The sequence below is a fragment of the Spinacia oleracea genome, chromosome 1, assembly GCF_020520425.1.
Source record: "Spinacia oleracea cultivar Varoflay chromosome 1, BTI_SOV_V1, whole genome shotgun sequence".
In the NCBI taxonomy this organism is placed as follows: Eukaryota; Viridiplantae; Streptophyta; class Magnoliopsida; order Caryophyllales; family Amaranthaceae; genus Spinacia; species Spinacia oleracea.
This window is the reverse complement of record NC_079487.1, coordinates 47,109,179-47,253,357: the sequence shown is the minus strand read 5'-3', so window position 1 is coordinate 47,253,357 and position 144,179 is coordinate 47,109,179. Positions and strand designations below refer to the sequence as shown.

General features: G+C 37.9%; 4 protein-coding genes and 3 long non-coding RNA genes across 18 annotated transcripts in view; 4 read left to right on the top strand and 3 right to left on the bottom strand.

Moving 5' to 3' along the window:
• The window catches only part of LOC130465859 (uncharacterized), a 7,619-nt gene extending 531 nt beyond the window's left edge, over positions 1 to 7,088 (bottom strand). Inside the window, exons 1-4 of the mRNA XM_056834683.1 lie at positions 7,029 to 7,088; positions 6,412 to 6,522; positions 6,241 to 6,310; positions 6,056 to 6,154 (exon numbers count right to left, since the gene is read on the bottom strand). Coding sequence (XP_056690661.1) covers positions 6,056 to 6,154; positions 6,241 to 6,310; positions 6,412 to 6,522; positions 7,029 to 7,084 — 336 coding nt within the window. The 5' untranslated portion in view covers positions 7,085 to 7,088. The remainder of the gene's footprint in view (positions 1 to 6,055; positions 6,155 to 6,240; positions 6,311 to 6,411; positions 6,523 to 7,028) is intronic.
• A 5,665-nt stretch (positions 7,089 to 12,753) lies between these two features.
• LOC110792454 (uncharacterized) lies at positions 12,754 to 16,061 on the bottom strand. The gene is made up of 3 exons (XR_008925874.1): positions 14,413 to 16,061; positions 13,131 to 13,282; positions 12,754 to 12,949 (listed from the first exon to the last, which is right to left on the bottom strand). It is a non-coding gene; the product is annotated as an uncharacterized lncRNA (long non-coding RNA).
• An 18,324-nt stretch (positions 16,062 to 34,385) lies between these two features.
• Positions 34,386 to 35,038, top strand: LOC130464151 (1-aminocyclopropane-1-carboxylate oxidase homolog 3-like). The gene is made up of 3 exons (XM_056833587.1): positions 34,386 to 34,661; positions 34,745 to 34,914; positions 35,014 to 35,038. Exons 1-3 carry the CDS (start codon positions 34,386 to 34,388, stop codon positions 35,036 to 35,038), a joined length of 471 nt encoding a protein of 156 aa, XP_056689565.1.
• A 5,200-nt stretch (positions 35,039 to 40,238) lies between these two features.
• On the bottom strand, positions 40,239 to 41,147 carry LOC110792463 (uncharacterized). Its single transcript, XM_021997263.2, has one exon. It carries the CDS (start codon positions 41,145 to 41,147, stop codon positions 40,239 to 40,241), a length of 909 nt encoding a protein of 302 aa, XP_021852955.2.
• Positions 41,148 to 45,845: 4,698 nt separating this feature from the next.
• On the top strand, positions 45,846 to 47,632 carry LOC130465858 (uncharacterized). Its single transcript, XR_008925873.1, has 3 exons — positions 45,846 to 46,766; positions 46,862 to 46,964; positions 47,360 to 47,632. It is a non-coding gene; the product is annotated as an uncharacterized lncRNA (long non-coding RNA).
• An 8,145-nt stretch (positions 47,633 to 55,777) lies between these two features.
• On the top strand, positions 55,778 to 89,182 carry LOC110792459 (uncharacterized). 12 transcript variants are annotated; one of them, XR_008926517.1, is made up of 9 exons: positions 55,778 to 56,583; positions 57,154 to 58,659; positions 59,292 to 59,477; positions 59,763 to 59,992; positions 60,088 to 60,156; positions 60,260 to 60,316; positions 68,792 to 68,859; positions 87,002 to 87,083; positions 88,085 to 89,182. It is a non-coding gene; the product is annotated as an uncharacterized lncRNA (long non-coding RNA). The 12 variants fall into 12 exon arrangements; XR_008926534.1 differs by lacking the exon at positions 68,792 to 68,859 and having other exon boundaries at positions 55,781 to 56,583; XR_008926557.1 differs by lacking the exons at positions 87,002 to 87,083; positions 88,085 to 89,182 and adding an exon at positions 69,028 to 69,382 and having other exon boundaries at positions 55,782 to 56,583.
• A 30,920-nt stretch (positions 89,183 to 120,102) lies between these two features.
• On the top strand, positions 120,103 to 132,500 carry LOC110792455 (uncharacterized). Its single transcript, XM_021997257.2, has 6 exons — positions 120,103 to 120,390; positions 122,316 to 122,430; positions 122,536 to 128,638; positions 129,238 to 129,330; positions 131,718 to 131,761; positions 132,169 to 132,500. Exon 3 carries the CDS (start codon positions 122,575 to 122,577, stop codon positions 128,599 to 128,601), a length of 6,027 nt encoding a protein of 2,008 aa, XP_021852949.1. The 5' UTR covers positions 120,103 to 120,390; positions 122,316 to 122,430; positions 122,536 to 122,574; the 3' UTR covers positions 128,602 to 128,638; positions 129,238 to 129,330; positions 131,718 to 131,761; positions 132,169 to 132,500.
• The last annotated feature ends 11,679 nt before the right edge of the window (positions 132,501 to 144,179 follow it).

Genomic DNA, 144,179 nt, shown 5'->3' with positions numbered 1-144,179 from the left:
TAGTTAGGTGTTCTGTGTGCCTTACGGTTATAAACCCTTTAAATGTTTAATATACTTAGTATTAGGTTACTTAGACTCATTCCCATCTACTTTGGTCAAGTTATGCACGTTTAAGGCTTTAATGATCATTAAAGGTCATATTTTGACCGTTATAGTCGTTTTTGCTCCCAACTCTAACCAGTGAACTTAGATTGGTATTCTAAACCCTTTAAATTTTTAATATACTTAGTATTAGGTTACTTAGACTCATTCCCATCTACTTTGGTCAAGTTATGCGCGTTTAAGGCTTTATTGATCAATAAAAGGTCATATTTTGACCGTTATAGTCGTTTTTGCTCCCAACTCTAACCCATGAACTTAGATTGGTATTCTAAACCCTTTAAATGTTTAATATGCTTAGTATTAGGTTACTTAGACTCATTCCCATCTACTTTGGTATAGTTATGCGCGTTTAAGGCTTTATTGAACAATAAAGGTCATTTTTTGACCGTTATAGTCGTTTTTGCTCCCAACTCTAACCCGTGAAATTAGATTGGTATTCAAAACCCTTTAAATGTTTAATATACTTAGTATTAGGTTACTTAGACTCATTCCCATCTACTTTGGTCAAGTTATGCGCGTTTAAGGCTTTATTGATCAATAAAGGTCATATTTTGACCGTTATAGTCGTTTTTGCTCCCAACTCTAACCAGTGAACTTAGATTGGTATTCTAAACCCTTTAAATGTTTAATATACTTAGTATTAGGTTACTTAGACTCATTCCCATCTACTTTGGTCAAGTTATGCGCGTTTAAGGCTTTATTGATCAATAAAGGTCATATTTTGACCGTTATAGTCGTTTTTGCTCCCAACTCTAACCCGTGAACTTAGATTGGTATTCTAAACCCTTTAAATGTTTAATATACTTAGTATTAGGTTACTTAGACTCATTCCCATCTACTTTGGTCAAGTTATGCACGTTTAAGGCTTTAATGATCATTATAGGTCATATTTTGACCGTTATAGTCGTTTTTGCTCCCAACTCTAACCCGTGAACTTAGATTGGTATTCTAAACCCTTTAAATGTTTAATATACTTAGTATTAGGTTACTTAGACTCATTCCCATCTACTTTGGTCAAGTTATGCACGTTTAAGGCTTTAATGATCATTATAGGTCATATTTTGACCGTTATAGTCGTTTTTGCTCCCAACTCTAACCCGTGAACTTAGATTGGTATTCTAAACCCTTTAAATGTTTAATATACTTAGTATTAGGTTACTTAGACTCATTCCCATCTACTTTGGTCAAGTTATGCACGTTTCAGGCTTTAATGATCATTATAGGTCATATTTTGACCGTTATAGTCGTTTTTGCTCCCAACTCTAACCCGTGAACTTAGATTGGTATTCTAAACCCTTTAAATGTTTAATATACTTAGTATTAGGTTACTTAGACTCATTCCCATCTACTTTGGTCAAGTTATGCACGTTTAAGGCTTTAATGATCATTATAGGTCATATTTTGACCGTTATAGTCGTTTTTGCTCCCAACTCTAACCCGTGAACTTAGATTGGTATTCAAAACCCTTTAAATGTTTAATATACTTAGTATTAGGTTACTTAGACTCATTCCCATCTACTTTGGTCAAGTTATGCGCGTTTAAGGCTTTATTGATCAATAAAGGTCATATTTTGACCGTTATAGTCGTTTTTGCTCCCAACTCTAAACCGTGAACTTAGATTGGTATTCTAAACCCTTTAAATGTTTAATATACTTAGTATTAGGTTACTTAGACTCATTCCCATCTACTTTGGTCAAGTTATGCACGTTTCAGGCTTTAATGATCATTATAGGTCATATTTTGACCGTTATAGTCGTTTTTGCTCCCAACTCTAACCCGTGAACTTAGATTGGTATTCTAAACCCTTTAAATGTTTAATATACTTAGTATTAGGTTACTTAAACTCATTCCCATCTACTTTGGTCAAGTTATGCACGTTTAAGGCTTTAATGATCATTATAGGTCATATTTTGACCGTTATAGTCGTTTTTGCTCCCAACTCTAACCCGTGAACTTAGATTGGTATTCTAAACCCTTTAAATGTTTAATATACTTAGTATTAGGTTACTTAGACTCATTCCCATCTACTTTGGTCAAGTTATGCGCGTTTAAGGCTTTATTGATCAATAAAGGTCATATTTTGACCGTTATAGTCGTTTTTGCTCCCAACTCTAACCCGTGAACTTAGATTGGTATTCTAAACCCTTTAAATGTTTAATATACTTAGTATTAGGTTACTTAGACTCATTCCCATCTACTTTGGTCAAGTTATGCACGTTTAAGGCTTTAATGATCATTATAGGTCATATTTTGACCGTTATAGTCGTTTTTGCTCCCAACTCTAACCCATGAACTTAGATTGGTATTCTAAACCCTTTAAATGTTTAATATGCTTAGTATTAGGTTACTTAGACTCATTCCCATCTACTTTGGTATAGTTATGCGCGTTTAAGGCTTTATTGAACAATAAAGGTCATTTTTTGACCGTTATAGTCGTTTTTGCTCCCAACTCTAACCCGTGAACTTAGATTGGTATTCAAAACCCTTTAAATGTTTAATATACTTAGTATTAGGTTACTTAGACTCATTCCCATCTACTTTGGTCAAGTTATGCGCGTTTAAGGCTTTATTGATCAATAAAGGTCATATTTTGACCGTTATAGTCGTTTTTGCTCCCAACTCTAACCAGTGAACTTAGATTGGTATTCTAAACCCTTTAAATGTTTAATATACTTAGTATTAGGTTACTTAGACTCATTCCCATCTACTTTGGTCAAGTTATGCGCGTTTAAGGCTTTATTGATCAATAAAGGTCATATTTTGACCGTTATAGTCGTTTTTGCTCCCAACTCTAACCCATGAACTTAGATTGGTATTCTAAACCCTTTAAATGTTTAATATGCTTAGTATTAGGTTACTTAGACTCATTCCCATCTACTTTGGTATAGTTATGCGCGTTTAAGGCTTTATTGAACAATAAAGGTCATTTTTTGACCGTTATAGTCGTTTTTGCTCCCAACTCTAACCCGTGAAATTAGATTGGTATTCAAAACCCTTTAAATGTTTAATATACTTAGTATTAGGTTACTTAGACTCATTCCCATCTACTTTGGTCAAGTTATGCGCGTTTAAGGCTTTATTGATCAATAAAGGTCATATTTTGACCGTTATAGTCGTTTTTGCTCCCAACTCTAACCCGTGAACTTAGATTGGTATTCTAAACCCTTTAAATGTTTAATATACTTAGTATTAGGTTACTTAGACTCATTCCCATCTACTTTGGTCAAGTTATGCGCGTTTAAGGCTTTATTGATCAATAAAGGTCATATTTTGACCGTTATAGTCGTTTTTGCTCCCAACTCTAACCCGTGAACTTAGATTGGTATTCTAAACCCTTTAAATGTTTAATATACTTAGTATTAGGTTACTTAGACTCATTCCCATCTACTTTGGTCAAGTTATGCACGTTTAAGGCTTTAATGATCATTATAGGTCATATTTTGACCGTTATAGTCGTTTTTGCTCCCAACTCTAACCCGTGAACTTAGATTGGTATTCTAAACCCTTTAAATGTTTAATATAATTAGTATTAGGTTACTTAGACTCATTCCCATCTACTTTGGTCAAGTTATGCACGTTTAAGGCTTTAATGATCATTATAGGTCATATTTTGACCGTTATAGTCGTTTTTGCTCCCAACTCTAACCCGTGAACTTAGATTGGTATTCTAAACCCTTTAAATGTTTAATATACTTAGTATTAGGTTACTTAGACTCATTCCCATCTACTTTGGTCAAGTTATGCACGTTTAAGGCTTTAATGATCATTATAGGTCATATTTTGACCGTTATAGTCGTTTTTGCTCCCAACTCTAACCCGTGAACTTAGATTGGTATTATAAACCCTTTAAATGTTTAATATACTTAGTATTAGGTTACTTAGACTCATTCCCATCTACTTTGGTATAGTTATGCGCGTTTAAGGCTTTATTGAACAATAAAGGTCATGTTTTGACCGTTATAGTCGTTTTTGCTCCCAACTCTAACCCGTGAACTTAGATTGGTATTCTAAACCCTTTAAATGTTTAATATACTTAGTATTAGGTTACTTAGACTCATTCCCATCTACTTTGGTCAAGTTATGCGCGTTTAAGGCTTTATTGATCAATAAAGGTCATATTTTGACCGTTATAGTCGTTTTTGCTCCCAACTCTAACCCGTGAACTTAGATTGGTATTCTAAACCCTTTAAATGTTTAATATACTTAGTATTAGGTTACTTAGACTCATTCCCATCTACTTTGGTCAAGTTATGCACGTTTAAGGCTTTAATGATCATTATAGGTCATATTTTGACCGTTATAGTCGTTTTTGCTCCCAACTCTAACCAGTGAACTTAGATTGGTATTCTAAACCCTTTAAATGCTTAATATACTTAGTATTAGGTTACTTAGACTCATTCCCATCTACTTTGGTCAAGTTATGCGCGTTTAAGGCTTTATTGATCAATAAAGGTCATATTTTGACCGTTATAGTCATTTTTGCTCCCAACTCTAACCCATGAACTTAGATTGGTATTCTAAACCCTTTAAATGTTTAATATGCTTAGTATTAGGTTACTTAGACTCATTCCCATCTACTTTGGTATAGTTATGCGCGTTTAAGGCTTTATTGAACAATAAAGGTCATTTTTTGACCGTTATAGTCGTTTTTTCTCCCAACTCTAACCCGTGAACTTAGATTGGTATTCTAAACCCTTTAAATGTTTAATATACTTAGTATTAGGTTACTTAGACTCATTCCCATCTACTTTGGTCAAGTTATGCGCGTTTAAGGCTTTATTGATCAATAAAGGTCATATTTTGACCGTTATAGTCGTTTTTGCTCCCAACTCTAACCCGTGAACTTAGATTGGTATTCTAAACCCTTTAAATGTTTAATATACTTAGTATTAGGTTACTTAGACTCATTCCCATCTACTTTGGTCAAGTTATGCACGTTTAAGGCTTTAATGATCATTATAGGTCATATTTTGACCGTTATAGTCGTTTTTGCTCCCAACTCTAACCCGTGAACTTAGATTGGTATTCTAAACCCTTTAAATGTTTAATATACTTAGTATTAGGTTACTTAGACTCATTCCCATCTACTTTGGTCAAGTTATGCACGTTTAAGGCTTTAATGATCATTATAGGTCATATTTTGACCGTTATAGTCGTTTTTGCTCCCAACTCTAACCCGTGAACTTAGATTGGTATTCTAAACCCTTTAAATGTTTAATATACTTAGTATTAGGTTACTTAGACTCATTCCCATCTACTTTGGTCAAGTTATGCACGTTTAAGGCTTTAATGATCATTATAGGTAATATTTTGACCGTTATAGTCGTTTTTGCTCCCAACTCTAACCCGTGAACTTAGATTGGTATTCTAAACCCTTTAAATGTTTAATATACTTAGTATTAGGTTACTTAGACTCATTCCCATCTACTTTGGTCAAGTTATGCACGTTTAAGGCTTTAATGATCATTATAGGTCATATTTTGACCGTTATAGTCGTTTTTGCTCCCAACTCTGACCCGTGAACTTAGATTGGTATTCTAAACCCTTTAAATGTATAATATACTTAGTATTAGGTTACTTAGACTCATTCCCATCTTCTTTGGTCAATTTATGCACGTTTAAGGCTTTAATGATCATTATAGGTCATATTTTGACCGTTATAGTCGTTTTTGCTCCCAACTCTAACCCGTGAACTTAGATTGGTATTCTAAACCCTTAAAATGTTTAATATACTTATTATTAGGTTACTTAGAATCATTACCATCTACTTTGGTCAAGTTATGCGCGTTTAAGGCTTTAATGATCATTATAGGTCATATTTTGACCGTTATAGTCGTTTTTGCTCCCAACTCTAACCCGTGAACTTAGATTGATATTTTAAACCAAATTAAAACATAACCAAATTAAAATCCAAAAATAAATTAAACTATATAACAAGGATAACACCCTTACCTTCTCTAAGTCTGAAACATCATTGCAGCAAGAGACTAAATCAAACATGTACCGCATTACGTAAAATCCACACTCAAGGCCTCCCTTTTGTTGAGCGCACTAGAAACAAGGGTAGAATTTAGATTAAGTAAAAATGGAATATATACAAACTATAAATATCAAATAATTTTTACGTGTGCAGTTACCTCCACATATTTCCATAAAGGCTCTTTCCTGTTGACACGGTTGCCACACATCTTGTACCTTGTAAAAAAACTAGAAATTCCCAATTGATCTTAAGTTATTGCTTGGTTATATCCTTAGATGGATACTTGATAAAAACATAATTACATAACGAAAAAACTAAAAGGACTTACTGTCTCACTATTGTCTTCATCTTTATCTTTCGACCTAAACTCAAGCAAATGGAATCGAAGTGATATATGGTGCAATTTTTTACAGATATTGCAAGGAGCATCCAATGGTCGCTGGATCCAATAACAATTCCATTACCATTTTAATAATATAAGTAAGAATATGAGCAACACAGCAGGCTCAACAACTTAGAACAACAACATATGCACTGACTTAGAACAGTAACTATCAGACAGCATCAACTTAGCATAACTGATCATGCATAGCAGCAGCAACTTAGCATAACAATAGCAGCATATAACAAGAACTTCAGAAGCAATAATACATCAGACATATCAGATAGCAACATCACAATACATCAGAACTGAAGCAACAACAACAGTGTGGCAGCAACACAATACAACAGAATTGAATGCCATTTCAAAAGAGTAGCAGCAGCAGCATAATAAAAAGAACATCAGATGTATTATTGCTGCTGAAAGTCTGGCTACTTGCAAGAGAGTTCATTGGTAAACGGTGACTGAGTAATGTAGTTTAGAGTTCATTGCCAATTTTTATTTTGTGAACACCATTTCATACAATAGAATTGAAGCAACAAACGAACTCATTTCATACTTACTTTTCAAAAATAGGTGCCAGAACAAACTCATTTCTGGATTTTACTGATTCGTTCATTGCTTTGAAACTGTATGCGTTGACTTCCTCTGTGCTTGATTTTATTTTGGTGTCAGAAGTAGTGTCTGGACATAGCCACCCAACTTTGGAAGCCTTGTCATTTGAGTTCAATTCATGTTGGAGTGCTCTGAGCGGTCGATTATTGAATAGGTTACATGATTTACGTGAAAGAAAGTTAAATCTATTACCTACTTGAGATTAAAAAAAATTACCTCATGAAAACTTGAATAATGGATATATTTAGCTTTGCTCCTCTTAAGAACTGTGAAATATCATTCTTGTCTACTTGAATTTTTCCATTTTCATTGTAATGGAACGAGGTACCATCTAGAATCACTTCAAAAGAATCACCATCTGGCATGGAGGCAACAAATGTCCGCAACCACTCACATTCTTGACTAAGGGAATCTACAATGGTATCGGGAATATCCGGGCTTTTTCGAGAAGCCGACAAGCCAGAGGCTAGTTCATTGCTAAAAATCATCTCTGGCGACATCCGCTTCAACTTCTTAACTTTCGGTGTCGCCTAAAAATTTAAATCAAAGAATATAAACTATAATCGATAACATGATTGGTGAATATGAAATACATATAATTGAATAAATACAATTAGAATCTTATTACCTCAACTGAAAACCTAATTAATGTAGTAGGCCATTGCACATATGTACCAATAGCATTCTCCATTGCCTCAATTTCGAACGCCGGAACAGGAACAGGAAGTGGCAAGCCCAAGAATTCATCTGGCACTTTCTGAATTTTCACCTTCAAATGACCGGGAAGTAACGGTACAGTGTGACAAACTTCATTCTCACGAGGTGGATATGCGGTAGCACTCGCCACATCATACATTGCTCCAGATTCCGGGTCTTTAAGTAGAAGTTGGCATGTAGTTTCTACCTGGGTAAGGATTTTTATCACATTAGACATATATATTAGAGATAAGTAAACTTCAAATAAGTTTACACAAAATAAGGCAAAACATTTGCACTTCAACACTGGTCAACTTTGACTAGATTCTTGAAAAAGTCAACTCTGGTCAACTTTGACCTGAACCTCAAAAAAGTCAACCCTGTTGACCAGAACTAACAACAGAATGGCATCAGATTTGCAATGTGAATTTGATTCCTAGACACATATATTAGATTTTTTTTCTAATTAAGTCGGAATTTTGGGATATGTTTCTGTATTGGGATTCTATAACTTTAACTTGTATGATACGGCGTCTAATGCTCAATTTTTAACAGAACTTTGTAAATTGGATTAAAGTGCCACTCTCAGTGCATTGGCTGCTGAACAACTTGGTCAGTTTTCCGGACATGTGCATCACTACACTGCTGTCCTGTAGCAGCACTACACTGCTGTCCTACTGTGCACTGCACTGCTGTCCTACTGTGCACTGCACTGCTGTCCTACTGCAAGTAGTGCAATGCACAGCAGGACAGCAGTGCAATGATGCTGTGATGCAGTGGTGCAGTGCTGCTGTGCAGTAGACAAGTGGATCAGTGCTGCAGTGTAGTGGTTCTCGTATAGCTCAAAAAACCGGGCATTACTCTAGCTATGAAAATCTTGAGTCTAGAAAAAGCTAGAATCTGTATGCATAAGCTCATAATAGACATTCAGTGAGTGATAAGTTACCTCGAAGGGCGGCAGGACCTCCTCCAACTCAGATGGCAGAGCCTTCTCATGGGGTAGCTCAATTTGCCTGGGTGGTGAACGTTGAGAGTGGTTCGAAGGAGTTGTTGAAGGCAATGTGGTACTTAAACCCATAGATTCTAAAATGGAAGGGAGATTGGCCTTCATGCTAGCCTTTAACTCTTCTCTCATTTCCTCCCGAAGTTCCTCCCGAAGTTGTGCTTTTATTGTCTCATGATCAGACTTAGGCTTTGATGTTGCCTTTCCAAACGCCCTTTTGACCCCGACATTCACCCCTCCAAATCCACGTGCCCGGCCCAAATGATCTGACTTCCCAAGAGCCTCGGATAAGGCATCTTGGTTCCGATGTGGAGTAAATTCCCCTTTTGCTTGCTTTTCTTTAATCTCCAACTGTTCATAGTTGTTATATAAAAGAATAGGCATCAAAACTTATACACAAGCAAACCAACAAAGGAAGCACTATAAGCACCATTGATTTAAAAAAAGTATTATTCTTCAAAAGCTCGAGCTTGCTCACGAGCTTTCGAGCTGAGCGTAGGATAGCTCGGGCTTGGCTTGTTAAGATCTCGAGTCGAACCCAAGCTCAAGTCGAGCTTACCCAAGCCGAGCTTTGACCGAGCTTTACCGAGCCGAGCATCGAATAGTTCACGAGCAGGCTCGGCTCATTAACACCCCTAACTGCATGATTGTTCATGTTATTTTTTTGGTTGACATTCAAATCCTGATTTAATCTTTCTTTTCCTAATATTCTAGAGGTTTACCTCTATTTAACTCCCACTATCCAGAAACTGTGAAAATGTTGTTGAGTTCCATATTAGTTCCTTTTTATGATAAGGATTGTCTTTGTAACTAACTTAATAACTTTTTCCCCCCTTCTTGTCTCTGTAATTAGTTACCATATACTACACCCCCCCCCACCCCCTCTAAATAGAAATATCAATATAGAAGAGAATCATGATAACTTCCTAATCACCATGGAAGAAGTATGGTATTATGTTGATCATCATGTGACCTGACAACTTCCTAATCCTGATAACTTATTATTCACTCATTTTTACCGCATCCCTTTTCTCTAAGATCCTTCACTTCTTCTAACTCATTTAGATTATTTAAATTTTATTGTACGTCTCAACTTATTTTATGATGTATATATTCTTTTGTTAGGTTTGCACGTCACTAAATGGAGAGCGTTTCACCAATGAGCAAATTGATGAAATACGAGACAAATGGGAATCATACTTCACCGAACATTGTGTGTGAATAACCTTTCATCGATCTCTTCTTGTGGATGTTTTCTGCTATTGAAGTCATATATAATTGCCTCATTATATTTTTGGTGCAAAATCGTAACGTACGAAGTGTAAAAGACATAGTTACGTTCGACTTCAAACTATTTAGTTGGTTTATTTTTGTAAACATATGATGGTGGTATTATATGTAAAAATCAAAGTTTATTAGAAGTTATTGGTGGTTGATAATACATTTGGACATTGTATAAATGTTGCTTGAGTACAGGTTCTATATTTTTGGGCTTGTTGAATATAGAAAATAAATTATTTTATAAAAGAAAAAATTGTTCGCGGCATTTTAACTCCCGCAATTTTACAAAGTTTGAGGCGTTTAGGTACAAAACGCCGCCTAACAATACTATTAATTTGAGGCGCTTTTCTACGTATACGCCGCAAATGAATCTTTAATTTTTGGCATTTTTTAACGCCGCAAATCAATCCTATTCATTTGCTACCACTCTATTTGCGGCTACGCCAAAAATGTCGAAAATGAATATAAAAGTGACGCCTCAAATGAATGTTTTTCTACTAGTGACACCATATCCTTTCAAAGATAGGATGACAATCAATTCTTTCAATCTATGAGTACTCACTTTGATTCATAGTATGCCCAATAACTGCTTTTATAACTTCCTTTTACTGTGCGACATTTTGGGAGAATTAGAGCGAACTAATCTTCAAACGAGCAATCATAATTACTCATGTTCTGAGGAATGGTTCTAATCACCATTAATGAGAACTGCTTATGACATGAATTTAATCTCTTAAAGTGTTCTCATGGTCAATCCGATACAAGATCCTATAAGTATCTATGCAAAAGATTTTGACATCCAGTCAATCTAGTTCAAGAAACCGAACTACAAATCTACTTGCAACCTAATCTTCATTAGTCATTCGTCGTCCACCTTTCAATGACCTGGATTAGGGATCCTTTGTGCCTTCAATATTCAAGTTCATTTATGGGTGTTTCTTTATCGAAGAATCCATCTTGACATCCCATTTGAATGTTTTGAATCACTTGGACTTTTCATTTAATACTAAACTAAATTAAATGAATATGAAATAAAGAATTTCATAAATATGAAATGGTTAAACCAATTGTTTTAAACACATATATAACAGATGTTCTAAATCAAAACTTAGAAAATCAAAGTCATTCTCCAACATGCTTGATTCCCATGGTTGTTACATGTGTGTTGTGCTTCACTGGTGGCAACAGTTTAGTCAATGGATCTGCGAAGTTGTCGTCAGTTCCAACCTTGCAAATCTCGATTTCTTTCCTTTCAACGATTTCTCAAAGTATGTGAAATCGCCGCAGTACGTGCTTGGACTTCTGGTGGCTCCTATGCTCCTTTGCCTGGGCAATGGCTCCGCTATTGTCGCAATACATAACCAATGGTCCTTTAATGGAGGGGACAACCCCAAGTTCTTCGATGAACTTCCGAATCCAAAAAGCTTCCTTTGCTTCTTCTAAGGCAACAACGTATTAGGCTTTAGTTGTAGAATCCACAATAGTGCTTTGCTTAGCACTTTTCCAGCTTACTACTCCGCCATTGAGACAGAACACAAAACCAGACTGTGATCTGAAACCATCTCGGTCGGTTTGAAAGCTTGCGTCCATATAGCCTCTAACAATCAACTCATATGTACCACCATAGACCAGAAACTGATCCTTAGTCCTTTTCAGGTACTTTAGGATATTCTTGGCAGCAGTCCAATATGCCTCACCTGGGTCTGACTGGTACCTGCTTGTTGCACTGAGTGCAAACAAAATATCCGGCCTTGTACAGATCATAGCATACATGATGGATCCAATAGACGAAGCGTATGGAGTCTCACTCAATTTTCTATGCTCATCAGATGTCTTGGGACACTGAGTCTTGCTTAGATATGTGCAATGTGACATGGATAGATGGCCTCTCTTGGCTCCCATCATATTGAACCTAGCTAGCACTTTATCAATGTAAGTGCTCTAGCTTAGTCTAATCATCCTCTTAGATCTATCCCTAATTGATACCCAATATGTATTGTGCCTCTCCTAAGTCCTTCATTGAGAAACACTTTCCAAGCCAAGTCTTTACAGACTCCAGCATAGGAATGTCGTTTCCAATATGCAGTATGTCGTCTACATACAAGACTAGGAATGCAATTTTACTCCCACTGACTTTCTTGTATACACAAGATTCATCTTGATTCTTGATGAAGCCAAACTTATTGACTGCTTCATCAAATCGTTTATTCCAGCTCCTTGATGCCTGCTTTAGTCCATAAATGGATTTCTTAAGCTTGCATACACTACTACATAAATGAACAAATGCAACCCCCAAAAACCGTTGCTGTAGGACCAAAACCCGTTGCAATATACCTATTGCAACGGTTTGTCAACCGTTGCTGTTGCGGCCGTTGCGTTAGGCCTAATGCAACGGTTCTCTTGCCCTATTGCAACAGTTCTTGCCATTTCCTATGGACCGTTGCATTAGATCATAATGCAACGCCTTCATACATCTAATGCAACGATGCTGGATATCTCCCATGGACCGTTGCAGTAGCTCTAAGGCAATGTTGATATAAATCTAATGCAACGCACTATTTTTCCTTTTTGAGCCATTGCATTATTATAATTTGAGGTTAATAAATAATGTTATTGTTCATACCAAGTAAAATAAGTAATAACAAAAGATGACAGAAAAAACACTAATGAAATTGAATTTATAATAAAATTCTTCTTGCATTAAAAATAATATATAGTTAATTTACATTGTTGTTTGATCTTGAGGACAAAGCTTGATCAAAAGATTTCCAACCTATAACACATTCTTACATATTCCTAACCGAGCAACTTTCCAAGTTGTGAGTCTGATCCTCTACAAAGAATGTCATTTCAATAATCATATCATTTTCCCACCTCAGCACCATGTACCTATACAAACAAACAGTTAAATAAACATAAGAAAATAAATTCTCCATGTACCTCATAGTTATTAAAACAAATACAACAATTTTAAGGTTACCATAGAAATAATATAACCATACGTAACTTCAACATAAAACGGATTAAAACCATCAACCAAACTAGGCAATCAATGGTGTGGAGTACTAACAACTAATTGGTGGAACGACAATAAATATGACGCAACGAGAAGTTAAGTGTGCATTTAGGCAACGAGCGCCCGGTTTTAGGCTATTCCAAGCTCTGACCATTCCTTATCACTTATCACAACCACTAGCCTCAACCATGTACCAAAAGCAAGACCTAAAATAAGTAAGATGACATTGTAAGAATCCTTGCAAGATAAACCATAGTACGAAGTACAACAAATCATAGCCAACTTCAGTAATAAATTAACATAAACATATCTATTGATCTAATTTGTAGAAGAGTTTCATACCAATTACAAGACAAGAAGGAAAACGAGTCTACACAGCATTATAATGTAAAAAAAACATACCAATTATTTTTTCTAGTTTGTAAAGATACATACTTTTGCATAGAATGAAAAATAAATCAAGTAGCAAGAAAACTGGGATTATTATAGCCTCTTATATATGAATTGAAGAGATAAGATTTTCTTTAGACGAAATACATGTAGGACTTGATCTAACTCTAGTGATAGACCCACATCTCAAAAGACTCTCTAACAATAACACCTTCACAAACCCATGCATCTGAAAACACAACACTCAGGGTCTCACTACACCACCTCATGTACACACGCATATCCTCGTTAGTACATTAAGCACTAACACAAGACTAAACCAATCCCAAACATGAAATCACAACAATACATACTATAATTTGTTTCCCACCAAATCACAAGATGAACATTACTGCAAGTATTGTTGTCCTAAAATAACTAATTAAATAGGAGCTAACCGACATGTGTAGAAATATTCCCAAATCATGACACTAAAGGATCAATTAACTCAAACCGAGATAAATTATTCGTACAATGTTATTCTGCAAAAGTCATTCATCAAGAAGATAAGGAATCTGAAACCTTAAACAATGAACAAGCATTAATAAACTAATCCCTATAAAACCATCAATCAACAATAAATCTAGATGCTTAACATTCATAGGATAACCAGGTAAAAATTATCAAAATCAACATAATAATTCATACCTCTACAAAGTTAATTCGTCAATCTACACCATTCTAAATAACCATATAACACTCAATGAGAATTTCGGAAAATTGACGGTTTAAAAATTGAGAACAGGAAATAGTTTATCGGGTTCCTCGGAAATTCGAGCACAAGGAAGCGAAATTTGGAAGAAAACTGAATATAAATTAGAAAATGTCAGGGGTTTCCGCCTCTTTAATTCGTTAAGGGTGATAAGATCGAAGAGGAAATTCAATGAAAAAGGAATTTCCCACCAACCTGGGTACACAAAATATTGCAAGAGATAAAATCCTTGAATTACTCCTCGGAAGTGCACCTTGCGATTCAAGCTCACTAATAATCCCTTGCACAACCTGTAAAACAATTCACAACAACCAAAGTAAAAGATGGACGAGGAACTACCTCAAAAAATTCAAACAATCAGCAAAGTAAAAACAATAATCACCTTTTGGAAATCAAGAGACTGAGCATAATCGAAAATCGGTCAAACCATATCAGAATCCTACTCAAACTTAAATCATAAAAATCATAAGAACAAAAAAAATCAGCAAAATCAAGAACTAACTAACTGAAAAAACATCAAACTTAAGAAGACTAATTAATGAGAAAGAAACGCTTAGCAGATTGAGAAGGACCTCTGAGAGAAGAGAGGATGAAGTAGAGAAGTTGTTCGCCGAGTTTAGCATTGGAATAGCAGAACAGTTTGTAGATCGAGTGAGGCGATTTTTCTAGGGTTTCTGCTAGGAGTTAGGAAGCAGTGTAATTTTTTAAGGGTAAATCGCGTACATCAATATACAAGAAAACACACGTGCAAGGCAGGTGCAATCTTGACGCTGAAAGAAGTCGAAGAAAAACTCGACGCCAAAAGGCGACAAGAAAAGGCGGAAACTCCATTTCCCACCCAACGCTAATGCCTAAGCGCCGAGCTCCCTGCATCGAAAAATCACGCCTTTTGTAGTAGTGCAAGAGAAAACAAAAGGGCACTTGGTTCTAGGCTCAATTCTTGGAATTCCCCTGATTATCAAAATTTACTAAACCTAACTGTTTATTTTTATAGGTCATTCTAATCTATTAATGAAAAACGAAAGCTCCCTACTTTGGATTTTGTATAGGTAGAAAGAAAAAGAATTAAGAACTAAATTTGATGCTATGACCAGAATTGCGGATTGATTGACTTGGTTTTGAGGACAAACTACCATACCATTCAAACCAATACTCGGTATTAGACCTTAATCTTATCCTTGGAGGAGCGTAAATTAATTAAAAACACAAAAACAAAACAGTTTCCAAATCAAAAGTTCGAAACTTAATTGAAGTGCTAATTGGATTTACTTTCAGAAAATTATTACATATACCCTAAAACCCAAACGTTTAATTGAGAAAACTCTGAAATTCCCCAAAAAATCTACACTGTTAACTCAAAATGGAGCACATACGGATGGAGAAATAACTAATTAACCACAACAAGTAGAAAAATAAATAACGGAACAACAAATTGAATTTCTTAAACAAAAACAAAGAAGTTGATGAACATAATAACAAGTTATTACCTCGTAACTTTTGAAATTTGAGTTTCAATTAAAGTTTCTAGGTTAGCTGTAATCAGCAATCGTCTTTAACCTTAAAAAATTGATGGATAGTTTAGACCGATAAGAGAAAAGAAGAGCAGGAAAATTAAACATCAAAACTGAAAAATTAAAAACAAAGAGAGAAGAGAAAAGAAAAGAAACGACGACCTTGTAATGAAAATGAATGAACAAAGACGAGCATCAAGAACTGGAGTGGTAGACTGGAATAATTCTGGGAAATTGTTGAGGCTTGAACTAGAGCGGCGACCAGGAATTATGTTGGGTTTGAAAGATATTTCGAAAAATAGGGTTTTGAGAAGAACGAGAGAAAACGCAACAGGAGTAAGGTCACATTAAATTTTACGAATTACGCCTAACCTAACTATTAAAATATTTGTTACAACAGTTGTCGTTGCAATATTGAAAATAGTTGTTGCATTTGAACGCCTAATGCAACGGCCAATAATAAGCCGTTGCTGAAAACAGTTACAATAGCTTTAACCGTTGCATTAGACCATAAAATTCATTGCATTAGCCCAAAGCGTTGCAAAAACCAGTTGCATTAGTTTAAACCGTTGCAATAGGCCGTTGCATTATGCTGAACCGTTGCATTAAACCATTGCATTTGCTCGTTTATGTAGTAGTGTATATACCTTTCCTTGATTCTTTTGATCGACAAAACCCTTTGGCTGTGTCATAAACACAGTCTATTCAAGAACACCATTCAAGAAGGCAGTTTTGACATCCTTTTTCCATATTTCATAGTCATGAAACGCGGCAATCGCAAGGATTATCCGAATAGACTTAAGCATAGCGACTGGAGAAAAGGTTTCATCGTAATCAACGTCGTGAACTTGCATGTAACCTTTTGATACCAATCTAGCTTTGTATATTTATACAATTCCATCCTTGTCTTTCTTCAATTTGAAGACCCATTTGCATCCGATAGGTGTAAACACATCCGGCAAATCTACCAAATCCCAGACTTGGTTATCAGACATGGAGTCTATCTCAGATTTCATGGCCTCTAACCATTTAGTGGTGCTTGGGCTCATCATAGCTTTCTTGTAGGTCATAGGTTCATCACTATCTAATATGAGAACATCTAAGTTTTCAGTCAAGAGGACGCATGTCCATCTGTCCGACTGAACCTTAGTTCTATGTGACCTACGAGGGGCAACAACATCTTGAGGAACTACTCCCACTGGCTCTTCTAAAGGCCTTGGAGGTTCTTCACCTCGAACTGCTTCTAAAGAGTTCTTGGTTCGTTGTTCGTCTCGAATCTCTTCGAGGTCTATTATTCTCCCACTTGTCATTTTGGAAATGTGATTTCTTTCCAAAAAGACACCGTCACGAGCAACGAATACCTTGTTCTCTGACTTGTTGTAGAAGTAATACCCCTTTGTTTATTTTGGATACCCAAAGAAGAAACATTTGTCAGATTTTGGTTCGAACTTGTCCGAAATTAATCGCTTGACATATGCTTCGCAACCCCAAATCTTTAGAAAAGACAACTTTGGAAGTTTCCCAGTCCATAATTCGTATGGAGTCTTTTCAACAGCTTTTGACGGAGCACGATTTAGTGTGAGTATTGCTGTTTACAGCGCATGTCCCCAAAATTGTAAAGGAAGTTCGCCTTGACCCATCATTGACCTGACCTTATAGAGTAAGGTCCTGTTTCTCCGTTCCGACACTCCATTCCATTGAGGTGTCCCCGGAGCAATCATTCTGAAAGAATACCGCATTCTTTTAGATGGTTATCAAACTCGTGGCTAAGATATTCACCTCCTCGATCTGATCTTAGAGCTTTGATTTTTTTGCCATGTTGATTCTCTACTTCATTTTGAAATTCTCGGAATTTGTCAAACGATTCAGACTTGTGTTTCATTAAGTAAATATAGTTATATCTACTGAAATCGTCCGTAAACGTTATGAAATAGCTGGATCACCTCTAGATTTCCTACTCATAGGCCCACATACGTCCGTATGTATTAGCGCTAGTAGTTCGCTTGCTCTTTCTCCCACCTTTAAGAAAGGTTGCTTTGTCATTTTGCCAAGTAAACAAGATTCGCATTGATCAATCTTCTCTAAGTCGAATGATTCTAGAATGCCCTTCCTTTGAAGTCTTTCCATGTGCTTTGTGTTTATATGGCCTAATCGACAATGCCACATATATGTGAGATCGGAATCACCAGTTTTAGCCTTTTTGGTATTTATGTTAAAATTTGTTTGCTCGTATCTAGCACATATAGACCATTTTCTTGTTGTGTTGAACCATCACTACTACAAAATAGGCTTATAGCAACGGCAATAAACAGTTACAATAGATCAATTAACCGTTACAATAGGCCTATAACAACGGTTTAAAAACCGTTACCAATAGGGGGCGTTGCTATACGTTTATGGCAACAGTTTCCCGAATTTAGGCAACAATCACTAGTAGAAAAATATTTATTTGCTGCTATGCGTTAGTGGCGTTAATTTAAAAACGCCTCTAACTAAATGATAAAATGGAGGAATCAGGTGAAGGAGCATTCATTGGCGGCGTTAGTTTTAATTATAACGCCTCGAATCGGTGTTAATTTTTAGTTAGCGGCGTCTTCATGTATAACGCTGCAGTGTTCTAGCTCCCAATGCAGGAACAAAATTTCACCCCGCGCATAATTCTTTGTTTAGGTTCTCGTCATTTCATAAAACCTCCTCCCTAAACTGGGTCTGACTCTGAACTCTTTCTTCACCAGCGAGTCTCGCCGGAAAAATGAAGCTTGAGATTCATCTCCACCGTCATTGTCTGGCCTTCGAACTCATATCCACCGTCGCCGTTCTTACTAAAGGTAAATTATGCTTCCACTCGTCTCTCCTCCTCCTTGCCATTTTTTCCGTTCAATTACTATATTCCCCTCGTTTCAGTCTCTCAATTTTACATGAATATGTTTGAATTATCGAATTATTTCTCTCTTGCTCTCCCCTCTCCTCTCTCCCGCTGAAACTGTAAAACCCTAATTATCAATTTCAAATTTTCGCTTAAAAACCTTAAAAATCCTTCGAATTTGAGGTCAGGTAATTTTGTGTGTCTAATTTATTATGAAATTTTGATTTTTAGGTCAGGTGCTTGGAAGAAAGAGGACCTCAAATTTGAGAGAAACACGAGTTTTATTCCAGTAAGACATACTTTTACTTGCTAAAACATGAGTTTTACTTAAATTGTCTATTTATATTTTCTGGGTTTGGTTTGAAATGAGTGCAGAAATCAGGGAGGTTGTTGCAACATCAAGTGCTATAATATAATTCAGAAGGTGAATTTTAAAATTGAAGTTATTAATTTTTGTTGTTCTGATAATTAACTTGAGTGAGTTGTTATGGTATCGTTATTTTGTTTCAACTTTCATTATCTCTTGCTGTTGGATCTTTTCAATACACTAAATTATGGTGATTTAGCAAGTACTTAGTTCTACTTTAGGTGATTAAAATTAAACAATCAAATGATTGAGAAAATTTGGACTTATACAACTTTTTCTTGTACGACTACTGATTATGGTGATATAAAGTCTAAAGAATGTCTGTACATACTGTAGTATATTAAGTTTTGATATTGTAGTGGTAGTGTTGGACACTGTTGTTTGATTGTTATTGTTGAGGAACATATGAGTTATATTACACGGTTATATTGTTCATTGTTGCTCTTTGGAACTAGACGTCGGCAATACAAGAGTATAGAGTAATACACTTAGCTTAAATCTGAGGTTTCAATCCCCTTGTTTTATAAATGTATCTTGGCGGTGCTTAAATTTTTCGTATCTTTACCAGGAAGGGGAAAAAGTGTCTTGTGGTAGGTGATAAGTCTTGCTACTTCGTTGAATCTTAGCCCAGAAACACACCTGACTAATCAATTTTCAGAAGGCGACAAAGGGTGTGTCCCTCATCTCTCTGTGTAAAGTAGGTCGTAGTTCAGATAGTTGAGTCTGCTCTTTAGCTAGAAGTCTTATTGTGGAAGAAGTTTATTAGAACCTATCTTTATTTATTGTTGGAGGTTGATAAATTTTGATTGCATATGTAGGAGTATCATACTAGCTCACTGTAGGACAAAAGAACTCAATTACCAGCTTTTCTGGTTTAGTTTTGAGCAGCATATTGTAGAGATTTGAAGAAATTAAACAACTCCTGAAATAGATTGGCATTTGTTACTTCTGATGTATTGTGATGTTGATGTCTGATGTATTGTTGCTTCTACTATACTGTGTTGTTGCTATCTGTTGTTGTTGTTGTTATACTATGCTGTTATTATGAGATGTTGTTGCTGCTATGCACAATCTGTTGTTGATGTTGTTGTTGTTCTAAGTTGTAGCATCTGCTGTTATGCACAAGTTATTGCTGGTATAGATTTAGATAACTTTTACACTTCTTTTCGTATTATTTATCTACTATGTTTCAGCTAGGAACGTCTTTCTTGGGTGGTCTTTGGCAAGATACAATTACCAATTGGTTGCATGGTGCTGTGTTGTACTTCTGTCTCTAACTTATTACTTTCCATGTCCTACTTAGATGACTCCCAAACTATGGATTTCCCCTTTAATAGCATCCAAAAGCTTCACCTACCTCCTCTCATTAGTTCTAAGGTAGGCTAAGCTTTACTGCGGACAAGTCCCAGAATAATTTAGAGCTTCATTATTTGTGATTTGTGACAGCATGCCCCCTTTGCCTTTATGCTCCTAGGTTATTCATGGGTGTTGTATATAACTCCAATACACTTTGACTACTGTTTACAGGGTTTTATTAGCTTTAAACTGGTTTATATCAGCTGGATAATGGCCTGATATATGAGACTAGCTCTGAGGAGAGCTAATATTACCCTAGGTTTTATTGGCTTTAAACTGATTCAGGTGTTGTCTATTAACTGGTCTTTGCCAGGAGAAGGTTGCTCTGTTTTTTTTTTGGCAGAAAATACAAACACACAAAGGAAGAATCACCCATATTTTCTAGCTTTTTGAGCCAGATCATGGGCAAACTTAACTCTATTTCTACTACATTTGACAATGGAGCAGTGTTCAAAACTATCAGCTATCATTCTAATCTCACTGCAAATTGAAACCAGTTCTAATCTACATTCAGGAAACTCCCTTAATGCTTTAATACTGTTGTACCAATCAGTGAGAATTGTTAAACATCAAATTTGAAGAGATACAGCTTTCTGCATACCAGCCAAAATTGCCTTCATTTTAGATTGTCCAGCATTTACTGCTTGTACTCTCTGACCATCTGCACACACAATTCTTCCATTTACTTCTATACCCCATCCTACTGCAGCAATCATACTCCCTTTCTTCTTTAAGTTTTTCCATGCCCCATCAACAATAAGTACATCTGCATTATCATCAGATAAACCTTTTAGAATCAGCCTGTTTTCATTAGTGCTAGACCAATCTGTTTCTGAATGTGTATTCTTCCTTTTGAAAGTCATGTTGCGCATTCTATCTGCTTCAATTGCTTCTTTAAAAAACACTAGACTTGTTTCAATTATCTGCAATGGATCAAAAGAAGTGCCTCAGAAAATAATACAGTTTCTATGAATCTAGATGATGATGCTTCAAAGTTAGTTGATTTTCAGAAGATCATGAACTTTTCTTCTGAATTTGAGACTGTTTTAAAGGAGGTTATGTTCATTTCTGAATCTGATAAGAATGATGAAAGATTAAACAACTTTGCTGATAACGTGGAGGTGCACTTTGCTGTGAGGAAAAAGAGAGAAATGCTGGCAAATGCTAGACAGTTGATTCTACGATGTGACTTTACTGTTCCAGAAGTAAGTCTCATTCAACCTGTCTTATATCTTTGTGCTCATCCGCTGGAATTACGTACTAACAATTAGCTCTCAGGAGTTTAGCAGCAAAGGACCTAAGTTCATAAATAACACATACAATGATTGTGCTGTCAATTTGCTTTTTTCGTCAGAGAGAGGTGTATAGTGTCCCTTGCTGCTTGTCAGTTGATGAAGTTGGTGCATCAAACACTTCAAGTAAGATAGTTATTTCTGGCTATTATTCTGACTTGTTCACTTGTTTATATTATCATTATGTATAATCACACTAAGCTTTCATTTTGGCAAATTATGATGGAATGTGATACATGGATCATTCTGATTAGCGGATAAACCCCATGAAATGTTAAACTTGACATGTTTAAGAGTTACTTCACATGAACATTTTTCTTCACCATTTTATCACAGTTATACCTATTAGTTTTGCTTCGTGAACATTTTGCTTCATTTAGACCCATTAGTTTCTGAAATGGAAACTATTTTGTGTTATGATCATCTATTATGATACAACTAGGTTTATTTTTTTTGACTGTTGGTTAATTAAATAGAAATTGTGTTAGTTGAGATTTTAAGGGTGTTAATTGCAAAATTGCAATGCTGCTTTTTTCTTGAAGTATGCTCACTTTTAGGAAGCTTCATTTGCAAATACTGTTATTAGGATTAGGTTATGGTTCTTGGCTTCCTATTGGAGTTACCTGATGCAGTTTTTATACAGCGTGGAACAGGCTGGTCAACTCCCCTGAACACATCTTCTACGCGGCAAATGAAATCTGCAGAAGATCTGGCTGAATATTTGAAAAATTTCCGTGCAGACAACATTGTGAACAATGCTGAATTCATTAGAGAGAGCATTGTTCCAGAAGCTGGGCCTTGGACTATCTTGGGTCAGGTGTAAATTGACTTAGGTACTTGTCTCTTGATTGTTTTGCATGATTTCATGCATAGTTTGCGAGTACAGACGCTGTATATTTTGCAATGTTCCATGTATTGTTTATCTTAACTAAGTTTTAACTAGTATTTGTTCCCCATAACCTTTCCATGCTTGATCCAACTTTTCACAGTCTAGTGGAAAGAAGTGTATTTATAGAGTAAACAAAAGAATGTTCGTGTGTGTTTTCTATTCTTTTGATCCTAGGTATTTAGGATTCATGTCATCTTTTTATTCTATTTTGAGATCTCTGCCTGTGTAGTTTGCATACTAATTGTTGAGCTCCTTGTCACTATTTAGTCATAAAAATTAATGACCCTAATTATATACCGTAATTCTTTAGTCTTCCCAATTTCTTCTTTTCTTTGTTCGTTCCCTTAATTCCTCTGTTTTTCACAGGCTTAAGAGAGCCTGGGATCCTGTTATAACTCCAGGTGCACAAAAACAACTCAGTTATTACTTTCTGAATGCAGTAAGTAAAACCAATACCTGTAAGGTTGTAATTCAAGTACACTGACTCTATTATTTACTTGGTATGACAATTATTTGCTTGAAACTTTCATGGATGGCAGTTTGATAATTGGGGGGGTTTCAACACGAACCCACTATATGCGATACTTCATGAAGTGATTTACTGCCAAGTAAGTTTAGTCTCTATCAGTATAGATTTTTTTTTAAATAATAAAAACAAGCCGCCCGCATGCATACATTGGAGCATAAATGCTTGCTTCTGCATGTCTAGCAAAGATTTCATGATAATCATGATTAATGTTTTCGATTCTGCAGGGTGTTCCATCTCAGTGGGCTGCTCAAAGAATAAGGGAGGCCAACGGAAGCAAGTTTGACGCAATCAAAGCAGCAAAAGAAGGGCGTCCTGTATATTTTACGGGAGAGGTAACTTTCTCGAGATTGTATTTCATAATTATGTAGTGTAGTAAACTAGTAATCATTGGGATATAACGTATGCTCAGTTCTGGTAATGGGCTGAAGCTAATGCTACAACTACAATTATAGTATGTTAGTATTACTTCTGGACTTCAAGGAGATATTTCATATTCTTATCCAAGAATTAACCATAGACTGCTAATAATACCCGAGTGCCTTATTATATTGCTTAACCATGCGAACTGATCGAGCTCTTTGAATTTGATATTTTGATTTAACAAGCACCACACAGAAGTACATGGTTTACAGTTTGTATCTGTTTACTAATTTCTTAACACCACACAGAAATACATGGTTATGGTTAGTATTGTCATATACTGGAGTTCACATTATATGCATCAATAATTCTTTGATTTCCAATGATCCTAAGAGAACAGGTCTTGCATAAAATTAAAAATAGTTGTCTGTTTAAGCATGAAACAGAAAATTTAAATCTCAAATGTTAAAGATAAGAAGGAATGACAGTTTCCTGGGAGAATATTCATATCGGCGCAGTTGAAAGAAACAAAACACAAGCTTTGTTCTGATCAGACTTTCAATTCTGACCAGTTTTAGACTTTCAGTTCTGATCAGTTCAAGCTTTGTTCTGATCAGACTTTCAGTTCTGATCAGTTTCAGACTTTCAGTTCTGATCAGTTCAAGCTTTGTTCTGATTAGACTTTCAGTTCTGATTAGTTTTAGACTTTTAGTTGTGATCAGATGCAAGCTTCTGTTTTTGTTTTCAGCTATCTGTATGTTTATCTGACACAGCACATCAGAACACACACACATCACACACACACACCTGAAATACACACAACACACACAAACACACAGCACATGTAACACAGACAGTAGAACACACACACAACATAACACACGCAGCAATTCTATTGCATGTTAGTTCTGGTCAAAGTTGACCAGGATTGACTTTTTTGAGATTTTGGTCAAAGTTGACCAGCGTTGCAGTGTGGAGTTAACCTAATACTAAGTATATTAAAAATTGAAAGGGTTTAGAATACCAATCTAAGTTCACGGGTTAGAGTTGGGAGCAAAAACGACTATAACACTCAAAATATGACCTATAATGATCAATAAAGCCTTAAACGCGCATACCTTGACCAAAGTAGATGAGAATGAGTCTAAGTAACCTAATACTAAGTATATTAAACATTTAAAGGGTTTAGAATACCAATCTAACTTCACGTGTTAGAGTTGGGAGCAAAAACGACTATAACAGTCAAAATATGACATATAATGATCAATAAAGCCTTAAACGCGCATAACTTGACCAAAGTAGATGAGAATGAGTCTAAGTAAACTAATACTAAGTATATTAAACATTTAAAGGGTTTAGAATACCAATCTAAGTTCGCGGGTTAGAGTTGGGAGCAAAAACGACTATAACAGTCAAAATATGACCTATAATGATCATTAAAGCCTTAAACACGCATAACTTGACCAAAGTAGATGAGAATGAGTCTAAGTAACCTAATACTAAGTATATTAAACATTTAAAGGGTTTAGAATACCAATCTAAGTTCACGGGTTAGAGTTGGGAGCAAAAACGACTATAACAGTCAAATATGACCTATAATGATCAATAAAGCCTTAAACGCGCATAACTTGACCAAAGTAGATGAGAATGAGTCTAAGTAACCTAATACTAAGTATATTAAACATTTAAAGGGTTTATAATACCAATCTAACTTCACGGGTTTGAGTTGGGAGCAAAAACGACTATAACAGTCAAAATATGACCTATAATGATTAATAAAGCCTTAAACGCGCATAACTTGACCAAAGTAGACGAGAATGAGTCTAAGTAACCTAATACTAAGTATATTTAACATTTAAAGGGTTTAGAATACCAATCTAAGTTCACGGGTTAGAGTTGGGAGCAAAAACGACTATAATAGTCAAAATATGACCTATAATGATCAATAAAGCCTTAAACGCACATAACTTAACCAAAGTAGATGAGAATGAGTCTAAGTAACCTAATACTAAGTATATTAAACATTTAAAGGGTTTAGAGTACCAATCTAAGTTCGCGGGTATGACATTTATTGTCATGAATATGACTATAACAGTCAAAATATGACCTTTATTGTTTAAGTGGACTAAGTTTTATTGATGGAAAGACACACGATTTTTGGTTGCTTTATTGTCATGAATAATGTTGTTGTCATGTTGTAAAGGTTCTTGATTCTAAGGGTTTCGCCCTTCCATGCTTAGCCATGGTTCGAGGACCTAGGAGACAAGAACTTTTTAGATCATCTAACCGAAGATAACTAATTTTATGATATATATATATATTATTTTGTTAGGTTTGCACATAACTGAGTGGAGATCCTTTCACCGATGAGAAATTTGATGAAATACGAGACAAATGGGCATCATACTTCACCGAACATTGTGTGTAGTTAACGCTTCATCGATTTCTTTTTGTGGATGTTTCATGCTATTAAAATCATATATAATTGCCTTATTATATTTTTGGTGCAATTTTGTAACGTATGAAGTGTAAAAGATATAGTTATTATAGACTTGAAACTATTAGGTGGTTTATTTTTGGGATTTTTTGGTATTTACTACCTTAAAAATACACCACTTTTGTATTTACTACCTTATGAAATTTTTATTATAAATTACTACCTTAAAGTATGATTTTTTTTGCAATCACTACCACTTTACGATTTTCTCATTTTAAAATTTAGATATCTCATTCGTTTCTTAATCATTTTAAGTGATTCAAAGCCCATTCTTCTCGTTTATGTGTAACGATTCCATAGGGATCTTGCTTTTAACATTTTGTAAAAGGTTAAACATATTAAATATTATCTTTAAAACTCTAAAATATTTATGAATCACCAAACGAATTATTTTGAAATGTCGTTCTCAATTAAATCCTTATAGAAAAAGGAAAATAATGAACTTTGAATCACTTTAAACGGTTAAGAAACGAAAGAAATATCCCAGTTTTAAAATGAAAAAACTGTAAAGTGGTAGTAAATGAAAAAAAATTGGAACTTTAAGGTAGTAATTTAAAATAAAAATTTCATAAGGTAGTAAATACAAAAGTGGTGTATTTTTAAGGTAGTAAATACCAAATTTTCCTTATTTTTGTAAACATATGATGTTTAACTTATATGTAAAAATCAAAGTTTCTTGGAAGTTATTGGTGGTTGATGACACTTTTGGACGTTGTATAAATGTGGCGTGAGTACAGGTTCTATATTTTTGGGATTGTAGAATATAAAAATAATATATTATTTATCAAAAAAAGTTACACATTATTTGCGGCGTTTAAACTCCCGCAATTTTACCAAAGTTTGAGGCGTTTAGGTAGAAACGCCGCAATACAATACTATTCATTTGAGGCGTTTTTTCTGCATTACGCCGCAAATGAATGATTAATTTGAGGCGTTTTTTAACGCCGCAAATCAATACCATTCATTTGTTGCCACTCTATTTGCTGCTACGCCTAAAACGCCGCTAATGAATATAAAAGTGACGCCTCAAATGAATGTTTTTCTACTAGTGAATTATAATAAACTGTTGCCATAATTAACTATGGCAACGCTTTTTATAGGCAACACTTTTGACCTAAGGAAACAGTTATTCAACAACTTAAACCAACATTTACACGTTTAAGGCAACAGTTTTTGCCAACTTAAGGCAACACTTATTAGTTGGTTGTTGGTTGAAGTTTAAAACTAATGCAACACTTTCTTACACTTATGGTAACACATCTAATTGTATCTATAGCAACATTTTCTATTGAGTTTATGGCAACACTTTTAGTTTTAGTTATAGAAACACTTTCAATCGAGCTTATGGTAACGCTTTCAATTGAGCTTACGGCAATGGTTTCAATTGAGCTTACGGCAACGGTTTCAATTGAGCTTATGGCAACGCTTTAAATTGAGTTTATATGCGGTAACACTTTAAATTGAGCTTATGACAATGCTTTCAATTGATCTATAGCTACATTCTCAAATGGATTTAGTTATCCATACACCTGTAATACAAAGCTTTCAATTAATCTGTAGCTCCATTCTCAAATGGATTTAGTATCCATATACCTGTAATACAAAGCTTTCAATTGATTTATAGCTATATTCTCCAATGGATTTAGTTATCCATATACCTGTAATAAATATGAACTACATATAATAAGATTTTCATAACAAATAAGTTAAAAAAATTTAAATTCATAAGAATAATATATATATTAAAATTGTGTGAATATTTCAAAAAAATATTTGTTCTAAAACTACCTCCATTAAAATTAAAAAATCCTGCAATAATCACTATACGATAACTTTATTTCATAAAACCTGTCTAATATTTATGTGCCCTATAAATATCCACATATTTAAACTTCTTGACTATATGCACCATCCTGCGCGCACAACAAACAAATCAAGTATAACATTTTAATAAGAATTCAATATCAATGAATAAAATCTAAATATTTAAGAAAAAAGAAACTCAACATGAATGACAAAATATAAACCTTAAAAAAAAGAATGAACTTTTTTTTTTTGGCAATTAATAATTGTATTACAGCCCAAGGGAAGACATTACCGCCCTGATTCAGCAGAGAAATAATTGTATTAATAATTTTTTTTTTTGCCAGATAATTTTGAGGTTCCCCCAAGAGCTATCACTGACTTTGAAATTGATAAGGCTGCAGCAGAATAGGAGCTTGAATGATTGATAAACTGATCTGTGGGGAGATCTATACTTTTGTAATGAATGTTAATATTTCAGCTAGTACGCATGGATATGGTGGTACAGACTTTAGAATTTGGAACAGGGTATTATTTTGGGTGGGCTTTGTTCCCTGCTACTTCGTTGGTTATAGCTAAGCGAAGTGGTGGCTCTTTTGCTATATGTATGACTGTTGTAAGAAACTTAAGCTAGTTTAATAATATTTTCTCAGGTTTTATGTTAAAAAAAGATATACAACAAACTAAGATTTGGTTCCAAGTTTAGGGATAACTGATTTTCTTCCGGCCCTTACATATAGTAGATAACTAATAATATGTTCAAATCTCAGTCTTAACCTATGCAATACCCCAACACCACCCACAGCTGCTTCAGACGTACACCAGGAGGAAGAGAGGGAAAATGCAGTACAGGACAAAAGGGAAACAAGAGCAGCCACCAACTCAGAGGGAGGAACCACTCCACCTTGTGGGAGATTAGAGATTAGAGATTATCTGAGGGTGTTGCAACCTATTAAACTTAGTTCTAAGCACAACCAACAAGTATATTCAATCTACCCCCACAATGCACAATTAACATACTACACGGTAACAAGACGGAGGTAGCTACTAAACAGCAAATCCTGACTACTGGGTGTGTCAATAATTTGAACAGGGGTACTGTAGGCTTGTTAAGTAGCAAATTGAATGAAGTAGCACTCAGATGAATGTTACTCTTGTTACAACATAATATAAGTTTATTTCTTATCTAATAAAGATAACGGTGATCTCAAAAAAATAATTAAAGATAGCAGTAGCCTAAATAGTTTTACAAGGATAACATAGTTTATGCAAGTGGTATGAAGTAGAAAGGAGGTATGTAAAGAAAAATAAGGAGAAGGAATATTATGAATTAGAAAACATACCAGTAGGTAAGAAACCTATATGCTATGGACCATCTGCAATGGCTGACACTATAGCTTTTGCAATCATTTGAGGGGTCAAGGTGGGATCTTTTTGGCGTAGTTGTGCAAGTGACAGAGCTATCACATCAAGACTAATATTCTCTTGTTGTCTTTTAAATTCCCTACGCATTTGCTGTAGTTTTAAGGCCTCTAATTCAAGTTCCTTTGACTTTCTTTGCATTTCAGCAGCCTCTGTAGCAACTTGTGCAGCATGGACTTCCTTTTCTTTGGCTAACTCTTCTTTTTCAGCACTTATATCCTTCTGCACATCAGCAATTACAGCAGTTTTAATGTTCTCCATGACTTCCTCCGGTAAAATCAAAGATGTACTAGTTTTCTTCTCCTTCAGCTTCATACGAGCGACACCACGTCCAACTAACAGTTCTAATCCCCAACGTGTATTCCCCATTAGTTCAAATGAATCCTTATGAGAATCACTGCTTTGTCCATGTTGCAAAGCTTCCAACTTCCTCACTGCTTGCTATATTAAAGAAAATAAGTTGGTTAATTCAAACGTGTATGATACAAAAGCTAGTTCGTATGCATATAAAAAGACAAGAATTGTATAATAATTACTATCTTCTGTTCAGTAGCATCATAAGGCCGATCATATGTTTTTCCTTCCTTTCGTCGTCGAGTCTCTTCAAACATCTTTCTTTTTGATGGTGCAACACCATCTTTTCGTAACTAAGAAATGAATTATCGGAAAAACAAAATATATTAGTTTTTCATTACAAAACCATTATAATTAAGCTCAATATGAATTGCATATCGCACCATCTCTTCATGCTTCATGGAGAAAGAAACAGGACCAACTGTGTGCATGTTGTCTAGTTCTCGACGATTTTCAGAATTCTGCAAACTTGTTTTCTAACAAAAGAAGAAACAAATAATGAGCATATCTTGAAACAGGTAATTTTAGAGAACTGTAACCACCGTATTGAAATACAAGTGATATAGCAGAATCAAGCGAGATGTGTAAGATGGGGGTGGGGGCAATTTCTTAGATTTTGTAATTTATAAGACAATATTTTAGATAAAATATGCCATATCAAGGGAAATAATCTTGCATGCTCAGCTTTTCTTTGGCAGAAAAACCGATGCATTAGCATTGAGTTAATCTTCAACAACTAAAATTAAGTATTTACATCAAATTACTGATCTTTGAGACTTTGACTAGTAAACAGTTAAACACATTACACAGACAAAAGATACATATGGTGCATGCATCCATTCGACAGAAGTTTCAGGATACATATGGTGCAAGCATCCATTCGGGAAAAACTAAACAACGCACATAAGCCAACCAGGTAGGACTACCATGTTCCGATGTGATGTAAGTTAGTATATTACAAATAAAATTGCTCAAAGATTACCTGCAAATTTTTGATCACAAAAGAAATGTTCATCTTGTTCTAGAACAACTGACCGAAGTTAGTTTCTCTGGTTAATTAACACTCAAGGCTGCAGGGGAAGAACATGTGTCAAGAAGAGACCTTTAATGATGCAATGGAAGCTAGTAGTCATTACCATACATTTCACATAAAAGTCAAAACATTGGTCATTTAGATCATAAAAGGTAGATCTGAATGCTGTAAGTAGCATAATACACTTGGCTTGTGAACAATCAAAATGTATCTTTTGACAGGCATTAGAAATGATTTTTTAAGGTGTTCTAATGAAACAGAGAACCACTCTGCATTCTAACATGACACATAATCTTTACTCACTACATCAGTTCAGAACTGAGAACATAATTCTAACAGTTTCCTTTACTGTCTGTGTCGAAATAAATAAATTACCATCTCAATTCTATCTGTTTAACCATTTCCAGTTCTTATTCTGACTGCAGCTATTTGTTTACTATGATACTTTTTAGAGAAAACATCAAACAATATGGAATTGTTTGAGTTCTACTCCATGACTGCATCTCTGAAGGAGCCACCTCTACCATCATCGTATTTGCAAACGCGGTTTGCGATTTCAAGAAAATATGAGAGTGCTAAATTCAGTTTTACCTACAAGTCACAGAAATAGTTAGAACTCACACTAACCTCAAGACAGGATGAGACGATGAGAGTGTTGAAGTCAGTTTTCAAAATTTGGAACAGAAGGAATCACACTCACCCCTGGAAAAGTAGGGGATTCCAGAGAAGGAGGACAATTAAACAGCTCCATCGACACTTTATTCTAATCAAACATCTCTAGGACTTTTTATACCTAATCTACGAAATGGTAAAGAAATATCAATGATATTCACAGTGTTCTAGGGTCTATAAAAAGTTAGGTATTCAAGGTGTGGACGGTTTAAAACTACCTTCACCATCAAGGATGACATGTACAGTTTGACGGAACTCTTTCAAATTTGGCAAACACATAGACTAGAGAAGCTCTAGATGAATATTCAAATCAAGCCTCAACACCTTGAGTTTGTTTGACGTACAAAAATCGCCAAAGGCAGCTTCCCATGTTTCCTCACATGAACACAAATGTTTAGTTCCTTTATCTCACGTGTTAAGGGAAAACACATCCAGGTATTACGCCGCATAGTTCTAATTCACAGAAACAACTTTCAACTTCCAAGGGCCTGGATGACCCTTGTCAATGTAAAGTCCAAAAGTGGCAAAATTGTTAAGAGTCACATAGTTTGCAATAGCTTGTCAACATTCAACAAACATCTTGAAATTAGGGAAAGATTCGATGATAATTAGAAATATTCGGTAGACTACTGATCCTATTTCCTAACAGAATACCATAATCCAATTTTTCGAGGTTTCGTCAACCTAATATCATTATTCTATCTCGGTCTCACTGTTTGCTCTCTAATTTTCTGTTGTCTTGTCTAATTCAACCAACTAACATCATAACCCCACAAAGAATTACAAACACACTGATCTGATATCCAGCAGGGTACCAGCCATACCAAACATGAAAGAAAATCAGTAAAAAATATCTAGGCAGCATCCTAATAAGACTCCAAACTTAACAAAAGAAAAAACAAATAATGAGCATGAAAGTAGAGCAAAATCATAATCATCTAGTACCTTTGCTGCGGTCGTCTCGCAATAAGCTAGAAGCGTCTTGTAGTGTTCTTCAGGCACTCTTTCTGGAAGATCATTCAATCTATCTTCAAGATTATGATACTTATAATAATGTTTTTTTTCAGCGCACATTTGAATCCTCTCCAAGATTGATCAAGGGTCTCTATTACCCAATCTTGAGATTCAGGTAGAAGGATGTACTTGCTCTAAAATAATGATTTTTTTGTTATAAATCAAAATATAACAAATAACATAAAAAGGAAAGAATTAAAGTGTAAGGATCGAGCTAGTAAAGTAAGACAATGAAGCTTACATTCACGAATTCCCATATTTTATCCTTATTTGGAACTGATTGCCAATTTGTATAAGTCAAGGGAGCCCAATTGTAATCATGATCAATGGTTCCTAAGAATCTGGTTAGCTCTTTCCTCGCCTTTTCAGGCCCAACTGGTTGTCCTTTCTCATTATAATAAACAACAATACGGTCTTCTCATTTGCGAGCATGGACATCAAACAAATTTGTCGGGCCTCGGCCTTTCTTTTTAGGACCTGCCATTAGTACACATACACGGACATGGAATCATTCATTGTGACTTGACGCCAAATAACATATTCTTTCATGCTCGCAATAACATCAAAATTGGTGATTTCGGCCTTGGTATGTATCCACTTTTTTAACTAAGATAAATGTTTGTATGAAAAAGTCATGGGGATAGTGGATTATACAACTTTTGCATGCTTTGCCTTCTGACTCTAATCATGTCAAAGAAAAAAAATCTGGTTTGAAATTGAAGAATAATAAGACCCATCTACCAGTTTAAGACCTTCAGGTAATTTAAAAAAATAATAAGACACAGAATTATGCTCCCCTTTATCATTCTGTCTCTGCCAATCAGTCACAGAATTCTGCTCCACACCTCAGCTGAACACTAAAAAAAAAAATGTTCCATAGTTTCCAGCTTGTTGTTGCATGACACACAGTTACAGAACACTGAAACACCCATTATCTTAACTTGTCATCAGTATAAAGCCTTTTTTATTCATTTTTATCATAAGACTTGGAAGAACAAAATATATGATATGAACTAAAAAGTTGGAGTTTGAAAACAATAACCTTGTTGTGAGAGATCACTTTCTCCTTGGTTTTCCATTGGAACAATGGCAGAAAGTGGGCGCCTAGCTGTTTGTCGGTCTTGTTCCAATCGTTGCACTTCTTGCTGTAACTGTAGTGCTTGAGCGGGATCCATTTGTTGTTCAGTCAAAAGGAAATCATCCATTGCCATCGATGGGCACAATGGTTGCTTCTTATTCTTCCTAGGTGGTTGTTCTCTCGTCCTTGCCTTCTAACACCAAGAAAATAAATTGTCAGTAATAAAAATAACACCAAAATAATTATTAGTTCAAAAGACTATTGAAAATTAAATTGTTGCCTTAAATACTAATAATTTATGTGGGAACAAACTTATGTGGCAGACAGACAGTGTGGGGGTTTTGTGTCTGACTATGCAGTTGGAGAGGAAGTTGTGATATTGCAGAGCAGCCTTGCCGGGTCGAAATGGGCAGCTTCCATTGAGAAGAGCCAAAAAGATAATCCAAATAGAAGTTACACCGCTGCTAGGTTTTCTCCATTTGAAATTTTTAATAGGGTGAAGGAGATATGGTTTAATTTTGACATGGACAATGTTGCAGCTATGTGAATGTGGTGATCCTTGTAGCTGAATAAAACCAGGCTCTGTAACAGGCAAATTAATACTCTATCTAAGAAATTTAGAAACAACAACTTCTGATTGGAACTCTAGCCTAGGTATCATTATTGTTATATTTCCTTACGTGCTAGTTTTGGACACTGTATCACTGAATATGTGGTTATGGGTTACTCCTTATCCTAATAGGAGTTATAGCCTTTCTGAGGTGTATTAGTTGAATGAAAAAATATTCGATGCATCTGGAGTACCAATTATGTTATTTTTGTCGGTCTGGCACACACGCAACATGGGTGGAGCATGACAAACATAAGGACATTATACTGAGTGGTGCAACCTTATTTCCTAGTTTCCTATCAAGGCTAGAAGTCTAGAATACTGGTTTTTACTTGTTTTCAATAGTAAATACTATACGACACATGAAACAGACATTATACTGATTTTTAATCTGTTTTTATTAGCGTGCAGAACTAGGGTTCTTCACGTAATCTAATATCTATAATACCTGTGTGCGTGTTTTAATCCACAGATAAGTGGCACTAAGTGGCTTCAGTCATCTACTAGGCTAAAAGATGGGAAGAATGAGCTCTGAGAAAAACATTACCAATGTCTTCCAACCGGTCTATGATCGCGTAAAAGAGCTGAAGGCTTTTGATGATACAAAGATTGGGGTAAAAGGGTTAGTAGACTCGGGTGCAAAAGACCTTCCGAAGATATTCATTCGACCCCCTGATGAGCTATCAGAAGACCTCAAGTTTCCTTCTGTACAACGCCAAATCCCTGTGATAAGTTTTGAAGGCATTGGTACGAAAGAGCACTATGATGCTATTGTCAAAGAAGTCTTGTATGTAGTAGAAAACTTGGGAATCATGGAATCCCAATGGAAGTGTTGGATAAGATGCTGCAAGGAATGCGGATGTTTCATGAGCAGGATACTGAGGCAAAGAAAGAGTTCAATACCCGCGATATGTCGAGACAAGTTCTGTATATAAGCAATTATGACCTCTATAAATCACATGCTGCCAATTGGAGGGACAGTTTGGCTGTTAATATTTCAAATTCTAGCCATCTTGCTCCCGAAGAATTACCTAAAATATGCAGGTAAGTTGTCATTGTCTGTAACTTGTTTAGTTATTAAAGTGTATGATCAGGTTAATTTTTAGCAGACACTATGTCTGTTTTATTATAAAATTGACATAGGTTTTCATCTGTAATTGTTGTCTGATTTTGGCGGTCTAACTGCAGTGTCTAATGTCTTGACTGAATAATTCTGTTTCTAATTGGCTTCCCTGAATCTCAAGATTGTGGTTTACCTTCAGTTAAGTCCCTTGTCTCTCGTCTTCCTAAAGCAGTTAGAAGCGACATGAGCATGAAATTAGGAGAGCAAAAGATGGAAATTTGCATCTGTTGCCAAAAAAAAATCCCTAAAGAAGTAAATTAGCACTCCCACTCCCACTTGTGCACTTTTCCTTGTTAGAACACAAATGCCCAACCTTATTTGATGTCATAGAAATATCTTAAATCAATCGGGAAGCTAAATGTGTTGCAGAAGAAAAGTGCAGAAAAGTAAGTAGTTGATTACCCGTAATCCCCCCTAGGCTTGAGTTTCAATCAGAAGTTGTTGTTTCATGGATATTTGATCTATTAAGTTCTGGAGATCGCAACTAGGCGATCTCCAATAAGTGATTCAGTAAAATAACCAAGCACAAAACAGAACCAAGCAAAAACAGAAGCAAGTAGAACAAAATACGTGATATTAACCAATTAGACATTAGAAATTCAGAACACTAGACACACAAAAAATTAAAGAAGAATGATAATTGGAAAGTAAAACCTTTTTTGGTATAGATTTTGCTGCGGAATTGGTTGTGGCTTCAGTTGCCACCTTTTTCACTCGAGAAATCTCCACCTCATCATCATTAGAGTCATGATCATTTTCAGGTCCAGGTGCATAGTCTTAATCATCTTGGTTACAATTGATATTCTCCTTTCCTTTTACAAAACGTTTATTTTTATCCCGCATTTGTCGAGCAATATCAAATAACCCGAGGTCTCTAAATTTTTGGGCATTCTTTTCTATGGTCATGGACCTTATTTTCTCATACGGTGCTAATGCAGTTGTGGTTGAGCTTCTGTCAGCTTTTTGGTTTCCATTCTTTGCCATTTTCTACTGCAATAATGCAAACAAAAACAAACAAATATTCAAAAGATTAGTTCGAGGGATGAAAAGAAAATAAACGAATTGTAGGCATCCATATTGGAAAAATAAGTAAACCGTTTAGAACAATCGTTTTACATCACACAAGAAGAATATAATAAAATATCTGAATATTTCACAAAAGAGAGACAAATCAGAAATCTCAAAATTCAAGACAGCTACAGAGATTGTAATGTTACCTCAGAAATACAACGCACCAATTACAGTGCATAAAGAAAGAAGAAAAGAAACTAGATATGCTATAACAGCATAGCAGAAGACCCAACAAGAGATTTTAATGATTGTAAACCTGGTTAAATAGAAACATCCACACTTAAAGACTCAATCACCCAACAGCTGAATTTTAGCGACAGGCCGCAGTGTAAAAAAAGAGCACTAAAGTGATAAGAACCCTAAAGCCTAAAAATTCTTGCATAAAATAAAAATTAAAACAGAAAAAAAAAGAATTTCGATGAAGTGTTGAAAAGAGCACTTTAAAATGCGCTTCTTCCAAAACGCTTTGCCTAGGACAAATTAAGCACTTTGCGCATAAAGCGCACTTTTTCATACACTGCTGACAAGGTTCCTAACCCTTCCATAACCGCAGCACATGAAGTATTAGAATTTAATTTTCAGTGCTATACTAGTGTACTCCAGGAGAAGATGCAAAAACGAACTAAAAAAGTCCATGATAGATTTTCAGCGGGACAAGTGAGTAGTTGGTGTCTGCAGCATATCTATTCTACAATTTTCCAAAGTTTCCTTAGCCTAACTTCTAAAATCCCCCCCCCCCCAATACACACACAAATCTTCCTATCCTGGCTATCTACCTCTTGATTAAAGCTAATGAATCAACTACGAGCGACATAGAGTGACCTGGTCAAGCTAGGGGTGTATATATCAGTTACTAGGTCTAAGTCTGTCATGCTGTTGGAATGCCTTGATTGTCAGCCTTCTAAGTTCCAACTAATATTTGAGGTAGATTGCCTACTAATTTTCAGGAAATCCACAAAATACTATGACCTTTTTAACAAAAAATTCCAAAAAAATTGATAATTTTTTTGTTTTCATGATATAATGGAAAGGGGGGAAGCAGCAGGGTTGAATTAGAACAGGGGCATTTGAGAAGAAAATGTAAATGATCATTAGAATTGCTGCTGCGTTAAGTTTATGGATGTGCTGCTATTGTACTCGATTGATAAATTTGGAAGCAATAACAAAAACAAGTTGCAAGCTAGCCTAAAACCTATACAAACAATAACAAAACCAAGTTGCAAGCTAGCCTAAAATCTATACAAACAATATCAAAACACAGCAGTACATTAGTAGTACATTATAACTAACCAGCACAAAAACACGGAACTAAGTATGCAGGTGGACCTGACTACCAAAACCAAAGAACTCGGAATAAAAAACAAATCAGAAAACAGCAGCCAGCATGGTCGACTTTGGAACAAAACACACAAAGTCAACATTTCAGGTTATAAGTAGGCAGAACATTACTCAACAAAGAAGCTCAAAAAATAAAACTAAGGAGTAAAAATAACCTAAGCACAAAAAATAGAACTAAGCAGACCAGGAACATCAAAAGGTTCAAACGCATCTTTGGGGTATCTTTAACAACAAAAATTAAAAGGTTCAAACGCATTCCCTTATCCAAATATTACCAAAAAAATATATAATAAGTATATTAAAGAAACTAAAACTGATTGGATTGGTTATCCTTAGGTAACCCCTATGACTCAGGAATCGGGATATCCTCAATAGCAAGCATCCAATCCCAATCCGTATCATCATGGTCAGAGTCAACTTCAGGCTCGGCCGGAACATCTAACAAATCACTTATGTTTATAGATCGTACTTCACCACCGACTCTTGCATGAATATCATTTGCATCAACATGAGGCATGCCATTACAATTGAAATCAATAGGATCCTCCCAATATGTTTCCTTGTTTAGCTCTTCCTCAAAATCAAAAAGATCTCTTGGAACATCCTGCATAACATACTGAATATCATTTTCATCTGGATCTTGGGAGAAGTAAACTTGTTGAACTTGAGAAGCCAATACAAAAGGATCATCTTTGGAACATTTCTTCTTGAAATTGACATATGTAAGCCCACACTCATCGACATCACCAAGAAACCAATCACACTTAAATAACACAACACTGAATTGAGACCAAAAGTCTAATTCAATAATTTCTTCTATAACACCATAGTAGGTAACATCTCCATCTACAGGATTTCGGTCCCTTGAGCTAGCAAAACTTGAAGTCGAGGCTGTTAAAGTGACTCCGCTGTTTTGCGTCTTTATTCTTGAGTCGCGCTCTCTTGTGTAAAACTTATAACCATTAATACAATATCCAGTGTACCTCCTGGCCTTAGGACTAGGACCCTTAGACAACCAAAAAATGTCACCATTAACCTGTTCCATTTGAACCTTTTCCTGAAACCAAACAATAAAATCTCTACTATGACTTTGTGCGGTATCCCATCTACGCTTTCGACCCTGGCTATTCACCCAAGTTTGGTGTTCTCTAAATTTTATCACAAAAAAATTTATAAGTCATTATTAAAATAAAAATGAAGTAAATAAAAAATATTTATAACATCTTACTTGATACAAGTTTCCACTGTAACATCGCCGCAATTAAAGATGATATATCTATGAGCTTACTTCAAACTTTGAAAATCCAAAGTAAATCCCTTCCTTTTTCTTTTCCCTTTTCCTCCAGGAGGATATCCTATCTTAGGAAAAATAGATGATTCCTCATCCCTATCAGCCACCCCGAAATTCCTAGCACATCTTCTATCTAGTCTAGTGTTTACACCTTCACGTAAATATCGAGAAATAAAAGTCAAGCATTCTTCCATCATATATACTTCTGCTATGCTTCCTTCGGGGTTACTCCTGTTTCGGACATATGACTTCAACCTACCAAGATACCTCTCAATGAAGTACATCCATCGATATTGCACAGGTCCACCAAATTTGATTTCCTCTACTAAATGAACGGGTAAATGCATCATAACATCAAAGAAAGCAGGAGGAAATATCATTTCGAATTGACAAATTACTTTCACCACTTCAGATGCTAATATGTCTAATTCTTTAAGATCGACAATTTTACTACATATACCCCGAAAAAATTACCCAATCTATTCAAAGGTACTGCTACAGTTTTTGGCAATGTTTTTCTAACAGCAACCTGAAGCAAGTGATGAAGCACAACGTGTGCATCATGAGTTTTGTAACCAGCAAACTTTCTTTCTTTAACTTGTACACATCTCCCTATATTCGATGCATACCCAGAAGGTAACTTTGTTTCTTTTATAACTTTAAGGAACAAATCCTTCTCTTCATTACCCATTGTATAAGGTGCCGGTGGAAATAACATGTGGTTGCCATCATCAGAAAGATAAGGGTGGAGATGTGGTTTTAGGCCAAGGGCCACTAAATCAAGACGCGCATTGTTATGGTCCTTAGTCTTTCCTGGAATGTCTAACAACGTGCCAACAATATTGTCAAAAACATTTTTCTCAATATGCATGACATCAAGATTATGACGACATTTGATATTAGGCCAACATGACAATTGAAGAAAAGCTGGTTTCTTTTTCCATGGACCTTTACTTCCTCCACCTTTCTTTGGTTTCCCGAAATCATTTACAAAGTTCTCTAATTCATTTACTAGGTCAGTGCCTGATAACGGAGAAGGTCCACACCTATCCTCAGTTTCTCCATTAAATAATTTCTTATCCTTTCGCCATGGATGACTTGCATCAAGAAGCCTACGGGTGTCCATATAACAATTTTTTTGCTGTGAGGCAAATATTTCGGTGTCACATCATGGTTACAATTAGGACATGCATAATTTCCTTTAGTAGACCATCCAGATAACATAGCATAAGCCGGGAAGTCATTTATCGTCCCCATTAAAGCAGCATGCAATTGAAATGATTTCTTTTTAAATGCATCATATGTCTCAACCCCATACTCCCATAATTCCTTCAGTTCATCAATCAACGGTTGCAAATAAACATCTATGTCATTTCCAGGAGACTTAGGGCACGAAATTAACAAAGACAACATAAAATATTCAGGTTTCATAGAAAACCAGGGTGGAAGGTTATAATTAATCAACACAACAGGCCATGTGCTATGAGCAACACTCATAGTTCGAAATTGATTAAATCCATCGCTAGCAAGAGCTAGTCGAACATTTCATGGTTCCTTTTTAAAGTCAGGATACGTCTCATCAAAGTCCTTCCAAGATTGTGCATCTGCTGGATGTCTAATTTTGTCATCTTTTGTTCGCTCTTTATCATGCCAAACCATTGACTCGGCTGTTTTAGAACACATGAAAAGTCTTTGGAGTCTAGGCTTCAAAGGAAAATGTCTCAAAACCTTTGCAGGGACGTTCTTAGACTTCCACCTTGATATTTCACACTTGGGATAAACATCAGCTCCTTCATACTTCTTCCTGTAAAGAATGCAATCGTTGGGACAAGCATGTATCTTTTTATAATCAAGACCCAAATCCTTGATTATATTCTTAGATTCGTTATAGGACTTTGGAAGTCGAGCCATAGGAAACGCCTCTCTTAATAACTCTAAGAGATCCCCAAAGGCCGCATTGCTTAAGCCATTAAGGACCTGGAAGAGAAATAAACGGATTATGAAGGATAACATTGAGAAAGTTTTACAGCCCGGATAAAGCTCTTGCTTCCCTTCTTCTACTAGCTTATAAAACTTTCTAGCCTCCTCATTTGGCTCACTTGGAACACCTTGATCTCCATCTAAACCTTCTTCCACCTCAATAAAAGTATCATGTAATAAACCATCGATATCATCATATGTATTTTGATCATTAATTCCAGACATATCGTTACTTGTAGATGAAGATGCTTCCCTTTGAACGACCCACTCCCTGAATCCCTTTACGAATCCGTCAACAATCAAATGATCATAAATGACGTCTCTAGAATGGCAAAAACGCATAGAACACTTTTTACAAGGGCAAAAAGTTTTTCCTCCAATAGCATCCTTTGCAAAATAACCATCAAGAAAAATATTCAAAGCAGCTTTAAAACCTTCTGACCCTCTAGGGAAGTTCATCCAATTTTGATCCATTGTTAAATATATTTCACAACGACAATGCCTAAACTACACCCAAAAAAAAGTCTATAGATCACAAATATTTTGCAACGAATAATAGATTTGTTGGATATAGACATAATTAACAAATAAGAGACTTAAGCAGACTGTTCAGTAAATAATCAATCAAAATATAGACATCAACGTAAAATTTGCAGCCCCTAATTGGTAATGTATAATGTAAAAGCAATTAGAAAAAGTTAAATATATAAATTGTCGATCTAGAGAATAAAATAAAAGGAACAGAAGCATAAAGAAGTAGAATAGGGAACCAATTCAACTAACCTACATCAACTTCAACATAGCTAAGACACTAATTATGGGCTAAATAACTAGTCATTTCAGTTACAACTAATTAAGTTCCGGAAAATGAAATGCGGAAATTTAAACCTTCGGGCAATCTGACGGTACTTGTAATCTTAATATTGAGTTTAGGCAACTTTTCTTGCAGTGTGTTCAAAGAAATTTATATTCATGCTTTTCAGAGATGAGAAGAAACTGTTATTGTTTAGTGAAAAAAAAAAGAGAAAAATAAAATAAAATTGTCCGTTGTTATTTCCAACGCAACTTTATGTTTAGAATCCGCTTCATATTTCAAGCACCGCTAACCTAAAAGTCCAAAACCCTCTAATTGAACTCGCCTAAGTTACAAATTTTTGTAAGTACGTAATTTGCAATATATGCCTTGTACTGTTGAACGGCTGCTAATGTTTGATGGTTTAAACTTTTAGCTATAGAATCTTGAAAAGTAATTTGGTTTATGAACCTGCAGTTAACCCCTAAGGTGGAGCAACAATTGATTCGTTGGATACAAATTGATAAATATAACAATACAAGTTGAAATTCTACTCTTATTGGACCAATCACATTTCTGACTCTACTACATGTGTATATAATAAACGATATAATAGTGGAAATCGGGAAAAGTTAAATAAATAAACTGACAGAAGATCTGGAGCATACAAAAACAGGAAAAAGGGCATGAGAAGTAGAATAGGGAATCAATTCAAAACATCAACTTCAGCATAGATACCAAAATAAGTATGGGCAAAAATAACGAGTAACTTAAGTTACAACCAATTTAAATAACAAGTAATTTCAGTCAACAAACCAAAATATAATCAAAACGATAAAGTTACTCAAAAACCCAATAAAAAAAGCACAAATCAATGAGTGGAAGTACCTTTGATTCCAAGAGAATTTTTGCCCAAAACCAACAGCAGTCAAAATGTGCTCAGTCTGCACCAGCTTAACGGAATGGTTGTTTCATAGCAGAATTTCAAAATCAAAAAATCAATTCCAAAATAACAAGTACCAAAAACTAAGTTCATATCATTATTGTTGAATTAGAGAGTATGATATTGAGCATACAAAAACAAGAACAGAGTCATAAATAAGTAAAATAGGGAATCGACACTATGGTTTGACTTGGAAGTTATTAATTAGTATCCTTAACAACATACACGATACACAAAAACATTGCAATAAAAGCAATGCCCCAAGTGAGCTTTTCTCTCTTTGCCTACATCACAACTCAGTTACTCTTTGCAATTAATAGATAATAGTAGCCAAGACAGTCATGTTCTCCCAACCGTGTCCTAAATATATCCCCCGCATTCAAGCTGCTGGCAATCAGATTAGAAAAAACTAAGCAATAATAGTTTCTATTGATGTCAAAATATTGCACACCAACATCTGAAAATACACAGTAGTTGTTTCACTTAGATATGGATAGTTCAATAACAACCAACTAGGACAGCAACCCAACTTACAACAAGAGCACATCAAGTCGAACAAACACTACTAGAATAGGCTCATTTAACGACCATATATTAACGACGAAGTCAAGATTTAATCGTTAGTGCTTTAGCGCGCTGAAGTACTACGACAAAAGAATTAAGTTCCTCGTAATTGGTGAGCAGGAAAAATTAAAAAATAAAAAATAAAATAATTTGTTCGTCGTTATTTCCCATTTCTGCAGCTCGCAAATTAGAAAAGCCGCCTAGAATTTCAACCTAAAACCCAAATTTGCGATTCTCTCTTTCCTACGGAGTACTTTCTAGCTCGCTCTCTCTCTCTTTCGTACTTTCATTGATGTTTTCCTTCAAAATAGTATACGAGGGTCGATTTAGTTTTTTGGTTCAATTGATTGAGGAAGTTGAGTTCAGAATGTGGCTGTCAAGTTCTCAATTTGAAATAAAACTCTGGTAAATTCCCTATTTTTCTTGATTTATTTAGTTAATTCAAAACCTTTTTTATTGGGAAATGAACTAATAGTTGAATTCATGTTGATTACCAGAAAAAGAACTTCCATGTCGTCTTCATCCGAAAATGAGGAACGAATCAGCAAATTACTATAATCAATCATTGTAGAAATACTGAATCGACTTCCGATAACAGATGATGTTTGAAGCAGCCTCCTATGAAAGAAATGGATGTATGTATGGAATTTAATTCCAAATCTATTTTCAATATTATACCTCATTTTTAATATTCCAGACCTCTTTCGTGAAATTTGTAAATCAAATTATGTTCTTCCGCAATATGCACAAAAATCGATTGCATGTACATTGGTTTATGGCTTGAACTAATTTGATTCCTTATAGTTCTTTCGACTATTGGCCTGATGTAGTTTTGTCCTTCTAATCGCAGTTTAATCTCCAAATTGATGTCTCAAAACCCTCAAATTTCTTATTTCCTCATTATATTTCATTTGAGTTTATGGTATTTCATTCATGTGAATAGTCTTAATTGAGTGGCCAGGTATCTAAATTTCACCAAAACCTCAATAAAATGGTAATTTTCTAAGATGGGTATTAAAGGAATTCAATTTAGGTTCTTTCTTTTACGGAAATTGTTTAAATTGACTTGATTTTTTATGTTCTTTCTTTAGAGAATAACTCTTTGATGTTCAACAACTCTTATTTTGTGAAGTAATGTGAATATGTGATCCTTTTACCTACTAGTAGCGAGAGAGGTATTCCTCTATTTTCAGTTCCTCCCCCCTCCTATATTATTGAAAGTAAAGGAATTGATGCACTTGTAGGTATATCTTATTTGCTGCATTTTTTTGTTGTAAATAGTGAAAAATTGTTCTATTTTTGTTGTTGCTAATGTTTTAAGCGATTATAAATTCTCCAGAACCTAGGTTTCATCAATTTAAAACCCCTAAAATATTTTGGTTTTTACTTTTTCTCAAATGCAAGTTATGGCAATGGTTACCGTAAAATTCGAAAACTCCTTATACTCTCAATTAGCACGTGGTTTTAGAGTAGTCATGAAATTAACAAGATAAGCTTAATCTTAATCGATAATTCGTATGTTCTCTTGCAGGAAATTGGAGACTCTGCAATGAATGGCAAACGACTTAGCGATAGCGACACCGACACGGCGGCGGGACGAACCATTAGCACTGTCTATCAGAGAACCAAGGTTTGAATTATCATATATATCGTATTGTTGAATCACGCTTCTTTGGCATTGCAATTTTGAGATTTCTCACCTATATTTCATCTAATTTCTTTTTGTATGTAAATGTGATGTATAATTGCCTAATTGGTATTACAATTCATTTACTCTTAACATGAATTGATAATTTCCTTTTCAATAATTTATGATTATCCTTTATACATCCTTTCATATTCATGTTAATTGTCTATGGTTATCGTTAACCGTGTCTTACATTTTTGTAACTAATTGATTTTTCTTTTTGCAAATAACTCATTGATTTATTACCATTTAATTAACAGAACGTTTAAATTAGGAGGTTGCTTATGATCATAACTTTGAACACTTTCCTTTTGTTCTTCAATTTTATAATTAGTGTCCATGTGTTATCTAGATAAAGATATACTTCATGTTAGTTCAGTTGATGGAACATACTAGTTTGAAGCTTTTTGTGTAGTTGGATACTTGGATGCTCAATGTGAAAATTATTATGCTTAATACCTTTGACTCTTTGAGTTTAGTCATGAGGTTAAGTATTACAAAAAACATAGATCATAAAAAGTTCATGATTTGCAGGGCCAAATTATTTTAACCTTTAAAATTATTCCATATGTTTGGTGGAAAATTCTTGTTCTAACCATATTATTGTTGTTGCTATATTGATTCACTGTTTAAAGATAGCACAAGTCTGGAACTGTTGTAATAAGCCCAAAAGTACTTGCACAAGAAATTAATGTTGGCATAAGAAATTAATGTTGTCTGTTGCATGAGATTTACAAGTCAATTACCTGTCTCGATTTCTTTCCTAACCCGACCTCATTCACAACCTCATAAATCCTTTCGATCACATCACTCCTCCCACCACTCTTCCCACTCATCTCTGTCTCATCATTCTGACTAATTTTCTCTGTTTTTATCATTAACATTATCTTCTTCCTTAAACTTTTTGTTCTTTTTTGTCAGTTTCCTATCTTTTTTGCTTATTGAGCTACTGTTTTCTATTCTCGCAGATGATTTTGGAATAATGACAATCTGGGTAGCTCTATATTTGTCAATTGATATAAAATTCAATCTCTTTCTGATGTTTTTGTTGTCGCAGCAAGTAAGTGAACTGATGTTGCCGTTGTTGCTGCTGTTTTTGTAAATTTTTTCTAAAAATTTGATAGAAGTTTGAAGAATTTGGTTGACTGAATTCTTTTTATGATTATGTTCAAGAATCCATAAGAAATTTGGTTGAAGAAAGAAGTCGTGAGGATAATAATATGAACTTGTTTTGTAATTTTTACAAAGTTTTTTCTAGAATCTAAATTAAGAATGGATAAAAGATTTTTTATGATAAAAATTGAACTTTTATAGCAAGTTTTGGCAGGAGTGGAGGATCTATGACAATTTTGGATGAAGAGTCTAATAATCTTCTTAGTTTCTACTTCTCAAGCTAAAAAATATCACTACTATAATTTACGCATTTAACCACCAATCAAGAACGAGAAAAAAAAATTTGTCGTTGATGGGCGAAATAAACCAGTGTATCACGATAAACTTAAGTGGGGGTCGTAATTAGTTTAGGAAAAGATCTAAACGATTCAATTTTGTCAAGTTCATGTTCATATTAAGTTAAATGGATTGAGAATATCTTGAACTAACCCAACCCATTCAATTTAACAGGCCGAAACACCTGAAACTTATTCAACCTGTTTGATCAATCATTTTCGTCACATGACCTATATATCTCAGCATTAAAATATTCTTTATTGCGCTTGTCTTAGTTGTTCCATTGTGTTTTTCAGTTTTGGCCAACCCCTAATTTTTGAGTATTTTGATATTTAAGATAATGTTTCAAATTGTAAAAAAATCTATAGGTTTCAAATAGGTACTCTTCGTTTCTTTTTATTTTATTTGAAAACTTAACTCTTGCCCAACCTATTTATTTAAAAGAGTTAATTGTGTTAGCTCTTTTGAAGTAACAAGTTAAAAATATCAGCATTAACCCGCTTAGTTTGTCTGTGATTCATGTTAATCTATGATGTGAGATTAACTCTTAACTTCTCTAATATCACCATGAGTCCATGAGTGTACACGACCACATTCATGCTGTCTGAATGTTCCCTCATTGTTGAAGAGTTGAAGCAAACATCATTGTGTTTTCAAGTAAGTCTCAAAACCATGGGGATCTCTAGGTTCTGTTCTGCAGATTTAGCCCGAGTCTATTTTGACAGTTTCTTTATGTCGTGTGCTCATGGAAGGCCAACAACTGTGGATGTGGTGAATCTGAAGGCATTACAAAAGGGGGTCATGCAGCTTGGATCAAAGATAACTCTTGATCATGCCAAACGTAGACTTCATATGGTAAGAGGCTGTGAATGAAAAACTGAGCTTGATATGGTGGTAAATATATATAAGGTTCATTTTCTTTACACAATTTTGTTTTCTCTTGTAGTTCTTCAGCATTTCCATTTTTCTTTTCTTTTGTATATCGTAAAAAATAAATTGGATCTTCATTCTCTGGTTATCTTGTACTATCTAAGTGTACAAGCAATAGTAGCTGAGTATATCCTTCATCCGTTCTTTCGAACCTGATAGATTTATAATATTGCTACGAGGTTATGAATGACAGATTTATATTACTCCTACACAAACTGACATATGTCATCCACAACCTGATCCTACACAAACTAATGTTGCACTTTACTCTCTATTTTTTTCTTTTCTCCTACTAAATGCCATGGTTATACGTGTTATAGGAGGAAATTCAGACAATAATGGCAGAAGAACCAATTGCGTGATACGGTACAAGAAGAAAACAATGCACTTAAGAGCCACATGAGTTCAGTTGAAGATGAGCTTATATTATTTAAAGAAGTGTTACTGCAACGGCTTAAGGCTCCAAGAGAGGAGACTTCAACTATTTAGATTTTATTTTGTTCTATTAGATTGAACATGAGTTATTTATTTATTAGTTTTTTAGAATTTAAAGACAAAGAGATGTAATTGTTGGGTTCATATAACTTGAAGTTCTATTGTTAAAAAAATTTTGATTAATGAAATTTTCAATTGTTTTAATTGATTGATTTATAATTTTTTATATTGTTTCAGAGAGAAAATGTAGGTGTTTTTAAGAATGTAAATAATGTTATTACGATTGCAATATTAACTACAGAATAGTTCATCGTTATTGCCAAAATTTTAATTTTTTTTACCGTTGGAATGACATTTTACGATGGGTTTTTTGGTCGTTATTTCTTAATTGTTCATCGTGAATAAGTATTTAACAATGAAATATCATGTTGTCGTTATTTTTTAACGACGAAATAATAATTCGTCGTTAACTTTTAACGATGGAACAATAGTTCGTCGTTAACTTTTAACGATAAAATCCTAAATTCGTCGTTAACAATTAACGATGAAACCATAATTCGTCGTTAATTGTTAACGACGAAATGGTAATCCGTCGTTAATGGTTAACGACGACATGATTTTTCATCGTTAATGTTCGTTAAATATTAACGACGAACATTATCGTTAAAGGCAATAACGACGGAACCTGTTACAACGAACATCATGACCGTCGTTAAAGTTTTTAACGACGAAAATTGAAGCTTTTAACGACAAAATTGTTCGTCGTTAAATGTCCTTTTTCTAGTAGTAAAACAAGGGTTAAGTAGCAGACCCAACAGCTACATCAGAACCAGACCCAACAACAGTGCAACATCAGACCCAGACCCAGACCCACAGCTACACCCAACCAGCTGCAAAACACACACAACCTAGCGAAAGTATAAGCAACCTAGCGAAAAACTTCGTGCGCAAGTCCCAATTGCTAGAATACATTCCAAAATCCAAGAGCCAAAGTCCAAACCCCGAGGTCGTTCCCATCACGGAACTCGGTACAAAATACGATTTCCGAAAACCAATTTCAAAATCCAAGTACAATCTCACCCAATGGACCACTCCATTGGTTTTACAAGGCCTTTTCCAGTCGAAATGACACTAAGAAATCCAAATTCGAGCGCCGACCCACAAAACCGAGCAAGCCGGGCCTCGTCCCGTAAAACCGAATTCATAAACCGGAAACGGCTAGTTTTTAGTCGCAAGCTTCCTTAATCCCCAAGCAAGACTACGTGCCAAACAACGTACAATTCGTACAAAGGTACGCCCACTACAAGCCAAACACAAGGACGGCATCTTCGTCCTTGTTTAGCAGCTTTTGTGCCACGTTAGCTGCGCCTGGCGCAGCTGCTGCGCTGGACGCTGGCGTCAGCTGGCGTTTAACCCTTCATTTTCCTATTTAAACCCTTAATTTTCAGCATTTGAGGGAGGCAATATACAATTAGAACGTCGTAATACAAAAATTGCTCCTCAAAATTCAAAATACAAAACTCTTCAAAAACTTCATACAAATCTCAAAATTCTAAGCAATTGGGAGCTCCAAGAGGAATTATATCCTAAACCTAACTAGGTATTTCTGAATCCCAATCCTAATCTACAATGTTTCTATGATTTCTATTTCAAAATGATTAGCAAAGTTGGCACTTTTATTCTTAAATGTGTCACTTGCAACAATCACATACTCTTATAAAATCAACACTTTCTATGATACAAATACAAAGTTTCAAGATTCAATGATGTTTAAGGTTGTTTGTAATCACTTCCTTAAACTAGAATCATTTTAAAACCATGGAGTAATCAAAGGTGAGGCCTTTTCAATGTTAAAAGGTCTAATCTTTGAGATTCAAGACTCCATTTTTCAATATACAAGTTCAAGTTTCCAAATTCCAAGATTCAATGATGCTTGAGGTTGTTTGTAATCACTTCCTTAGACTAGAATCATTTCAATACTTGGAGCATATCAAAGATGAAATCTTTTCAACATTAAAATATCTAATCTTTGAGATTCAAGACTCCTTATTTCAATATACAAGTTCAATGTTCAATATTAAATATTTCAAGTTCAATTTCTATGTTCAAAATCTAAGACACTTTGGGTTGAGCAACTTGACCTAAAGTTGAGATTTTTAGACTTGAATCTGTGTCGGACACACTTATTCTTAAGAAGTCGTTTGGCGTTCGGATCTCAAATTCAATAGTGTAATTTCAATACCGCACCTTTCGATTATGTACTTCAATATTGCAATTTCAATAATGCCTTTAAATATTGCACCTTTCAATTCTGCACTTTCTATTCATGCAACTTTACTTGCCTAGTCCCTCTAGGCAATGTGGTTTCCCACCTAGTCCCTTTCTAGGTGGTGATGTATTTTACTAATTACGCATCTATTTTCTATTGTGATGTTGCTTTACTTGTTTATTGCTTTCATCACCTCACATGCTAAATACAAAATACAAGTTACACCACGCTTAACAAAGATAATTTTTGGACAAACCGGCCTTAGGTTCCCTTGAATTAACTTTAAAGCAAAGTGGTCACAATACAAAAGTAGAAATTCTATTTGTGCAAGTTCTAAATTCAAACCCACATAGTGTCATGACTAGGGTATTTTCGAAAATGTTTTATGCCATGCATTTGAATATTTCTAAGGTTCGCGGAATAAGAATCTCGTTCCCTTGCCCGGATCTCACCCATCCGTTTCTAAGATTCAATGCCTTATCCTAATAGAGTCATTTTTTGTCTTTCCAAACGGGACCCTTAAAAATGTTTGGTGGCGACTCCTTCGAAATCCAAAATTACAACAAAAATCCTTCCGTAGGGGATAACCAAATTGCAAAAGGCGGAAGAAAAACCCCCCTACAATTTTGGCAACTCCACTGGGGAGTTCCTGATTTCAACTTCGAAAATACGAGCATGCTTTGAGCAGCAAGCCACTGATCTGCTTAAGTTCTGGATTCCAGCTCTGGCGCCAGGCGCAGGCCCCTGCGCCAAACGCCACTACCTGCATCCAGCATAATGGCTCACAGTGGCTCGTTGCCCATGTTGCTCAAGTTTTCAAGTGGGAGTCAGTCTGTTTTTGAATTTCGAAGGACACTCCCAAACCTTGAGAACGAATGTCGAAAAACAAGCCTTGCAAATACATTATTCAAATGCGATTTTCAATTTTCAATTTCTTGGCATTTCATGCATATTTCGAAAACCATATTTGTGCAAAACGAATTTCTACCTTGCCCAATACGAATGTGTTCTACATTCGGGCTAGCCCCGGGGGCAACGAAATGGTGATTCTCCATACGGTTCCTGACCAAAGTGTGTGACCATTTTCGCGCCTACCGAAACTTGGCATTTCCTTGACATTCCCGATGTCAAGTATGGAGGTCGTCTGCCGACACACATGTCCCTTAGGTGGATGTGCAAGTTGTTGTCGGATCCGCCTCTTAGTCAAGTACCCTTTTTACACCTAAAGCCGACCACTTGCATCATACAAAACTTAGACCGACCTCAGGTTGAGAACTATGCATGTCGCATTTCATATCCATGTTAGTGTGACAACGTGCTATTTGTGCATTGTGTGGGCGTCTTTTCACGTGTGAATGGCTAACCTCGAGTTCTAGCTTTGCCAAAACCATTAGCCTCCAACTAGGAAACCAAACCCCTAGGAGCATCATTCGAACCTCATGCATCTAAAATCGCCGATTTAAAGGTCTTTTAGGAGTGCCACTCCATTTTATTCAAAGCCCTTAAACACGCCTCACGCACAAATGCCAAATCTCTAATTCAAAATTCAATCCAACGGCGTCATAATGCCAGATTTTCTAGTCCAAATTTCAAATTCAAAATTCAAATCCAACGGCGTCATAATGCCGAATTTTCTAGTCCAAAATTCAAATGCCAAATTCAAAATCCAAATCCAACGGCGTCATAATGCCGGATTTTCTGGTCCAAAATTCAAATCCCAAATTCAAAATTCAAATCCAACGGCGCCATAATGCCGGATTTTCTAGTTCAAGCATTCAAACCTCCAATTACATGTTCAAAACCTCAAGTTCAAATGTCTAAACTCATGATGGTGTAATGCCAACTTTCCCAATTAAATTTTTTCAAACCTCAAGTTCAAATTACCAATTTCAATCTCAAAACCTCAAGTTCAAATGTCCAAACTCATGCCGTCGTAATGCCGACTTTTCCATTCCATATTTCAAACATCAAGTTCAAAATTCTAAATTCAATCTTTCAAATTTCAAGTCCTATATTCGAAAACTTTAAATTCCAAATCCACGGCCGCGTAATGCCGGTTTTTCAAGTTCACATTTCAAAATTCCAAAATGCATCTTTTCCATCTCCGAGTTCAAATTCCGAGTCAAACTCAAATTTCAAATTCATTTTCAAACTGCGAGAATTATTGCTTTCCATCGCTCCCAAATACAAATTCAAAAATATTTCCAATGGGTTGAAATCCCCTTAAAATATTCCAAATCCGACTCCAATGGGTTGAAAATCCCCCAAAATAGTACAAAGTCCAATTTCCTTTCTCGGGTTGAAATTCCCTTGAAACATTCCAAATCCAACGGGTTGAGATCCCCCTAAAATATTTCAATTCCTATCATTGGGTTGAAAATCCCTTGAAATAGTACAAATTCAAACTCCACATTCTATAACGGGTTGAAATCCCCCTAAAATATTCCAATTCCTATCATCGGGTTGAAATCCCCCTAAAATACTTCGAAATTCAACGGGTTGAAATCCCCCTAAAATACTTCGTAATTCAACGGGTTGAAACTCCCCTAAAATACTCCAAACTCTACTTCGGGTTGAAATTCCCTTGAAACATTCCAAAATCCAATGGGTTGAAATTCCCCTAAAATATTGACGGGTTGAAATCCCCTTGAAATAATACAAAATCCAATTCCCTTTTGATCGGGTTGAAACTCCCTTGAAATACTACAAAATCCAATCTCTTAAAATATTTCCAATGGGTTGAAAATCCCTTGAAATGAATACAAGTTCAATTTTCAAATGGGTTGAAATTCCCCGAAAAAGTCCAAGTTCCAATAGGTCGAAATCTTCTTTTTCGATATTTCAAGTTCTAGTACAAGGAGAAAACCTCCACAAAAGAATGAAGCTCCTCTCAAATATTTCCAACGGGTCGTAAATCCCGAATACAAATACAAAATCCAAAATCCCGAGTCTTCGGAGTGGCACTTAGAATCAAGTCTAGGTCTCATTCATTGCATGCATATCATATCATGTGTCGGGAAGTCCAATTTCTAAATTCAAATCATGTGGTAACTAGGTGTTCGGACTCATTCTCTCAGAATCCTATTCAAGATGACTTCACTAGCAACGGCTGTAGCAGAGCTCTATGAACGTGTTGAAGAAGCTAAGGCTCGCATAAGAGCTCTCGAAGACAATCAGGAAACTTTTTTCCATGTTGTGGGCCCTTTCGAGGTAGAGGAGATTCTCCATAATCAAAGGCATGCGCCCTACCTTGTGCAACCAAGTGAAGGTTCGGAGTCTGGGTTTGTTACCGGATTGCCCCAAGAAGACGTTTGTGGGATATGGGCCAGCAACGATGAAGACATATACCAGGACCCCCCCATTGAGGACATCTCTGACGATGAATGCCAAGAAATTGTGAACGTCGATTGGTACTTGGACACTAAGGTAGAAAAAAGTGTTCAGGTCATGACTAGATCTGGGCGAATTCAAGAGCCAGTCAACAGGACAACACCGGCAACTAATATCCCTCTACCCAGCGAGGAGAATCCTTTGATCAAGCAATTGAAGCGCACAAAGGCAGAGGTTAACATTTGACAACTTATGGCTTCCTCCGTGGAACATCGCACTGCTCTAATCAATGCTCTTGTCAAGTTGAATGTCACCCCAGAAGTCACTCCCGACGAGCTAATCGGGTTACTAACAAATCTGGAAGAAGGAATTACCTTTATAAATGAAGACCTCCCACCTGAGGGGGCAAGCCATCACAAGGCTCTCTATCTGACCCCCATGACTCTAGTGGATAATGGCTCAGCCATCAATGTGTGTCCTCTTCGCACTGCTGAGAATTTGGGTTTCACTCCTAGTGACTTTTCTAGTTCCTCCCAAGGTGTTCGTGCCTATAACAACACTCGTCGGAAAGCAATGGGAACTCTCACCCTACTACTCCGAACAGGCCCAATCGAGCGCAAAGTGAGCTTTCAAGTGCTCAACATCAAAGCAATTTTCAATCTCCTTCTACGAAGACCTTGGATCCATGACCTCAAAGCTGTGGCATCCTCACTCCACCATAAAGTCCGAATGGAGGTCCAAGGAAATGTCATTACTCTGTATGCATCCCATCCAAAAACCAAAATCGCTGACAAGGCTCTGATATTAATAGAACATGATGACAATGATGAAGACCTTTGGGGGTTCAGTGCTGAAGTAGGAGCCATCGAGTCAAGAATGAATCCCATGGCAAGGCACATAATGATTAAGCGTGGGCGCTTCTTAGGCACTACCCTGGCACCGCCTATCGAGTCTCCTTTCAAGACCCATGGTCAGACTAATTGTTGTGGTCTAGGATACAAACCGACTAAGCATGATAACAAGCAGCAAGAGGCTAAGATAAGAGCCCGTCGAGCTGGTAATGATGAATTCAAAATACCTCCCAATCAGCATTCACTCAATGGACAATTCATAAAAGAAGGAGAGGATGACCTGTACTTTGACTTCCCAGAGCCTTTCTATGATACTACATGGGTTCTCTATCCGGGGTTCGAGATCTTTCAAGAATGTAACTTCCTCGAGGATGTCCCTCCGATACAAGACAAGGCTACCCCTGAATGCCTTGATTCATCAGCTTTTGGTCTCTTGTTCGGCCAAGAAGTAACACCGATCATTCCTGAAGATACTATGGTTCAAATGATCACTCAAATCGAAGATTTTGACCCATCTAAGCTGATTACTCCAAGTGAGAAGATGGTCAATGGCTGGAGGAAATCCCTCAAGATCTCTACTGCAAATGGCAAAATGTTCAAGATTACTGTGGGCGAAGGATCTATGATGAGCGAGTCCGAGTCAGAGGATGAGTCTGGATCTGAGTCTAGTGATGAGTCTAAGAGTCTAGGGCTAGAGTCTTGCATCAATCAAGAGCCTCTAAAGGCCGACCTTCAAGTTAAAGTTGTCGATGTAATGATTGTCAATTTCAATAATACTTCAATTTCCTCCTACACTTCAAGTCCAATTTCAAAACACACCTCTAATCCAAACAACTTTGTTTCACAAGAAACTGACCTTGAAATACTAAAAGCTATTGAAAATCACGAAAACAGGACGCCCATAATTGAGGAAACGGAAAAAGTTAACCTTTCTAACAACATTGATCCAAAACTAGTTCAGATTGGTCTAACTCTATCTCGAGCAGAGCGGGATGATCTTATCAAGCTACTTTCAGAGTACATAGACGTCTTCGCATGGTCCTTTCATGATATGCCAGGGGTTGATCCAAGCATCGATCAGCATACAATTCCCCTCATACCAGGTTCAAAGCCCATCAAGCAGAAACTCCGTCGCATGAAACCAGATGTTTCCCTCAAAATTCAAGAAGAAGTCTCTAAGCAGCTAGAGGCGGGGTTTATTCGAGAAGCCAAATATCCGGAATGGATTGCAAATGTCGTCCCAGTTCCAAAGAAAGACGGCAAAGTACGAATGTGTGTTGATTACAGAGATCTTAACAGGGCCAGCCCTAAAGACGGCTTTTCATTGCCTCACCTCGACATCTTGGTCGACAACACCGCAAATCATGTCTTACTCTCTTTTATGGACGGGTATGCAGGCTACAATCAGATTCCCATGGCAGAGGAGGATATGGAGAAGACAACTTTCATCACTCAGTGGGGTACATATTGTGTAACACCCAATATTTTTAAACATATTTTATTAATATTTTAACTACGATTATTATCATAATTATATGCTAAATATTTTTCTGAAATATTTTATATAGCTATTTTAAGGTAACATAAATATATTTTACAATGGTTTAACAAAAATGATTTTAAATGAGGAATGTTTATTAAGTTTACAAGTCCAAAACCTTTTCTTCCGTTGAGTTAGGTACTAACGTTTTTTATTTAGTTTAAATATTTTGGTTAAATTTACGATTTTGCCATTGCAATTCCAAAACAAGAAATGACCAATTTTCTTCCTCTTCTCTTACGTGTAACCTTGTGAAACAAATACATCCATGGATTTCTGCCAGTTGCTCCAATCTCCTTCCTTCTTTTGACTCACAAACCAACATCTATGAGATCAAAGCTCCTGGTTTGTTATTTACCACTATCTTGCCGTATGTTTTTTTTTCTCAATTTTCCATTGTATTGCAAAACCATGGTTTATTCATATGAGATCACTGCTTACGTTTTATACTCCTTTTCACCTCTATAAATTGCTGCTCAATTTCTTGTTAACACCCAAGTTCAATTGTTCTTTCAATTTTACAATTTACCCAGAAAATTACAAGTTGTAAACATTTTCTCTCTCCTCTGTTTTTACCACCGTGGCACCGTCCTCCTAACCACCGTGCCACCACCTTGTGTCGGTGGACTTTTCTGCCGCCAACCAACCATACTTCTCGGCTTTTCGTTGTTGCGTCGTCCGCCGGAGCTGCTGCCACTACTCTTGTTGTCGTGCTCCAACCGCAGTAGCAACAGATGTTATTGTTGTTGTTTTCTGTTCATTGCTCTTGCTTCCTTGTTTCATTAAAAAGCCCAATCACAGTGGTCAAGGTATAATATTATATCCTTTTAAGCCCATTTCCTTTACTTTTGCCAATTTAGTTAGTTAAGACCATTTTACTATCTAACAAAATGAATGAAAGTCAAAATAGTTTTATGAAAGAAAATGAATTTTCGGTTCAAAAGAATTTTTAAAGTCAAAGTGGTCTTAATGGATATAGTAGATTAAACTCTAATGATGTCTTTTTAATTTTTCTTGGAACAATGAGCTTGAGAAATAAAGTGCATGGAGTTCTTGGAGGATATATTTATATGATGTACGATCAATATCGAAGTTTATATGAAATGATTTTCGAACAAGGTAATCTTTATGTCCAGCGCTTATATTTATGCCCGTATGTGTATTATGTGAGATTATATGATTTTTATGTGATTTATGTGCTAAATGATATGATTGATGATTTAGGACTATGATGATATGTGAAAGTATGTTAATTATTTTATGATGCTAAAGATATTGTTCGGGAATAATTATGATATTTATAAAGTTATTTTTAAAAGAAAGACGATGTTGCTTTTGTCGGCATGGAAAAGTGAACTGAACTAGTAAATGGGCAAGTTACAGGTGGAGGTCATGTTAAGTCAAAATTTAATGGGAACCAGTTCCCCCCTGAATGATGTAAGAAAAGTTCCGCCAAAACCTGTGCTTGCCAATGAGCTGTAAAGGAAATGATTCCTTGCCCACACAGTTTTCAAGATAACGAGATTAAGTTAGTTATTTCTGAACAATAAATGCTAATGATTGATATGTGCCAAATGATTTTCAAAATAAACCCGTTTTGACGGGCTGGAGTAATATTACTGAGTTTTCCACTCATTTTTGGATTTTTTCTGTGTTTTTCCTGTTTTCTATTTTTATGACGGTGAACAGGTTCGTTTAAGGAGCTAGAGTTGCTCAAGAGGAGAGTTATCACGGGAGTTGGTAATTTGTTATAGAGATATCAAGATGAGAAATATTTATTATAGAAATCCTACTATTGAGTTTTAGATTATGAGAATATAAAATTATATTTATTTTTGGGAATATTGTATTATTTATGGAATGTTATTAAGGATTATTTTATTTGTGGGCCCATACCCATAGGTCCCAGGATTATCTTATGTCTAATTCCGCTGCTAATGATCAATTAAGTGTGATTTATTACCGATAATTAAGGAGCCGAAAAGTCGGGGCGTTACATATTGCTATACAGTTATGCCGCTCGGACTGAAGAACGCGGGGGCTACATACCAAAGAACAGCCACAGCCATCATGAGCGACATGATTCATAGAGAAATCGAGGTATATGTCGACGACATGATCGTCAAATCTAAAGAGCGACATGAACATACCTCGGTACTCCGAAAATTCTTCAATAGGCTCAGGCAATACAATATGAGGCTCAATCCTAAAAACTGTGCATTCGGGATAACGACAGGCAAGTTGCTCGGATATGTCATCAGTTCTCGGGGCATCAAGGCTGATCCTTCGAAAATCAAGGCCATTCTAGAGATGAAACCGCCAGCGAATGAGACAAAAATTCGAGGGTTCCTCGGCAAACTACAATACATCAGCAGGTTCATTTCAAAGCTCACTATAATCTGTGAACCGGTATTTCGAAAGCTCCGCAAAAGTGAGCCCAAAGTCTGGGACGAGGACTGTCAACATACGTTTGACGCTATCAAAGGCTACCTCTCCAACCCGCCAGTGCTAAAGCCAGCCATGCCAGGGATTCCCCTTAGGCTTTACCTTACAACGACAGATTCAGCAGTAGGGGCCATGCTCGCCCAAGAGATTGAAGGCAAAGAGAACGTCGTATACTACATAAGCAAAAAGTTGATCGAGTACGAAACCAGATACCACTAGTAGAAAAATCGTCATGTGCTTCTCTTCAAGTGCGGCTCATTTAGTAAATTGGCAGCACTTGAGGGCACACAAAAAAAGAAAAAAAATACATTTTCACAAGTGCGGGCTCATTTTAGAAAATTGGCAACACTTAATTTCAAGTGCGGGCTCATTTTACAAACGACCCGCACAAAATATTTCATTTCCCGCTTCTCCTCTCCTTCCTTTTCTCTGGTTTCCTAAAACGTATCTTCATTTCCCGGTTCTCTGCTCTTCCCCTCTCTGGTTTCTTCGATCTTCCCTTCTCCGGTTCTCTGGGCGCGAAATCAACAATCTCAACACTCACAGCACACACCGCACTCCCACATCGTCGCGTTGTCGCTTCTGCTCCCCCACCATCGCGTCGCCGCCACTGCTCCCAATCGTCGTATGGCCGCTGCTGCTCCATATCGCCGCGTCTCCGCTGCTGCTCCCCACCGCCGCGAATTTTAAAAGTCGAATTTCAATTTGTGTTTCTCCAAACCCTAGAAAATACCGCGTGGCTTTTTCAAGGTATTAAAAAATCTCTCTCCTGTTCCTTGAATCTGTTAGTTTATAACTGCTAGTAGTGATTATTGATGTTTTGATTATGAATGGATCCTGTTTTAGATCGGATTTAATGGATTATGCACTTGTGTTAGAATGTTATTCTTTGAATTGTCGGTTAATTTTTGAATTGTTGTGAACTTGTTGTTAATTTGTTGAATTAAGGTGTTAACATGAATTAGTATAGAGGGACTTTATATGTTTAAGTGAAAGAAGGATATGTAGATTCAAATGTTTTTCTTCCTTCGATTTTCGTTTGCAATGATCATGAGAGTGCATTGTTAACATGATTACATACGTAGTTAAAGTTGTTCAATATATGAAAGAGTTGTGTTGCGCATATTTTGTTTACCACAGTGAAGGCTGGACTGCTGGACTGATACTATTGTGTTTGATTCACGTCATTAACTATTACCAAGAACTCTAATTTTGTAGTCCCCTTGATATTTTTTTTTTATTTCTTGGTCGTAGCTGCTCCTTATACTTTATGCCGAACTGTATTGCAAAGGATAAATATGTTACTTCATGAATATTGGGTGAATATATGTACTTTTTCCTGTCAATTTTGCTTTGTATTTATGTTTTTCTTGAATCTGCAGCAAGTTGTAGGGTCTAAATCTTACTGGATCTTTGCCTGAAGAATTCGTCTGATTTGCTTGTCGACAAAGCAGACAAGGGTTCTTTTAACAAGTACTTCTTGTTTCTATCTGAGGAAAGGTGACTTTCCAAAGTATACTCAAAATCTGTCTCCAGCAAGCCAGGATATTTACTCTCAGGCCTTGCTGGTTAGTCTTCTACAAGTAGTAATTATCCTTCCTTTTTTGTTGGCTAATTACGAATTTAAGACTCGAGGTTGTGTTTTATATTATGTGGAAATTTATCATCAAATGCTTGCAAAGGCTCTAGCACATTTTTTGAGGCAAAGTTACTCTTATTGGATGTTACTGACTTTGTACTAAAAGTTAGCAACTACAGAAGATGTCAAAACATAAAAATGAGGAGTACTTTTCAAAAGAAAATTTAGCATCATATCCTCTTATTTAATAGATTTCGACTGCTTTTCTTTGCAGATTCAGAGCGAATATGGTGTCAAATATGGACCATAGTATTGGCACCAGCATTCCCTGATGGGTATTGCTGTTGCAGTTGAGCTGTATAAGCGAAATTTATGCTGGGGTCCTGCCTGGTTGCGGAGTTGAAAGTGTATAGTCTATTGGTGAAGGAAGTGCAGTGAGCGCCTGGCTTTGTAGAGAACAAGAAAGCAAATTGGCAGGATCTTGTAACTCTTAATGGTGGAGTGGTGAGAGGATCATCTTAATATTTGATATTTGAAGTAAGTCCTGGTTATCTTGAATCTTGAAATATATGTGGAGTAATGTGTCTGTTATTGTGCAGGTTATAACTGAAGACCTTGGCATGAATACGGAAAATGATGTTGTCATATCTCCCTAGATGGGAACGCAGGTGTTTCATTATAGTCCTGAAGTCAGTTTCAAGATATCTATCGCAGTTCACTTCATTAAATACCTGAACCCTTGGTTATTTAAGGTTGTGGCGTTTCTTGCAGGAATGGAAATTATTTCTCAGCAATTCCCTGGAGCTTTTTCTGCATATATATCTTCAGGTACTTCCGGTACTTTGTTTCCTTCATCGCCTCTTTGATGCGATTCTTCATGAGCTGGTTTCAGCATGTATGACAAGAAATTTCTATCAATTGTTTGGATGGAGTCATGGAGCAGACCCATTTCTGTATCATGTGCATTGTGCATGTCTTGATAAACTCATCTGTGATAAATTTGAATGCTTTAAGATGGATAATGATTCTTCTTTGTTTTATATTGACCAGTTCTATATTTGATTTGGGGATACTTCTACCTCTGTAGTTGTACAACAAAGATCATGCATTATCTTGTGCAATAACCTTCTTCTGGGAATAACCTTATTCAAGCATGTCACATCCTTTAATTTGTTGGGCATCGTTGTCCGCCATATATGATTTTGATTCTGCTGCTTCTACTTCATAACCTTGGTTAGTGTTGGGGAATACAATTAAACATAATAACATGTGCGGAAACAATCCCCAAAGCGAGGAAACATGTATAAAGCACAGATTAAGCAAACTTACATTCGAAGCGTGTTTTCCACAATAATATGTCAACGAACACGAACAAAGAACTCCACTTGTCGTTCCTCTACTTGGTTCACCGACACGTTCAGATTCGTCTTAATTATCGTAGCTTAGACAATCGATCAAGATACTTTGCTTTTTGGGATGAACACACTTTGGAGGCACAAAGAGAATTAGGGTTTCTGTTTTTCTCCTAGGGTTGTGTGTATTGTGTTGTGTCTAGTTGGAAAGAGGTTAGAAGGTTATTTACATAACCTTACTAACCGACCAAGCCTTGAGGCAAGGCCGGCTAACAAGCCTCCCGCGCCATCACACGGAAACGCACAGCCAGCTGGGCCGTGGGCCGCGCTGCTGCTGCTGTGTCGTGGTCTCGGCCCGCACGCGCACAGCTCCTCGGCCATGGGCCTGTCGCTGCTGCGTTGCCTTGCTTGCTCGCCTAGCGCTCGCGCGCCCATGGGCCTCGAGTGCTTCGTGCACTCGGCTCGTGGGCCGCTCCTCGTATTCGCGATTTAATATATTTCCGATATATTATTTATCGTTTCGTATACGACGAATCACCGTCGTACGATACGATTAATTCGTCTCGCCTAGCTTATGAATATTCGCGATACGATATACGATTCCGATGCAAGGACGTATCGTATAATACGTTTCCAACTTTAATTCCCGAAAAGCTATTAAATGAATTTTCGATTCATTTAATCCGGTGATCTGTTACGTGTCATTGGTGTGACTTTGTAGGTTCAATCAAGAGTAAGTTGTGAGTTTAATATCCATTAGAACTCACTGATCGGAAGCATTGCTCCAGCTAGCTGTTCCGATCACTTGATCTCACTGAATTAATTGTTCGCAATTAATCTGAACCTTGGTATTAGACTTAATGCACCTTGGGTGACGGACATATTTCCTTCAATCTCCCACTTGTCATTCAGACAAGTGTGCATCCACATTCCTTTGTCACTTAGTGTTACTTACTGAACATAAGGTAAGATCCAAGCCATCCTTATTAGGTCCAGAAGTGTTTCTCGGATTACAGAGTTCAACTGTCAAACTTTTGCAGAAGGTTAAGCCTAACCATTCTGAGCACGGCCATGCATTTTAAAGTATCTAATTCTCCGAGAGGCCTTATTACACAACAACACCATATCCTATCAAAGATAGAAGGACAATCCATTCTTGCAATCTATGAACACTCACTTTGATTCATAGTACGCCCAATAACTGCTTTTATAGCCTCCTTTTACGGTGCAACGTTTAGCTAGCATCAAAGCGAACTAATTCTCAAACGAGCAGACATAATCGCTCATGTTCTGAGGAACGGTTTCTAATCACCATTAATGAGAACTACCTATGACATGACTTTAATCTCTTAAAGTGTTCTCATGGTCAATCCGATACAAGATCCAATAAGTATCTATGCAAAAGATTCTGACATCCAGTCACTCTAGTTCAAGTAACAGAACTAAGTAATCTACTTGCAATCTAATCTTCATTAGTCATTGGTCGTCCACCTTTCAATGACCTGGATTAGGGATCCTTTGTGACTTCAATATTCAAGTTCACTTATGGGTGTTTCTTTGTCGAAGAATCCATCTTGACATCCCATTTGAATGATTTGAATCACATGGACTTATCATTTAATTCTAAACCACAATTAAATGAATATGAAATAATAAATTTCATAAATATGAAATGGTTATACCAATTGTTTTAAACATAGATCTAACAGATGTTCTAAAACAATACTTAGAAAATCAAAGCCATTCTCCAACATGCTTGATTCCCATGGTTGCTACATGTGCGTTGTGTTTCACTTGTGGCAACGGTTTAGTCAATGGATCCGCGACGTTGTCGTCAGTTCCAACCTTGCAAATCTCGATTTCTTTTATTTCAACGATCTCGCGAAGTATATGAAATCTCCATAGTACGTGCTTGGACTTCTGGTGGCTCCTAGGCTCCTTTGCCTGGGCAATGGCTCCGCTATTGTCGCAATACAAAGCCACTGGTCCTTTAATGGAGGGGACAACACCAAGTTCTTCGATGAACTTCCGAATCCAAACAGCTTCCTTTGCTGCTTCTGAGGCAGCAATGTACTCGGCTTCAGTTGTAGAATCCGCAATAGTGCTTTGCTTAGCACTTTTCCAGCTTACTGCTCCGCCGTTGAGGCAGAACACAAACCCAGACTGTGATCTGAAATCATCTCTATCGGTTTGAAAGCTTGCGTCCGTATAGCCCTTAACAATCAACTTATCTGTACCACCATAAACCAGAAACTGATCCTTGGTCCTTTTCAGGTAATTTAGGATGTTCTTGGCAGCAGTCCAATGCACCTCACCTGGTTCTGATTGGTACCTGCTCGTTGCACTCAGTGCGAACGAAACATCCGGCCTTGTACAAATCATAGCATACATGATGGATCCAATAGCCGAAGCGTATGGAATTCCACTCATCTTTCTACGCTCATCAGATGTTTTGGGACACTGATTCTTGCTTAGATATATGCCATGTGACATGGGTAGATGGCCTCTCTTGGTTTCCATCATATTGAACCTAGCTAGCACTTTGTCAATGTAAGTGCTTTGGCTTAGTCCAATCATCCTCTTAGATCTATCCCTATAGATCTTGATGCCCAATATGTACTGTGCCTCTCCTAAGTCCTTCATTGAGAAACACTTCATGAGCCAAGTCTTTACAGACTCCAACATAGGATTGTCGTTTCCAATAAGTAGTATGTCGTCAACATACAAGACTAGGAATGAAATTTTACTCCACTGACCTTCTTGTATACACAAGATTCGTCATGATTCTTGATGAAGCCAAACTTATTGACTGCTTCATCAAATCGTTTATTCCAACTCCTTGATGCCTGCTTTAGTCCGCATATGGACTTCTTAAGCTTGCATACCTTTCCTTGGTTCTTTTGATCGAAAAAACCCTCCGGTTGTGTCATAAACACAGTCTCTTCAAGAACACCGTTCAAGAAGGCAGTTTTGACATCCATTTGCCATATTTCATAGTCATGAAAAGCGGCAATCGCAAGGATTATCCGAATAGACTTAAGCATCGCGACTGGAGAAAAGGTTTCATCGTAGTCAACACCGTGAACTTGCATGTAACCTTTTGCTTCCAATCTAGCCTTGTATATGTATACAATTCCATCTTTGTCTTTCTTCAACTTCAAGACCCATTTGCATCCGATAGGTGTGAACCCATCCGACAAATCAACCAAATCCCATACTTGATTTTCAGACATGGAGTCTATTTCAGATTGCATGGCCACTAACCATTTAGTGGAGCTTGGGCTCGTCATAGCTTGCTTGTAAGTCATAGGTTCATCACTATCCAATATGAGAATGCCTAAGTTTTCAGTGAAGAGGACGCCTGTCCATCTATCCGGCTGAAAAATAGTTCTATTTGACCTACGAGGGGCAACAACGTTTTGAGGAACTACTCCCACTGGCTCTTCTAAAGACCTTGGAGGTTCATCAACCTGAACTGCTTCTAAAGTGTTCTGAGTTCGTTGTTCGTCTCGAATCTCTTCGAGGTCTATTATTCTCCCACTTGTCAATTTGGAAATATGATTTCTTTCCAAAAAGACACCGTCACGAGCAACGAAAACGTTGTTGTCTGACTTGTTGTAGAAATAATACCCCATAGTTTCTTTTGGATACCCAACGAAGAAACATTTGTCAGATTTAGGTTGTAGCTTGTCCGAAATTAATCGCTTGACATATGCTTCGCAACCCCAAATCTTCAGAAAAGACAACTTTGGAAGTTTCCCAGTCTATAATTCGTATGGAGTCTTTTCAACAGCTTTTGACGGAGCACGATTCAGTGTGAGTGCTGCAGTTTGCAACGCATGTCCCCAGACATGTAAAGGAAGTTCGGCCTGACCCATCATTGACCTGACCATATCGAGTAAGGTCCTGTTTCTCCGTTCCGACACTCCATTCTATTGAGGTGTCCCCGGAGCAGTCAATTCAGAAAAAATACCGCATTATTTTTGATGGTCATCAAACTCGTGGCTAAGATATTCACCTCCTCGATCCGATCTTAGAGCTTTGATTTTCTTGCCATGTTGATTCTCTACTTCATTTTGAAATTCTCTGAATTTCTCAAACGATTCAGACTTGTGCTTCATTAAGTAAATATAGCCATATCTACTGAAGTCGTCCGTAAACGTTATGAAATAGCTGAACTCACCTCTAGCTTTCGTACTCATAGGCCCACATACGTCCGTATGTATTAGCCCTAGTAGTTCGCTTTCTCTTTCTCCCACCTTTGAGAAAGGTGCTTTGTCATTTTGCCAAGTAAACAAGATTCACATTGATCAATCTTCTCTAAGTCGAATGATTCTAGAATTCCTTTCCGTTGAAGTAATTCCATGCGCTTTATGTTTATATGGCCTAATCGACAATGCCACAGAAATGTGAGATCCGAATCACCAGTTTTAGCCCTTTTGGTATTTATGTTATAAATGTGTTTGCTCGTATCTAGCACATAAAGACCGTTTTCTTGTTGTGCTGAACCATAAAACATTCCATTCAAAGCAAAAGAACAACTATTGTCTTTAAATTGAAAACTAAAACCTTTAGAATCCAAACTTGAAATGGAAATAATGTTTCTGGTGATACTAGGAACATAGTAACAGTTTTCTAGTTCCAAAACAAACCCACTAGGCAAAGAAATAAGATCCTACGGCTAATGCAGCAATCCGTGCTCCATTTCCCACGCGTAGATCCATCTCGCTTTTATCAAGCTTTCTACTTCTCCTTAGTCCCTGCGAATTGGAACATAAGTGTGAGCCACAACCAGTATCTAATACCCAAGAAGTAGAATTAGCAAGATTAGAATGTATAACATATATACCTGAAGTAGAAGCAACGTTTCCGTCCTTCTTCTCTTCCTTTAGTTTGGGGCAATCTCGCTTATAATGACCAATCTCATTACAATTGAAGCATTGCGATGTAGAAGGAGAAGCATTCCTCTTCATCTTGCTCTTGGAAGGCGCCAGATGCCCTCCGGGAGTGGACGAAGATGCAGCCTTGCTTTTCTTCCCCTTGCCTATTTTCTTGAATTTAGTGCACCGCACATTCAAAGGGTCTTGATTGAACTTAAGGATTTCACGAGTAATTCCACAAGTTCACAGAATATGCTCTCTTTCTGATGAAAGAGATAGTGCATCTTAAAACCCTCATAATCCTTATGAAGAGAATTCAGCACTAGTGCAATAGCTATTGACTCTTTGATGGAACCACCAAGTCTCTCAATTATGAAAAATAATCCAGACATCATATCCACATGAGACCGAATTGATGTGTTCTTGTCCATCTTGACAGAGTAAATGCGCCTTTGTGCCTCCAGAAGTTCGATTTCTAGGCACGACTTGCGTGGGGTTATGAGCTTGAGATCGCTCATCGAATTAGCCAATTCGTCAACCCCATTGCCACCAGTTTGGCACAAGGGTCGAAAACCCGCACACTTATCCTCGAGGCTACTTAGGAGAGCTTGAGGTTCAAAAGTAATGAACCTCCCTCTCCAACTCTCAGGGATAGACTTAAGGATGAACTCCGTGACAAGGTACTTGTGAAGTGCCCAACTTCTGTACCTTTCAGGAGTCATGCCTCGCGCATCATAGCTAGGGAAAGGTTGTTCAATGACATAGTGTATGCCATTAACTTTCAAAACTTTGACAAGTTTCCATTCAAGAAAATTAGTCAAGTCTAACTCGACATCCAGAATTTCAGCTGATATGATTGTTGTTATGGTTTGCGACCATTTTGATTATTACAATCGAAAATAATTTGCAATAAATAACCATTCATACAATTCAATAACTTTGAAATAAAAGAAAACATGCAATCATTAAAGCTATTAAAACATTTCATTCATGCAAAAAGCAAAAACATGGTCCAAAATGAATGAAACGATTCCAAGACCCCAAAAGTCCTAAATCCTTAAGCAGCTTTAGCCACTAGTAGAAAAAACCATTATTGCAGCGGGCTTTTAGACCCCTGTTGCAGCGTACATCGTATGCTGCAACTGGGGGGCCTGCAACAAGTCTAGACTTGTTTCAGCGTACAATGTTCGCTGCAAAAAGTACTTTTTGCAGCGTACATATGCATGTACGCTGCAACAAGTGTCAAAAATTTGGCCAAAATCTTGACTTGTTGCAGCGTATAAATTCATGTACGCTGCAAAAGACCCCACCTGTTGCAGGGTACATCTATTTGTACGCTGCAACAAGTCTGAAATTTTGCCAAATTTTACACCCTTGTTGCAGCGTACACATATATATGTACGCTGCAACAAAGCACTTTTAGCGGGAAAAATTTAGTTTTGTTTAGGGATACCTAGAGTGCCTTGCACCAAATATAGAAACCTGTCACAACAATAATAGAATATCACAACCTGTATAACAAATATAAAACAATAACTGTTGTTTTGTATATATCCCAAAACCAAAGTGCACGTACCACATACATTTAAATATATGTACGTTCCAATTTCAACGTACGGATACATTTTAATATAAAAGATTGTTCTATAACATCTAAACCAACTCGATCAAGCGCGCTAAGACAAATAATAAATCCTTCCTAGCTGGTAAAAAACTTAGCCCATTGCTTACGAACCACATCAATTTCCTCACTAGCATAAGGCGCATTCCTCGGAGTATAGACCTTCACAAAAATAGAAATTTCAATTAAACAAAAGATTAAATTAAATGCAAATTAAACAATGACCAATAACGACCCAATGAGCCTTAAATGTGCATAAATAGATTGGAATGAGTTTTAAAAACTTAAAACTAAGCATATGAATCGTGTAATGAATTTAAAATGAGTTCTTAGGTTCGTTAGTTCAAAGTTGGGAGCAAGAATATCATTTTAGCATAAATATGACCTATAACGGCCCAATGAGCCTTAAATGTGCATAAATAGATTGGAATGAGTCTTGAAAACTTAAAACTAAGCATATTAATCATGTAATAGGTTTAAAATGAGTCCTTAGTTCTTTAGTTCAAAGTTGGGAGCAAAAATGCCTCATTTTAGCCTAAATATGACCTATAACGACTAAACAAGTCTCAAATGTACATAAATAGATTTGATTGAGTCTTGAAAACTTAAAATTTATCATATTAGTCATGTAATAAGTTGTAAATGGGTCCTTAGGTTCGTTAGTTCAAAGTTGGGAGCTAAAATGTCATTTTAGCCTAAATATGACCTATAACGACCCAATGAGCCTTAAATGTGCGTAAATAGATTGGAATGAGTCTTGGAAACTTAAAACTAAGCATATTAATCATGTAAATGGTTTAAAATGAGTCCTTAGGTTCTTTAGTTCAAAGTTGGGAGCGAAAATGCCTCATTTTAGCCTAAATATGACCTATAACGGACAAACAAGTCTCAAATGTGTTGGAAAGTTAAAACTAATCATATGAATCATGTAGTAAGTTTGAAATGAGTTCTTAGGGAAGAAATTTTGGCTGAAAGAACTTGATTCAGCCAATTCTATGTCAATTTTTTAAGTCAAAATGAAGAATAAAGCTGACTAGATAGAAGCATACAAGCAACTCAATCCAACAAGCATCTACAGGGTGGATGGAATACCATTTAAATTTGCTGTCAATTTGCGGCCGTCCAGATTTAAATGATAAAATAGGTTCACCAATTGTAGAAGCCTTCTCAAATCTCCGGTAGCACATTTCTATAAGATGCATTGGAGCAACAGAAACCGATTACAAAGTACACCTTCTGCAACTAAAAGATTTGAAGTACAAAATGACACATAACCCATACAACAATACAGATAATAGATAAGCAATTAAGCATGCACAAAACCACAAACTGCACCATCACCAACAGGTAATAGTTTAATCTGACATATATTCTATCTGATAAATTGATGGTAACCTCATCCAATGATCCTAACTGCTAATTTGGAAACCATAATATGTGGATGTAACAGTGACGAGCTTATACTGAAGTTTTCAAGGAAAGTTTGATGCCAATGTCCACATTAATGTTTGTTCACCTGTAAGTCTGGCATTCTTTCTAAATTTTCATTACCATTCAATAACACCTCTAAAGTGGTATGGATGGTAATACAAATATTACCGCCTACTAATTAATTGGGCCATTGATGTTATGAAAAAAACCAAAGAAGGGTACTAACCAACCTTCAGTTTGTATGTGAGAATGAAGTCCAGTTCCTTGTTCAAACGGACAGCAGGAGGCTGCTTACTCAGATCAAGTCCAGGCCTATCTGGGCGCGTAACTCCTGCAGAGCTCACATGGACAAATCTACACATAATGCAAAAAAGAAAATTAAAGATTTGAAAGAAAACAGGCTTATTAGATATAAGCTATAAAAATCAAAAGTTTAAAGTTATAGACCTTGGTGTAATTGGTTCCTGCATGTATGCCCGTACAGCTGACAGAGGAAGCTGGAAAGGGCCCTCTACAAACTGAATCCAACTTAATGAAAGAACCCTTTTGACTTATAATTATCTTATCTCAAACAGGAGCTATTTTTTTATATTGGTTCAATTGAATCACCTATTATATGCACATTAACTTGATCAATACCAGAGCCATTTGACACTCGTCTCTTTCCTTGAAAACTTCAGTATAAGCTCGTCACTGTTACATCCACATATTATGGTTTCCAAATTAGCAGTTAGGATCATTGGATGAGGTTACCATCACTAAAGCACGAGACAGCCAAATGAGTATAAGTCCATCACATATATTCTATCTACTTTGACATATTTTGCTCACCTAAAACCATTCAAAAAAGAACAGTATATGTATGGGAGGAGGATACCAGCTAGAGCAATTTTCCAGTCCTCAAACAAATTTGGATACTCCTGTGGATCTGCCAACGATTCAGCAGCCTTTGGATTTACCTGTAGCAATACCAAAGATTGTATGAGATTAAAATGGAACGATTTAAAACTGAATCTACTACAGCTGTAAATAAAATTATTAGTCTAATTTTGGTAAGGCATTGAAGCAAATCACCATGATTCTCTTGTGGACGAATGAATGCCAGGCCTCATTAATTTAATAATTTGACAACTACATATACAAATGAGCATGCAGTTAACAATCAACTGACCTCGTTGAGATCCTTTCTCCATAATTCAACAATTTCTGAAACTTTGCTGGGAAGATAAGAACGTGCCATCAAAGCAGCCTCAGGTATTCGGTTACTAATGAAATAAACATGTCTGTTCAAACTGCAATGTAGTGAAAAACAATGAGAATCCATGACATAAATCTTCAAATTCTAGCGAAATTGATAATATCAGCCATATAATGTTTTCGGTCTGGGTAAATTTTAGTTTGGACCACTTTTGGTACCATTCAGGTCTTGATCAGGTCATTTCTGTTAGGTTATGATACATATGACAATTCATAAATCATGCGGAAAAACCATAAAGCCAGGAAAGCATATTATATTCACATAATCATTTAGCATAGTATTGATGCATACATGTTGTAGCGTGCCTTCCCTAGCTGCCCCCCAACCGAACAAGAACAAGTCTTTAGGACTCCAAATTTCGTCCCTCCGTAGATAGTCCACAGTACGTCCGGATCCGCCTCAAGTTAGACCAACAAGAATCGCCCTTAAGGTTGCTAGGATTTTCGGCTAGTGTTTGCAAGTGTATGGCTAATTTTATTTCAAAAACTTACCCTGTGAATACTTCAATCTTCCTGCAAATAATGACCCTAGGCCCTTATTTATAGAGGTATGGAAAAGGAACTGGAATCCTATTAGGATACTAATTAGTTAAACTAGAATCCTAGTAGGACTCTAATTAATTAATATTTATCCTTTTAGGATTAGGAATTTAATCATCAAACAAATCCTATACAATTTAGGTTTCGTATGTGAACACAAACTCTACACGAGCATGACCTACGAGCGTGCAGGCCATGCCCGCGCACAGCCCACACGGCTGCTCGGCCCACGCGAGCCGCAAGCCCACGCGAGCCGCAAGCCCACGCAAGCAGCAGCACAGCTCGCAACCCATTGCTGCGCGCGCTGTGCGCGCTGCCACGGCCTGCTGGGCCTAGCCTTGCGCTGGGCCTGGCGTGGCCTTGGCTGTTTGTGTGGCGCGCTTGGCTTGCTGGGCGATGGCCTGGCTTCGTGCTGGGCCTTCGTCTGGCAGGCCTCGTCCGATGCTTATTTGTACGATACGCTTCCGATTAAATTCCCGGTTCCGGAATTCATTTCTGATACGAACAATATTTAATATTTCCGATTCCGGAATTAATTTTCGTTTCGAACAAATATTTAATATTTCCGTTTCCGGAACTATTTTCCGATTCCGATAATATTTCCGATTCTGAAAATATTTCCGTTTCCGTCAATATTTCCGATTCCGGCAATATTTCCATTTCCGATAATATTTTCCGATACGTACCATGTTTCCGTTTCCGGCAACATCTACGACTTGGATAATATTTATATTTCCGATACGATCCATATTTCCGTTTCCGGTAATATCATCATTTCCGGTGTATTCATTTCTTGCTTGTGACGATCTCAGCTCCCACTGAAACCAAGATCCGTCGATTCCGAATATCCATAGATAGAGTATTTAATGCCATTAAATACTTGATCCGTTTACGTACTATTTGTGTGACCCTACGGGTTCAGTCAAGAGTAAGCTGTGGATTAATATCATTAATTCCACTTGAACTGAAGCGGCCTCTAGCTAGGCATTCAGCTCACTTGATCTCACTGAATTATTAACTTGTTAATTAATACTGAACCGCATTTATTAGACTTAACATAGAATGCATACTTGGACCAAGGGCATTATTTCCTTCAGTCTCCCACTTGTCCTTAGGGACAAGTGTGCATTTCCTAATTCCTTTGTCACTCGATGCTTGCTCTTGAACATAAGGTAAGAGTTGTCATCCTTATTATGTCCAGAGGTGTTCCTCGGTTTCAGAGTTCAACTGATCAAATAAACAGATAATCATAGCCTATGATTCATCCGAGCACGGCCATGCATTTCACAGTTTTTAGCTCTCCGAGTGGCCTTGTACAACTTTTAAATCCCGATTTATGGGAGGACAATCCCAATCTTCCGATCTTGAGATTAGACTTCGTTTGATAGGTGATTACCTGAGCGTTGCCTTTATAGCCTCCTTTTACGGTGCGACGGTTGGTCAACGTCAAAGTAACCAGTTCTCAAACAAGTAATCTCAAAACACTCAGGTATTGAGGATTTAGTGTCTAATAATTTTAATGAAATTTACTTATGACAGATTTTCATCTCTTACAGTAAAGTTTCATAGGTCTGTCCGATACTAGTCTTCCCAAAGTAAGTATCTATGCAAATGATTATGACATTGCCATGTCCACATAGTTCAAGAAACAGAACTACTAGTCATCTTGCATTCTAATCGTCTAACGTTTTCTATGCGTCCAGTTTTATAGAAAACTCCGACTAGGGACCATTTTCAACCTTTGACATTCAAGTTCACTTGATAGACATTTCTTAGTCACAGGACTGGTCTTGACAGTCTATCTTGAATATATCGTCAAATTGAAGGGACTCATCATTTAATACTAAACCAAGATTAAATGGAATATGAAAATACTTTTCATATATGATAAATATTTCAACCCCAGTGTTTTACAACCATGGGCCTCAAACCCATCTTTAAAACAGTTCATGAAATTCAAAGCTATGCTTGATTTCCAGTGCCACAATGTGAGTGTTGTTTCTCACTTGTTGCATAGGTTTAGTTATCATGCTTTGCCAATCTTAATATCCTTTTCATCGAATGTTCTTCGAGATAGATGATAAGATCTTTTGAGTATGTTTATTTTGTGATCTAGTCTTTCTTGCTACAATAGTGGTTCTACGCATTTTGCAATGAAGAACTATTAAGTCAACAGACATGTGATCTACCCAAGTTCAATGAAGAACTCTTTAACATAAACAGCCCTGTTTTATTGCTTCTTAGGCAACAAGTACTTTTACTTCAACTATTTAGGTTGCTAGTGATGCTTTGTTTAGATTTACTTATCCAAGCAGTTCACAGATATGTGAAAGTCTTTCCAGCTGTATCTTAGAACATAGAAATTAATATTTAATTTCCCACGCAACAACTCATGGTCCCCAATCCATGTTGCCATTTTCAAAACACGATGCTCTATAGCTCGTCCTTGCCAATGGTTAACTCCAAAGGGATCTTGCTTGATCCTTTGCCAGTGTTTATGCGTGTAGCATCAAAGTTTAGCATATCTTTATTTCCTTGAGTCAAGAACTAATCTTATGTACCTTTTCAAGTACCATAAGTTTTTCTTGATCTCAATCTAGTTGATCTTCACTTAGATCAATAGAGATTGGTATATGTTCGTCATGCCCAAAGTCATACGATACATTTTTGGCGATCCTCATATTATATCATACATGATAAATTCTTTTGCAGAATAATTCCCAATTGAATTCTATTCATGTAACTTTAGCTCATTTAATTTCAGTAGATATTGAATCCAGCTAAATTCTTTGATATATAATATAGGTTAGGAATCTCATTTAGATCCTTTGATGTTTAACTTAGTAACTGCTTATACATAGTTCAAACATTCATTACTTAGATTTATTCATATGGGTCGAATATCTCCTATGGAGTCTTTCGTGTTTGATTTAGTAAATGCCATTACTTAATCTAAAACAGATCTTAATACCCAGTATGTACTAAGTTTCGCCTTGGTCCGTCATTGATGAATAATTTCAAATCTAAGTCATTAGCATTTGAATGTTATTTCACAATAGAGAGATATGTGTGTGATACACATAGGACCAATTAAGTTTTATGTACTCCCACTAAACTTCTTATATATCTATAATAATCATGTACATTTTATGAAACTAAAATACTTTTTAGCTTCACTAAAATACATTTCTAATTCCCAATTGCTTGCTTAAATCTGTAGTTAGATTTCATAAGCTAGCTTTCCTTTTAAGCATTACTTGGATCCACAAATCCTATGACATGTTATGTACATAGTTTGCTCCAACATTTGATTGAGGAATACGCTTTGTCATCCAATTGCCATATTTACCAATATGCAATCATTGCTTGAATTATAGACTTGAGCATTACGATTATGCATGAGGTTTCAACACAATCCATGCCATCAATTTGCTTGTAACCTTTAGCAACTGATCTAGCTTTGTGTGTGAACACAATTCCATGTTTGATAGTTTTTATCCTTAAAACAAACTTGCAACCAATAGGTGTGAAACTATTCTTGCAAATCAACAAAATTTCAATTTTGTCATCAAAACATTGAGTATGTTTTATGGCCTCTAACCTTTTAAAACATTTGAGTCTATATATGGCCTCTAACCATTTTAGGGAATCTATATTTCGTCATAGCTTTTTTGCAAGTCACAAACTCATTAATGACAATAGTTTTGACTGCAAGTTGTAGGTTTCTTCACTATCTAATAGAAGAATTTCATAGTTTCATTGACCTGAACTCTATGTTTCTTCACTATCTAATAGAAGAATCTCATAGTTTCAATGACTTGAACTCCATGCCTACTTGGGTATAGAACATCAAACAATAGAATATCAACAGACACTTGAAAGTCCTTTGAATATTCTGTTCTCCTTGAAGCACTTGTAAAGTCTTCTAAGAGATGTCTATTCTTTAAAGCCACTTCTAAAGTCCTTAAAGAATAAGTTCAGATTTTCTGAAGCACTTCGAAAAGCCTTCGGAATGTCCGTTTATGTTTGTTGTTCGCCTCGAAGACTTTCGAGGTCTATTTTCTCCCACTTGTCATTTTGGAAACGAATCTCCAAAAGGACATTATTTCGAGCAAACAAACATTATGTTCTCAAAAATTCGTGGTAGAAACAATACCCTTGTGTCTCATTTGAATAAATCACAATGAAGCATATATCTATACTTGGGCCTTAGTTTGTTGAATGACAAACACTAAGCTCCCACTGAGTTTTGCAACTCTCTAGATATATTTTATGAAAAGTTATTCTGAAGTTACTTTTTAATAGCTTTGACGAATTTGGTTTAGTTTGGTGGTAGTTGAGCATTTTGTTTAGAAATTATAGGAAAAGTCTTTATGATTCATCATTAATCGAATCAAGTACTAATTGACTTCGATTATTCCAACTAAGATATGCCATATCTTATGGACCTAGATTGTGAAATTACAACACACAATCACTGATGATCATATTTGGTCTCAAGTAATCATCAACATGATCTAACCTAGATCTTTATGATTTCTTGCCAAGTGGATTTTATACTTCTGAATCTTTGAACTAGCCAAACAGATTCAACTTATATCACATTTGAGTAAATAAACCTATATTTACTCAAATCCATGTGAAATAATAAAGTCATAAAATCTTTCTTTAGCTTTGAACTCTATTGTCTAGGCGTTCTAACAATAGTTCAAATCTATTATTACTTTCAACAAGTAAGACTAGTTGTCTTAAATTGATCTAGAAATCAATCAACTTTCAAAAGTCCATCAAAATAGAGCTTTTTAATGTTAACTTGTTGATATGGTCTAAGCAACAATGCCAAAGATTAGTGGAACTCAAATCAAGGGGTTGATTTGAACCCAGTAAAGTTTTTATTGTTAAAGAGTTGTTTGTTTTAATCAAGCATATTGACTCAACCCGTAAATGACCATTTCATTCAAATAAACAAACAAACATTGTTTTTGTTTTTCTTGAATGTGAATCTTTCTGTGTTTGAAACAGAAATTTAGGTATGCTGATTATGGAACAAAATAGCCATTAAGTTCCAGCCTTGAAATGACTTAAAACAAACTAGATGACCCTACAACTAATGTAGCATTGCCATGCTTCATTTCCCACTTGTAGGTCATTAGTGTAGCCTAGCTTCCATTGTTTGAGTTATTACCGAAGTAAGAACCTCAAGCGGTATATGATACCAAGGAAGTTTGATTGCTAGGTCACTTCTCTTTAAACATAAACTTATAGGTAGAAACGAAATCGTAAATTCCTTTCATTTGTTCCTTGTTTTCCTATTTCTTGTACCCTTTCTTATAGTCTTAAGAATTGAATTCTTTAGTGTTGACTTTTATACTTTGTTAGACATGTCCAATGTCGCTCCAACAAGGTTCTTACCATTTTATGTTGAATATTAAGTTTCAACTAGATGATCTTACCAGAAGCTTCTAAAGTTCTCTAAGCATCTATCTATTCGAATGTCTAGGGACTAGACTCATTCGAGAATTAAATGGACAAAGATATTAGGTTGTTAACCATTGGTAAAGCTGAGCGTTTAAACTCAATGCTTTATGATCTCAAAACTACATTGTATTTTGAATTCACAAGCACCAATCGGTTTGCCATTCGACTTTGATATTCGAAAACAACCATAAAAGTCGCTAAAAGAAACGTACATTTAAATTGCTCATTTTCTCTCATTTCCGTGAATCGTTCTTGGATTCACTACCAATCGAGGAAATTTACTGTTACCTTTCTAAAAGGATTTACTGCAGTGCAAGATATTTAATTATAAACAATAATTAAAACATACATTGAAGCATGCAAAGTCTAAACATTTATCATGAATAATAACTTGAAAATTAAAGCAACCATGCAATTCAAACAAGTTATTGGCATTTTATTCGAATTTATTGTTCCGGCAGGTGTGAATAAAATGATTCCAAGATCCTAAAATCATTGAAGAGCTAAGCACAGTTTGTCGACTCAATTCTAAAACATCTTAGGTAAGCAAAAACCTTTTGCTAATAGTCTAGAAACTATTCTTGGTTGATAGGCACGTCTAAGAACTTATTAGGTAAACCTATCGATTTTGCCACGACATAAAAGGACTCCTTACTTATATCGTTGAGTTTCACCAAAACTAACATGTACTCACAATTATTTGTGTACCTTGCCCCTTTAGGACCAATAAGTAACACCTCGCTGAGCGAAAACTATTACTAGATTGATGTAAAGGATATCCAAGCAAGTGTATATTTTGGCATGGCACCTTTTAACTCAATTTTTAAGTTTGAAACTTAAGGCTTTTACTATGTTGGTTAGATTTTAAGTGAACTAAAATCCTTAATCATGCAACATAATCAAGCTTTGATCTCATGCATATTTAAGACATATTTAAAAGAAATAAATAGCTTAAAACATGCATAAGATAAATGTGATCTAGTATGGCCCGACTTCATCTTGAAGCTTCAACTTCAAAGTCCGTCTTGAAAATCTCCGTGGGAGGCACCATTTTCTTCAAATAGGATAAGCTATAATTAAAACTAATTACAACTATTTGATGGTACGCAGACCATATTTGAATTGAAAAACAACTTTGGTACTTTAGACCAATTACATTCAAATTAATGGTACGCAGACCATATTTTCTATCCTATTTGGGCCATACTAGTCACTTCATAACCTGCAAAACAGTACATATACAATATATACCATTCACCCATTCATTATCATGAATGGCCCACATAGCTGGTTAGTAAAACACATTATGCATCACATAAACATTTGCAGCAATTAATCAAGGGCACCAATAATCTACAAATTATTCAGTCCTTATTAATTCTAATCAAGTTGTTTTAACCTTAAGGATTTGTAGACCTAATCAAGAGTTTATGACTAAAAATGCTCCCACTTAAACCAATAAATTCATATGCTTTACTAATTTTAAACATAAAAATGTATTTCTAGTCTAACCGGAAACATACAAATTTAATTAAAATTTAAAGCTCATATAAATTTATAATTGAATCCAAAAAGTTTAATTTAATTTCAGTCGTATTTAAATTAATTCATGATTTTAATTTTAGTAAAATAATTAGAATAAATAAAATTTATTATAATTACAATATTCAAAATAAAAATCCAAGAAAATAATTTAAATTATTAATTTTAAAATTAATTAAAATTACGTAAACTGAAAATTTCAAATTAAAATTTCAAAACGATCTAATCGCAACGCAACAATCCCACGCAAGCACGCCCATGGGCTACACGCATACAGCCATTGCTGGCCATGTGCCTGCAGCCCATGCGCTGCGTCGCATTGCTGCTGCTCACCATCGCAAGGCATCAATCGAACACGCGAGCTGGTGCTCGCTGCGCGCGCCATCGCTCGCTGCGCTCGCTTGCCAGCGCTCGATCCATGCGAGCCATCGCTCGCTGCGCGCCTGCCTTTCCCGCACGCGAGCTTGTGCTCATCGCACGAGGCAGCAGTATGCGAGCTGACGCTCGCTGCGCGCGAGCCATCGACGCTGTGCGTAGCGCTCGTGGCACGCGAGCTTGCGCTCGCTGCGCGCGAGGCTCTGCATGCTTGCGCGAGGCACTGCGTGCTGTGGCGCAGCTCGCTTGCTGCCCACACGCGACTGCTCGTGCCTTGCTCTCGCCCTTGCCCATGCGCCCATTGCTCACAGCCCACGACACAAGGCAGGGCTGCTGCCTTGTGCTCGTTCACCATGCTCTTGCTCGCTGCATTCGTACCGCATGGGCGACGAGCTCCCTTGCTCGTCGTCGCATGCCCGCACTATACAACACCCCTTAAGGGTAACACGTAGCGTCAATTGCTTTGTGTGTGCAAGTTATATGAGCGAATCGCATAAAAAATTAAGAATTTATTTTCAAAATTAATGACAAATTAATAAATAATATTAATTTCATAATTTTAGGGCGAAAAATCGAAAATTTATTATTTAATTGATTTCCAATTAACATGGATTCAAGTCTAGGTCATAAAAAATTTAAAATTTAACATAAATTTACAATTTTTATGGTGGTTTTTAATCATAGGTCTCTAATTAAATTATAACTAATTATGAAAATCAAATTAATTCTAAATTATTTCAATTTTCAACAAATTAATCATAATTACAAATTAGATTGCATAATTAACAAGGCTAGGCATTCAAACTTGTTAAACATATACAGTAGGTCAATAAAAAATTCAAGATTTATCAACAAGAATCGCAAATATTTAATTTAACATCTTAAATTTACGAAATTTTGCATTCGAAAAACTAAAACCTCCGAAAAGTCATAGTTAGGCTTCGAATTTGAGAATTCTGGGTTAGGCCGAAAAATAATGTTTTTGTCAAAATTTTAGAATGCCTTTTACATGCGGAATTGACACAAAAATCACTCGATTTGGATGAGTAACGAAGAAACTGCCGAAAAACTGCGTACGTATAATTAAATAAACACAATTTGCAATTAATTAACAATTACGAAAATTAATCACCCCTTTTAATTCTTGCAAATTTGTAATATTTAACCATGTTTATGCAATTTAGATTATGAAAATAATAAGAGGCTTGTGATACCACTGTTAGGTTATGATACATATGACAATTCATAAATCATGCGGAAAAACCATAAAGCCAGGAAAGCATATTATATTCACATAATCATTTAGCATAGTATTGATGCATACATGTTGTAGCGTGCCTTCCCTAGCTGCCCCCGAACCGAACAAGAACAAGTCTTTAGGACTCCAAATGTCGTCCCTCCGTAGATAGTCCACAGTACGTCCGGATCCGCCTCAAGTTAGACCAACTAGAATCGCCCTTAAGGTTGCTAGGATTTTCGGCTATTGTTTGCAAGTGTATGGCTAATTTTATTTCAAAAACTTACCTTGTGAATACTTCAATCGTCCTACAAATAATGACCCTAGGCCCTTATTTATAGAGGTATGGAAAAGGAACTGGAATCCTATTAGGATACTAATTAATTAAACTAGAATCCTAGTAGGACTCTAATTAATTAATATTTATCCTTTTAAGATTAGGAATTTAATCATCAAACAAATCCTATACAATTTAGGTTTCGTATGTGAACACAAACTCTACACGAGCATGACCTACGAGCGTGCAGGCCATTCCCGCGCACAGCCCACACGGCTGCTCGGCCCACGCGAGCCGCAAGCCCACGCGAGCAGCAGCACAGCTCGCAGCCCATTGCTGCGCGCGCTGTGCGCGCTGCCACGGCCTGCTGGGCCTGGCCTTGCGCTGGGCCTGGCGTGGCCTTGGCTGTTTGTGTGGCGCGCTTGGCTTGCTGGGCGATGGCCTGGCTTCGTGCTGGGCCTTCGTCCGGAAGGCCTCGTCCGATGCTTATTCGTACGATACGCTTCCGATTAAATTCCCGGTTCCGAAATTCATTTCCGATACGAACAATATTTAATATTTCCGATTCCGGAATTAATTTCCGTTTCGAACAAATATTTAATATTTCCGTTTCCGGAACTATTTTCCGATTCCGATAATATTTCCGATTCTGACAATATTTCCGTTTCCGGCAATATTTCCGATTCCGGCAATATTTCCATTTCCGATAATATTTTCCGATACGTACCATGTTTCCGTTTCCGACAACATCTACGACTTGGATAATATTTATATTTCCGATACGATCCATATTTCCGTTTCCGGTAATATCATCGTTTCCGGTGTATTCATTTCTTGCTTGTGACGATCTCAGCTCCCACTGAAACCAAGATCCGTCGATTCCGAATATCCATAGATAGAGTATTTAATGCCATTAAATACTTGATCCGTTTACGTACTATTTGTGTGACCCTACGGGTTCAGTCAAGAGTAAGCTGTGGATTAATATCATTAATTCCACTTGAACTGAAGCGGCCTCTAGCTAGGCATTCAGCTCACTTGATCTCACTGAATTATTAACTTGTTAATTAATACTGAACCGCATTTATTAGACTTAACATAGAATGCATACTTGGACCAAGGGCATTATTTCCTTCAATTTCGAGTTGGGTTGCTCTTTCCAGGTCTACCAAACAGGGAGTGCGAACTATAAACTACAGAGAGGACCAGATGTAGACACTACACAGCTTCAAAAGATGTGAGAAGGTGGAATGTTCTCTTTGCTTCTCGTGAGATTTTTAATGATTCAGCAAAACCGAAACAAGAAGTTACATGAATGATGGGATACTATATACAACAATCAATCACCTTTCCTGAAGACAAAGCCAATTCTCCCAACTGCTTCCACTTTGACTCACTCTGGACTTCTGTAGCTATCTCCTACAGAAATGGAACATCCACAATCAGCAATCTCAAATCAGTAGCTTCAACAATCGTACAACTAGCACCACTTACCTTTGCAATTTCTAGTCTGCTAAGTTGTATGGCAGTATCAGACCCTCTTGCCTATCTGCAAGAAACAAATTGACATGAATACCAGAATAATAGCTACCTCTAGAAGTCTAAAGGCAGTGACATAAGGTATCCAATTGCTTGCCATGGAAGCAGAAAAATATGAACTCTGCCCATTTCACAAGACTTCGTTGTCAAACCTATACAATGATAAATTTATGAAGGTAGTTTTTAAAATACCGTAACACAATGATACTATATATTCAAGACCGAGAGTATACGATCCCTAGCTGGCATTGTGACTCAACAATGGCGCTCAAGTATTTCACGGTATTAACACTGAAGTAACAGTCAATCTCAATTAGTCAGCAACCTAATTTCAACACTCTTGGTGAAATATCAGAACAAAAGCTCCATTGTAGATCCTTCCATTCCTAGACCGTTCCATGGTTGTTCACTATACTGAGGGTTGATCATATATTCCAAGTTTCCCATAATTATAAATTAGAAGGATCTCCACTTCAAACTTAAAGAATGTTTCAGACTAAGTCATGCAGTAGTAAGATCAGCAACCAATCAAAAGTAACCAAAATTACATAAATTCACAAGACAGAAAGTAAGCATATTGCAATGGAAATACTTGTGTAATCAAGATCGACCATAAAGCGGTGCACGAGATGCAATAGATACGTAGATAGAAAATCATAAGCTAAGTTCCCTGCATTTCAAGATCATGTCTCTTAACAGGCCTTTTGGCTTAAGCTCATATGTCCAACTTTGCTGATAGTGAAAGAAGTCTGGTAAGGGCATGCCAAAATTTTCAAAGCACGTCAACCTCACAACTAATCTTTCCATTATTTTTCTCCAAATCAATAAATGATTCACCCTACTTTGCTAACATGCCATATATCAGACACCCTGAAACTAGAAACTGAAGATGGCTTGGCAAACACAATTTCAAAAATCACAATTACACCTGACACTGAAAAAGTTAATACTATTATATTTTATTTGATGATCTCTAATCTTTTCAACGAGAGGAAGGATGAATGAGATAACATATGTTGCATTCATAAATTTTAAGCTCAACTAGAACATTAAACGGCAGATACAAAGTGAAACAAAAAAGAAAGTAAAAATGTGAATAAAATTAGGGATTTCTTTTAGACACCCTCCACTCCTCCAGTACAAAATCTTTCTCGAAACAACCTTGATATTTTAATTCATCCAAAAAAAATCTCAATAAACCAATTTCAACATTGCTATTAACATTGAAAATTACTCGTTAACGTTTTGTATGCAGATAATATAGTTTAGATGTCTGCATATATGGAAAGCTCAACTAGAATAGTCTAGATGTCATCAATATATGGAAATCTCCTCTCTCACCCATCAAAAATAATGGATCACCCCAAAGCTTCATCAATACAAGCTATCACAAGCTCTTTATATTTAAACAACATCTATCATTTGCTCTTATATTTTGCTCAAGCACAATTGAAGCACGTGGAAACATATGATAGGACGTGGTAACATCCCATTGAAGCACGTGGAATTCCAATATAGGGACTAGGCGACCTCAAACGTCCTATCAGATGTTTCCATAAGGCCAATCAACCATAAAACAAGATTAGATACAAAAAAAAATTGGTATGTATCAGAAGCAGAACACCAACCCCCTCAAACATACATAGTATAGTACTCACATAACATTAAACAAACAACATGTGCACACAGAAGTAACGAATAATTCAATCCTTCAATCAGCAAAATCAAAGACTTGTAAGGAATCTCATAGAATCATAAATCAAATCAAATTAAACCAATAAAGTTGATTAATCAACAAATTGAATAAGAATTAAAGTAAAATAACACAAATTCAAGAAGAAAATTAAATTACCAGCGGCGGAAACGCGTGAATCGAAGATTGCTATCCTCAATAGACGAAGAAGGTTCGGATGTGTCGACCACCACTGCGGTTTGGATGTGTCGACCACCACTGCTCTGCCGCTGATGTGTCGGAAGAAGCTTCAGATGTGTCGACCACCATTGCTTACGAAAAGCCCTAACACCCAAATCCCCAATTTCAATTCACAAACCCTAATTTTCGGATGTGACTGAGAAGCAGAGGAGAGAGAAAAAACGCAGAGGGAAGAAGAAGGGGGGCAGCGAGGAAGAAGAAGAAGGGGCCAGGTGCTGCGGTGTTTCCGGTAGATCTGAGGCCAGGAAGATCGAAGAAGAAGGTGATGCGCGGGATGAGAAATTTTGAAAGAGAAAAAATTCTAAGTACCCAGCTGCTGCAAATTAAAACGCGAGCCAGTATTGTTAATTAGAAGCGAGAAGGGTTTTGAGAGCTGACCTGTTGCAGCGTCTAAAGAGATGTACCCTGCAACAGGTTATAACTTATTGCAGCGAACAGTAAAAGCCCCCTGCAAAAACACTTATTGCAGGGAACATTTAAAATGTACGCTGCAACAACCTTTTATAGGGTTTGACCCGCGTTGACTGACTACTTGTTGAAGCGAATGAAGACATGTACGCTGCAACAAGGGGGGTGCAATAGGGGTTTTTTCTACTAGTGAGCATGTCTTAAGTAGTTTAAGATTTTAGGTAAGCAAAACCTATTGCTAGTAATCTCCAAATTACTCTTGGTTAATAAATTAATGCCATAATTTATCCCATTGCCACAACTTAATGCCATTGTTGTTTGAGTTGTAACCACAATCAACGTGCTCCTTTAGGACGCCTTACCACCTAAGTCAACTAAAATAGCACCTCGCTTTAGCGTAAACCTACTATCTTAGATCCCTAGAATTTTGTAAGTGCTTGATTTGGAAGGAAATTTTAAACTCAATATTACTTGGACCTAGTTATTTCTATGTTGGTTCGATTACTTAGTGAACTTAATCTAATCGATTCATATTAAACAACCTGTTCATGCAAAGCATACATACATTCATACATTCACGCATAATATATATATGCGTGAATGTATGACTATATATATATATATATATATATATATATATATATATATATATATATATCAAAGTGCATAAATAAATGGTGATCTAGTATGGCCCAAAACATTTGTCTTGAAGCATCCAATCTTCATCACCTTCTTGTTAGCTTGGCATCGTCTTGAATCTTCGTTCAAATGCTAACTTAAAGTTCTAAACTTAGAAATACTTGAAAATAATAAATTACATCAAAATTTCCATGGTACGCAGACCATATTTAAAACTTTATATTCAAAGATAGAACGGTACGCAGACCGTATTTAACTATCCTAAATTGGCCATACTAGTCACTTGGAGTACCTGCATTACATAAAATATATATTCTATGCATTCACCCATTCGTGTGCTAAAACGAATGGCCCATATTAAAATGCAAGTATTTACGTAAATTAATTAAAATTCACGTTCACAGAAACATGTCCTAAAAGATTAATCAATTTCCAAATTATTAATCCTTAGACTTTATTCTAATTAAAAATGAATTTAATTAAAATAATGCGACCTACGAAATAAATTAAAATAATTATTTCATTTTAATTTCATTTAGTGGCTCCCACTCAAACCAATAATTATTCCAGATAATTAATTATGGAATATTAAATTAAAACTCGCAGCCCGGCCCAAGCAAATAAAATATTAAATTAAATATCCCGAGCCCAAATTAATGCAAATATACGAAGCCCAACGAAATAAACAATTTTCAACGAAAAAATTCCGATTACGTACTTGGACTTGGCTTGCGCCCAGCCCAATCCCTTGCGTGTGGCCCATGAGGCGCACGAGCAAGCTCGCACACCCCAGGCCTTCGCGCGCGCGCGTGTCCGCAGCTGTCGCTGCCCCTGCGCTGCGCCGTTGTGCCTTCGTGCGCTGGACGTCGCATGGCCTTGTGCCTTGCTTCGTCGCAGCCCCCGCAAGAAATGCTTGCCCCTTCCTCGCCCAGCGCCCACGAGGCACACAGCACGCTTGCTGCTGCCCGTGTCGCTGCGGCTCGGCCAATGCATAGCAGCCCGTATGGCTCGACGAGCCATACGTCCACCACACTTGTGTTCGTGCCTTTGGTTCGTGATACGGACCAACTCAATTAAAATTAAATTTAATTTCACGAACTTGCATTAATATTATTTTTCAAAAAGTTACGATTTTTATTTTCGAAAAACAACGTTTTTTTTTAACGATTTAATAAACTCCGACGACAATCCAATTTCGTAAAATTATTAAATCAAGGGCTAATAATATTCAAACTTTTAAGAACGAAAGAATCAACATTAAAGTTTGAACTTTTAATTAATAAAATCCGAAGCTTTAAATCGTTCATTAACTTTTAAATTTCAGATTTTTAATAATTTGGTTTAAGTGCGATTAAAATTAACGAAACCATTCAAAATTTTAATCCAATAATTTTAAAATTAGCCACTGACCCATGAAATTATATCCCCTTTCCCAATTAACCGAATTATTAAACCAAAATTAATTAAAATTCAATTAGGGTTTCAAATTTTACGAATTGGGGAAAGGTAAAATTAGGGTTTATACTTATCGGAAAAATCTGAAATTTTTACCATAGATCAAGAATATACCTAGAAACAATGTGTCAAAATTTCAAGCAATTCCAAGTAGCTTAGGTCGACCTTATAATTAATTGAATTACTGTCCGACACTTTTAATTTTTAATGAAAAATTAACAAAAACGCCCAAAAAACGATACTTTGAGGCCTGTTTTTGCAATTCCGTTCTCATGAGTTGATCTTAGAAAATCCTTTTCAATCAGATTAGGGTTTTAAAACTCGAAAAAACGAATCTTTTTTATTTCGGACCTAATTATTACGCAATTCATCCAATAATTCGTAAAACATTCCGAAAATCCAACAAAAATTCAAAATTTTCAACAGATGCAAAAACAATAAATCATGCTAATTCATGCTTTGAATACATAATGCTCATGATACCACTGTAGGGGAATACAGTTAAACATAATAACATGTGCGGAAACAATCCCCAAAGCCAGGAAACATGTATAAAGCACAGATTAAGCAAACTTACATTCGAAGCGTGTTTTCCACAATAATATGTCAACGAACACGAACAAAGAACTCCACTTGTCGTTCCTCTACTTGGTTCACCGACACGTTCAGATCCGTCTTGATTATCGTAGCTTAGACAATCGATCAATTTTGCTTTTTGGGATGAACACACTTTGGAGGCACAGAGAGAATTAGGGTTCTCTGTTTTTCTCCTAGGGTTGTGTGTATTGTGTTGTGTCTAGTTGGAAAGAGGTTAGAAGGTTATTTACATAACCTTACTAACCGACCAAGCCTTGAAGCAAGGCCGGCTAGCAAGCCCCGCGCGCCATCACACGGACACGCACAGCGAGTTGGGCCGTGGCCACGCTGCTGCTGCTGTGTCGTGGTCTCGGCCCGCACGCGCACAGCTCCTCGGCCATGGGCCTGTCGCTGTTGCGTTGCCTTGCTTGCTCGCCTAGCGCTCGCGCGCCCATGGGCCTCGAGTGCTTCGTGCACTCGGCTCGTGGGCCGCTCCTCGTATTCGCGATTTAATATATTTCCGATATATTATTTATCGTTTCATATACGACGAATCACCGTCGTACGATACGATTTATTCTTCTCGCCTAGCTTACGAATATTCGCGATACGATATACGATTCCGATGCAAGGTCGTATCGTATAATACGTTTCCAACTTTAATTCCCGAAAAGCTATTAAATGAATTTCCGATTCATTTAATCCGGTGATCTGTTACGTGTCATTGGTGTGACCTTGTAGATTCAGTCAAGAGTGAGTTGTGAGTTTAATATCCATTAGAACTCACTGATCGGAAGCATTGCTCCAGCTAGCTGTTCCGATCACTTGATCTCACTGAATTAATTGTTCGCAATTAATCTGAACCTTGGTATTAGACTTAATGCACTTTGGGTGAAGGACATATTTCCTTCAGTTAGATGGCATGGCATATCTTTTAAGTATTGAATATGACATATACCTTTTGTTTTTGAAGGTCACGGATGCATCTGGGACCACTAAGGCTGTTATTTCATGCTTTCGGAGACTTGGAGCTAGTAGACTTCGTTATGGATCAAGTAAGTATCTCTTGTATGCATTGGTGGAATGAAACCTATTTTTTAAAATTTACTGTTTAATACTTAGGATGGATAATAATCACAGTAGACCTCTTCAATGTGACTGGTTAGCGGCGAACAACTTAACACCTCTTTTTAAATGTTTATTGATTTTTTGTACAATTAACACCAAGTGTATCTTCTCTCTTTTCAAATGTTTATTAACACCTAGTGTATCTTCTCTCTTCTATCTTGATTTCTATGTTCAATTAATTGCTCTGGGTTTTTAATATGAATTAAGGGTTTAGTTATGTTGGTTTGTTTGTGAGTTCGAGTATTTTTTTCAATTTTTTATATGATTTTCGCTGTGAATTAAGTGATTGATTTGAATTTGATGATAAATTAAGTGATTCATTTTAATTTGATGATAAATTAAGTGATTGAATTGAATTTGATTTACTGTGACCTTTTTTTTATTGATGTTGAATTGCTAGATTTGTTAATTTTACATTTAATTAAAAGAAGTTAACTACATATTCTAATTTTCTACTCTACAGATTTTTCATAGTATACATGTATTCACTAGTCTTCTGTTTAATGTGTTTATTTGATTAATAGCTTTTGCATTTCAAACAAATGAGAGAGAGGGAGAGAGAGGGAGAGATGGCAGAGGTCAACAAGTAGACTATGCTTTTTGTTCTGGAGATTTTCTGATTATGTAATTTGGTGCTTAATTTCTACCACTGAGTTTCCAAGTGTATCTTTGTATGCTTTAAAATTTCATAATCTTATGGTGATCTTAATGTTTTCTCTACATTATATACTTCCCGTAGACTAGATAGTATATAAGAGAAATAAGTACACTAATGGTTGGCTTTACCTGAGAGAAGGAACTATACTACCAAAGTAATTTCTCTGCCAATCATATGTTATTTGCTACTGTTTTTGTTACTTTTGATTTTTTTTCCCGGAATTCCATACATTGATCAAACTAAATTAATGGAAGCTTGGCCCCGATACAGAAAGAAACAGGATACACACTCATCAGATCTTATTGTTGGTACAAATCATAATCATGGTGACGGATTTAATTCTGCTTCCGTGGATCCGCCTGCAATGCTTATGCCTAGCTTAGGACCTTCTAGGTCGGTTAGGGAAATAATTCATGAAGTGAAGATGGTTCAGGTATACTTTTTTTTCTGTCTTAAACTTTTCTTAAAACACTATTTTGTTTCTAGCTGTTGAAAAAATTGCCTCTTCTTCTTTCAGTTTCTGATATGAAACATGTTTTTATCATTGGAATTTAGAAAGTTTTGCTAAATGTTTCTGCACCATTCTGTAACTTTATAGATTGAAATTGTGTCTCTGCTTTTTTAAAGTTTTTTCACAATTCAAGTTGTAAACAATCTAAAAAACCCATCCAAATTTATACCCAGCGAAATTGATGTGGACTCTCTTAACCGCAACTGGCTAAAACTTTCTTACTCTGCAAACTAACATCATGAGTTGGACAAGAACCCCAGTTGCATAGAATGAAAAGCTCACTTCTTTGAGTTATTTCTGCATAATTTTGTTAAGAATTTCTAGTTTCTTTAGCATGTGAGTTCTTATATCATTAGAAGGAGAATAGATTGACTGAAATTTATAGTCTGAACAATTAAGTCACAAGTTTAAAAAGTTGTTTTTGTTTCGTTTGTTTCTGCTGTTTAAAGCCTATGATGTTTTGCGATTTGTTTCTGCTAAGTTAACCAACTTTAAGTACTTAACCTTCTAAATTCCATTTTCTTATAATCCATAAAAAATGTGATGCCGGTGTGGGGAAAATGAGTACAATAGAAATTAAAGGCAAAGAACAGCAAAAATGTGATGCAAATGTTTTATCCCGTGCTGACCTCTATGAATAGTTGAAAGCAAAGAACAGCGATGAAGCACCCATTATCGGTGTTGGTCTTCATAGTTATTCACTTTTGTATACTTTCACATGCTCCATCCAAGCTGAATTGTGTCCTTGGCCGATTTTTGTCTTTGATATTTTTCTTGTAGTGAAACTTAGATTATGGATGCTAGTTTTTCATAGTATTGTAAATTTTTAATGTGATCAATTTTTATATTTATAATTATATACTATTCAATTTAATTATCTATATAATTGAATACTTTTTTTATGTGATGTATGGAGGATAGCTAGTGGGCGTGGTCTAATTGTATAATATATGTAGCAGGGATATCAGTTATATAACAAATTTCTAGATCAATTGCGGCTCATTTATATATATCAAGTGCGGCTCTTTTTTATGCTTGTGCTGCCCATTTTTATGTCAAGTGCGGGCTAATTTCCAAAATTGGCAGCACAAAATTTGTCAAGTGCGGGCTCATTTTCAAAATTGGCAGCACAAACTTTGCCAAGTGCGGGCTCATATTGCAAAATTGGCAGCACCAAATTTGTCAAGTGCGGGCTCATTTTGTAAATTGGCAGCACTTGAAGTATCAAGTGCTGCCAATTTTTTTGCAGCACTTGAGAAACATCAAGTGCGGGCAAGCCATGTGCTGCACATGTAAAAGCCCGCACTTAACCCCTTAAAATGAGCCTGCACTTTAGCTTTTTTCTTCTAGTATACACTCAGCTCGAAAAACTCAGCATTGCCTTGGTTTGGGCCACAAAGAAACTACGGCACTACATGATCTCCCATACAGTGCATGTAATTAGAAAAGCGGATCCTCTTAAGTACTTATTTGAAAAACTAGCTCTCAACGGACGGTTGTCCAGATGGTTGGTCATGCTAGCAGAATTCGATCTCAAGTAGACCCCTCAAAAATCTATCAAGGGTTCAGCAGTCTCAGACGTCCTAGCCAACTGTCCCATCAAGGCAGAAGAGGAGGATTATGACTTACCCGACGAGCAAATCCTAATGACAAGCGACGACAGTTGGTCGCTGCACTATGATGGTGCCTCAAATCAAAACGGATGTGGTGTTGGAGTAATTCTAGTAGCCCTAGACGGCACCCACATTCCTATGTCAGCAAAACTGCAATTCAAAGTCACAAACAATGCGGCAGAATATGAAGCATGCATTATGGGCCTGGAAGCCGCCTTAGCATTGGGTGTCCAGAAACTTCGAGTGTACGGAGATTCCTCCGTGGTCAGCAATCCAATTTCCGGAAAATGGAAAGTAAGGAGCGAAAGCTTGGCTCCCTACCAATCCTACCTTGAAAAGCTGTCTGAGAAAGTAGAAGAGCTTCGCTACACATACCTCCCGAAAGAGGAGAATCAATTCGCCGACGCACTAGCAAAGCTGGCTTCAATGATCAGCATTCCAAATGGCAAGGCTGAAATGCCACTTACAATTGAAACACGTCAAGAAGCAGCATACGTCCATGCTATTGACGACATCGATTCTGACAGAGATGAGCCTTGGTTTACAGACATTCAAAGGTATTTGCAAAACTCTGAGTATCCCCCACACTTTTCAAGAAAGAGTCAAAGGGCTTTACGACTACAATCAGCCAATTTCGTCGTAGAAGGCGGCGTTTTATACAAGAGGTCCCCTAGTGGCCCCAATCTCCGATGTGTCGACAGGCACAAAGCACAAAGAGTCATGGACACCGTACATGCCGGAGTCTGTGGTACCCACATGAATGGGAAGATGTTGGCCCTCAAAGTTGTCAGGGCTCGATATTATTGGACCACCCTAGAACGGGATTGCTACTTCTTTGTCAATAAATGTCCTACCTGCCAAAAGTGTGCAAATCTAAAGCACATTCCCCCGTCCTTTCTATATTCTCAATCATCACCATGGCCATTCTCAGCTTGGGGTATCGACGTCATCGGCAAAATCACTCCAACAGGCACAGGGGGTCATGAGTTTATACTGGTCGCCATCGACTATTTCACTAAGTGGGTCAAAGCCAGGTCATTCAAAGTGTTGGGTTCCAAGCAAGTGGCCCAGTTCATACAAGAAAACATCATATGCAGATACGGAGTTCATTAGTGACCAGGGAACCCATTTTCAAGGAGAGTGTGAAGATCTATTCACCGAGTACAAAATTCAACATCACCGTTCTTTACCTTACCGCCCGCAAACTAATGGGGCATTCGAAGCATCCAACAAGAATGTCAAAACCATCATCATGAAAATGACAACCAATTACAAGGACTGGCCCTAGAAGCTGCACTTTGCATTGTGGGGGTATCGAACTTCAATTCGCACCTCAACGGGAGCAACCCCATTTTCATTGGTCTATGGAATGGAAGCAGTACAACCTATCCAGCTGGAGATACCTTCTCTAAGGATAGTCCTTGAAAGCAAAATCCCAGAATCTGCATGGGTACAAGAAAGATATGATGAGCTAATCATGCTCGATGAGCGTCGACTTCAAGCCGCTCACCATGTACAAGTCTATCAGCGCCGAGTGGCCAGACATTTCAACAAGAGGGTCAGAACCCGAAACATCAAGGAAGGCGAGCTTATCCTGAAATCCCTTCGCAAAAGCGTCATGGACCCAAGGGGAAAATTCAAACCCAACTGGGCAGGACCAAACAATGTCAAGAAAATCCTCTCTGGGGGAGCAGTCGAATTAACGGATGTCGATGGGACTGAGTTCCGTTCTTTGACGAACCTCGACCAGCTCAAGAAGTTCTATGTCTAATTCCTAGATTCAAAATTCAAAGTCAAGTTCAAAAAGTTTTGTAAGTTAGAACTACGTTCAGCCTGATTCCTTAACGGGAAACATAGGCAACCTCATTCCGAGGCCCGGCCACTTTAATACAAAAAAATTGCAAAAATTCCTCAATTAAGGGCATCCTAAAAAGAAAATCAAAATTCAAAATTCAATTGTTGTTGTTGTCTTTATTCCAAATGTGCAAATTCAAAGCAAAGCATGTTCAAGCGGAATTTAACACAATAACTTTTAACTTGGCTCTAAAGCCTTCAAAGCTAATTCAAATACAATGTTGGGATCAAGTGAAGAAAATTTCAAAGCCCTTTCACTTCCACTAAACACAATTTCTAAACACATCTTCTAAACACACTCCAAAACACAATTCTTGCTAACGCAACTTCAAACACATTTAGCCTACAAAGATCTAGGGACGGGCGACTATGCTCTCGAGTCTTGGCACCTTGAGTACTATGCCCCGACTTTTCCCGCAATCAATCATCAATCTTCCCCTTGCCCAAGCGGTGGAAGAAGGAACTTGCTAGTCTTCCAAGACGGGAGGATGACGAACCTCCTTTGGACTCAGATCGGTCAAGCACCGGACGGGCCACACGCCCGTCACCTTCCTCATAATTAGTTGATGCGGGGCGTCTAGCCCTAGAACCTCGGACTCTTGCTGGTCCGAAAAGAGAAATGTCCCTTTGGCTTGGGCCTTTCATCGATACAATATACCCCGCAGACAGAGTAACTGGCTCAGGTGGGGACTGAATATTCAAGAATGGTTTGGCAACCCAATACCGCCTCCAAACTTCAAGTCTATTAGCATTTAGCACAACGGGTTTCGGATTCTCTTCAGCACAGTCCGGGATTTCTTGAAGTCTAATCTCAAGATCGCAAGATTGGGATTGTCCTCCCATAAATCGGGATGAGATGCTGAAAGTTGTACAAGGCCACTCGGAGAGCTAGAAACTGTAAAATGCATGGCCGTGCTCAGATGAATCATAGGCTATGATTATCTGTTTATTTGATCAGTTGAACTCTGAAACCGAGAAACACCTCAGGACATAATAAGGATGACAATTCTTACCTTATGTTCAAGAGCAAGCATCGAGTGACAAAGGAATTAGGAAATGCACACTTGTCCCTAAGGACAAGTGGGAGACTGGAGGAAATAATGCCCTTGGTCCAAGTATGCATTTAATGTTAAGTCTAATAAATGCGGTTCAGTATTCTTCAAGCCGTACTGTCTCATCACTCGAGCAGGCGAGTAGAAGACCAACATTGTGAGGCTCGGCTCCCTCAAAGCAGTAGATCCAGGTGCATATCTCATAGAGGTAATTCTCCACCAAGGAACTACCCACCTTATACAAGATTCAACCCCAGAGAGTGCGCAGCGCCACTCATCCAATGAAAGTCGACCATACATCATGGGTCGCACAGTAAACCCTTTTCGGTTATAGCTTTCCATGTTCTCCGGTGGTACCACCAGCATGAGTCTCTCCATAAGCCAGACCTTGGGGAGTATACAAGAAAACCAATTCAAAATTCAAGTACAATTTCAAATATACAAGAAAGCTCCAGATCCTTACTTGGAGTAATACCGGACTTCCCGACGGCAAAGAAGAGGGGTCCGACTTCAACATATCAAGGCCCATCAATGTTTCGCCAATCACAAGCGACATTGGGTCCCGGCTACTAGCAAACTGCTCCACAATCTCTATTAGGGAGGCGTTGCCATTTCCAAACCCCTGCTTCGAAAAGAAGAAGCGAGAAAAGATACAAAAACTCAAGGCCCTCAAGCGGAAAGCCTTGGGGACATCAAGCCCAGCAAAGTAAGTAGCAAGGAGGGACAAATCCACCCATCTACCGTATACAACAACGCTCAAAAGTGGGGGCTTCAAGCCCAAATATCTTTCAAAGCCCAAGAAAAAGTGTTCTTCAACACTAGGCATGCATGGCTCCATCATAACGGGCCACCCTAATATAGGACTAAACTCTTCAGGGAGGGGACATACCTCATTATTCCCAAAGCGAAAGACATGATGATTTGGATCAAGCCTCCAGAGCAGCAAGAATGAAGTACACATCAAGCTTTAAAAACCGGAAGGAGGCGAACACCCCAAGATGCATGCCATCAAGCTCCCTTTTCTCCATCTTGCCTAGCGAACCAAGCCAAGAGTTCAAGGCATTTTCAAAAAAAATGGCCATTTTCATTCTTTTTTTTCGCCAGGAAGCAGTATGCAAAGAAAAGCAGGGAAGGATTGATGCAAAGTATGATCCGGAAAGCTCCCTATTTATACAAAAACCAGCCCTCATGGTAGTACGTCGGCGCCGGACGTCTAAACCTGCGCCTGGCGCAGGGGTCTGCAACAAGGACGAGGCCACCGTCCCCTTTATTTTCCGAGTACGCACTCTTTATAGCTTTGGACAGCTAAGTGAAGCCTCAATTATTCAAGATTCCAAAGCCGCAAGCCGCGCAATTTCAAGCAGTCCGAGTCAGCGCTTTGGGCCGATTTCGGGTCAATCTGTTCAAAATTCAAGCATTCTAGTCCTAGATCGGCGTCCTAAGTCGAGTATGCATATGCATAAGCAAGAGTTGAATATACTTTGACTCGCGCTTTTTCTAAACCAAAAAACCTCAGTCAAAGTGGGGGTTTATAGTGGGTATGTACACCCGAAAAAAATAGGCAAATTTTTGCAAATCTTGCATGCATACATATAGCTACAAATTTCAAAAGCACACACAACGCATACAAAATTCAAATTTTCGACCATACAAAATCCAAAAATTCCAAAATTCAAATTCAAACCATACCAAATACAAATTTTCAACCATACAAAATCCAAGTTACAAAATACAATCCATACAAAATACAATCCATACAAATACAATCCATACAAAAATCCAACCAAGGCAAGCTGGAACTCGCTACCATGCAGGATCAGTCCGAGTCATCATCAGCCGTAATGTCAACCACAGGCTCCTTGTTCCTGTTTCGGCTCCTATAGCGCTCCAGATCCTGATCTGGCTCTGTCCCAGGGGTACCAGGCTCCTGCTCCGAAGTACGAAGAGTACTGGGAGGACGATAGGTTCCCTACTGGGGGGGGAAGGATACTGATAAGGCTACGGGATCGCCATGAACTGGCGCTGCATCCCAAGAGCCTGGGCCTGTCGCATCCGCTCCATGTCACACCAGTAAGCCTAAGAATCAGCACTCCAAGGCTTAGAGCTACTCGCTCTGAAGTAAGGACCAGGGGTTGGCGCAAAAGGCATCGAACTGCCCTGACCTCCGAAAGAATGCCTGGTGGGATCAGCATATACAAAGGGAATAGCTCCCCTGTTAACATCAGAATGCCTCTGATGAGTACTAGTACCAGGATCTAAGCTCGGTCCCGCCTTCCCTACCGAAGTCTCCACCTTGGGCTCCCTGTCAACTGAACCTCTGCGACCTCGACGGCGCTCCTATACAAAATTCAAAATTCAAGAATCAGTCATCCATATTCAAGTTTCAAGAATACAAATTTCCCAGTCAATGAATGCACCTTTCTGTCCCGGCCCGTAAGCTTCTGGGTCAGCTTGGCGCACTGCCTCTTCAAGGAATCAATTACAAGCATCCAACGACGCAGTCTCGCCCGAGGCGCCTGCGTAAAAAATTCAAAATCAATTTCCACATACAAGATTACAAGCAGTTTCAAGAAAATACAACAGTACTTACAGCTGCATAATGCTCCGGTACAGCATCATACGACCTCCGATGTGGAGGAGAAGCTATAGGAACGGTCACCTCCACCTGCTCCCCATCTGAGTCATCATAGCGGATAACCCTGTCAGCATAGGGAATATCCTCAGGGTCGATCTCCTCCTCCTACAAGCACTCATGCAATAATTTGATTATACAAGAATATAAGAATACAAGAGTACAAGATACAAAATTAAAAATCTCACCGGCAGTACGAAGCGTACAGGTGGAGCAAGTCTCTTCAAAAGGCCCTCACGATTGCCTTTCCTATCCACAAAGTTCTCAAGGGAGACAAACAACATCGCCCCCAGCATCCAAATAGAATTAAGCGACTTCTTCAGCCTGCGCTAACATGGTCTCCGGTGGGTCCTTAGGGACAAGCCTTCCCCTCGTACTATGCTGAAGGATCACTCATTCCCCCAAATACCACATGTGGCGGTACACCCCGGGAGCAAGACCCGTCGCCCAGATAAGAAGTGGGCCTGTGTGGCCGAAACAGGTATAGGTGCACCAGCAAAGGGACGCCAAACCACCTACAGAGCAGACAACTCAGGCAACTATACAAGTACAAATACAAAAGGACAGAACAGTACAAAAGCATACCTCCTCAACAGGCAAAACCCGCAAAGCTCTGCGGGAGCTCGCCAAAGACATCCTCCTACGCACCGCTCCTATCCAATAGGCAGCATACGGGTAAGCCGCAACCCCTGTACGAGTCGGCGCCAAAGTCGGGATATGCTCGTACATCCAAATCTTCAAAAAAATACAAAGCAAAAGCATCGGTCAAATCCTATGTGTACAAGATTCAAGATACAAACATACAAGTAAGAAATACAAAGTACGAGGAGTCCTGAATACCTCCAGCATGCTCCACAAAGCAGCAATGCTCGCCTTGCTCTCCGGTGAAGTCCGAGAGGCATACTTCATTTCGTACAAAAGGTGGATGTATGCCAGACCACCCCAATTGATGCTCGAAACAGCCCTCAAGTCCCTCAAAGCTTCCATGAAGCCAACCAGCACCCGGGTATTCCTGCTCGGGGCCATCACTCTACTCACAAGAGCCAGGAGGAAGAGCCGAACCCTCTGCTCCGTAGTCCACACCGCGGATCGCGGCCATGATCACCGTCACAGGAGCATGTGTGTCATCAGCCATCAACTCAACAACAGGGTCGATCAACTCCCTGACACCGCCCGAATACCACTTCAAATCGGAATCAAAAATCACGTTCCTCTCAGAGAAGGGAAGGCCCGTGATCATAGCAAACTCGAAATGGGTAATGGTGATCTCCCCCCATGCCATAAGAAAAGTGTTGGTGGTATCCCACCACCGCTCCAACAGAGCCTAAAGTCGGGCTTTAACGCCCGTCCTCCTTTGAGCATCCCCCAAGGCACTCCAGAAATCAACTAGGCTCGTCTACAACCAGATCTCCGTAGTCTCCGCGTCGTCATAGACAACCGGAAAAACATCATGAAGGTCCGCCAGGGACCAAAAAGTGCACAACGACTCTCCATCAGCCTACAGATGAACGGATCAGTTCAAAATCTATACAAATTCAAAAGGCAAAGCACAGTACAAGACTCACCAAACCAGCGCGAGGCCGCTGGGACAAATGAAACTCCGGTCGGTACACAAGATTAAAAGGCCTCCATCCATTGTCGACAAAGGTAGGCACCCTCCGCGGTACCATGCCTGGCTCCGACACGTTCGTTGCCACCGCTTCGTCATCCGAAGCATCCTCCATGGCAGCTCGAACCACCGAACACTCGGCAAGCTTTCTCCGGGTGTGACGAGGCATACTAAGTCATTCAAAATACAAAGATATCAACATCAATATTGGGGGCTATCTTATACTAGCCCGTACAAAAGTCAAAATTCTAGAAATCCCCAGTGGCAATGCAAATTCAGCCAGGGACCTTTACTTCAACATACAAATTCTACACCAACGCCTAGGCTATCCATGCCGAAGCAGGTATACAAGCTCTACACCAACGCCTAGGCTACCCATGCCGAAGCAGGAATGCAAGTTCTACGCCAACATCTAGGCATCCTAGTCTATTCTCCCGCGAGACCCAACAAGGTTACCAGTGAGACCACTATCTACAAATACCAAGTACAAAGTTCAAGGAAAATTTCGAAATTCTACAAAGTTCCAACAGTTCAAGTTCAAGTGGATATCAAACAATTTTCTACAAGATTCAAGAAGCCTACTATCATACAAGCATCATATCAATAGGCATTTCAAAGTACAAAAATCAAAACTACATGCAATCCTAGAGATTATTTCATAAGTAAAACATGAAATACTTACATGGACAAAGCAAGAACAACAAGATCAAGGGGAGAGTATTCAACCTTTGAGAGAGAAAAGCAAGAGAAGAGAAGTGTTTGCTCTTCAAAATGGCACGACAAAGGGGGGTTTTTATAGCCCAACCCCGCGCCAAATGTCGAGCCCTGCGCCGGGCGCCGAGCTGCCGCATGCGCGGAATCTTCAGCTCACGGTCCTCCGTGATGATTGCACGTTCTTTGCTGCTATGGGTTTCTACACCAGGCATCAAACATCAAATCATACTACCCTCCGAAATTACAGGTATATACATGTGTCTCCAAGCACCAACATATGAATATCTCAAGAATACGAAGTCCAAAAAATACAACTTAGGCGTTCGACTCTAAACGGACCCAAGCCCCATGAAAGTCAGCCAAAATTTCAAAATTCAAGAGCCAATAAAAAGCTCTTCTCCCCAGCGAAGCACATCCCCAGCGGATTAATTCCGGGTATTCAAAATTCAAAACTCAAGATTCAAAATTTTCGATGCCAAGCTCCGTCCTAAACCAAAGGCGGAAGAGCAGTACGAGTACAAACCAGAGTCGTCACACCCACAGGGAGGTAAACTCTGTCTTTTTTTTCTAATGCTTGTTTTGTGCAGGTACCGGCGTACAAAGAATGGTGTTGATTGCAGAACATCTTGATCATTCTCGGTCCCGAGTCGAAAACTTTGACTTGCGCTTTCCTCACCGGACGCTCAGTCAAAGTGGAGGCTTCTGTAGACACCTAAATCGTGTCTCCCCATTGGGATGATGACGATACCATTATCCTTGTTAGGTGGTTGGAAAAACTTCGTGCGCAAGTCCCAATTGCTAGAATACATTCCAAAATCCAAGAGCCAAAGTCCAAACCCCGAGGCCGTTCCCATCACGGAACTCGGTACAAAATACAATTTCCGAAAACCAATTTCAAAATCCAAGTACAATCTCACCCAATGGACCACTCCATTGTTTTTAAAAGGCCTTTTCCAGTCGAAATAACACTAAGCAATCCAAATTCGGGCGCCGACCCACAAAACCGAGCAAGCCGGGCCTCGTCCCGTAAAACCGAATTCAAAAACCGGAAACGGCTAGTTTTTAGTCGCAAGCTTCCTTAATCCCCAAGCAAGACTACGTACCAAACAACGTACAATTCATACAAAGGTACGCCCACTACAAGCCAAACACAAGAACGGCATCTTCGTCCTTGTTTGGCAGCTTCTGTGCCACGTCAGCTGCGCCTGGCGCAGCTGCTGCGCTAGACGTTGGAATCAGCTGGCGTTTAGCCCTTAATTTTCCTATTTAAACCCCTAATTTTCAGCATTTGAGGGAGAAAATTGTTGGGGAATACAGTTAAACATAATAACATGTGCGGAACAATCCCCAAAGCCAGGAAACATGTATAAAGCACAGATTAAGCAAACTTACATTCGAAGCGTGTTTTCCACAATAATCTGTCAACGAACACGAACAAAGAACTCCACTTGTCGTTCCTCTACTTGGTTCACCGACACGATCAGATCTGTCTTGATTATCGTAGCTTAGACAATCGATCAAGAGATTTGCCTTTTGGGATGAACACACTATGGAGGAACAGAGAGAATTAGGGTTCTCTGTTTTCTCCTAGGTTTGTGTGTAATCTGAATTGTGATTTTCCACGCTGCTGCTGCTGTGTCGTGGTCTTGGCCCGCGCGCACACACAGCTGCTCGGCCATGGGCCAGCGCTGTTGTGTCACCTTGCTTGCTTGCCTAGCGCGCGCGCCCATGGGCCTTGAGTGCTTCGTGCACTCGGCTCGTGGGCCGCTCCTCGTATCCGCGTTTAATATATTTCCGATATGTTATTTATCGTTCCGTATACGACGAATCACCGTCATAAGATACAATTTATTCGTTTCGCCTAGCTTACAAATATTCGCGATACGATATACGATTCCGATGCAAGGTCGTATCGTATAATGCGTTTCCAACTTAAATCCCGAAAAGATATTAAATGAATTTCCGATTCATTTAATCAGGTGATCTGTTACGTGTCATTGGTGTGACCTTGTAGGTTCAGTCAAGAGTAAGTTGTGAGTTCAATATCCATTAGAACTCACTGATCGGAAGCATTGCTCCAGCTAGCTGTTCCGATCACTTGATCTCACTGAATTAATTGTTCGCAATTAATCTGAACCTTGGTATTAGACTTAATGCACCTTGGGTGAAGGACATATTTCCTTCAATCTCCCACTTGTCATTCAGACAAGTGTGCATCCACATTCCTTTGTCTCTTAGTGTTACTTACTGAACATAAGGTAAGATCCAAGCCATCCTTATTAGGTCCAGAAGTGTTTCTCGGATTACAGAGTTCAACTGTCAAACTTTTGCAGAAGGTTAAGCCTAACCATTCTGAGCACGGCCATGCATTTTACAGTATCTAACTCTCCGAGAGGCCTTGTTACACAACAACACCATATCCTATCAAAGATAGGAGGACAATCCATTCTTCCAATCTATGAACACTCACTTTGATTCATTGTACGCCCAATAACTGCTTTTATAGCCTCCTTTTACGGTGCGACGTTTAGCTAGTATCAAAGCGAACTAATTCTCAAACGAGAAGACATAATCGCTCATGTTTTGAGGAACGGTTTCTAATCACCATTAATGAGAACTACCTATGACATGACTTTAATCTCTTAAAGCGTTATCATGGTCAATCCGATACAAGATCCAATAAGTATCTATGCAAAAGATTCTGACATCCAGTCACTCTAGTTCAAGAAACAGAACTAAGTAATCTACTTGCAATCTAATCTTCATTAGTCATTGGTCGTCCACCTTTCAATGACCTGGATTAGGGATCCTTTTTTACTTCAATATTCAAGTTCACTTATGGGTGTTTCTTTGCCAAAGAATCCATCTTGACATCCCATTTGAATGATTTGAATCACATGGACTTATCATTTAATTCTAAACCACAATTAAATGAATATGAAATAATAAATTTCATAAATATGAAATGGTTAAACCAATTGTTTTAAACATAGATCTAACAGATGTTCTAAAACAATACTTAGAAAATCAAAGCCATTCTCCAACATGCTTGATTCCCATGGTTGCTACATGTGCGTTGTGTTTCACTTGTGGCAACGGTTTAGTCAATGGATCCGCGACGTTGTCGTCAGTTCCAACCTTGCAAATCTCGATTTCCTTTCTTTCAACGATCTCTCGAAGTATATGAAATCGCCGCAGTACGTGCTTGGACTTCTGGTGGCTCCTAGGCTCCTTTGCCTGGGCAATGGCTCCGCTATTGTCACAATACAAAACCATTGGTCCTTTAATGGAGGGGACAACACCAAGTTCTTCGATGAACTTCCGAATCCAAACAGCTTCCTTTGCTGCCTCTGAGGCAGCAATGTACTCGGCTTCAGTTGTAGAATCCGCAATAGTGCTTTGCTTAGCACTTTTCCAGCTTACTGCTCTGCCGTTGAGGCAGAACACAAACGCAGACTGTGATCTGAAATCATCTCTGTCGGTTTGAAAGCTTGCGTCCGTATAGCCCTTAACAATCAACTCATCTGTACCACCATAAACCAGAAACTGATCCTTAGTCCTTTTCAGGTACTTTAGGATGTTCTTGGCAGCAGTCCAATGCGCCTCACCTGGTTCTGACTGCTACCTGCTCGTTGCACTGAGTGCGAACGAAACATCCGGCCTTGTACAAATCATAGCATACATGATGGAACCAATAGCCGAAGAGTATGGAATTCCACTCATCTTTCTACGCTCATCAGATGTTTTGGAACACTGATTCTTGCTTAGATATACGCCATGTGACATGGGTAGAGGGCCTCTCTTGGCTTCCATCATATTGAACCTAGCTAGCACTTTGTCAATGTAAGTGCTTTGGCTTAGTCCAATCATCCTCTTAGATCTATCCCTATAGATCTTGATGCCCAATATGTATTGTGGCTCTCCTAAGTCCTTCATTGAGAAACACTTCCCGAGCCAAGTCTTTACAGACTCCAACATAGGAATGTCGTTTCCAATAAGCAGTATGTCGTCAACATACAAGACTAGGAATGCAATTTTACTCCCACTGACCTTCTTGTATACACAAGATTCGTCCTGATTCTGGATGAAGCCAAACTTATTGACTGCTTCATCAAATCGTTTATTCCAACTCCTTGATGCCTGCTTTAGTCTATAGATGGACTTCTTAAGCTTGCATACCTTTCCTTGGTTCTTTTGATCGACAAAACCCTCCGGCTGTGTCATGAACACAATCTCTTCAAGAACACCGTTCAAGAAGGCACTTTTGACATCCATTTGCCATATTTCATAGTCATGAAAAGCGGCAATCGCAAGGATTATCCGAATAGACTTAAGCATCGCGACTGGAGAAAAGGTTTCATCGTAGTCAACGCCGTGAACTTGCCTGTAACCTTTTGCTACCAATCTAGCCTTGTATATGTATACAATTCCATCTTTGTCTTTCTTCAATTTGAAGACCCATTTGCATCCGATAGGTGTGAACCCATCCGGCAAATCAACCAAATCCCAGACTTGATTTCTTTTCAAAAGACACCGTCACGAGCGACGAATACCTTGTTGTCTGACTTGTTGTAGAAGTAATACCCCATAGTTTCCTTTAGATACCCAACGAAGAAACATTTGTAAGATTTAGGTTTTAGCTTGTCCGAAATTAATCGCTTGACATATGCTTCGCAACCCCAAATCTTCAGAAAAGACAACTTTGGAAGTTTCCCAGTCCATAATTCGTATGGAGTCTTTTCAACGGCTTTTGACGGAGCACGATTCAGTGTGAGTGCTGCAGTTTGCAACGCATGTCCCCAGAACTGTAATGGAAGTTCGGCTTGACCCATCATTGACCTGACCATATCGAGTAAGGTCCTGTTTCTCCGTTCCGACACTCCATTCCATTGAGGTGTTCCCGGAGCAGTCAATTCAGAAAGAATACCGCATTCTTTTAGATGGTCATCAAACTCGTGGCTAAGACATTCACCTCCTCGATCCGATCTTAGAGCTTTAATTTTCTTGCCATGTTGATTCTCTACTTCATTTTGAAATTCTCGGAATTTCTCAAACGATTCAGACTTGTGCTTCATTAAGTAAATATAGCCATATCTACTGAAGTCGTCCGTAAACGTTATGAAATAGCTGAACTCACCTCTAGCTTTCGTACTCATAGGCCCACATACGTCCGTATGTATTAGCCCTAGTAGTTCGCTTGCTCTTTCTCCCACCTTTGAGAAAGGTTGCTTTGTCATTTTGCCAAGTAAACAAGATTTGCATTGATCAATCTCCTCTAAGTCGAATGATTCTAGAATTCCTTTCCGTTGAAGTAATTCCATGCGCTTTATGTTTATATGGCCTAATCGACAATGCCACAGAAATGTGAAATTCGAATCACCAGTTTTAGCCCTTTTGGTATTTATGTTATAAATGTGTTTGCTCGTATCTAGCACGTAAAGACCGTTTTCTTGTTGTGCTGAACCATAAAACATTCCATTCGAAGCAAAAGAACAACTATTGTCTTTAAATTGAAAACTAAAACCTTTAGAATCCAAACTTGAAACGGAAATGATGTTTCTGGTGATACTAGGAACATAGTAACAGTTTTCTAGTTCCAAAACAAACCCACTAGGCAAAGAAATAAAATAAGATCCTACGGCTAATGCAGCAATCCGTGCTCCATTTCCCACGCGTAGATCCGTATCTCCTTTATCAAGCTTTCTACTTCTCCTTAGTCCCTGTGGATTGGAACATAAGTGTGAGCCACAACCAGTATCTAATACCCAAGAAGTAGAATTAGCTAGATTACAATGTATAACATACATACCTGAAGTAGAAGCAACGTTCTCGTTCTTCTCATCTTCCTTCTTCTTCAAGCAATCCCTCTTCCAATGCCCCTTCTTCTTGCAGTAGAAGCATTCAGAGTCGGCAGGAGAACGAGTCGCCCTTTTCTGTTTACCAGAACCGGCGCCATTGGACTTGGATGAGGGCGAAGCCTTGCCCTTACCCTTCTTGCCCTTGTTCTTGCCTGATTTCTTGAAGTTCTTGCCCTTACGCACCATAAGCATATCATGCTTATTCTCTTGCTTGAGCGTCTTTTCAGCGGTTTTCAGCATACCGTGAAGCTCAGTAAGAGATTTCTCCATGCTGTTCATGTTGTAATTCAACTTGAACTGATCATAGCCATTATGAAGCGAATGGAGAATGATGTCAATAGCCATTTCATTTGAGACGTCAGAATCTAGAGCTCTCATGTTTTCAAAGAGTCCAATCATTTTAAGAACATGTGGGCTCACTGGTTCTCCTTTCTTGAGCTTAGTCTCAAGGATCAACCTCTGAGTCTCGAATCTTTCGATTCTGGCTTGGTCCTGAAACATGTTCTTCAACTCCGAGATGATTTGGTAAGCATCCGAGTTAATGAACATTTTCTGAAGTTCAGGACTCATGGATGCAAGCATCACACATTTGACATCCCTGTTGGCCTGAATCCAACGATTAAGGGCAGCTTGAGTTACCTCCGGCCTAGCCTCTTCCGGTAACTCTTCCTCAAGGACATATTCTTTTTCCTCATGCATAAGAACTATTTGTAAGTTCCTTTGCCAGTAGAGGAAATTGTTGCCATTCAACTTCTCTTTGTCGAGAATTGAACGCAGGTTGAAAGTGTTATTGTTTGCGGCCATTTTTTATTACTACAATCGAAAAGAATTTACAATAAATAACCATTCATACAATTCAATAACTTTGAAATAAAAGCAAACATGCAATCATTAAAGCTATTAAAACATTTTATTCATGCAAAAAGCAAAAAACATGGTCCGAAATGAATGAAACGATTCCAAGACCCCAAAAGTCCTAAATCCTTAAGCAGCTTTAGCATGTCTTAAGTATTTTAAGATTTCAGGTAAGCAAAACCTATTGCTAGTAATCTCCAAATTACTCTTGGTTAATAAATTAATGCCATAATTTATCCCATTGCCACAACTTAATGCCATTGTTGTTTGAGTTATAACCACAATCAACGTGCTCCTTTAGGACGCCTTACCATCTAAGTCAACTAAAATAGCACCTCGCTTTAGCGTAAACCTACTATCTTAGATCCCTAGATTTTTGTAAGTGTTGATTTGGAAGGCAATTTTTAAAACTCAATATTACTTGGACCTAGTTGTTTCTATGTTGGTTCGATTATTTAGTGAACTTAAAACTAATCGATTCATAGGAAACAACCTGTTCATGCAAAGCATACATACATTCATACATTCACGCATAATATATATATTAAATTGCATAAATAATTGGTGATCTAGTATGGCCCAAAACTTCTTGTCTTGAAGCATCCAATCTTCATCACCTCCTTGTTAGCTTGGCATCGTCTTGAATCTTCGTTCAAATGCTAACTTAAAGTTCTAAACTTAGAAATACTTGAAAATAATAAATTACATCAAAATTTCCATGGTACGCAGACCATATTTAAAACTTTACATTCAAAGATAGAACGGTGCGCAGACCGTATTTAACTATCCTAAATTTGGCCATACTAGTCACTTGGAGTACCTGCATTGCATAAAATATATATTCTACGCATTCACCCATTCGTATGCTAAAACGAATGGCCCATGTTAATATGCAAGTATTTACGTGTATTAATTAAAATTCACGTTCACATAAACGCGTCCTAAAAGATTAATCAATTTCCAAATTATTAATCCTTAGACTTTATTCTAATTAAAATTGAATTTAATTAAAATAATGCGACCTTCGAAATAATTAAAATAATTATTTCATTTTAATTTCATTTAGTGGCTCCCACTCAAACCAATAATTATTCCGGATAATTAATTGTAAAATATTAAATTAAAACTCGCAGCCCGGCCCAAGCAAATAAAATATTAAATTAAAAATCCCGTTAGCCCAAATTAATGCAAATACACGAAGCAAAACTAATTAAACGATTAAAAAAAAAATTAATCAAACGGCCTAGGCTTGCGCCCAGCCCGTCGTGCGAGAGGCCCAAGAGCACACGAGCATTGCCCGCGGGCGCCCAGCCCATCGCACCGCATAGCATGCCATCGCTCGCCCATCGCTCGCGCGCCATGCCTCGCCACACGCGTCGCGCGCCATGCCTTGCGCATGCGCATCGCGTACCCGCAGCCTAGCTGCCTTGCGTTGCGTGTGTGTTGTGCATCGTGGGCGCTCAACGTCGCAAGCATCGCGCTTTGCTTCGTCGCAGCCCCGCAGGCATCGCCCGCCCCTGCCTTGCCTAGCGTGCACGAGGCACGCAGCTCGTGCTGCTGCCCGTGTCGAGTGGCACGGCTCGAATAACGGCCTCGTATGGCTCGACGAGCCATACTTCCATCATGCCTATGTTCGTGTTTTTGGTTCGTAAAAACGGACCAACCTAATTAAAATTAAATTTTAATTCACGAACTTGCATTAATTTTATTTTTCAAAAAAGTTACGATTTAATTTTTCGAAAAACAACGATTTTTAACGATTTAATAAACTTGAACGACAATCCAATTTCGTAAAATTAATAAATCAAGGGCTAACAATATTCAAACTTTTAAGAACGATCGAATCAACTTTAAAATTTGAACCTTTAATTAATAAAATCCGAAATTTTTACATCGTTCATAAACAATTAAATTTCAGATTATTAATAAATTGGTTTAAGTGCGATTAAAATTAACGAAACCATTCAAAATTTTAATCCAATAATTTTTAAAATTAGCCACTGACCCATGAAATTATACCCCCTTTCCCAATTAACCGAATTATTAATCCATAATTAATTAAAAATCAATTAGGGTTGTAAATTTTACGAATTGGGGAAAGGCAAAATTAGGGTTTATACTTATCGGAAAAATCTAAATTTTTTCCATAGATCAAGCATGTACCCAGAAACATTCTGTCAAAATTTCAAGCAATTCCGAGTAGTTTAGGTCGACCTTTTAATTGAATTACTGTCCGACACATTTAATTTTTAATGAAAAATTAACAAAAACGCCCAAAAACTGATGCTTTGAGGCCTGTTTTCGCAATTCTATTCTCATGAGTTGATCTTAGAAAATCATTTCCCATCAGATTAGGGTTTAAAAATCGAAAAAGGGAATATTTTTGATTTCGGAACTGCCAATTTCGGAATTAATCCCATAATTCGAAAAAATTCCGAAAAATCAACAAAAATTCCAAAAATTTCGACAATGCAAAAACAATAATAATCATGCTAATTCATGCTTTGAATACATAAGGCTCATGATACCACTGTTGGGGAATACAGTTAAACATAATAACATGTGCGGAACAATCTCCAAAGCCAGGAAACATGTATAAAGCACAGATTAAGCAAACTTACATTCAAAGCGTGTTTTCCACAATAATCTGTCAACGAACACGAACAAAGAACTCCACTTGTCGTTCCTCTACTTGGTTCACCGACACGATCAGATCCGTCTTGATTATCGTAGCTTAGACAATCGATCAAGAGATTTGCCTTTTGGGATGAACACACTATGGAGGCACAGAGAGAATTAGGGTTCTCTGTTTTCTCCTAGGGTTGTGTGTAATCTGAATTGTGATTGCCTTAGTTGGAAATTAGGTCATAAGGTTATTTACATAACCTTACTAACCGACCAAGCTATAAGGCAAGGCCGGCTAGCAAGCCCGCGCAACATCACACGGACACGCACAGCGAGCTGGGCGTGGGCCGCGCGCTGCTGCTGCTGTGTCGTGGTCTTGGCCCGCGCGCGCACACAGCTGCTCGGCCATGGGCCAGCGCTGTTGTGTCGCCTTGGTTGCTTGCCTAGCGCGCGCCCATGGGCCTTGAGTGCTTCGTGCACTCGGCTCGTGGGCCGCTCCTCGTATCCGCGTTTAATATATTTCCGATATATTATTTATCGTTTCGTATACGACGAATCACCGTCGTACGATACGATTTATTCGTTTCGCCTAGCTTACGAATATTCGCGATACGATATACGATTCCGATGCAAGGTCGTATCGTATAATGCGTTTCCAACTTAAATCCCGAAAAGCTATTAAATGAATTTCCGATTCATTTAATCCGGTGATCTGTTACGTGTCATTGGTGTGACCTTGTAGGTTCAGTCAAGAGTAAGTTGTGAGTTCAATATCCATTAGAACTCACTGATCGGAAGCATTGCTCCAGCTAGCTGTTCCGATCACTTGATCTCACTGAATTAATTGTTCGCAATTAATCTGAACCTTGGTATTAGAATTAATGCACCTTGGGTGAAGGACATATTTCCTTCAGAAATATACAATTAGAACGTCTTAATACAAAAATTGCTCCTCAAAATTCAAAATACAAAACTATTCAAAAACTTCATACAAATCTCAAAATTCTAAGCAATTGGGAGCTCCAAGAGGAATTCTAGCCTAAACCTAACTAGGTATTTCCGAATCCCAATACTAATCTATAATGTTTCTATGATTTCTATTTCAAAATGATTAGCAAAGTTGGCACTTTTATTCTTAAATGTGTCACTTGCAACAATCACATACTCTTACAAAATCAACACTTTCTATGATACAAATACAAAGTTTCAAGATTCAATGATGTTTAAGGTTGTTTGTAATCACTTCCTTAAACTAGAATCATTTTCAAACCATGGAGTAATCAAAGGAGAGGCCTTTTCAATGTTAAAAGGTCTAATCTTTGAGATTCAAAACTCCATTTTTCAATAAACAAGTTCAAGTTTCCAAATTCCAAGATTCAATGATGTTTGAGGTTGTTTGTAATCACTTCCTTAAACTAGAATCATTTCAATACTTGGAGCATATCAAAGATGAAATCTTTTCAACATTAAAAGATCTAATCTTTGAGATTCAAGACTCCTTATTTCAATATACAAGTTCAATGTTCAATATTCAATATTTCAAGTTCAATTTCTATGTTCAAAATCTAAGACACTTTGGGTTGAGCAACTTGACCTAAAGTTGAGAATTTTAGACTTGAATCCGTGTCGGACACACTTATTCTTAAGAAATCGTTTGGCGTTTGGATCTCAAATTCAATAGTACAATTTCAATACCGCACCTTTCGATTATGCACTTCAATATTGCAATTTCAATAATGCCTTTAAATATTGCACCTTTCAATTCCGCACTTTCTATTCATGCAACTTTACTTTCCTATTCCCTCTAGGCAATGTGGTTTCCCACCTAGTCCCTTTCTAGGTGGTGATGTATTTACTAATTACGCATCTATTTTCTATTGTGATGTTGCTTTACTTGTTTATTGCTTTCATCACCTCACATGCTAAATAAAAAATATAAGTTACACCACGCTTAACAAAGATAATTTTTGGACAAACCGGCCTTAGGTTCCCTTGAATTAACTTTAAAGCAAAGTGGTCACAATACAAAAGTAGAAATTCTATTTGTGCAAGTTCTAAATTCAAACCCACATAGTGTCATGACTAGGGTATTTTCGAAAATGTTTTGTGTCATGCATTTGAATATATTTCTAAGGTTCGCGGAATAAGCATCTCGTTCCCTTGCCCGGATCTCACCCATCCGTTTCTAAGATTCAATATCTTATCCTAATAGAGTCATTTTTGGTCTTTCCAAACGAGACCCTTAAAAATGTTTGGTGGCGACTCCTTCGAAATCCAAAATTACAACAAAAAGCCTTCCGTAGGGGATAACCAAATTGCAAAAGGCGGAAGAAAACCCCCCCTACATAGAGCTCTTGTGTTCTCAAAAAATCCAATCATCTTAAGAACATGCGGGCTCACTGGTTCTCTTTCTTAAGCTTAGTCTCAAGGATCAACCTCTGAGTCTCGAATCTTTTGATTCTGGCCTGATCCGAAAACATGTTCTTCAACTCCGAGATGATTTGGTAAACATCTGAGTTGATTAACGTTTTCTGAAGTTCAAGATTCATGGATGCAAGCATCACACATTTGACATCCCTGTTGGCCTGAATCCAACGGTTAAGGGCAGCTTGAGTCACCTCCGGCCCGACGGCCTCTGGTAACTCTTCCTCAAGGACATATTCCTTTTCTTCATGCATTAGAACTATTTTCAAGTTCCTTCTCCAGTCGAGGAAATTGTTGCCATTCAACTTCTCTTTGTCGAGAATTGAACGTAAGTTGAACGAGTTGTTATTGTTTGCGGCCATTTGATTACTACATTTGAAAAGATTTTGCGATAAATAACCATTCATAACCTTTAATAACTTTGAAATAAATGCGAACATGCAATCATTAAAGCTATTAAACAGTTCATTCATGCAAAAGCAAAACATGGTCCAAAAATGAAAGAAACGCTTTCAAGACCCTAAAAGTCCTAAATCCTTAACCAGCTTTGGCATGTCTTAAGTCTTTTAAGATTTTAGGTAAGCAAAACCTATTTCTAGTAATCTCCAAATTACTCTTGGTTAATAAATTAATACCATAATTTATCCCATTGCCACAACATATGCCATTGTTGTTTGAGTTAAAACCACAATCAACGTGTTCCTTTGGGATACCTTACCATCTAAGTCAACTAAAATAGCACCTCGCTTTGGCGGAAACCTACTACCTTAGATCCCTAGATTTTTGTAAGTGCTTGATTTGGAAGGCAATTTTAAACTCAATATTACTTTGGACCTAGTTGTTTCTATGTTGGTTCGATTATTTAGTGAACTAAATCTAATCGAGCATACAAACAACATTCATGCATAATATACATTCATTCACAATATATATATATATATATATATATATATATATATATATATATATATATATATATAGTGCATAAAATAATTTTGGTGAACTAGTATGGCCCAAAATTTTGTCTTGAAGCATCCAATCTTCTTCACCTTGTTAGCTTGGCATCGTCTTGAACTTCATTCAATAAGCTAACGTAAAGTTCTAAACTAGAAATACTTGAAATAATTTAAAAATTACATCAAAATTTCAATGATACGTAGACCATATTTAAAACTTTACATTCAAAGATAAAACGGTACGCATACCGTATTTAGGGAAATTCTCAATGGTGACCCTATACAATTGCACTTTCTCAATGGTAGCCAAATTTTTTTCTTAATATCATTAATAGCCTTATATTTGTGTGTATTATCATTAATAGCCTTATATTTGGATTTATTATCAACAATGACCATAAAACTAACCATGGTAAACAAAGGATGATTTAATTACAATAACACCAATAAATTAACTTCAACCCCATCAAAAAATTAAAAGAAAAACAAAAAATCCCAAATTTTCTCTCCTTCTTCGTCCCTTTTCCAGTTTCTCCTTTTCTTCATCCCTCTTCTTCTCTAATCCACCATATTTCCTGAACCTTTTAGACTATAGAATTAAATTACCTAGAAAATTCAAGACTACTCATCTCTCAAGCCTCATGTATACTAGCTACTACTTCAAAATTACCCACTTAAGAAAGAAGGTAATTAAAACCCAAAAATTATATAAAGCACGAGCTGCGAGTCACAATGCGGCTTCATTGCTCCATAATTTGCTATGTATTTTTGGTTAACCTAAGTCAAAAGCCTAATTTTAAACAAAACTCGAGCATTAGACACTACTCCGAAAGGCGAGTAATGACTAATAGTTATAGAGTGGTATATCTAATTATTTATAATCAACTCATGGATGAAATAGAAAGCCGATAACGGAAGATATTAGAATACTGAAAGGTAAATGACTGCCCACTACAGAGGGTTTTACCAACATTGATGACACAGTCTTTGAAACGGGTAAGCTGGAAGATCATTGGGTTAATGGGGGAAGGCAGAGTTGAACCATCCACAATGGAGATGAATGTGAAAGATAGTACCGGGTGCTTGGTTAACCATAAGATCGAGAAACCAATTTTTCACGTAATATAAAGTACATTTATGGCTTAAATTGGCAACAATAAATAAATAAAACTGCCCATTAGTTTACCATGGTTAGATTAATGTCATTGTTGATAATAAATATAAACATGAGGCTACCGATGATAATGAGATATATTTTAGGCTACCATTAAGAAAGTGCAATTGTATAAGGCTACCATTGAGAATTTCCCCCGTATTTAACTATCCTAGATTGGCCATACTAGTCACTTTGAGTACCTGCAATACATAAAATATACATTCTATTTCATCCATTCGTATCCTAAAACGAATGGCCCAAATAATTATGCAAGTATTTACATGATTTATTTAAAAATCACGTTCACATAAAACGCGTCGTAAAAGATTAATCAATCCCAAATTATTAATCCTTAGAATTATTCTAATCAAAACTTAATTTAATTAAAACAATGGTGACCTACGAAAAATAATTAAAATAATTATTTCATTTTAATTTCATTAAACGGCTCTCACCAAACCAATATTTTAATTTGGATAATTTAATTTTAAATATTTAATTAAACTCACAGCCCGGCCCAAGTTAAATAAAATAATTAAATAAATATCCACCGTTAGCCATTTCATGCAAAAATAAAATTTAAAGCCCAAACGAACAAAATTGCCAATTTTGTGCAACACGGCTAGGCTTGCGCCCAGCCCAACATCGCCAAGTGCATTGTGGCCATACGAGGCCTCGAGGGCCAACCCCTAGCTTGCCTCGCAAAGCCTACCGCACAGCACCGCAAGCCAAGGCCTGCTGCTGGCTGCTTTGCTCGTCGCTGCTTGCAAGCCAAGGCCAGCGATGGGGCCTTGCTTGCTTGCTGCTTAGTCGCTGAGCCAAGGCACAGCTGCTGCCTTGCTCGTTGCTTCGGCCATCGCGCGCTGGCACGCCCAGCTCGCTTGCTGGCTGCCTCGCGTTGCTGCACCAAGCTACGGGGGGCAGCGCGCATGGGCGTACACGCATCGCACACCCCTCGTTCCGCGCCTTTGGCTCGTGCCATACGAGCCAATTAATTAAAAAAATAAATTTTAATTTCACGAAACATTATTTGCATGAGTTATTTTTCTTGAAATTAACAAAATTAATCATTTTTATTTTCGAAAAATAATAAAGTGGGTGATTTAATTAATTTTCCAACAATCCAATTTTGCAAAATTTATTAAATCTTGGATAACAACATTCAAATTTAACGAACGAACAATGTCAACAAAAATTTGAACATATTTGATAATCCAATCCAAAATTTCAAATCGTTCTAAACATTTAAATTTCAGATTTTAATCAATTTAGTTTAAGTGACGATTAAAATTAACGATTCTAATCAAAATTTTAATCCAATAATTTTTATAAACCTCCATTTATCATGAAATTATATTCCCTTTCCCAATTAAATAAATTTTCAGATCTAAATTATTTAAAAAATCAATTTACCATCTAAAAATCACCAATTTAGGGAAAAATAAAATTAGGGTTTATACTTAACATTTATGGCCGAAAATTTTACCATCATTTTAAAATATACCCAAGAACAGTAAGAAAAATTTCAATTAATTCCGAGTAGTTTAGGTTGTGAAATTAATTTAAAAACTTTACAAAATTGTTAATTTAATTCATTAATTAACAAAAATGCCCAAAAACTCAAACTTCGAGGCCTGTTTTTGCGTTCTGTTCACGTGATTTGATCTTAGAAAATCGTTTTCAATCAGATTAGGGTCAAAAAAATTGAAATTCCGACACTTTTTAAATTCAGAACATATTCTGCGATCAATCCAATAATCCATAAATATTTCGTAAATTCATGAAAAAATTCAGAAAATTTTGACAACAACAAAACATATTAATCATGCTAAAAATTACATAAATGCATGTTGCTCATGATATCACTGTAGGGGAATACAGTTAAATACATATTAACGCAGCGGAATAATCCCCAAAGCCAGGAAGCATGTATAAAGTACAGATTAAGCAAACTTACATTTGAAGCATGTTTTCCCTAGTTCAACGATTCAAGAACACGAACAAAGAACTCCAATTGTCGTTCCTCTACTTGGTTCACCGACACGTTCAGATCCGTCTTGAGATTCGTAGCTTAGACGTCACTCAAGAGTTTTTAGCTTTTCGGGAAGAACAGTATGAACGGAGGCAAAGAGAGAATTAGGGTGTCTCTTTGATTAGGTTAAACTGAACTCACGTAGAATTAGAATTTTTGTGTTGGTAAAAACATAATGAATGGCGGTGTGTTATAACCCTAAAGTTATAACATGACCGGCCAAGGCATGAAGCCTCAACCGGCCAACACACGCACCAAGCCCACGAGCAGCGCGCACAAGGCTTCGCAGCCATGGGCCTTGGGCTTCGCTGCTTTGCTTGCTACCTTCACTGCTCTCCACGCGCGCGCCCAGCCGTGCTTTGCGGGCTGGCTCTTGCTGCTGGAGAGCTGGGCCTTGCGCGCATGTGCGCTTGGCTCGATGGGTCGTCAACCTCGTCTCGCTCGTATTCGTGACCAACGTCTTACGGCTATTGTTTATCGCATAGTACATGACGAATCACCGTCAAACGATACGGTTATTCGTTTTGCCTAGCTTACGAATATTCGCGATACGATATACGATTCCGATCCAATGTCATATCGTATATTTATGTTTTTCCGATCTAATTCCCGAAAAGCTATTAATTGAATTTCCTATTCATTTAATCCGGTGATCTGTTACATGTCATTGGTGTGACCTTATAGGTTCAGTCAAGAGTAAGTTGTGAGCCTAATATAGATTAGAACTCACTGATCGAAAACATTGCTCCAGCTAGCTGTTCCGATCACTTGATCTCACTGAATTAATTGTTCGTAATTAATTTGAACCTTGGTATTAGACTAATGCACCTTGGGTGAAGGACACATTTCCTTCAGATACGATCCCTGCTTCCCTTACTATCTTGTTAGTGGACTTAGTTTATCTTTGATTATGTGATACAACTTCAGCCTGTCAGTAACTTAACCGCAATACAACATACTCAACGAACAAAACATTTTCTTTTCACTATAACCTCACACATTATCAAATCCAGACAACTCGGACACTCGTTTTATCTCTAAACCACCTCATTCTCTTGAAAACGTTTTTTTTCTTAATCTAAATGTACATCCTTTCAAACAACCTCACCGAAAAATACATTTTGTTTCCAATATGTTCTTGGACATTATCAAAAACGATAACTCAAAATAAACCAACTTGAATTATCTCTTTTCTATAACTTACACCCATGCGAAAAGGAAGGAAGATTATACAAAAAGAAAAACATCCAGAAAATCCGATAATGCAAGTGACAATCTGGTCCACAACATACTAAGCACCCACAATAAATCAAAAATTTAAAAGGAAAGGCTCAATTTCACAACCCGAATCACCAACACTTTCCCTTGAGTTAACCAAACTTCCCAGGAAGGACACAACCATTCATTCCAGAACAATCTCGAAAATCAACTTAATAGCAATACAACCTACTCAACGAACAAATAAATTTTCTTTTCACAATAACCTCACATATTATCAAGTCCAGACAACTAAGAACACTTGTTGCTTCACCATCAAACGACCTCATTCTCTTGAAAATGTTGAAACCAAAAAAACCCATGACCCGAGAAGAAGGCCCCATATCAACAAACTACGAAAATCAAAACAACAAATACATCAAGATACAACAAGACAATGTAATTATATTTTGAGTTCTTAAATCAATCTGGACATTTTTTGCATCTTGTTATATATTTTTTTTCTATCTTGCTAACTGCAAGTGGAGAAACTAAATAGAACAAAATAACCTATCTCGGTGCAAAGCCAATATTCACAAGCAAGATAAACAATATGAGATAACTTATGATGTGACTCACTTCCATTTGATTAACCACAAAAATCTATTTCTCTTAACATAAAACAAGCAGCCAGACTACCAATAAGTTGTTGGGTACTCAATTATTGTAGAGTCGGAGGGATCATTAAGATAGGCGACTGCCTGAACGGTGTAAAAAATATCTACAGAAACATCTAGAAGTTTCATCCTAATTGATTACGTTAATGCCAAGAAACAAATATACCCTAAACTCATAAAATAGTTGGTGCAACATGGAAATTAAAAGGTTCAAACATCCAGAGGTCGACATTTTATGATGCATATCCATTATCAATGTACCAAATAACAACTAAAGAATATCATGAAATTGAGATGGTGTAATACCTCAAGTCTAAAAAACACAACAGGTGACACTTCTCAAACTTCTTGTCACCATCATGATTAAGCCTTAGTGCTGAAGCCAACATCAACCCGTGCTTGATCTTGAAGTACTATGTTTCCAATGCAGCCTCTGCACCCAACAATGAGTTCCCAAATTAAACATCACGAACCAAGTGCATGACAAATAAGAAAATATCAGATATCAGATCGAGTGGAGAGGAGTTATGGATTCAGCCAACTATGTGAGTAAGCCTACCAATTAAACATTGCAAGAAAATTCTATGATCCCACTTAAATAATTTTGTTGAACTCTAATACTGTGTCGAGTCAAAGATTGCCATTGATTTCACAATCAAAATAACTTCATAGTTTTCTTATTTTAGCTTCATGTAAAGTGTGAACGTTCTCCTATGGCTTCTTTATACCAAAAATTTCATTCAATATCTAATTGATGAAAAAGGTATTTCAAAGTATAGATAAATCTTCTACATACTGTCAACATCATGCATATAAAGCCCTGAATCCCCGTACCTCTAAGAAGAAGTAATTGCCTGACACTGACAAGCAGAGATACAAAAACCAAAGAAACGATATTGAAAATCCAAAATCAAAATATCAGATGATTGTTTAGGCTTGTATCAATCGAGTAGAGATACGGAAACCAAAGAAATGTTATTGAAAATCCAAAATCGAAATATCAGATGATTGCTTAGGCTTGTATCAATCAAGAACATTCTGTTTAAGAAATCATGCTACCCTTCTGCATAGAGTATTGCATTATAGCTCCTATCTGTACATCCTTCCTGAATGACAGTTAACAGACACTCCCCAAATTATTTTAGCTTCCTTTCTAAGCTCATACCAAGTAGCACGTACTAAGAGGGAAATGACAAAATCATACCAAAACCATATTTATCATCATTCCTAACGAGATGCCAATCGTGTCAGAAATGGTTGTTATTACTTCAATTATTATCTCATATTCATTTACATTCTAAACATAAATTTAACAATGCACTTTGGCAGGAGAAAACCAACTGATAGAAAGAACCCAACTTTTCAAAAATTAAAATTCGACTAATGTAAAGTAAGAAACTCCAATTACATGATCAGCATGTTAGCAATGCAACCTCTGCACCCAACAATGAGTTCCCAAATCAAATATCACGAACCAAGTGTGTGTCAAATAAGAAATATTGCAAGTCAATATCAGATAGAGTACAAGGAGTTATAGATTCATCCAACTATGTGAGCAAGCCTACCAGTTAAAAATTGTAGGAAAATTTTATGATCCCACTTAAATCATTTTGTTGAACTCTAATATTGTGTTGAGTCAAAGACTGCCATAGATTTCACAATCAGAATAGCTTCATAGTTTTCTTAAAAAACCATTAGTATTTTAATGACTAAATGAAATGAGATCATATCGTTAGTAAATCGGTCCTAATTCTAATAGAACATTACATATTATTGACGCACAAATTTATCAATCTTACTAAAAATAGACAATTATATCTCCATAAGAAATTCTAAATTTCAAATATAACATGAATAAATCACCGGAATCAACTTCCAAAAAATCGCAACAACCTCTAAATTCGAAGCATTTCGTACAATCTTGCATCCTTCAGCAGTTTTGAGCTCTAGTAAATCCGAGATAAACAAAAACAAAACTAAAACCCTAAAACTCATGGCGCACAGAAAATTGACAAGAAAGAATGCAAATTGGTTAGGAATTTCAAATTGTACCCCTCGGAATTTTAACATCACTTTAACTAGAGCCGAGATTGGTCGAAGAATCGCGATAATTACCGTCAATAGCATGTCGCAGGAAGAACTTTGAGGTAGAACCTAACCGAGAGCCTCATCGATTGGAAGGTACAGAAGTTGGTGAGAGACAGAGTTGACAGAAGAATCCATGCAACAACGAAGAAATAGAGAGATTTGGGAGGAGAAGGTAGAGAGAAAAGGAATGGAAAGAATTTTAGGGTTCTATCTATTGGTGGGAGAATATGATGAATTGAAGAAGACGTGTTTTAAGAAAGGCGGGAGGAGATTAGGGTGAGTCGAAAGGGCATAAGCGTAATTGGAAATTTTATAAGGGTGATTCAGTCAGCTCACTATTCTTAAGAGAAATTTAATTTTTTTGAAGAAGGATTATAGGGTTATTATTGGCATTAGTTAGAATTATTAAGGGGCATGTTTTGGCTTTTTAAAGGGTAAGGATATTCTTAACTTTTACGAAGTACATTGATATTCCTAATTTTTCACTTAAGTGAAACCTCGCAAGTTAAAGTTAGCCTTTTTGTGTAAAAGAAAATAGAAGTTAGACTTTTCGCATTAAAAGTTAGCCTTCATATAATAAAAGTTAAGTAAACTGATATAAGATTTTTCATAAATTTTACCACACGAGAGCTAACTTTACATTGATATTCTTAACTTTTACGGAGTATATTGATATTCCTATTTTTTCACTTAATTGAAACTCCGCAAGTTAAAGTTAGCCTTTTTGAGTAAAAAAAGAAGAAGTAAAAGTTATAATTTTTCATTACAAGTTAGTGTTCATGTAGTAAAAGTTGGGTAAACTGATATAAGATTTTTTCTTAACTTTTACTACACCAAAGCTAACTTTTTACATTAATATTCTTACCTTTTACGGAGTATATTGATATTTTTAATTTTTCACTTAAATGAAATTTCAGAAGTTAAAGTTACCAGTTTTTGCTTTAAAAGTTAGCATTAATGTAGTAAAAGTTAGGTAAATTGATATAAAACTTTTCTTAACTTTTACTATAACAAAGCTATCAAAAGGAGCACGAAACCAACGTATAATCAAGAAGACATGTGATTATGTGATTCATCTCTTCACCGTATTTCAAATGACTGAGATGCAGTTTAACCTTTACAAAATGATCAAAGGTTGCATACAAGGAAGGAGGAGGTTGATAATTTATTTCTTTTAAATCCATCTATTTTTTCCCCTCTAAACATAAAGATCTCAATTAGTAGCCCTTGCTATGGGCTTAATATGGGAAAAACATAAGTTAATATTCAGAGTGCATGACTGTTGTTTGCCTGTTTCGTCATATATTTTTCTGTACCAAACACAAAATTTAAATAGGCAGGAAAGGGAAACAGATATCAAACCTATGCTTTCACGAATTGATAGATTTGGTCTAATGACATCCTTGGAATTGAAACATGGACTGCCAACAACAATTATGAGTAGCTTGTTGAGCTCAAGCGGTAATACTCGTAGCCTGATTCAATGAAATCTCATCAGAAAACAAAAAGTAGGAAAAAGTAACATAACTAGTGAGTTGCAGTATATCATAACTTGCCTATTTGCAAGAGAGAAAACCACAAATTCAAATTCAGCTCCTTGGGACAAAAGAAATCCTATTCTTACGCTTTCAAGCAAGGTTAGTCCAACCAACAATCATTATCATTGTCTTAATAGCAATCAGGCCACTCAGGAGCGCGGGAACATTTGGCCATTACTGCAAAAGTAGCTGCAAAGCAAGATGAACAACATAAGATCAATAAAGGGCTAACTAATCGCAAAAAACCTAAAAAATAACATCGCAACCTTAAAACTAATCGAAACCTTAAAAATCGCAACATCTAAAGCAACAATATGCATAACATTCAAATCATCATAGCTTAATCGCAAACAATAAGTGCAAAAACATACTAGAAAACCTAAATCAAAACTAAAATTTCTAAATCTAAATAGCAAAATACCAAAGTACGATTTTTTTTGAGAAAAATACACCAAAAAGAAGAAAACTGACTTTGATTATGAAGTGAAATCAATCTTGCGGAGAACAATCCCAGAAAAAAGCGCAGAAGAAATTGAGGAAAATCGCACAAGAAATCTCTAGAAGAGAGAGAAGCATTGAGGACAGAGAAAGAGTGAATGAAACAGAATACACGCTTCCCTGCGAAACTGGAAAAAACAAAAAATCCAAATGGACTCACATGTGTGAGTCCATTAGACTTACCAAAAATGGACTTGGTGTACAATAATTTACTGTACACCATTGGTAAACAAGATTTTGTGACTTACACCACTCCACTCAACCTAATTTTCTATTATTATTTTCTTACAATATTCCACTTTTTCATACTAATTTTTTACAATTTAATCATTTATCTGGGTTGTTGTAAAAAGCATAAATACTCCCATTATTTCGAAACGGAGGAAGTATTTATTAACATATCAAGCCTCCTCGTTAACCCTATAAAATAGGAGAGAGAAAGAGTGTCTGATTGGAATACGAAGCTTAGGTTGGGTTCCAAAGAAGTAAGCTTAGGTTACGCTGTCAAATTTCTTCGTCACTTTCTCAATTTCCTTCAAAATTTTCAAAATTTCCCCCAAATTCTGCAGTGATAGAACAAATCTCCTTCTACTCGAACACTCCTAGCTCATCATTGGTTACTCTTACTTCCTCTTTCCTAATTTCGTCGAATTTCATTGATTCTTTCCAGCTGCCTGCTTTTTTTGGGTATGATTTCGCTACAATTCAATTCGATTTTTACTGTATTATTTGATTTTTCCGTAATTTGATATTTAGGTTTTTGGGGATGATTTAAGAAATGCTCATTGAGTTTTTGCTGGCCTTGAGGGTAACGATTGAGCAAGGAGTTGCGACTGTATGAATTTTGTGACAGTTCTAGTGAAAATGGTGCTGATTGCTGTTTAATTTGCTACTTAGTTGAGATTCAAGCTAATTTTCAAGTTTAGATATAAGTAAATTAAAAAAATTAAAACTGTATTTTCAGATTTGCAGATTCGTTATTGTTGAATAATACTCCGTAGTTTGATTGACTTGAGCTGCTTTTTTGCTTGATCTTTTTCTAACTAAATCTTCAACCTTAAATGTATATAAAGCAAGATCAGTGTTGTCTCGTCCACACGCTCTTTGTAAGTGTGTTCTTTTTCACTTGAAATTTTACTTATAAGAACAAACTCTAGTTGTGAATTGAACTTTGGTATCCCTTATTTGAACTCAGTTCTCGAGAAATTCCAAGTTAATCTCACTGATTGAGAAAACTTTCCAATCAAATGGCAATTTCGTAAATATTTTGCTGGAAAATGATAGGTGGTATAATCTTAGAAAGTTGTTGACTATATTTGTAGTTCTTGATTTTTATATTAATGGGTGTTATACTGCTAATCGTTGACATTATATTATATGATTGGCGATGTATTACTAAAATGTAAATATTGTTTATTTATACTTGATTGACTGTATATTAGTAGTTGTATAATTTAGTTGTTGATTGTATATTACATAGTTGTTGTAGTTGATTCAAATAGTCAAGTTATCCATAACTCTTGAGTCAAAACAACAATTCTGTTTGAGTGATGTATTATGAAAATGCAAGGCTGACTGTACATGAGGCCACATCAAATGCCATGTGACTGTGCTTGAGACCCGCATTTAATTGCACTTTCGTAATAAAAGCATAATTTATTTACGAAAATGCCATTTGATTGGAAAAAGTTTCCCAAATATGGGAGTAACTCGGAAGACCTCCTCTATTCTCCTCTAATACAAGTATCATAAAGTAAAAGAAGATAGCCTTATTGTTCTACGTATGTTTTAACAACCTAAACGAAAGGGGTTTTTCGCCTAGTTAAAACTTTCTTCCCTACATTTGTTTCTTTGATGGATTGCTTGGTTAACTAGGGAGAGGACGTTAATAGGGTGTTCTGTATTTAACCATGGAGTATATCATGGTTGGTTTTTGTTACTCTTGTATTTTTTCTTCTTTTTTTATTATGTTTATAAATTTTGAGTCGTCTATGCTTTCCAATATGGATATGAATCCTGATGAGGTCGCTATCGTGGGACTAGTTGTGGCGCAATGCAGATGGTTTGCGGTTGTCGCGGCCTTATATTATGGCCGCTTAAGTTCAAAAGCCTTTTCAATGCGCTGATGCGGCCTAGAGTTAATACCATGCTGCAATTTCAACTATGATCAATCCTTGAAGATGCCATGTCTATTCTTTGTTCACATGTTCTAGATTTTGATTTAGAGTTGTACTCCCTCCATTTCACAATATAAAGTATTGGCATTTTAGTCCTTTTTTTTGTAACTTAAAATATAAATTACTCGATTTTCTACAACATCAATGCAACATAAAATGCTGTTTATAAATCATAATAGCAATTCAATGCAATGTTATATGTTGATTCACATTACTGTTGTACCATGTAATTTTAACAAGCTGTAATCAAACTTTTAGTGTGCTTAAAAGGGGTGAAAATGCCTTATACTTTGAAACGGAGGGAGTAATTATCCTTGTCCGTATATGTTCTCTGAGTACTAAATTGCAAATTGCTTTTAAGCTGTTTTGACAATTTATCTCAAAAAATATAGTTTAATTTTCTTTTATGCTGATTGTCAAATTTCACTGTTTCAGAGAGTGAAAGCAGTGCAAGAAGGGTTTGGAGCATCTGAGCATGCAACTCTTCTTACTAGGGATTTTATCTCTCATGGACAAAGCTGATATATTTTTAACTTGCAAAGGTCATAAAGTATGTGTATACTATTTTTTGTTCAATTGAATCACGTACTTATCACGATTCTTATTCTACCATACTTACATATAGCAACTATGCTTTACATTTTTGTGAATATAGGAATGAAGTTTATCATTGTCGGATGATTACTTTGGAAAGATGGATGCAAAAGTAGTTCATATTATAGAAACAGAAGTATCTGATTTTTCTGTTAGAGACAACTCGAGGGATAGAGACTATGAAAACAATGTTGGTTGTGAACAACCACTTTTGGCAGTCAAGTCAGTTGTTGAAGCGGTAGATCAGGGATTGGCGTCCGAACCAGCGGCTGAGGGCATGAAACATAAATCACGAGATGATGTTCCAGAGGCTGACACAAACATAGAGAGTGTGCCGGAAGTGGAAGAACATGCTGCTAAAACTGAAGTAGTTGAGCTTCATGCACAAAAAGATGTAGATCAGGAGTTGATTCCTGAAATGATGGATGAAAAAGCAGTTGCTATTGTGGAAAAAGAAGTTCCTGATGTTTCTATTCGAGGCAGTTCAGGGGCACACTTGAATTCTGGTCCCAGGCAAATAGAAGATAGAGAATATGGAGACCATGTTGAACAACTATCTTTGCCAGTCAAGTCATGTGTTCACGGGCAGGAATATGAACCATCTTATTTAGTGGTGAAGGACTTGGAACATAGAACAACAGTTGATCTTCCTGAAATTGACACAGAGATGGAGGATGCCAAGGAAGTGCTAGAACGAGCTGTCGATTCTGCAGCAGTTGAGTTGCCAAGAGAACAAGAAGTGAATGAGGATCTGGTTTCTGTAAGGATAGACACAGAAGTAGTTCCTACTGTAGAAAAAGAAGTTTTTGATGTTTCTAGTGGAAGCAGCCTGAACTTAGATTCTGGTTCTACACAAGCGGGAGTTAGAGAATATGGAGACCATGCTATTAATAAACAACCACCTTTGCCAGTCAAGTCATTAGACAAAGTTATAGATCAGGTACCAGAATATGAACCTAGCCTTTCGGTGTCCGAGCACTCGGAACGTAGAACAACAGATGATTTCCACGAGGTTGACTCAGAGATAGAGGATGTGAAGAGATTGCAAGAACAAGCTGCTGATACTGAAGCATTTGAGTTGCCCAAAGAACAAGAAGTAGATAATAAATTGGTTTCTGAGAAGATGGATGCTAAAGTAGTTCATATTGTTGAAGAAGTTCCTGATGTTTCTCTTGAAGGCAGCCTGCATTTGGGTTCTTATCCTAGCCAAGTTGGAGATAGAGAAGATGTAACCCATCTCACAAATGAACAACCACCTTTTCCAGTGAATACAATCGATGAAGGTGTAGATCACGGACTGGAATATGTACCAGAGTCTTCAGTGGCTGAGAACTTGGAACATAGAGCAACAGGCGATTTTCATGAGGTTGACTCAGCAATGGAGGATGTTAGGGAAATGGAAGAACAAGCTGTAAATAGTGATTTGCCAAAAGAACAAGTAGTATATCAGGAACTGGAATCTGAAAAGACTGATGCAGAAGTAGTTCCTATTGTGGAAACAGGAGTTCCCAATGTTTCTATTAGAGGCAGCCTGGACTTGGATTCTGATCCCAGGCAAGCTGAAGATAGAAGTAATGAAGACCATACTGCTTATGAACAACCACCTTTTCCAATCAACTTAATTGATAAAGGTTTAGATCATGGGGAGGAATATGAACCAGGCTCTTCAGTTGCCAGGCACTTGGAACATAGAACAACAGGTGACATTCATGAGGTGGACACATACATTGAGGATGTTAAGAAAGTCCAAGAGCAAGCTGCCATTATGGAAGTAGCCAAGTCTCCTAAAGAACAAGATGTAGATCAGAAGCTTGTTCATGAAAAAGTTGTTGCGAAAGCTCCTATCGTGGAAACAGAAGTTCCTAATGTTTCTAATGGAGGCAGCTCAGTGGAAGACGTGGATTCTGGTCTCAGACAAGTTGGAGATATAGACTATAAAGATAATGGTTCTCGTGAGCAACCATCTTTACGAGTCAAGTCATTTTATAATGGTGAACATCATGTTCCAGGCTCTCCAGTGGCTGAACGTCTGGAACATGGAGTAATAGATGACATTCATGAGTTTGACAGAGACGTGGAGAATGGTAAAGAAATACCAGAACAAGTTGCCAGTACTGAAGCAGTTGAATTGCCTGATGAACAAGAAGTAGATCAAGAGATGGTTTGCAAAAAGATGGATGCAAAAATTGCTTCTATCAAGGAAATAGAAGTTCCTATTGGTTCCATTGGAGGTAGCCCATCGACAAACTTAAATTCTAGTTCTAGACAAATTAGAGAGGGAGAAATTGGAGACCGTGCTGCTTATGAACATCAATCTTTGCCTATCAAGTCATCTGTTGAAGGTGTAGATAACGGACTGGAATATGAAGCGGCCTCTATAGTGGATGAGAAACCAGAGCATGGAGCAGTAGGTGAATTTCACGAGGTTGACACAAACATGAATGATGTTCAGGAAGCGCCAAAACAAGCTGCCAATAATACTCAAGCAATTGATTTGCCCAAAGAACTTGTAGTAGATCAGGGCCTGGTTTCTGTTCAAATGGAAACAAATGTAGTTCTTGTTGTGGAAGCAGAAGTTCCTGATGTTTGTACTAGAAGTTGCCCAGGGGTAGATATGGATTTGGGTCCTATACATAGTGGAGATAGAGAATATGGAGATGCTGCTGCTTGTGAACAACCACTGTTGCTTGCAATGCCATTGGTCAATCGTGTACATCAAGGACTGGAGTATGAACCAGGATCGTCAGTGACTGAACGCTTGGAACATAGTGCTACGGATGATGTTGAAGGCGTCAATAATGGACTGGAATATGAAGCAGGCTCTACGGTGGACAAGAACCCAGAGTATGAAGCAATAGGTGAAGTGCATGAGGTTGATACAATCATGGATGATGTTCAGGAAGTGCAAGAACAAGCTGCCAATAATACTGAAGCAATTGAGTTAACCGAAGAACAAGGAGTAGATCAGGATCCAGTTTCTGGAGAAATGGAAACAATAGTAGTTCTTGTTGAGGATACAGAAGTTCCTGATGTTTGTAGTGGAGGTAGTCCAGGGGTAGGTATGAATTCTAGTCCTATATATATTGGAGATGAATCTGGAGATGATGCTGCTTGTGTACAACCACCTTTGGTCGTCAAGGAGTATGAACCAGGCTCTTTAGTGACTGAACGCTTGGAAGATATTGCTACAGATGATGTTGAAGGTGTAGATAACAAACTGGAATATGAAGCACTCTCTATTGTGGATGAGAACCCAGAATATGAAGCAATAGGTGAAGTTCATGAGGTTGATACAAACATAGATAATGTTCAGGAAGGGCAAGAACAAGCTGCCAATAATACTGAAGTAATTGAGTTGCCCGAAGAACAAGGAGTAGATCAAGATCCAGTTTCTAGACAAATGGAAACAAAAGTAGTTCTCATTGAGGAAACAGAAGCTGCTAATGTTTGTACTGGTGGTAGTCCAGGGGTAGATATGGATTCTGGTCCTATATATATTGGAGATGAATATGGGGACGATGCTGCTTGTGAACAACCACCTTTAGTAGTCAACGATGTAGATCAAGGACTAGAGTATGAACCAGGCTCATCAGTGACTGAACGCTTGGAATGTAGTTCTACAGATGATGTTGAAGGCGTAGATACCAGACTGGAATATGAAGCAGGCTCTATGGTGGACGAGAACTCAGAGTGTGGAGCAGTAGGTGAAGTTCATAAGGTGGATAAAAACATAGATAATATTCAGGAAGTGCAAGAACAAGCTGCCAATAATACTGAAGTAATTGAGTTACCCAAAGAACAAGGAGTAGATCAGGATCCAGTTTCTGGACAAATTGAAACAAATGTAGCTCTCGTTGAGGATACAGACGTTCCGGATATTTGTACTGGAGGTAGTCCAGGGGTAGATATGGATTCTGGTCCTATATATATTGGAGATGAATCTGGAGACGATGCTACTTGTGAACAACCACCTTCGGTCGTCAAGTTATTTGTCAATGACGTAGATCAAGGACTGGAGTATGAACCAGGCTCATCAGTGAATGAGCACCTGGATGCTCCCCATGAGGTTGACACCAACATAGAGGATGTACAGGAAATGCTAGAACAAGCTGTCAGTAACGAAGCTGTTGAGTCACTTCAAGAACAAGATCAGGAGCTGATTCCTCGTTCAGTAAAGACTCGGAGCAAAGAAGAAAAGAGTGCTAAGCGCTCATTTCCAAAATCTGGAAGCTTGATGAAAGATCACCGTGTTAGCTATCAGCTACCACCGGAAAATGAAGGAGATTTCACTGTCTTTGACTTGGTATGGGGCAAGGTAAAGAGCCATCCTTGGTGGCCTGGGCAAATATTTCATCCTTCTGATTCCTCAGAGAAGGCTATGAAATATTATAGAAAGGATTGCTATTTGGTGGCATATTTTGGAGACCGGACATTTGCGTGGAATGAAGCATCAGTGTTAAAGCCATTTAGGAATCATTTTCCCCAGGCGGAAAGGCAAAACAAATCAGAAGCATTCCAAAATGCAGTGAGTTGTGCTTTGGAAGAGGTTGCTAGAAGGGAGGAATTTGGGTTGGCCTGTTCTTGTTTATCTGAAGAAGTCTATGACAAGATCAAGTATCAAATGGTTGAGAACACTGGGATAAGGGAAGAGTCAAGTAGAAGGGAAGGAGTTGATAGATCTACAGGCGTGGATTCCTTTCAACCTAATAAACTCAAAGAGTATGTAAGAACAGTTGCACTTTTCCCAACCAGTGGTGTAGACCGGCTTGAGCTTTTGATAGCAAAATCGCAACTATTAGCTTTTAATCGATTGAAAGGTTATGATGCGCTTCCCAAGTTCCAGTATCACGAGGGGTTGGTGGAATGTGACGCTGATACACCTTTTAGGGATCAGAGCACAAGTGAGAATGAGCATGCAGATTCAGTGGCTGGAGTTGATGCCAAGAAAGGCCCTCATAAACGTAAACATGATTTGAAAGATATTGTTTACCAAAGGAGAAAAGAAAAAAGCATGACAGAATTAATGAGTGAGTATTACCTTGATGGTGAATTTGATTCACATGAGGAAGATGATTTTAGTTTGGCTTCCCCTAGTGCCGCATTTTCTGGCACTAAGCGAAAAGCTTCAGGGTTTCTTACAGATGATTCCACAGCTCAGCAGAGAATTAAAACTATCTCCCTAGCTAAGGTTTCACATGCAGCATCTTCGAATCCGCAGCAATCCTTTAAAGTTGGTGAATGTATTCGTAGAGTTGCAAGTCAGCTGACAGGATCTTCCGCTATCATCAAAGGTTGTAGTGAAGGAAGCGACACTAAGCATTCAGTGGATGATGCTGATGAAGTATCACAATCTCCTGATGATGATATGACTGAAAGCACACCAACACAGTCAAAGGAGTCTACTTTGGATGAGATGCTCTCACAGCTTCACTTATCTGCTCGAGATCCCATGAAAGGATACAGCTTCTTGGTTGACATAATCAGCTTTTTCTCCAAATTTAGAAATTTAGCTGTCACAACCCAGCGACAAAAGATGCGCAAAGGGTCTGGTAGAAAACGGAAGTCTTCTGTTCCTGTTGTTGGGTCCCCAGAGACTTTTGAATTCGATGATAGAAATGACTCCTACTGGAGAGACATGGTTATCCAAGATAATGCTGAAGCTAAACCGGCCCGACGTGTTCGTAAGAGAAAGGATGAAAAGCTTGTCTCTGGTGATTCTGAGAAGCCTCTTCGACCGAACCGTAGAAATAATTCCAGGAAACAGTATCATCATGACAATCATGAATCAGCCCCTGAGATGTCAACTAGGGATGAGAAGAAGCTGGACCTGCCTACAGAGCTCATGCTAAACTTTGGTGAGATGAGTTCTGTTCTTTTAGAGGCGAATTTGAACAAAATGTTCAGGCGATTTGGGCCTCTGAAGGAATCTGAGACAGAAGTAGATATGCAAAGCAGTCGTGCTAGAGTGGTATTTAAGAAGCGTTCAGATGCTGAAGTTGCTTATAGTAGTGCTGCAATGTTTAACATTTTTGGGTCAACACTAGTCAATTACCAGCTTAACTATACACCTGCTTCCTTGTTAAACTCACCCCTCACAATGACTGATGCGAAAACGGATGCAACTTGATGTCATACGGACTTTATTCCACCAGGAATAGTGTCAGGTATGAGCTTCAGCCCTCTGGTTTCCACACTACTGATTAAGAAAAATAAATACTGTTGATGTGAGTAATTTTACTCGGGCATCTACTAGTTCACTAGCTAAAAGAATTGTAAGTGTAATATTAGTTGAGACTTGGGAGAGTGGTCGTAGTTGTGAAGGTGCATTAGTAGAATTGTGTAAGCATTCTTGAGTAATAGGATTCATATCTAGATTATGATATTCATCACCGACCAATTATTTGTTCAAAATTTCCAACCCATAAGTTTACCCATTGTCTTACATTTTTTTTTCTGCATATACACAAGAACAATAACCAAGCCTTAGTCCCAAAATGTAATGGTTTTTTTTTTGTTGATTACTGAAAACCCATTCTCATAAGTATCATGCATTCTTGCATTTGCTTGTATTACTTTCTTTTTTCCTTCCCTGGTGCTTCTCAATTTTTAGTTCTTTGGCTATTTGTGTTGACATGAATAATTTATTGATTGATAAACATGCTTTGTTTAGTGATTTATGATTGCATGTTTTCTGTTTTTCTTTTCCAACGGTAGGAATGTAATGTGGTCCTTGACTAACATGACCCGAATTGCTTTATACCAGAAAGTTGAGAAACGAAATGTAAAAGTAAGCACTATGCTTAAGGTGTTTGATTGAAGAGGAGCATCTCATTTGAGCTTGGGTGGAGTTCTACAGGTAGCTGATTAACCTTATTTTACAGTTTTTCGAAGGGTCATTTTATTTTCTGCCGTCTTTCTCGGAATAAGTTTGCATGCTTCTTTCGTATTATATGGACCTGCACTAGGCTTTTGGTACTTGTGAGGAAATATGTCTAAATTTGGTCTCATTGTCATAATGAAGTAGCTTGCTTAATATACTCATATGTTGGATGTGAATTAATACTCCTGAATCCTGACTGGGGTAGTTGTACGCTGCTGTACTGAAGATGTCACATAAATTTTCCAACATGAACAGATTATAAAAATAGAGTATGTGAACTTAGTTGTAGTGAACTTAGTTAGAGGCTTAGAGCTATACCATGAAGCTTTATTTTTTTACTCACGAATTCATGATGTCATAGATATCTCCAAACGAATAACAGCTGATTGACTTCAGTTATGATGATTATGTATGGGGCATAATATGCTGTCTCTAGATGTTTAGAATTTTATATCTGGTTAATTGGTTAAAATTAAAATAAGCATCCAAAGAATTCCTAGGTGAATACATCTAAATTAGATCCATTTGGTAGAGATATGATCAGTAGAATTGGTTGAACTAATTTTCATTTTCGTGTAGCCTTATACTGATCCTTTCTCTTTTTGCGACAATATTCTTTTGATAAAGAAAAATTAGATAAACAGAAAAACAATATTACAAAAACCAGAGGACAAGTTGTCATAGAGTCATAGCAACAAACAGGTTACAAATTAGCCCAATTTCTTTGAATTTCCCATGGAGTATCTGTTAAAAGTCCCTGCTGACTTTGCCCCAAAAGATGCTAGATTAGTTATTCTATATTTCTATCCCAAAGCGAATCACTAGTTACGGTGGCTCCTAAGAAAATATGTGCATACTGTTCTAACTGTAAGGATTGCATAAGCCATTGAAATTTCTTGCTGCAACATCTTCTCCTCCTCTGTCTTTCCAAAACCCACAAAATGAACATGCCTCAAATCCAAAATGAGGGGAAAATACTCAATACTCCCAGTGGACAGGAAAATGTCTCCTTCAAATATCACCCTCCATGTTTCCTCTCACAATGAAATAAACGAGTGAGCGAGACTCACTATTAGCAAGACTCATCATGCATAATTCCAGCGCAGGGTTACCTGATTCGTGGTTCGCTTCGGTACGGGGTACGAGTTCGGGTTTGCGATTCGCAGGTTGGCTGGTTTTAGGTTCGTAAGAGGGGTTTGAAGCTCTTTTTTTCCAGGAAATTTAAAACAAAATTGTTCAAAATTTTATTTTAATACTCATACATTCATACTCAGATAACATATTATTTCCTTTCCAAATAAAAGCCCCAACATATATTTTCTTCTCTTGTCTTCCCCGACCTTCAATAGCTATAACTAGGGTTTCAGATTCGGCATGACAATACCAACGATTTGGTTCGCGAACCACAGCGAATTGGGTCGTTGGAGAACCCGATTCGGTACGGGCGAACCGGTTCGAGATTCGCAGGGGGTACCCGCGAATCTGGTAACACTGTTCCAGCGAGATAGCCATAGCCATACGGCCCATAGCTGGTTGTTTCCTTTGGAGAACGTCATCGGTATTGACTCAGTCAACTCCAAGTTCCATTAAAAAAACCTGTCACCTTTAGAGGAGCTATAGCTTTCCGAATAAATATTTCAGCTAGCAAGGTGCCTGTAAAATCCCCCACCCACCTAAAAGGAATGGCTAATCTCGAAAATTAAGGCAGAGTTCCTCAACCACCCCTGTAATGGGGATGCTTCGGTAAATGAAGATTCAACAAATTGGTAGGATTGAAAGCCAAAACGGGGGTCTTGTAAAGTGGACAATTACACAATTGAGGGAAACAGACAGAACAGTTGCTCCCCTCTTCAAACATCTTCCCATAAATCTAACGCAATGCCAATTCCCCATCTTAAACCTCACAAGCGAGGAGAAGGTAGAATACACTTGTGAATAAAAATTTCCACACTTGCTCTGGATAACCGTTGCAATAGTCCCATGGAGAACACCACCACCACTTTCCTACAAGAGCAAATTTTTCCTGATTTTTTAAACTATTAGTTAATGGGATATAGGCATTGTTATGTTGAATGAATTCGTGCTTGTGACAAATGAGAAGTTAATAACCTACTTATGGTCTTTAATTTGTGTTATTTTGCAGCTCCCTATAGCTTATATAGTTATATGCCATTTCTTGTCTTAGCATATAGCATTAACTAGAATTTAAAATTGGTTTGTTTGTTGTAATCTCTCTTTGTTTTCCTCGCAGTTTTTTTTTTCTTTTTCTTTTTTCACATGAACTAATTTCTTGTACTACATATACTACTCCATGACGTGTTATTACTAATAATCTGCAATTTTGAATACTTTTGATCTTTCAGATTTAGGAGGAGCATCCCTCTTGAGAATAGATGGAATTTTCAAGGTAATTAATCAACTATCTAAAATAAAAGGTTTTAAGGATTTTAATTTCTTATTTCTAAAAAGGAAGTTTAGGAGGACTTTAGAAGAGCATTATGGTTACTTATGAAAATTTGTGTTCAATGCTGCATGTAAATCACCACAATTGAACAAGGCATAGCTCTATGTTGCTATTTACAGAGTAGGAAATTCTGGGATTATATATCCAAGCCATCTTGTCTAGAAAGCAGCATAATTGAATTAGTTGGATCCGTACCACGGAACCTATATTCTTTCTTGAAGATGGATAGCGTTTAAAATTTGAATTGTAACCTTGCACAAAACAGTTAGCGATCATTGTTTTGTTCAGGAATTGAATATGTTTTGATTTGCTGTCATTTACAATAATTTCTCCCCCCTCGTGTTTTGCAGAATTAAGTCAGGTGTACTGGAATTAAGAAGCAAGCACCTAACAGCAATTTTGAGTGAAGACATCCAAATTAGCGAGGCACCCAGTCATGAGCATGTTAATTGGATAAATTGGTTGGAGCTAAATGGTAACTGTTGTATAGTGGTACTGTATGTAACTTGTTAACTTATTTATTTTCTCATTCGATTTTAATTTGTCTAAAAGTTAAATTACTGACTTATCTGAGGTTGAAGGGAATGAGCATCACTAGGTCGATAAAAATTATTATTATAAAGATAAACTACCACTTCATATGGATATTACCCACAATCTTTGAAGTCCGTTGTTTATTCTATATTGCATTGTGTTGAGCAGAGGATTCTTCATGCTATTGCAGCAAGAAGGTAAATTACTCCGTACTTTTTATCTTCAATATTTCTGAAAAGAGATTTGATAAATGGTGCCTTGATTGATTATTAATGAGACCCGATACTTGTTTTTCGCTCCGTTTTTTCACAAATGACAAATATTCAGAATGTTGTTTCCCCTGTTCAAATGTTCTGCTTGTAGAATCAAGTAATATAGCCATCACATTATCAGCTTACCAGTTAGGCAGTTACTGATCTGAGTGACGTTCATCTCACATACCTCATGTATGGATTCTTCTCTGGAAATCTCATAACTAAAGATGATTGGATTTTATGATTTGCTGCAGCTCCAACGCTATGTTGACAAGTTTGTTGTAGTTCTAGCAAGGGCCTTTGCAAAAATGCATCAATTGTACTATATTTTGAACAGTTAATAGCTAAAATTAAATATGCAAGAACTGATAACTTCCTCAAGCATTGGTTGAAATAGGAATTTGTGTTTCCTAGTGTTCCGGGTGTGGAACTGGGGGAGCCCTGCCTGATGATGTTGCCCTGCTCGATGATGCTGCCCTGTCGGACAGAACGAACGTAAGCTAACCTCGGGGGTTTAACCGAGGAAACCCCCTCCGATGCCTAAGTCAGCAAATGAGATAATGTTCTAGAGAGAGAAAGTAGAGAGGGTTAAGAATTGTACTTTATATTGAACGTGTCCGCAAATGAATGGGGACGGCAGTATTTATAGGCGTACTATTCAGTACTTCTTTGGCCTATTCAGATGTTGCCGCGTGTACGCTAGTGATGTACTTGTTTATTTGTCCTTTTGCTTAACGACGTATCTATGTTGTCGTCTAGCAGGTCGTTGCCCCGCAGACCTAAGGGTCTGCGCGGTTCTTGAGGACTTGTGGTACTTTCGATAGGTACTTCCTGCGGTTGCTTTGCTTGATCTGTCTTATCTGATGTCCGATGGTCTGCTGTGACATGAATGATCTGCTAGGTTACTTCTACTCCGTACAACTAGTCCCCAAGAGTAGGGCTGACTACTTGGAGTTAGACCTGCTCTTTCAGTGTTCTTTGGCTGCATCCTGTACAACTAGTCCCCAAGAGTAGGGCTGACTACTTGGAGTTAGACCTGCTCTTTCCGGTCATAACTTGCGCGATTGTCTGTACGTTTTTTTTTTTTTTTTTTTTTTTTTTTTTTTTTTTAAACCGTCGTGGTTTTACTGTAGTTAGCATTTGGAAGGAAAATAAACCGTCATGGTTTATTGCGCCCCACGTGTCCTTCATCCAGGTAGGTGACTTGAAGGGTCTTCAAATCTTGGCCGTTTAATTCTCCTTTTAAATACGGGTTTCAGTTACTTTCTTTTTCTCTCTCCTCTTTCTTACCTTCTTCATTTTCTTACTCTCCTCTAAGTTTACTTTGCTTTGAACTTAATTTCGCCATTTCCTGAGCACTCTAACTCCAAGTTCTTTGCTTTCTTGTGTTTTCGTATTATTCCGGTGATTTCGCATCCGCTGGTGGTGGTGTTTTCTTCTGAAATTGTCGAGATTTTCTGGGTTCGTGTTTTTCTTCGAGGGTTTCTAGTCCGCCATTGTTGAACCTTTTTCTTCGCCCTTCTCTTTTCCAGGTAATTCTTTTGCTTTTTCTTTGCTGCATTCTTTGGTTTTGCATGTACATTCAACTGTTTTAGTAATTTTTGTGGGTTTTTTGTGGTATGTGTTCTTTGAATAAAATGTGGGAGTGTTTGTGTTTTTTGGCTTCGCCATTTCTGCGTTTCTTGGAGTTTTTCGTCTTCTTCTTCCTTTTCTCTTCTCTTCTGTTTTTTTTTTTTTTGTTTTTTTTTTTTTTTTTTTTTTTTTTTTACATGTATATTTTTGTGTCGTTTTGCTCTTTTTTCTCTGTCGTTTTGCCTTGACTTTTCTCCTTCTACCCTTTGTTTATTCTTCTTTCTTTCTTCTTTTTTCTTTCAGTCAACATGTCTGATACCTCTGATAGTGCCAACCCTAGTAGCCCTGGGTATATGAGCGATTCCTCCGAGCCATATTCTCCTTCTTCCCCTTCCTCTGTCTCTTTACCCTCTGATGAAGAGGCTAGGACAGTAGCAGAGAATAGAACTAAGTCTATGCATGATGTTATCCCTCGTTCTGAGCCTGCGGTGATATCTATCTCCAGTGGGTCTTCCTCTGGGGGTGTGTCCCCCGTCGCTGGCAGGGCTACGCCTGTTGTGTCAGGGCCTACTCCTGCCTTTCGTCAACGTCTTAGAGAACTGCGCCATGAACATTTGGCCAGTGCGGTTCGATTGAACCCTCCCCCTAATGCCCCTATTGGGCTAGACATCCAACCCCTGGCCGAAGTAGCTTGGTTGGACAGTTTTGATCAACTAGACGGGCCTTTTATTGGGAGTACTTATGGGTCGTTGCATGTTTACCGCAGACGTTCTCCGATGGCAAGTGGTCCTAGCAGTGGTTGCGGCGACGCAGAGCATCATCCTGAGAATCCTATTCTCGAGGAGGTGGGGCTTCTCCGACCGTTTCCGTTGTATGTTGAGGAAGATCTGCCCGTTGGCTCCACTGAGAGTTATTTAGCTCCTGAAGTTTCATATGGTCCCTTAAACGCTGCGCCGGATGTGGATTGGCTCAAAGCAGCTCGTCAACATGATTATCCTGGTGTTGGAAGGGAGCTTTATGCTTTTCCCCCTGGATACGAGCTGGTTGTCCCTGCAGATGATGCTCGTATTACTGCTCCTCCCCCTGGTCATATTGGGTTGTATTCATATCATCTGGACTTTGGGCTGCGCTTTCCCTTGGATCCAACCTTGGCCAAATTTTTGAAGGCTTTTAATGTTTGCCTGGCGCAGCTTCATCCGTTTGCTATACGGACTTTGGTCTGCTACTTGTGGGTGGTGCGTTTCAAAGGCTTCCCTGAGACTCTCTCTTTGTGCAAACGACTGCACTGTATTCGAAGCAGTGATAATAAGGAAGGGAGCATTGGTTGGTTTACCACTTACACTGCTCGAGGCAAAATGACCTGCTTGGGCAACCCCACTGGGCAGAGGGATTGGAAGGGTCGATTCTTCTGGCTTCGAGTTCCCGCTGACTTTCCTTTGCCTCGTAGCTTTGTTCCTCCAAATGGCAAGATGGAGGGTGTGGAGGTTTTGGTTGGTCATAACTTGGAGGATGCTGCTTATGAGTGGTTCGACTCAGTGATTAAGCGCGACGCGAACGGAAAGGACGTCGGCCGTGCCCCTAAGAATTGGCTGCCTCAGTCGATGTATATTCTGCGGAATGATGTTCTTTCCGCTATGCACTTGTGCAACACTCATCCTCATGGTACATTTTTTTTTTTTTTTTTTTTTTTTTTTTTTTTTTTACTTAGCTTTTTTTTTATAGAACCCCTTGATATGAGCTCCCTGGGTTTAAATAACATCTTCTTATGTTTCCTTGTCCTGCTAGGTCGTCAACACCTTGATATGAGCTCCTTGGGTTTAGCTGCTGATGGAACCCCTCAGACTAACGAGCCAACTGAAGACCCCGCCAATGCTTATCGTACCATAGCTGATGTTGTTGGCGGACGCAGAGCAAGCTCTCGACGAACTGTTCGAGGGGGGAGTTCTGCTGCTAGTCGTACTGCTAGAGGTGGGGGCTCTGTGGCTAGCCGCACTAGCAGGGGGGGGGGGGGGCTCTGCAGGAATAACCGCTGGGGCGAGCACCTCAACGCCACGCTCTGCCCCTGTTTCTCGGGCTACCCCTTCTATATCTGCCTCTGCTCGGCGTGGTCAGACCACACGGGGAGGGGGTAATATTGCGGGCCAACGTCGGCCTCGTCCTGAGACGGAAAGCGTTTCTGTTGACGTTACGCGAACTGCTGCAGACCAATTGCAATCTGCTCATCCTGACCAAGTTGTGAATTCCTCTATCTCCGAGCAGGTGGAGATTGTGGCCGAGGAGCAGGACGTCCCTTTTGTGCAGCGCCCAGGTAAGCGCATTTGCACTGGGGAGAGTTCTCGCTCGCAGGAGCAGGCCCAAGCTTCTGCCCCTGCTAACCAAAGCACCGCTTCTCTTCCTACTTCATCTGCTGCTCTTGCTGCTTACTTGGAGGAGCAACTGAGGTTGCCTGAGTCCTCTGTTCCTGCTTTTGTGAATATTAGGAACGGGGAATTTTTGGAGAAGGAGGCCATTGATGTTCGCCCTGCGGTGAACCCTGAGTTGGCTGCCTGTTTCTCCCCTGCGCCGATTAGCGATGACATCTTCGCTCCTCACTGGGATGTTAGAGCTAACGAGTCTTTGTATGCCAGCTTCCCAGAGAAAGGCGGAACGTTGGCATACCGGATGCTGAAGGGGTTAACACTGCCAGCTGACCGCCCCCTTGAGCGTGTTTACACCCCTGGGGCTAATGCCTGCCAGAAAGTGCTAGAGGTAAGAAGCTTTTGAATCTATGCTGTTTTTATACTTAGCCATTTTTTGCATGTTTTTGTACTTAGCCATTTTTTGCATGTTTTTGTACTTAGCCATTTTTTGCATGTTTTTGTACTTAGCCATTTATTTTTTATTACTTGCAGGCTGGGGTTGCTGTGAAGGAGCTCTGTGACTTCTTTTTCTTCTATCAGAGGAAGCATGATGAACATCTTGCTCTTCTTGAAGAAAAGGACAGGCAGATCCGAGACCTGACCTTGGAAAACGAAAGAGCATCCTCCTCCCTCACTATTGCCAATGCCAATGTTCAGACGATATCTGTCGAAAGAGACAACTTGGCTAGTGAGGTTGTAGCTCTGCGTCTAACTGGGGAGAATTTAGCTAAAGCTCAGGCGGAGGTGGAGGCGGAGAGGAAACGCACTGAGGATTTGGCGGGGCAGCTAAGCTTTGTTGAGCAGAGGCATGCTGATGAGCTGGCAGAACTTCGCCTTTCTGTGCAGAAGGAGGTGGCTGCTGCTGTGCGAGAATTTTGTCGCTCTGACGCTCAGTATGCCCTTCTAACGCAGAGGTATGATGGCGGGTGGAAAGCGGCCTCTCTCATAATCAAGCACAAATATCCGCAGTTTGATTGGAGTTTAATCGAAGAGGACTGGCTTGCTGGCCTACACCTTACCATTCTTAAAGAACTGCGGGAGGCTGAAGCTGTTGAGGGTCATGCCGTAGAGCCTAGTGATGTGCCCGACTTCTGCGTCGAGAACATTCACCCTGGAGATTTGCCTTTCTCAGATGAAGATGATGTTGCAGGCAATGACGAATAATGGGTGTGGCGGCTATCCCCCTGTTCTTCTTGTGTGACTGGGCCTGTTATGTAATAGTTTAGTTTTTTAAACAATATTATTTAGGGTTTGCCCTGTTGGGTGGTGGCGTTTGTGCCATTCTGTTTTTGGAACAATTTACAGTTAGTTTATTTCTGCCTTTCTTCTCAGATATTCTTGAGCTGGGCTGGTGTATTTACTGCCCAGAGCCATTTTGTAGGGCTGTACTTTATTTGTTTCCTTGGTTTTTAATGAAGGTATAGCCGCCGGCATTTGATATGCGTGTTTTTTCTAGGTACTTAGCCAATTTTTGATATCTTGTTTGTCTTTTGGAAGTTCTAGCCTTGATCAAAGTCAAGCTTTATAGCATGTTTTATTACTATCTCCCCTTCTGAATTGTCTTGGCTTTTGCCAAGGCAAACTTAGGGACTGCTCTGTGACATTTGTGCGGTATTCTAGCTAGCCTTTTGAGCTACCTTCAACCTTGAATTGCTTTGGCTTTGGTCAAGGCAAAAACTCGGAAATTGTTTTGCGTATTTTAAATAGGCTTTTTGGGCTGCTTCCAATTTTGAATTGCCTTGGTTTTAGCCAAGGCAAAACTCAGAAATTGCTCTGCGATATTCTAACTAGCCTTTTGGGCTGTTTCCAATTTTGAATTGTCTTGGTTCTAGCCAAGGCAAAACTCGGAAATTGCTCTGCGATATTCTAACTAGCCTTTTGGGCTGTTTCCAATTTTGAATTGTCTTGGTTCTAGCCAAGGCAAAACTCGGAAATTGCTCTGCGATATTCTAACTAGCCTTTTGGGCTGTTTCCAATTTTGAATTGTCTTGGTTCTAGCCAAGGCAAAACTCGGAAATTGCTCTGCGATATTCTAACTAGCCTTTTGGGCTGTTTCCAATTTTGAATTGTCTTGGTTCTAGCCAAGGCAAAACTCAGAAATTGCTCTGCGATATTCTAACTTAGAAATTCATCATGACACTGTTCTTCAGCTGACTTGAGTGATCAAGTCAAGTCATCTGTTGAATGTGTGTATCATGACGTATTTCTAAGTTACGTCGTGCTTTGCTTATTACTTTATCTTTTCTTGGAACCGCCAAGCTCATTTTATTATATGTATTCTGTAAGAAGGAGTACAAAGAGGGATAATTTTGGCTTATCCTGCCTTATCATTATATAGGTCATCTGTACTAAACATAGTATTTTTTGAGCATGTTGGCGTTCCAACTATTCTTTAGCTCTTTTCCATCCATTGTCATAAGATGATATGAGCCAGGGGCTATCTCCCTTGTGATCTGGTATGGTCCTTCCCAATTTGCAGTGAATTTCCCCTCTGCCTTGCCCTTTCCTGTAGCTGCTGTTCGTCTAAGTACCAGGTCTCCCACATGCATAGGCCTGTGCTTGACTCTTTTATTGTAAGCTCTGCTCATTCTCTCTTTGTTTGCTGTGAGCCTCAGCTCTGCTAGCAACCTTACCTCTGGCAGAAGGTCTAACGATTCCCTCATGAGTTGTTCATTAGTGCTTTCATCATAGTACTGCACTCTGAAACTGGGCAGGCCAACCTCCACCGGTAATACTGCTTCTGCTCCAAAGGCTAACTTGTAGGGACTTTCTCCTGTCGCCTCCTTCTCAGTTGTTCTATTGGACCACAAAATTTCTGGTATGAGGTCTGCCCATGCACCCTTAAAATCCTCTATTTTCTTTCGCAGAGCTCCAAGGATTTGTTTGTTCGCCGCCTCGGCCTGTCCGTTGCTCTGTGGGTGGCATACTGATGCGTAAGCAAATTTGATTCTTAGCTCTGCGCAATAATCTTTCACCGGTGTGCAATCGAATTGTGTCCCGTGATCAAAGACCAGACTTTCTGGGATGCCAAATCTTGTGATGATGTTTCTCCAGATGAAGTCTTTCATTCGTTTCGCTGTTATGCTTTTTGTGGGCTCTGCTTCTATCCATTTGGTGAAATAATCCACCGCCACGATCAAGTATCTTCTTCCTCCACTCGCAGCTGTAAACGGACCTAGGATGTCCATTCCCCACTGAGCGAATGGTATGGGATTGACGATTGGTTGCAGATCATTTGAGGGCTGATTGATTACTGGAGCGAATTTCTGGCATTTGTCGCATTTCTTCACGTATGATTGCGAGTCACTCACCATAGTTGGCCAATAGTATCCTGCTCTGAGGGCTTTCAAAGCTAGTGTTCTACCCCCAATATGATTACCGCATATGCCCTCATGAATTTCTTCAATGATTCTCTGTGATTCCTCTGTTGAGACGCATCTCAGCAGGGGTAGGGAGAAGGATTTTTTGTACAATCTGCCCTGGTAGATCACAAACCAGTGTTCATTTCGCTTTATCTTCTTCTGTTCTGGCTCTGTTGTAGGGAGACCCCTGCCAAGCTTGTACGATACTATACTGTCGTACCACTGAGGCTCTGTGCTGATGGCGTTTACCATGGGCCTCTTATCGATACTCTTCTCTTCTTGTACTTCCACCATCACTGTTCTTTCCAGGTCTTGCAGCGAAGAGCTTGCTAATTTTGAGAGAGCATCTGCTTGGCTATTCTCTGCCCTGGGGACCAACTGGATCTCGAAGCTTTCCAACTGGGCTACTGCTTCTTTCATCAGTGCCAGATACCTCTGCATGGACGGTTCTCGAGCTTCATACTCGCCTTTATACTGACTGGCCACTAACTGGGAATCTGTTTTCAACACGATTTTCTTAGCATCCGCTGCCTTGCACATTTGAATGCCTGCGATCGCTGCTTCGTACTCTGCTTCATTATTTGAGGCTTTGAATTTGAATTTTATGGCATATTCAAAGACATTACCTTCTGGTGAAGTCATTATAATGCCTGCTCCTGACCCTGTTACCGCGGCTGAGCCATCTACATATATCTGCCAGGTCCCCAGAGGTTCTTCTTCTTCTTCGTACGATGCCTCAGCTATGAAGTCTGCTAATGCCTGTGCCTTTATGGCCGTTCTTGGCCTGTATTCAATATCGTACTCTGAGAGTTCTACCGCCCATTTCAGCAATCTGCCTGAGGTATCCAGCCTTCGCAATGATTTCTCCAAAGGCTGATTTGTTAATACTTGTACCTTGTGAGCGTCGAAATATGGTTTCAGGTTCCTGGCAGCTATCATAATTGCGAAGGCCATTTTTTCGATCAGTGGGTACCTCTGCTCTGCGGGGTTGAGAATGTGACTGACGAAATATACTGGTTGTTGGGCTTTGTCCTTTTCCACTATTAAGGCTGCTGCTACAGTCTTTTTGGAGGCCGAGATGTACAACTGCAAAACATCTCCTACTTCTGGTCTGGCTATTGTTGGGAGGCTCTTTAGGTGATTCTTTACCTCTGCGAATGCCTTTTTTTGCTCTGCTTCCCACTTGAATGTTTTGTTGCCTTTCAGTACCTGAAAAAATGGGAGGGATCTATCTGCAGATTTACTGATAAAACGAGTGAGTGCTGCCATCTTTCCCGTTAATCTCTGCACATCTCGTATGTTCTTTGGCTCTGGCAAGTTGAGTATGGCCTCCACCTTCTCGGGGTTGGCATCTATTCCCCTTTCACTGACCAGAAATCCCAGGAACTTTCCTGACTTAACACCGAACACACATTTCTTTGGGTTTAGTTTCATGCCGTACTGTCTCAACGTAGCAAATGTTTCTCGCAGGTCTGCGATGTGATTGGCCTCTTTTTTGCTCTTGACTATGGAATCATCCACATATACTTCCACATTCCGGCCCTTTTGCTGTGCGAATATCTTATCTACAAGCTTTTGGTAGGTTGCACCCGCATTTTTCAGGCCGAATGGCATAGCTTTGTAGTTATAAACTCCAGCGTCTGTGATGAAAGCAGCTTTCTTACGATCTGATTCGAGTAAACTGATCTGATGGTAGCCGGAAAATGCATCCATGAAACTCAAGAGAGCGTGCCCACTGGTGGAATCAACCAGCTGGTCTATTCTGGGCAATGGGTAACAGTCCTTCGGACAGGCCTTGTTTAGGTCCGTGAAGTCTACACACATCCTCCATTGACCGTTTGCTTTCTTTACCATCACAACGTTAGCCAGCCATTCTGGGTAATCACACTCTTCTATGAACTTGGCTGCTAGCAATTTGTTGATTTCTTCTTGGATGGCCACATTCTTCTCTGTCGAAAAATTTCTTTTCTTCTGTTTCACTGGCCTAACTTCTCTGCTGACATTCAGTCTATGGACCATGACACTGGGGTCAATCCCTGGCATTTCATCCGCTGAGAAAGCAAATATGTCTGCGTGCTCTCTCAGCAGACCGATGAGGTTCACTCTGAGGGATAGGTCTACGTCTGTGCCAATTCGAACTGTCCGATCTGTCAACCCTTCCTCTAATTCTATCTCCTCAGTTTCGTCAGTTGGCGTGGGTTCCAACAGACCTTCCTCCCGATGCTCGAAGTTTTCCATGCTTAACAACTTGTCTTTTTTGCGCTCTGCTCTCTTTCTTTTTCGAGATTGGGGAAGTTCTTCTTCTGCTAGTGGTGGGGGTCTGGGTGGTTGTTTTAGCGCAGTGTGGTAGCACTTCTTGGCCTGCTCCTGACTGCCTTTTACCTTGGCTGAGCGGCCATCATTTGTCGTATACATCATGGTAAGGTGATAAGTGGAGACTACAGCCCCTGCGTCATGGATGAATGGTCTGCCAAGAATGACGTTGTAGGCTGCGGGGACTTTCACAATCATGAAGTCTACCATGATATCCTTGATATCCTTCCCTTGGCCAATCTGCACCGGCAAACTGACTATCCCCTCTGGTATGACTGTGGCTCCTGTGAATCCGATTACTGGGTAATTGACTGATCTTACATATTTCTCATCAATTTGCAACTCTTGGAAAGCAGGCCAGAACAGGATATTCGCAGAGCTACCTCCGTCTATCAGAATACGGTGGATTTTTCTGTTTGCTACATTCAGGGCTAGTACCATGGGGTCGTCATGGGGGTATATTATGCCTTTACAGTCCTCCTCTGTGAAAGTGCACTGCGGGATTTTTGGAGGGGCGGGCCACCTGCCAGAATTATGGTAATTAACCTGGTGCTTGAATTCGCTCACACTGGCCTTGGCCCCGCTAACGGTGGTTCCCGCGTAAACTGGCCCTCCTGTTATGACCAAAATGTCGCCCATTCTCTTTTGGTCTGCTGGGTAGCTCTGCTTGGGTTCCGCCTTCTTATTGTCGGACCTATTATCATTATCTCTGTTCTCATAGGTCCTGCTATACGAGCTTTTTGCTTTGAATTGAGTCAAGTATCCCCTTCGGATCAGATCTTCGATATTATCCTTCAAATGAGTGCACTCTTCTGTGAGGTGGCCATGGTCCCTGTGAAAGTCACAGTACTTTTTTGGGTCCCTGTACTTGTTGTACATTTTGGGAGGTCTCTGCCACTTCTCGTCCTCTTTGCTGATGGAAAAAATTTGAGTTCTGGATGCCACTAAGGGGGTATACTCATTAAACTTCCCCCTTTTCTCAGTTTTAAACTCGTTACCTTTGCCTCTGCCTGGTCCCTGCCAGTCTCTTCTTGGCTGTGGGTTTTCTCTTCTGTCTGAGTATTCTTTTTTGTATGGCTCTTTCTTGCTCTGACTACCGTAATTGTTCTCACTTGCCACATATCGACGTGAGGTTGCTCTGCCAATTTCTTCACTCTTTATAAATTCATTTGCCTTTCCCAGCACCTCTGCGAGGGTTGTGAATGATTTTCTGCCCAGATAACTCTTGAACTCTCCATCCCACAGACCAGTCATCATGGCCAGGACTGCCACCTCTTGCTGCAACTTGGGTATATTCGACGCCTCCATATTGAATCTGGATATGTATTCCCTCAGAGATTCCTGAGGCCCCTGGATGACTGACATCAGCTCCCCTGTCATCCTTTCTCTGGCAATGTTTGCCACGTATTGGGTGCGAAACAAGATAGCTAGCTGCCGGAAAGATGTTATGGTGCCTTTGGGTATTTTACCAAACCAGCTCTGTGCCATCCCCTCTAGAGTGGAAGGAAAGACCTTACACCACATAGAGTCTGTATTGGTATATAGCATCATATGTCCCCCAAAGGCAGAGAGGTGATTCGCTGGGTCTGTCTTTCCGGAGTATTTGCAGGTGGGCATTTTTATCTTCTCCATTCTTTCAGAGAGTATTTCATCGCAGAAGGGAGAATTATCAGGTTTAACTATTGCTCGGATGGGATTGGGCATACCTGACACGGAGTGGTGTCTTTGACTGGGTGCTTGCTCAGTCCTTGCCCGGGGTTGAGCTCTGCTTGGTGTGATACTCTCTGCTTCATACTCTTGATTGTCAGCCCCTTCCATGTCCTGCTGCAGATTCCTCCTCCAAACATTCGGACTATGCTGGGGTCTGGGACGTTTTCTCCTCTGTTCAACCTCAACCTCTGGGGCTGTTCTCATGACCTGGGCTTGT

Bases quoted from the DNA above. Each gene is read 5' to 3' on its own strand.
- LOC110792463 (XM_021997263.2), bottom strand. From the start codon at position 41,147: ATGGATCAAAATTGGATGAACTTCCCTAGAGGGTCAGAAGGTTTTAAA.
- LOC130464151 (XM_056833587.1), top strand. From the start codon at position 34,386: ATGGGAAGAATGAGCTCTGAGAAAAACATTACCAATGTCTTCCAACCG. The intron at 34,662-34,744 runs GTAGTAGAAAAC...TTTCATGAGCAG, and splicing joins TTGTCAAAGAAGTCTTGTAT to GATACTGAGGCAAAGAAAGA. The intron at 34,915-35,013 runs GTAAGTTGTCAT...AAATTGACATAG, and splicing joins GAATTACCTAAAATATGCAG to GTTTTCATCTGTAATTGTTG.
- LOC110792455 (XM_021997257.2), top strand. From the start codon at position 122,575: ATGGATGCAAAAGTAGTTCATATTATAGAAACAGAAGTATCTGATTTT.